Source organism: Carettochelys insculpta, chromosome 18, assembly GCF_033958435.1.
Source record: "Carettochelys insculpta isolate YL-2023 chromosome 18, ASM3395843v1, whole genome shotgun sequence".
Classification (NCBI taxonomy): Eukaryota; Metazoa; Chordata; order Testudines; family Carettochelyidae; genus Carettochelys; species Carettochelys insculpta.
In genome coordinates this window covers 29,435,645-29,558,930 of record NC_134154.1, presented here as the reverse complement: position 1 = coordinate 29,558,930, position 123,286 = coordinate 29,435,645, and the positions used below count along the sequence as shown (strand labels likewise).

Genomic DNA, 123,286 nt, shown 5'->3' with positions numbered 1-123,286 from the left:
GAAACGTCCCGGCACAGGGACGTTGAATACAAGGAGACTTTTGGTGGAGATAAGTCTGTGTAACGAAGGCAGCCCGTCCGCGCAGATAGCTCTGCCTTGGCACAGCGCTTGCTGCAGCGGCAGGGCTGTTTAGTTGGCTGGCGGCCGGCTCGGGAGGGTCTCACGTCGCTGTTCTGACCACGAGTCATTTTCAAATCGCTCCGTGCACATAGGTTATGAAGGGCGACAGCTGAAGCAGCAGCTCCGGCACTCTGCAACACGGGGAGCCAGTCGCTTCCACCGGGGACCTTACCCAGCCTGAGTCGGGGGGCCAAGCAGAATGCTTCCCTAGCACCGTTGTCACCAGCCCTTACCTCAGAGGCCAGGAAGTATAATTATCCCCATTCCGCAGATGGGAAAACTGAGGCACAGAGGCAGTAACCGACTTGTCCCAAGCCACAGAGCTAGCGAGGGGCAGAATCAGGCACAGAACCTAGACCAGCTGTTCGGCTGCAGTTAGCAAAAGGGGCAGAGAGAGCCCTGGGATGTGACCGCACCCTGCAGACTGCCCAAAGCCCCGCAGAACCCAGGTCCTGACCCACAGTCCCACACATGGGCCCCCACACTGGATGGACCCGCGGCAGCTGGCAGCGCGCCCTGTGGGGCTGGAGCCATGTTTCCAGCCTGTGCACATGGCACACAGTGTGTCATGGCCCCCTGCCCCCACTGCTACTTCAGCTGTGGGATGACTGGCCACAGGCGGAGAACAGCTGAGCCAGAGACTCAGAGCTCATTGAGATCTGCCTTCAGTCCTCAGCCCTGCGTGTGCGTGTGCGCGTGCGTGCACACACGCACACAGAGTTTAGCCTGGCTTGCTGGAAAACAAAGCAGGGCCCCCCATAACCACAGCTGAGGGTGGTGAGGTGCCGGAGCGGAGCCCTGTTTCTGATCAGCTTCCCCGCTGGGTTCTCAACGGGGGTAGCTTTCCTGCTCGCTCACAATTCGCCTCTTGCACGCTGGCTGGAAGACAAAGCTCGCCCAGCACCTCGCCTTAGGAACGCCAGGGGCACCCTGCTGCTGCTGGCACCGGCCCTGGGCGGCCTGGCCAGCAGGAAATCCCATGAGTGGTTTCAGCCCGTGTTCGAGGTGTCCCTGGAACGCGGCAGAGGAACCCAGCTCTTTCTTTCCATGCTGGGTCCCAGCCCCTTAGAGCTCTCTCCAAGCGCTCAACCTCCAAAAGGCCCACAGCTTGATCGCCTCTGTACTGCATGGACGTTCCCAGGGTGCCAGCAACTCACCAGTCCTGCTCCGATACACGGGGCTCTGTAAATCCTGGGCTGGATGTGCCGGGGCCTGGTCTCTTCCAAGTCCTGCTCAGGGCACTTCACAGTGCAATGGGTTTGGAACTACACAGCCAAATTCAGCCCAGGCAAAAGCAGATGCCGCTCCCAGGAGGTCCATCGGGACAGCACAGGCGTACGGGCAGGGCCAATCCAGGACAGACTCCGTCGCACAAACTGTGGATCGTTAATGCCACACGCACGTGCTCGTTCACACGCCAAAATGCCCTGACCTCCGCCTGATTGCGGTGGAGATCAAACAGAGGCTGGCGAGTACCTTCGCCTGTGATCCACGAGGGTCATTAATCAGACGGAGATACAGTCCGCGTACAGGCTGGTTATTAATTTACCATCTGATTCAAGTTTTGCACCAGACTCACAAAAGCCCTTCGGAAATACTGTGAAAACTTGCTGATCAAAAGCTGGCCTGATAATTAGCAAGTTCCCTTCAAATTACAGGCGCTTCTGTTTTTCTGTCACTGCTTGTCCTTCCCTCCCAGCTCTCTCTGGAGAAATGCCTGCGAGGCAGCGCTCAGCATTAAAAGCAACCCTGGAAATGCCACGGCTCTAGAAATTCCCCCCAGCACGTTCCTAGCTGGACCAGTCCCTGCCTCACAGATGCTGCAGTGACTTCTCAGGATGGGCAAGGAAAGCCAAGGTGGCCTCAGGCCCAGTTCGCAGGGACAGGGGATAGGACTGAGGCTGCCTGGCACTCAGAGCAGCTCTCCCCACACCGCAGCTGCCCTCTGCACTTGGGGCAGCCGGCGTCCAGCTCGGTGCATGGTGCCATGTTTCTGAGAGCAGCCACTGATCCCACCTCCTGTGGCTGAGACCCCTTGCGAGAAAGCGCACGGCCGGGAGAGACCAGCGGGGCAGCGTTTCCGCGCGCTGCAGAGCGGAGGAGGTGAAGAGAGCAGGGTGGGGTCTGCAGGGCTCTTCCCAGTCAAAGTGCGTTCCAGAGGAGTGACAAAGGGAGCCAGCGTTCGCTTCCCCCGGATCTGCTCCCGTGCAGGGCAGGAGCAGGCAGCGGAGAGGGTCTAGCAGCAGGCAGGATCCTCACCTGGTGGGGTGACTGGAGAGCTGACAGTCCTCTGGGGCTGCAGATTGCCTGGTGGGGGCAGGAAAAGGGAAGTGCCCCCTTGCATGGGCAGAGAGCAACTGCAGGGGCTGAGCTCACCCCTTCCCGGCCGGCAGCACCTCCTGTCTGACCTTCCCACTGCCCGCAGCAGGTCTTCAGAGGGTGCCTGCTGGTGCCCTGCCTGCAGCAGTGCTCTCCCCCCATCGCCAGCAGGGCAGCTCCAGCAGTGGGCGGGGGACAAGGGGCAAAGGCTGGGGGTGGACACCTCGGGATCAGCGGTCGGCAACCTCCTTCTGCTCTGCACTGGGCATGCTGCTGCCGCGGCGGGGCAGGGAAGGGAAGGCCCTGCTCAGTGTTAGAGCACAGGGCAAGGAGCCCCTGGGCTCTCCTCTAGGCTCGGACTCCTCGAGGCCCTTGGGGAAGTGGGGTTCAGTCTTCCCATCTGTGAAGGGGGGCTCAGTCCTCCCTGGGACGTGAGTGCGGCTCTGGGCCTCACACGCAGACAGCACGGAGGGGAGGGGGCTGCTTGCTCTTCTGTGGCCATGCAGCCCTGGAGAACGGGGACTGCCCTCCACAGCAGCCATGTGCAGAATGAGTTTTATGTGCCTGGAGCCTGTGCACCACTAGCAGACAAGCCTCACTGTGGGCGCGCTGCTGATCAGCTGGGCAGCGCCCAAGGCGCTCCTGGATGGCTGCACGAGCGCTCAGCTTACAGGGAACGCTGCCCAGCAGCCAGGCTGGGGGAGGCCTGATGCCAGCTCCCTGCCAGCTGAAAGCAAGCGTCTTGTGCACGTTTTCTCCTCAGTCCCCCTGGCTTGCAGCCTCGTGTTCTTCTCCAGCGCGCAAGCCTCCAACAGCGCAGCCCCTCGCCGCCGGCTTTGCAGCGGGGCAGATCGCAGAGGCTGGGACAGAAGGACGTGAGCAGCTCTCGGCTCCTGCCACGCAGGTATCTCAGCGCGAGACGCACGACAAACCCCCTCAGCGGCTTCCCGGAGGGGCTGGGTCGCGTGGGGCACGGAGCTGGCTGACAGCGCGCTGGTCCCGTCCCCTTCCTTCGCTCCCACGTACCCTCTGGCGTGCGTTTCCAGTGTGCTCACACTGCGGGCGCGATCCCACCCCATCACGAGGGAAGCCTTGGTCCCCTTCGCAGGCGCCGGGCAGGGCCCCTCCCTTTCCCTGGAGCGTCAGGGGGCCTGCCTGGCTCGGCCCGCGCACTGCCGGCAGCCCAGGAAGGATGGGGGCAGCAGACTGATCCATTTGGCTGGGCCGGCTGCTCCCCGTCAGCTTTGATCACCACCACTGCACTTTCCTATGGCTCATTAGCGGCCGGGGACGGGCGGAAGAGGAGCAGAACTCCAGGGAGGGAAAATCCAGCAAGCGTCAGGGGGTGCCCAGGCCACAGCCGTGCAGGCGACATTTCTCCTCATCTTGCGGGTGAAGAAGGGGCCAGCGGACTGGGGCCCAGGCCCGTGACCTGCAGCCAGCGCCCCACGCTGCGTGCCCAGCCTCCACGGCCCGCAGAGACCTGTGACCGCACCTGAAGCGCTCTCCTTCTGAGGGCACTTGGTGCTCTACAGCCCGGCCCTGCCCCAGAGCTGCTCAGCACAGAGCAGAAGGTAACGGCTTTCCTGCCCCAGCTGGAGCTCTTCAGCTGCCTGCAGTGCGGCCCTCTGGAGAGTTGGCGCCTGGGGGTCTGGGAGAGGAGGCCCCCACGGCACTGCAGCCCCTCGGAGGGAAAGGCGACGTGCTGGCTGAGGGGTCAGCCCAGGCAGGGCAGCAGGCAGCTAATCCCAGAATGGAGGGTGACATGAAGGAATGGGCCCGGCTGCTGATTTTCATCAGAGCAGCAGAGCCGGTGAGCTGAGTAACCCAGCCCTGCCCCCTGCTTGCCCCAGCACCACGCCGCCCTTCTGCAATCTGGAAGGGCTTGAGGGTCGCAAGGGGATCCAGGCTGGGCAGTGGTAGTTCCCGGTGGTGTCAGATGGCAGAACAAGGAGCAATGGGCTGAAGTTGAAGAGGGAGAGGTGTAGGTTAGGTATTAGGAAAAACTACTTCTCCAGGCGGGTGGTGAAGCATTGGAACGCGTTGCCTGGAGAGGTGGTGGATTCTCCGTCCCTTGAGGTTTTTAACTCCCGGCTGGACAAGGTCCTGGCTGGGATGACTTAGTGGGGGGTTGATCCTGCTTGAAGCAGGGGGCTGGGCTAGATCACATCCTGAGGTCCCTTTCAGCCCTGTGATTCTGGGCATCCCATAGCCTGCCTGGGGATCCCTTGCAGGCCTGTGTCTCCGAGGGGCTGGACATTCCACTCCGCTACAGTGTGATGCTGCTGCAAAACAAGCAGACGTGACCTGGGATGTGCTAACAGGAGCATGGTGAGCAAGGCACAAGACGCCGTCCTTCCACTCCACTCTGTGCCGACTAGGCCGCAACCGGAGCGCCGGGTCCGGCTCTGGCCCCACGTTCCAGGAAAGGGGGAGAAATTGGAGGGGCCCAGAGAAAAGCAACTGAAAAACGACTGAAGTTGTAGAACACGCGGCCTATGAGAGAAGATTAGGAGAGATCGAAGCTGGCGTCTTCAGCGGGGAAGAACTAGGAGAAGGACGTGGCGACCCACGGCTCATTTGGGGCTTCTCCTCAGGCCCCTTTTCTCTATGCTAAATGTGTGTAAATGCCCCTGGACGAGCATGCTGGGACCCGACTGTGCCAAGTATAACCTCTGCTAACAACCCCCCAGCGTTTTCCAATGCCTGGCGTGGTTTGAAACGGGTCCATGTTCGCAAACGCAACCCGCCCGCCGCGTGGGACAGGCTGCTGGCCCAGGAGAAGCCTGACTCTCTGACTGACGCACAGTGGCACTGTCCGTATAATGCAAAGCTCTGGAGTGCTGGGTTGATGTGAGACTCACTCTTTGGGAGGCCAAGGACACACGGTTGCACGACAGCCCACCTTATTTACCGAACAGGTAGGGACTCGGCCGGGAGGCCAAAAGAGGTGAGGAGACGTGCTCTGTGCTGGGTGAAAATCATCCTCTCTCTCACCTCCACCCCAGCACATCCCCAGGGAAACGAAGCCAAAACCTATCCACTCACACTTGTGTTCCTCAGCTCTCGGACTGGCCAGGCAGTCCCGTTAGCCTCGGAAAGGCGAGGCTCGCTCACGCTAGTGAGTGGTGAATCACGTCGTAGGTTATATCGTACAATCTGTCCACAGGCCAATTCCCATTCCACTCACCGCAGGAAGTGACAAACTCGTCAGCCTGAGCCATGTTCATTTCTGCATGGTTCTAGTGACGCAGCTCAGGCAGGAGGATAAAAGCAACACGCCCTGAACGGCGAATGATCACACCTCTGTGCTAACAGTAACCGGCAGGGCACACGAACAGCATCGCTGTGGAAACCCATGTAGCCAGGGTGTGACATGTTCAGCTCCAAGACAACAAGCTTATTCCAGCAGCCAGCTCCCCCCCACACACTCTCTCCTCTCTCTCACACACACACACACACTTCAACGGAACAGCCACAAGTTTGCCAGCTCCCCTTTTGAAGGCACAAATGTGCTGCATCGTCACATTTCTTTTAACGCAGCGTCTCTTTAATAACAAAGATCTAAGCAAAGATTTTCCACCAGACAATTTAATTTTAACATGCCAGGCAGGCAGTTTTGTTCCCTTTCCCCCTCCAAGTAGCATTAACCTCTGTGAAATTTTTCTTTTGTCCCAATTTCTCTTTGTTCCCTTGATTGGCTGTCATGCCAGTTACACTGCATATGACTGAGCGTTCCCCTCCTAGCATGCAATAAATATCAGGCAAAACATGTTGTTTGCCGGTACGGAAGGGAACAAATAAGACAAATGTCATTGTTTTGCCATTCCAGAAGGAACATTCTGCAATCACTGTCGGCAACGGGGCGCTAGCAGATTGCCTGTGAGGAGGCAGAGAAAGCTGCTCTTTTATCCTTTGCCCCTCTCAAACCTGGTTTTGGTGTCTAAGACCAGGAAACCGCTCTTGTGCCTAGCAAGCTGGGCCCCTGGGCCACAACTGGGGGAGGTAGCCACTATGACAATACAGGGTGAACCTCTCTAATCTGCAGTGCTCTCATCTGGCAGCATCCATAGTCCAGCATGATTTTAATTAGCCAGATAGCTGCTTATCATGGGGTTTGACCAAGCTTCCAGCGCTCCCATAACGGTTGTTTCCAGCCACCAGTCCTGGCTCTCGGTGTTCTGTGCTGTAATTTACCCCTAAATGCCTTCCAAGAACCCAGTCAGCAGCGGAAGTGTTGGTAACATGCTAGACAATAGCAGCCACCTGTGATCCAGCAAATTCTCTCGTTCGGCACTGGTCAGGTGCCGAGGGCGCTGCACTAGAGAGGTTCAACCTGTATAAAGCATGGAACTGACCAGTCTAAAGTGGAATGCAATGAAATAGTGCCCATCATGCAAAGGGATAACAAAATAGGCACAGGATTTCACTGGTTTTCCTGGGGGGCGTTTAACTGGAGACGGTGAGTTAAGCATCTAGCGATACTCCGCTGGAACGTTCGCCAGGAAGGCGGAGTGCCAAACGGATCCTGGTCTCAGTGACAGGCAAGAGACAATAGATGCGAAGGCAACTTGGGCCTTGTCTACATTAGTGCTTCTGGGCAGGGAGGACACAAATGCTCCAAAGCATGACAAAATACTCCGCCAAGCAACGTGAGTTTTGCTGGCACACGCGCTTGCGTGCAGGGCGCTGCGTTGCTGGGAGATGCAAGTCCATGGCTCATTGTTAGCAAGGAAACAGGAGGGCTCTGGCCCCTCAGTCTACTGTCTCCCCATGAGTGCTCTCATTGTGGCCCGGCTGTCGGTACAGAGAACCTGGCAGTCCATGTATTCATTTTATTTGTGCCAAGAGCTCCATGAAATTAAAAGGGGGCTGGCCTTGAGGCCTGACCCGCCACACACAAAGGTTTGCTCTGCTTCAGCCCCAGTTATAAACCACGGCAGAGACCCTCATTTCCCAGAGAAGCTAAGCGCAGTCCAGTGGGAAGGAGGACCTGTAGGGACGCCAGAGAAGGGTTCGTCCAAAAGCTGATCAGTTAAACAAAAAAATAACCAGGCTCTGGCGGTCTCGGAGCTGCCTTGAAAACAACCCAACCCCCACGGCAAAGCTTTGGCCAACAGGAAACAGACTTCAAAACTAATCGCGTGGTGGGAAATGAATGCAAATGGATTTTCACAGCACTGTGCTCCTCCCTGGAGCTTCGGTTACCAGTGCATTCGGCAGAACCTGGTCTAAGCTGGGGCCTTTTCCAGCTGTGGAGCTCCACCAGGACGAGCCGTGTCACGAGTCCCAGCAGAGGCAGGCTGCAGCCACGTCTTAAAGCACTGGATTGATTACACCTGCTCTAAGGAGGGGGTGAGGACACGTGAGCAGCCTGTTTATACCACAGCCCCCGGGGTCACCAGCACAGACGGCCTGGCGTTGGAAACAGCAGGAGCCTTCTTGCAAAATATCCCCAGCACAGAGAAGGCTGAATTGATTCACTGGGTCTCCTAGCAGCAGCATTTCTGCTAGGATCATTTCACACCTACCCTCACCAGCTCCTGTTAGCCTAATTAAATTACCTGGCCTGCTACTCAAAGAGCGAGTGAGCGCGTGACAGAGGCCTAGAGGGCTACTAACTTTTGACAATGCAGAAAGCCCCATCTTCTTTAAAGGCTCTTGCCCTTTTCTAACAGCCTTTGACTGGGCTGAAACTGATCAGCCTCTTTCCAACCTGATGCTCCTGCCGGCCCCCAGGAGCCGGCCAGCCCGGCTCTAACTCTGCCTGAGCGTTTCAGTAGAGAGGGGCCTTCGCTGGCTCCTGAGCATGTGAATTCCACTTCTTCAGCCCATGGAATCCATGCAGAGAGCTTTCCTTGAGACAGGTCAATGTTTCTCGCCTTGTGTTCTGAATGGCTCAGGACCAGACCGGACTGGACCGCGCACTCCTCACTTATAGCGGTTTCACGTTCCCGCCAGCTCCGACGGGCGCATTACAGACATGCATTTATCATCCATAGATCACATTGGCCATTGGTCACGTAGTGCTGAGAGGCAAAAGGCAGATCTACTCTCTCGAAGCACGATCCCTGTCGCTGCTGATGCACCTGCGTAACTTTATTCACGTGAACAGTCCCGCGGATGCCTCGGCTGGAGGCGTGGGTGGAGTGGCACATGCTTGGAGTGGGGCCAGGGAGAGGAGAGGAATCCAGGGGCTGAGAACCAGCGCGTGGCCGGTGCAGAGAAGCAGCTGTGTGGCACAGCGGGGCGGGAGGTGGTGGCGGCGGCATTCTGCCAACCAAACTCAGCTGGTGGAAATCAACAGGAAGAAGCTGATCTCACACCCCCCAGCAGTGAGCTGCTGCCTCCCCGCTCCAGCCACTCTTCAAGCAGACCTTGAAAGGCTGGCGTTAGGAATGGGCAGGCCTGGGGAGAAGCCGGCCAGTGCCGCAGAGAGGGACCCACAGGGGTCTGGGAGCCAGAGGCCACTTGAAGCAAGGGGCACCTCGGATGCCCTTCTAGGGGGCTTCCCAGTTGGACAGCAGCTTGCCCCCAGCCGCTGCGGGGAAGCTGGTGGCTAGGGGAGGCCAAGGCCTTATTTCCATTGACTGTCTCCAGGAGGCTGGGGCAGGTCTGTGGGTACCTGGTCACTGCTGGCTGGGACGGGACACAGCTGGAAGGATGAGCAGCAGCAAAATCTTCAAAGCACAGGGTGGGGCCTGCAACAGGCAGTGTGTCTGACAAGCAGGGGGTGTGCTGGGCCTGGCTCCGGTCGGCTAGGGTCCCCACGCCCTAGGAGAAAGACCACCATCCCCTTTGCTGCAAACAGCCAGGGATGTGGGGGCTGCTGCTCTGCTTCCAGGTTACATCCACTGCTTTCCGGGAATCTGCTCGGCCAGGGGGTTTATTCTTAGCTGCTTTTAGACACAGCTTGCCGCCAGCAGAGGGAATCAAAGCCTGCGTCCCACGGCTCCCTCCTCCCTGCCGCATGCACCAGGGAGAAGCAAATGGAGGCACTTTGGCAGAACGCAAACTAGGGCTGTGGCAAGAACCCTTTTCCCTGGACCCAGCAAAGGCATCAGTGGGGTCTGCATAGGAATCGTAAGGACTGAGCTTCCGGTGCTGGAAATTCTCTCACAGGCTGTGCTGAAAACACTGTTCTCCCACGGTCCCCACCCGAACCGAGGCCTCAAATGCACGGCGGCCCCGTTTGCTAAGCCCTGACCCCGCCAGGCCAAACCTCATTTGGTTAACAAAACAGCAGGAACAAGATGTGAAATATGGACCCGACCCGTGTTTTTTTTTTTCTCCAGGATTTCCTGTGTATATTGTGCAGACTCACAACCAAATCCTCCCTCGGCCGCCTTGCTGAATTTCTGTCCTTGAATGAGAGCCAGGCTCAATACATAAACCTCCAACCATTCGGCGCAATCAGCATTTTGATGAGGCTATTTCTTTCCCATTACTGGGTGCCGGGAAGAACAAAGCCGCCTCTTTCCGCGGGGCGAGCAAGTGAAAACAAAATTCCTTTCAGATTGTTGATCAGATGCTGTCCACAAATGGACACGCAGGCCGCCGCGTGTTTGTTTAAGCATTAAAGCCTTTCTGCCGGGCCGTGGGCTCAGATAATGGAGCACCATATGTCGCACTGTCTCAACAGCTGAGGGAGACAAGGGGCTGAGTGAGAGTAGCCCGGAGTTGAAATCTATTTGGAATTTAATTCTATTATGCTAATGCAGGCGGCTCATTGTTTGGGCCAGGAATCCGCTGAACTGCTCGGGCGGTGAGGGGTCACCGAGGGGGGTGGGGGGGTGGGTGGGCCGGTACTGGGAGATGGGGGCGGGGATCAGCAGAGACAGTGGATTCACAAATAGCGGGGCGCCTGCCTTCCCTCGGACACAACCAAAGCCCCCTCTGCTCCCCCCCAGCAGGCGATAACGTGGGAAACCCTGGGGCTTTGCAGGAAAAGGAGAGAAAGGCGTAGGGCTGGTTTCTCCGCAGGGGCAGTTTTAGGCAGGGCCCCTTGGGCGCCGGACTGCGGGGGTACTGAGAGGGGAGCACACAGCCTGCTCAGCAGGAGGGGCTCTAGCCTGCCAAGCCAAGTGCCTCCCCACAGCAGCTGAGACTTGCCCCAGCTCCCAGCGGTCCTAGGTGCCACGCCGAGGCTGTGAACAGAACCGCCCAGGGAGACTTCCACTTCCAGCCAGCCCAAGCAGCTGTCTCCCCATCAGCCATGCTCCCAGGAACCGGGCAGGGGCCTGCAAACCTCCCTGCTCAGGCGGGGTCCAACCAAACCCATCCCCGCCCCACCAGAAGATGGGGAACAACCCCAGCCTGCAAGGGGGGAAAGCCACTGCCAGCTCCAGCCTGAGGACCCGCACTGAAATCCCAGCCTCCGTGCGAGCCCAGGCCACGCTCACATCCTCCCACACCCCACGGAGAGGGCTGGGCAGCCCCGTGCTTCCTGCTGCATGGCCCCAGCCACTGCCACCTTCCAGCCTCTTGCTCGCTGCACGTGCTTCCCGACAGCCGGGTGTCTGGCCGCGAGCACTGGGAGAAGCGTTAGGCGCAGGGTACGTGCGTGCGACCTGCTCTGGGTAATGCGCCGGTTTCGGGGAGAGACAGAGGCGGGAGCCAGGGCTGGATTACCGGCTCATGCGCATTAGACATTTATTTACAGCCCTTTGCCCTGGCGCCCGAGCACCCTCCGAGTCTGAGCGGCTGCCAGGGCAAAGACCCCTGGGGGCACAACACAGTGCTCCTGGTGCTAAGACAGTCACAAGACAAGCAGCAGCCGGCTCTCTTCCACGGCAGTCAGGTCCTGTCCTGATGCCTGGGCAACGTGGCAGCCCCCAGGCCAAACTGGCTTAAGCCGGCCCCCAGCCCATTCAGCTGCTCCAGCTGCGCCTGTGGCCAATCAATGGAGGCACCAGCAGCTAACAGCAGGCTGGGGTGGCACTGCCTGTCCTGACACCTCCTTACCTGCACTGCCCTTCGCTGTTCCCGCCAAAAGCCGCACTCCCTCCCCACCCTACCCTGCCGGTTGCGATGGCTTTTGTGCCGCCTTCCAGGGGCGTTCCTCGGCAAGTCCAAATGCCTGATGAGCACCCAGGAGCACCACATCTACGCTGGAATCCGGCCGGGGGAGGGCGTCAGGAGCGAGACACGGCTCAGCCTGAAAATGCCAACAAAGCGAAGCAAGGGCACCCGCGTGCGCTGCTCACAGCTGCTAGCTGGGGTATTTCAGGGGCGCAGACATGCACAGAGGGAGGGACCGACTCTGCTGAGCCAGTGGGAGAACTGGCCCTACAGTATGCGCCCACTAATCTTTTCCCTCTGGGTGCGGAATAATTTTTATGAGCACAGAGGCACGCAAGACAACAAACCCAGCTGGGGGTGCTCAGCCGGGCAGCACTGGAATCTCTCCTTGGCTGCTGCATAAGCGCTCAGCTCACAGGAAACCCTGCCCAGGGGCCTCTGCAAACCCCAGCAGCCCTGCACGGGCAGCCATGCAGGAGAGGAGCCAAGGGCGTGCCCATTACGGGTATAGCCGTCTGAACACTGGCTGGTCCCGTGGCTCGCCGGCACTGGAAGGAGAAACAGGTCACTAGACAATGTACCGGGGCATGACACAAATGAGCCCAGGAGCCGAGATCCCTACGGTTCCTGCCACTTGTTCCAACTCTGCAGAGATCTGGGGTTAGCACGACTCCCTGAGGCCTGTAGGGCTCGTCAGAGAGTGTTATCAGCCAGTTAGGACGCAGCGGGGCAGTAACTGTACCCAGCGTAGCTGTGCAGCCAAGGCCGATGGGGCTGGGGATAGTCAAACTTGCCTTTTACATTGCCCATGACTTTTCCTTTCTGCTGGGAATTACCTGCTGTGCTACAGACGCCAGCACTCGAGCTGCAGGGCTGTATCACACGTCTCCCCAGCTCCCCGCATCAGGAAATCGCTTCTCCTACTGGCCAGGAGCACCAGAATCCTGAGTGCGCAGCCTTCAGGGCTCGGGAATCTTTGCCGACGCTCTTCATCAGTCCTGCCCCCCGGCCCCTGTGCGCAGGCTGAAATGATCCAGAAGCGGCCGCGGCCAGCAAACAAAATCCAGAGCACACAGCCGATGATAGCCTGGTTTTACTTTGGGAAAACAACATTCGGACACACAGCTTGTGGGTTTGGTTTGGTTTTTTTTTCCCGTTTTCTCTCATTTTTAAAACAATATAGTGCAGCCAGCACTTCTCACAGTAGAATATAATGGTCAATTTTAGTATAAAAAAAACATTCTCAGAGATTTGTAAATGCACTTAGTGCTTGAACAGGCCTTTAAGGATACAGTACCTCTTTTCTGAGCACAATCACGTGGGTTTCGTTGGGGTTTTTTCCTTTAAGCATCAAAAAACTTTGTATTTTCTGTAATGTAGAACTGGTTTAAATGAATAGCTCTATTAAACACATAATTACACATACTGAATAACAGACCATAATGAACATTTTTGAACTGTGTGAAAAAGAAAACCGAGTATGCAAATTACAACCTGGTACAATGGCTAGATGCATTAATGGGATTCTGCTTCTCATCACCTGCAAGTTGCCTCTACAACAGAAAAAAGGTATAACTGACAGAAAAAAAAAATACCTGGGAAATCTTAGAATTCAGAAGGTTCCTGTGACTGGACCTGAGGGTGGTGGAGATGGACCACTCCTCTGAGCAGGCTTCCCAGAGCCTGGAGACACCATACGGGCTCCCTGTTCATCTCATCTGCACGTAATAAACTGCTTGTTGGGTGCTCAGGGAGATTTTCATTTGTGCACGGCTCAATCAGCCGCTTGCGAGGGAAGAGGGGAGGGAGATGACAAGCTCTTTGATTTGGGATGGAGCGTGGGGTGGTCTGTTAAGCGGGTGCGGATTCTTTTACAAAATGAAACATGGGTCCTGCCTCAGATCTGTCAGAGGCCGAGTCCCATTTCGCCCCCGTCCTCTCACACTCTGTCATGGGGGGGAGGGGGGGGGCAAGGGAAACTCTTGCAAAACAATGAGGAGGGTAAAAGATCCTTAACCTTGTGCCCTTTTTGCTCACACAGGTCCCTGGCTCCTTAGGTTAACGTTGCTCTCCCCTCATCCCGGGGGGACAACTGGGCAAGGAAACCTTTTCAGTGAGAAAGCCCCCAAACCGTATGATTTCATGAAAGGAACAGACAAGGCCCTAGGAAAGGGCAGGGAGCGGAGGAGGGCAGACTATAGCAGCCAACACATCAATGTACAGTATAGGTAACTAAAAAAATCTGTTCAAGTTTTCAAGTGTTTTTCTTTTCCTTAAATAGCCTCCAGACTGTCCCCATTTATTAGCTTTACTCAAAGCAGTGCAAGTTATGGACTTCAACTAGGAATTAGGCATTAGCTCTTTCTGGTCATGGCCCAGCTGGAATGGCAGGGAGTTACTGGGGGTGGTTAGAGCTCTTCTTTTACTTACACCTCCAACGGGACTTGGCGCAGGCTAGAATTTGGGGTGCTCCCACATGCCACTCCGCCCAGCACACACGCGTGTACACGTGTTCACACACACGCACACGCACACACGCACACGCACACACAGAGCAAAACCTTCTCTCTCTGGATAGCAGCAATTTGTACCGACTCCCCGTTGGCGCTGGCGGAAAGGGAACGGCTGGGTCAGAGCTCCAGGAAGAAGCCTTCCCTCGGCAGTGGCTTCCAGCGGGTTTCAGGTGTATCCAGTCCAAGGACCCCAATTCATTCCAGAGTCTTTGGGGCCCCCCCCAGCCCCCTTCGTTAACCAACCCCCGCCTCCCAGCCCTGGCTTCGCGTGGCCGCGGCCCCTGGGGTACTGGAGAGGAGCGGTGCCTGTTGAGTCCCCGCCGGGGGCCGGTGTTCGCACAGCCGCCCCAGGCTCTTATCTGTAGACGGGCAGGCGGATGTGGGCGTGCTGATGGTCCAAGAGCCGCGGCACAGACACGGTCTCGTAACCCTTCCCCAGCATCTGCTCTTTGATGCAGGGCGGATGGATGTCGTTGATGAGATACTCCAGCGACTGGAGGCTGCTGCTGAGGATGGAGGTGTTGCAGAGCGTCTTGCTGGACAGTGCGTCAGAGGGGGGCAGGCCAAGCTCCCGGGCCCCGTTGGCGAGCTCCTGGGGGTTGTAACAGTCGCTGTTGGGGGTGACCAAGATGCTGTTCCACGGGGGGGCGAAGTACTGGCCCACTGCGAAGTTGCCGTGGGCGCCCATGCAGTTCAAAGGGGAGGAACTCACCTTCTCCACCGCCCCCGGCAGGGCATAGGGGCGCGAGACCCCAGCGCACGTCTCGGGGGACTTGCTGACGGCTCCCCCACCGCCGCTGCCCCCGCTGTACATTCGCAGCTGCTGCTGTTTCTGCTGCCAGAGGAGGTAATCCATGCCGTCCGGGTAGAGGCCCGCCTTGGGGCCCACGGCAACAGCTGGGTTGGCACCGACGGCGAGCTCGGCCCCTTTGCGGCAGTCGGGCAGGATGGCACCGGCATAAGCCACAGCTGCGCCTGCCGCCGCCATGCCAGCAAAGCCACCGGCCGCGCCGTGCTTGGCCGGGCTGGGGTGGGTCACCACCACCCCTTGGCAGGCCTGTTGGGAGCCCTGGGCCTGGCACTGCTGATTGAGCTGGTAAATGATGCTCTGGATAGAGGGCAAGTTGGACTGCTGCAGGGTCAGGCTGCGGCCAGCCAGCGGGAGCACCGAGGTCGCCACCGTCACGTTCGTGGGCACCGGGGCCTCCAGCTGCTTCTGAGAACCGTGATAATTCACCTGCCCGGCGCACGAGGGGCCAGGAGCTAAAGTGCTTGACACCGGGTAGGGGGCGGTGGCCACCTGCGCTGGGGACATCTTAGTCCGCTTACCCTCCGAGTTCTTCACGATGCTTTTGCTGGAGGCCTTCACGATGGCCAGGAGGCCCTGGTAGCCGGTGGAGTGCACAGGGTAGGGGCTGTAGCGCTGCCCGGTCGTGTCGTACCCATTGATCGTCCGGTTAAGGTGCTTGTGCTGGGGGACCCTGATGTTGGTGGGAAAGATCTTGACCGTTAGGGGGTTGTTGGCGACCTTCTGTGCATAGGCGTCCAGTTCGGCCGGGCTGGGGTAGCGTGGGGAATGCATGGAGGCCAGCGTTTCACCTGCGGAACACAAGCCAGGGCAGAGCGTTAGACTCGGGAAGGAACAGCGCTGAAGCGTACGCAACGAGGCGCGCTGGCGGGGAGCAGAGGTGGGAGCCAGGATGGGCAGCGAGAAGGCCTGGGCGGGGTTCCTGGCTGCAAGGGCAGGATGCAGACTAAGGGATGGAATTACAAAATAAAAAACAAGGAACCAGGACTCTTGGGTCCCGCTCCCAGCTCAGGGAGGGGGACGTGGCTGGAGTCAGGGACTGGAAGCTCAGACTCATCCGAAGCAATGTTATGTGCAACAAGGCGTGTGCGGGTGTGCACCCCAGTAGAAACACATGCTGCCGGCTGTGGGTGCCGTTATCAGTGGGCGGCACCCGAATCACCCCTGGGCGGCCACCCAGGTGCTCAGCTTACAGCAAACGCTGCTGCTGGCTCCCTGGCAGTTACCTCTCCTGGCAGTAACCCCCCCCACCCCGCGCCAGCCCCAGGAAATGAGGCCTGAACCGCCTGGTCTCCCAGGGGCTGCGAGGTGTCCCGCTACCTGTGGTTTAGTAAGGGGCTTGAAGCCAAGGGAACCGGCCTGTGCTCAGGGATCCCTTCATTTCTGCTGCACACCCTGACGCCCCGGGGCCCATTCCACCAGCAGCAGCCATGGGACAAGGCCCTTGGCAGTGCAGCCTTCCCCAGAGGCAAAGGAGCCTCCTCTCCTCATTGGCGAGTGCCCGCTGCTGGCACTGGGCCGGATCTCCCAGCCCCTGCAGGGACTCCCCATGCCAACCAGTGCAGCTGGAGAGCGGCTGCCCATCCCGTTTCCCACGCTCCCTGTACGCGGCCAGCTGGGCGTTATGGCTGGCCCAGTGCTGCCCTCCTCCCCCGCACACCCAGCCCAGGCTCACCCCCGCAGAGAGCCGCACCACGGCTGGCCACGGCGATAGCGCCCAGACCGGGTCCAGCCTCCCTGCACAGGGACAGGAGCCACAGCCTGCGCTCAGGGCACTGGGGATTCCCCAGGCTACGTAGTCAGGAACGGTGGGGCAGAGGCTGAATGATTTCTGGGGCACCCGCACTGTCCGGGCTGCTGGAGGGAGCCCTGGGCACAGATCTCTGCCCTCTTCCCAGCTGGGCACACGCCTGCCTGCCACCTGGGCACACAGCCCCTGTGCAATGCACGTCCACGCACAACCACTCTGCAATGTGCACACCCACCCCCGTCACACCATACACACCCCACCACAGAGGAGCACACGTACCCCCTCCCCCTGCCGCACGCGTGCTCACACTACTCTCCTCCCAGTGAGAGTTACACACCAGGTCATGTGCCCAACCTCCTGCAGTACACACACACGCACGTGCGCGCACGCCTTGCCACATTCACGCCAGCCGCCACGTGCGCTCCCAGCCTGGGTTGCTGCTCGCGCACGCAACTGCTCCACCACAAGCACGCACAGCCCTCATTTCACGCGTGCGCACACACCTCCTCTGCCGCACGCACCCAGCGAGCGCCAAGGCCACACCTCCCCACACTCTCCTGTTAAATCCTCCCATGCACGGGCGCAGACCCTTCTCTGCACGCGCACAGAGTGCAACAGCCCCGTACCTCCCCCATCAGGCCTGCACACTCTCTCTTGCTCCTCCCAGACGTCCCCTCACATCTCAGCCCCCTTCTCCCACCCCCCGGCCGCACCAGTCAGCAGCCCCAGGAGGGGAGGTGGGGAGACAGCAGGCGCTGCTGCCCAGGTCCCAGGCTGCCACACGAGACCACGCGCCCCCGGCCTGGTGCCACCCGAGCTGGGCTCGCATCCCAGCAGCCCCAAAACACAGGAGCTGCAGCAGTGCAGAGACCCTCACCCTGGCCAGGCAGCCCGCATCCTGGAGCCAGCAGCTCCTCCCTCCTCGCACAGAAGAGATGGGTCCACATGGGAGAACGGCCATGCTCCCAACAAGCTGCCATGGCAAAGCAGCCATTGCATGGGGGGGACCTGTGATGTGCCATCCCACGGCTGGGGCCGCAAAGCCGGGAGAAGACAAGGCTACAGCCAGGCCGCCAGGCACGCGCACAAGAGTGGCTCTAGGCGGACGCTGGGGCACCCCTGGCTCTGCTGCCGGGGCTGGCTTCCTGCAGGAGCGCGGAGAGGGAAAGTTACTCTGGAGAAGAAAACAAACATTCTCCCCCTCTGGAGCCAGCCGTGTGCCTGAGCAGCTCTGTGACCAGCCTTCCGCCCGCCTGGCCCAGGAGAACGTGCTGGGGGCATCTCCCTGTATGGCTCTCGGTTGAGCCGGTGTCCTGGGCGGGGAGGAGGCTGAGGGGAGGTGAAGTTGGCAGCTGCAGCTGTGGGCGACGAGGGAGCACTCCAGAGCAGCACAGCCCCAGCGCCCCAAGAGGGGAAGTAAAGGCAGGAGCCGCCCTGAGAAACCCTCTTCCCTCCAAAGCCCCAGACACCTCCCCTCCCCTAGTGCAAGCGGCTCAGGACTGGCCGCCCACAGCTCACTCAGGCCAGAAATGGAGCCTGCATGGGGCGCTGCATGTGGGGAGCAGTCATCCCTCTGGGCGGCAGGCTGGAGGGCTGTGGCCACGCTCCGCTCTCCGCCAGGAGCGCCTCTGTGGGCGTGAGCACCATGGAGACAAGGCCACAGCATGGGGTGGGCTGCCCGACGGGGAGCATGCCCCGGTACGCCACTCTGCCCCTGTGCCGGGGGCCACGCTGGACCCCGCTGGCAGGCAGGAACTGCCCAGAAAGGCCAACCCAGGGAGGCTGCCCAAGTCAGAGGCCTCAGATCTACAGGGTCCCCAACCCTTCTCCCACCCTCCAGGGCCGCGTTCTGACAGCCCTTGCCAAGAGCGACACCGCAGCAGCAAAGGCTCCGGGGAGAGAGACAGCCCCAGCCAGCCTGCACGTCCCTAGAGCCAGCTTCATGGCTCAGCCCTGGCGGCAGCAGAGCTGAACCCCCTGCCCCAGGGTGGCACATGGACTCCAGAGGAAAGACAAGCGACCCATGGGGATGTACGGGGTGGGCAAAGGGTGCACGGGGTGGGGTGGGGTGGAGGCCACGTGCCCCAGTTGCATCTCAGTGTGTTTGGTGTGGCAGAACTGCCTCCCGAGAGAACGAGCAATACGGTTCCACCGGACGGCGGCTGCAGCTGTTTGCATCCCGGCGTGTTAATTGCCCCTATTCGTGCTGGTGCCTGTTCCTCCTACCCTCTGGCAGCTCCGCATGGCGCCGGGCTACTTCGGTATTATTCAGTTATGCGGGAATGCACCGCCCGTCACCCACCGCTCTTCTCGCCTGCGTTCTCCCTACCGCCTGATCGTTTCAGTCAAGCGTCTCTTCTCCGGGGACGGGACGAGGCTGCCCACACGGAAGCTCCGCTGGGTCAGCTTGCTCAAGCCCTACCCACCCCAGCAGAAGGCTTCAGAGAGCTTCTTGAAAGCGACCCCCTCCCCCGCCCCCCCCGAGGGCGCCGTACCAGAGCCCGGCAGAAAGGAGGTCGCAGCACAGACCTGCCCCCTTTCGCTGATCAAGTCACTTCTAAGTGGCCGAAAATAAACTCGGTGTGGAGAATGGAAATGTCACTTTACCCACCGGGGGTATCTTTCTCCGAGATTGGATTTAAACTACATTATACAAGCAATTTCATGGGTGCTTTGCGCTGCTACGAGAACCTCACCAAAAATGGGAAGGCATTCCATTTACTAGCTATAAATCAGCCGTTCCCATAATGAGCACAAAAATGTCACTTTTATACAATTTTACAGATGAACAAAACTGGTGAAATTAACTGTGGTAACCTACTAGAGTCAGCAAAAGACACCGCCAGAAAAAAAAATTATCTCTGTATATATTTTTGTTCCTCTCAAACTCTTTCCCAAGCAAGTTTCTGCCATTCTGGTGTGAAAACTCATTTGTCGTACCCATTATACTTTCATTTGGAGTTTATCTTGAGTATCCAATGAGCCACCAACTGTGAAAATGATTAAATCTACAAAATCTATCTAATAGATGGAATAAATTAGGTGTTTAAAATCTCCGCAGACACAAGAAGGCAGAAAACGATGGTTGCTACTGAGTCATTCGTAACCGAAGCCCTTTCAGGCTTAGGTAGCTGCCAGGCTTTTCCCGTGAGACGGGGGTCAGCCAACAGCTCTGACCTCGGAGTCAGTTACACAAAGCCACAACCTCCAGGCGAGCTGGTTCGTCATCATATGCTGAAAGGAGAGTTCTGTCTAGGGCACGGGGCAGAGACAGGTGAGAAATACGTGGCCCTGAAGCCATTACCGACTCCTGAGGCATGCTGGGTCTCTTCTCCCTGTGGACAGTCGGACTCAGGGCCCTTGGCCATCCCCCGTCTGAAGCTGCCTCACCCCTGGTTGGTCACTCACCCCAAATCACCACCACACGATAGCCAGGTGGTGACTGGGAGAGGGTCCCAGACCCATCCCTAGAAGAACCGCTGCCACACACAGCTCAGCGTGGTATCTCAGAGGCTTTTGGTCTCTTTCAGCAGGACCAAAGGGACCCTAGAGACCAACCTCCCTTGTCACCCTCCTCCCGGCAGGGGCCATGCCGCAGAGCGTGCAAGGACCCGGCCCACAGATACGTTCAGCTGCTCCTCTTCACCATTCGCTCATCTCCACGAGGTCTTGCTGAGCCGCAGTGAGGCACGACCAAAGGCCATATACAGGCTCCAGAGGTGCTCGTTTGCATCAAGCCTGAATCTGACCCTCAGCCCCACTGCTGTTCCCACGAGATGCAAGCAGGAGCGGGACATGCTGCTGGGCAGGGCTGCACAATTCTCGCTGCGGGGCAAGTGCAGGAAAAGCCCGTGGGGCCCCCCTGCAGGACAGCGGCCATCTACCAGGTTCTGCCAAGCAAAGGCCTGCACAAGCCTCTCTGGGGGTGCTGGAAAACAGTCACTTAACTGTTGTGTTCAGCGGCTCAAGGTGGGGGTCTCTGACCGCGCCAGAGGAGTGCCAGGGCCGGGCGGGGCAGCAGGAGGAAGATACCAGAGCCAAATGCTGAGCTGCCAAGACCCCCCCGTGTCCCTTGCAAAAGGCAGAGCAAAGCTTCAGGAGTCCCAACTCCTAACACACATGGCTCAGCCCCTCAGCAGGGTGGAAGGCCCCACTACCCCTTCGCCCCAGGAATTAACCAGGAGGCGTCAGAGATGCGAAGCGCCTGCTGTTCGTTTGGGGTTTCCACATGGCTACAGGTGCTGGGGCAGGGTCTGATACCTCCCAGGAGCCCAGGGACTCGGTGCCAGCATCCTTCCTCTTGTACTGCTGGGTTGACAAGAGATGAGAGACGGAGGTCAAGCCCAGACTAAGGGACGCTGATGTCCCACCTACGGGTCCTGGTATTCCACCAGGGTCAGACAGTCTGGATTTATCTCCCATGGGAGCTAAGCTAGACACTGGGTTAATGGGGGTCACAGGAAACCTGGCGTCCTTTCTGAAAGCCTCATAACACAACCTACCCCCGACCCAATTCTGACAACTGGAAGTGCTGAAATAAAACGTCTCAGGAAACACGGCTCTGCTGAGATTTCCAACACATTTTTCCAGCGCCAAATGGTACGGAGATGAGGCCATGGCCAGAGCAGCCCTCATGCTCCTGCCACTGACACCATGGTCACCTCTAAGAACAAGCTCAGAAGTGCCAAGACAACACCTTGCTTTTCATTTACAACACTCACCTTGCCTGGGTTTCTTCCCAGCCTGGCGCTGGGCACGGGGCGGGGTCACAGGAACTCTCATTGCTACAGCCAAAGGACTGTTACAATATTCTTAAAACCCAAGGCGGAGCAGCCGCGTGCAAGCAGAAGAGCAACTCCACGAAACGGGGACATGAGCCAGGGGCCCTGGTTTTGCAAAAATCTCTTTTCCGAGCACGCTAAGCAATGTGGGGGTCTCAAAGTGTGGCGGGATGGCGGGGGTGTGTCTCTTCTGAATGAGCACACCAGCCGACTGCACAGCCGGTACAAAACCGCACCGGAATTTCTCCCCCAGACTACGTCGAGCACCAGGGTTCTGCCTCGGTGGGGCAGGTGGCGCGTGGGACGCATTGGGCTGGCAATGCGATCACATGAGCTCCATTCCGGTGGACATAATGGCATGGAAACGAGATGGCGGCATTGCACACACGTTGGGAAGATCATTTCGTGTGACCGGGAAGGGCAGCTCCAGCACTGGTGGGGCTCCGCCGGCAGGCGTGAGGAAAGCAAGCTGGCTAAGCAAGGAAAGGCCCCTTTCCCCCCAAACCCTTTGCAAGAAGGCAGGCTCAGCAATGCAGGAGAGGGGAGCCGAGCGGCTGGCAGTGTCGGGAGCGGAAGAAGAAGAGCTGTCTAAGCGCTCCACCTTTGCAGCGGCACAGCAATTAGACCCAGAGCGCTACTGCTGCAATATATAGATTGCTTCCTGGGGGAAGGGTCAATCACTGAGGTCAAAGGTCATGGCCTGGATAGCGCGATTCCCCCCGCTGGGACACATCAAGTCCGTTCCCAAAGGCTGCCTGAGACCCAGCCCCTTGCCATGACCACGCTGAAAACAGGCGATTTATCTCACTGGCCCCAGAGGAGGGCCCCACATCCCAGGCTGGCGGGCTGCTAAGCAGCGCGCGGAGGTCGGTCTCTGTGCGCCAGAGTCCCCGGGCAACGAGGGAGACTTTCCACCTGGAGCTGGAGAAGCAGAACCTCTGGAGGCAGCCTGTTCCTCTGGCCTGCAGTTCTCACCCTTCAGAAGCTGCCCTTCAGTTCAGCCTACACCTGCTCCGTTGGCCTGCGACGCCGCTGGGGCAACGCAGCAGCGCCACTGGTTGAATGATGCAGGGGAGTTCTCTGCCCGTTTTCCACTGCCTCCGCCCAGTCCCAGGCTCTCTGCCGGTTTGGATAAACATGAAAAGGGGGCTTTCTCCAGCCACCGGAGTCCTAATTATCTGCTGTTTCTGCCTCGCAAAGAGGGGCGGCTGACCACAGAGTTTCAGCGTGTCGAGATAGGCACCAATTAGCTAAAATTAAAGGTGACGGTGGTGAATTCTGAATGGTTTACAATTAACTTGGGTTTTGCACAATGGGTTGATTCAGTAATTACTGTGCTGGTGCACACAGGGAGCGAGCGGCTGGAGGGGTGGGTCGGATCCTGGGTTGCGTTTCTGTGGGGCGCTTAATTCATATTCATGCCCTGGAACTTGTTCAGCAGCAGGGTCCTTGGTCCGCGCACTCCCACTGTCAGGTTTCACTGGATAGCCACCTGTCTTGGCTGAGTTCAACCCAACAAGCCCTGCACCTCGGCTGGGGTACGCCTGGATGACCCTGGCGGTCCCCTCTCACCCTATGGCACTAGGAAGTGGGGAGCTCCCTGGCACCAGAGAGCAGGAGGAACGCTGGACTCCATGCACTGGCTCATCACTGCTTCCGTCTGCAGCCAGGTGAACCGTCCAAGTCAGCCAAAACTCTGCAACTGGCGCCTCGCTGCCAAGAAAGCAAAACTTTGGCCACAATCAGCATCTGGGTCCCGGCCAAAGACAGGGGGTTTCTGCTCTCGCTGCTGCTGTCAGAAATATTCCTATGCAAAGGACTGCTCTTACGGGTGGAGAGGGAGGTGATAGGTCTCGGCATAATGACACTGCTTGGATCCATACTGAAATTGCTTTGATGATTACTCATGATGTCCAGAGGGCCAGGCTCGGACCGGACGGCGACACTGGCAGGGCACACGGAGATCTTCTGTGAAATGCCCGTGTCCATAACGGGTAGGCTGCTGCCGCTGGCTCCATTTTGTTCACCCCGGGCCATGCTCTGCACCATCTCCCTTGCTGCACAACTGCACTAGCGCCCCTGTGACGGCAGGCACCAGTCAGCCAACAGCACGTGGTCCCGTCTGGGTTCCTCACGCTGCCTGCGGACGGGCTGCAGCGTGGTCCCCCTTGGCTTATTGTTCTCTTGCAAAACACACCGCCAGTCTGGAAGTCAATAATTGTGTCTAGGTCCAGTGTTCTCCGTACTGCCGGGAAGTTCCCTTGGCGCCTCCTCGGGGGAAACAAGTTCTGCATGCCAGCGGCTGGCAGCAGCAGGGTCTTAACCGCCCATAGGTGGAATGGAACCTGGGACCTCCGGAGCTCAGTGCAGGAGCTAGAAGCCAGCTGGCTCTCAGCGAAAGCCATAGAGGAGAGTAATTTTCTCTCTGTGAGCGGTCCACGTGTCCCTCCATGGCTCAGGCAACCATGCCCAGTAGGTGTGTGGGTTACACACGCACCTGGCTGCTGCTGAACCTGTGATATGCACTTTGCTGCCTCCCACAGCAGCAGAGAGCGTTGGGTGTCGGGTTTTATCTAAAGCTGCGCGAGTTTTTCCAAATAAGCCCATTTCAAGCGGCGACCGCAAAGAGCAGGAAAGGGGCTTCTTGGTTTAGCGTCAACTCCTCCAGCTCCTGCTGTGTACATGAGACACAATAAATAATGTGAGCTGGTGTTGAAGGTCAGTGCGTGGCATTCACACCCCTAAACCCTTAGTACAAAGCCAACGGTGGGCAGACCAGGATGGCCAAGTTCCTTGCCTGTTCTTTGTGTTCTCTATTAAACTGCAGTCTCAGTGATTCAAAAGGCAGAATGGAAGCCGTCACTGGCCTTTTCTCCCATTAAGTTAATGTTATGGGCTTTGTACAGGTGTCTTAAATAGACGCTGTTATTAATGAATCTGTGATGGCAATTAACATCAGGCCTTTTGGGCAAGATTAAATAGAGCTGCTGGGCAAATGAGAGAGAGACTTCGCTACGCCACGGAGTTCAAGGGATGGCTTCCAACAGCACGTACGCAGTCGCCCCGTCCCAAATCTAAAGCGGGGGAAGCCGAGAGAAAGTGGGATGGACCAAGGGAAGACAAGAGACTCTTCCCAGAGGACCTGCCTGTCACCTTTCCTAGTGCTCCTAGCTGGAATGACTATTAGGGAGCGTTTAACATCTCTCCCTTGGAGACTTAAGTTCCAAACACCCGTAGTTCTGATTCGGAGAGAAAGAGCCACATTCTGCCCCAAGCATATGAGATTTGATCTCACCCCTGCTGAGTACTCAAGGGAAAGGAGGAACTTAGCTTTCCTGCCGGCATCTTTGCCCAGGAAAATGACCAGGTGCACCCAGCCTTCCTCACGACACACTGGACAATGGAGCTGGATCAGCACAGACAGAAGGGTTAGAGAGAGAGGAATGGGTGGAAGTCACCCCTGTGCTGAGGCATCACTTACGTTCTATAGTGACAGAGAGAAGTGGGTCTGTCCCACGAAAGCTCACCTAGTAAGTTATTTTGCTAGTCTTTAAAGTGGTACTTGTGTGCTTTTTGTCCCAGAGGTCTTGTGATGGTCATTAGCCCAGGGGTGAAGTTCACTGGATGGGAATGGGAAAGTTTCACAAGACTGAGTAAGACTGCCGGTCGGAGCAAATGTCTTCCTTCATACGTAGGCATCTCTGCAGAGCTATAAACGCAACAGCCTGGCACAGGGGTGTGCGAAAGAGGCATGAGAAAGTGAAACTGACTAAATTGGGCTCTGTGGCTCAGGGCAAGGAACTGCATGGAAAACAATACATAGCAACAGGGAGGATTTTCTTACACGTCCAGAGCTTAGGTCTTCAATACTAGCACAGGAGAGAATGAGAGAATGTTAACACGCACACGGCAAGCCTGCGTACACGCGTGTGCACACGCGCACACACACACACACACACACACAGGGAACGAGGCAGCTCATGCAATTCCCACAATAAGAACAACGAGGAGAAAACAAAACAATGAATTAAGTGAGCAGTGTTCATCCCATGCACTAAATGAATCCAGGGCCATGTGGGATAATAGTTACGCAATCATATAATTAAAGATGGCGTCATAGTGCACATGCACAAGAGGGCCCAATTAAGGCAACCTTCGCGATGGCATTTCCTAGCTCCTTAGTGCTCAGGTTCACAACCTTCTTTTGTAAGCACACCTCTTTTCCCAGCATCGCCTCTCGGGTCCTCCAGCGGCAGTGGGTGTTTCACATGAAACCACCATGAAATGAAGCGGGCAGCTGAGCTGTGCCACTGCGTGAGCACGCTGAACGTGAGTGGGCCCGTCACCTGGCTCAGTCGCTCTCAGCGGTGGCTGGGAGAGTAGCTCTCTCTGCCCCCCAGAGCCCACAGGTTGGAGGCTTTGCAGCACAGGTTGGCTCACGGCTGGCGTGTGGCTCCGAGCATGTGTCGTGCAGAATTCCACGTCACATCGAGGGGTCCTTAGCTCAGTCTCGTGACAGGGTGGTTGGGCAGGGCTGAGCCCTCTTCTAAGCAAGCACTGAGCAACCAATGTCCAAGCTGGGCCAAGGGTGGGGGACTTTCCAAATGGCCAACTTGAATGTGGAGGTGTCTCAGGTGGCCCAACTCCGCAGCGCCACCACCATCGGAAACGTGCATGCAGCAGCCGCTGTAACTCCCAACAGACGGGAGCTGGGAGGGGAAAGACACACGCCGGCATTCCCCTTCATGCCAGCACCACTGTCCTTGGAGCGGCAGCACTGTGAATACTCAGTTAACATGCCACTAATTAGCCGGTGACACTTGCAGAATCCCTAACGAACCTGTTCTCTGTCGCGAGGGAGAACACTCCATTACACGGAAAAGCACCATCCTTCTCGCCGGAGGAAGGGTGGAGACGGGGCTTTTGGAAGATGCACCAGTGGAGGCTGGGCAGACACTGGGCTCACCACATACCCAGGCACTCCCTGCATGTTGTGACCCGGTGGCAAGGCTTCCTCGGGTGGGCTGCCAGGCAACAGACTGACTTGGTGTGGACAGATCCCTGGGGATCTCAGCCTAGAGAGATGGTGCTGGGGCAGCTCAAGTTTGCTGCTCTCCCTGCCTCATGCCAAGTCAAACCAGGCAAATTCACCAGCAAAGCTACACCACGTTCCTTACAACGGCCCAGCTCCTGCACGGCCCTCTGCATAACAGCGTCCACATGGGCATTCTGTCGGCAGAGCCCTGTGGTACGTTATGTGGCTGCATTTCCCCATGCAAGTCTCAGGAGCAAAGGATGATGGGGGAGCTGTCACGCATCACATGGGTACCACAGAGCTCCACTGCAGGCATCACTGCCTGGCTCCACATGTGTTCAGAGGACACAGGTACTGGCATGGCACTGGCTCCTCTCAGCAGCTGGGCATCTGGCCAGCTCCCCCAGGAGCACGTCCTACCAAAGGAAAAAGGATAAGGAGGACACAATGTACAGGAGCAAGGAAAGGCTTTCGAGGTACAGAAGGATGGTGCCCGGGAAGGCACGAAAAGGCAGCACACGCACCTTTCCAGAGAGAGGAAAGGGCCTCGCTTTGTCGTCTTCTCCACACCAGCTGGGCTGGCTATGACAAGTCACAAATTCGGTGTGTTGTCACATATCAGGGTGACGCACCAAAGCCCCACTGGGAAAATTACAGCGCTACCAATTTCCAAGAGGTTCCTGGCGTGCTCTTGCGCTCCACTGGTAAGCAGCTCCCCCTCTCCAGAATAATTACTGCTTTCTAACGGGCTATAATTACTGTGAGATGCAAACTCTCCCAAATCACCGCCATCACCCGTCACGTACAGACAGCTCGCCTGACACTCAGGCGGCCGCCAGCATTTCTTCCCTGGCTCTGGAACGTCAACTGTCAAACACATTACGGCAGGCCCCCTCTCAGCTCAAGGAATACGCCACAAACGAGGTTTCCTTCTGGGGCCAGGTCAGCGCGGATGGCAGGGAATCTGTTCTGTTTAAAAGTTAATCTGTCATGGAACAATGCACAGCAGGGCTGGAGACTTCATGAGCCACACTGCTGTCAAGCCAGAGTAACTCCACTGACTGCAGGGAGGGCATCCTGGAGCTACAGGGGTGTCGTGAAAGCACCGTTGCGGCCCCAGTCAGAGAGAAAGCTAGCACGTGAGAACTCAGGCAAACTTGGGTGCAAGCTTGGCCCAGTATCTAGCTGCGTCTCACGTCACATTCGGACGCTGGCACGCGTAGAGGGAAGAGAGGGTCCTGCAGATTGCCAGAACTACACAAAGAGCAGTATCTGTCTGAGATCACAACCAGCATGGAACAGGCCCCAGATCTGACCTACCCTGTTATATCTGTCTGCAGAATGCATGTAATTCCAGCTCAGTGCGTGCGCACACAAAGCCAGTCGTCTTTTCTCCCTAATAAGCCAATGGTTGTTGCCGGCCCAGAGAGGTTCATCCTATATACGGTGAACGCACAACTGGCTGAAAGACTGTATCCAAACAGTCATTATCAGTGGTTCAGTGTCAAATCATGAATAAGAAGTGTCCCTTTTCTCCCTGATACGCCAGCCAACCAAACTCCGAAGAGCCACCCTGTAACAGATCAGTCAGTGCCCTTCCCGTGCTGACGAATCATAGGAATGCAGGTGGACAGGCACCTTGAGAGGTCATCAAGCCCAGCCCCCTGCCCTGAGGCAGGACCAAGAAAAGCTAAAGCAACCCTGACAGGGGCTTGGCGGGCCTGTTTGTAAAGCCTCCAGTGACGGGGCTTCCACAGCCTGGATGCCTGGTCCAGAGCCTAACTACAGGTATCGGAAGACAGTTCTCGTCTACCTTCACTTGCCCCACCTGCAGGTTAAGCCCATTCTGTCTTGTCCTCCCTTCAGTGGACACACAGAACAATTGAGAACAACCCTCTTTGTAACAACCCTGAACGCATCTGAAGACCGTTCTAAGATACAAGCCCTCCACCCCACCCCCCCATCTCCTCTTTTCTCAGGACTGGACACTGCTCCAGCTGAGGCCTTCCCAGTGCTGAGCAGGGCAGGACCATCACCCCAAGGTCCTACATACGACACTCCTCTTAATACGCCCCAGAACACTAGCCTTTTTTGCAACTGCACCACATTAACTCATGCAACTGGTGATCCCCTAGAACTGCCACGTCTTTTTCAGCAGTACCCCGCCCCCTTAGCTGGTGAATCCACATTTTATATTTGTGCCTTTGATTTTTTTTCTTCCTACGTGAAGCACGTTGCACTTGTATGTACTGAATTTCATTGTGTTGAATTCAGACCAACATCAAGGTCACTTTGAAATCTAAGCTGGTCCTTCAAATTGCTTGCAACTCCCACGCCCAATCTGGGAGTCAGCTACAAATTTTATAAACACATTTTCCAGTCTACTATCCAAGTCATGAAAGAAAATATTAATTAACACAGGAACCACGACTGATCCCACCTCATGCACCGTCCCATTTTGGCACTGAACCACTGATAATTACTCTTTGGGTACAGTCTTTCAACCAGTTGTGCATTCACCATATATAAGTTGAACCTCCAATCCAGAACCCTCTGGTCCAGCAACATCCATAATCTGGCACGATTTTACTTAGCTGCACAGCCACTTATCATAGGTGTGGCCAAATCTTGCACGGTCCCATAAAGTTTGTTTCCAGCCACCAGTCCTGGTTCTCAGTGTTCTGGGCTGTTATTCAGGTGTAATTTACTGCTAAATGTCTTCTAAGAGCCCAGTAAGCAGCAAAAGTGTTCATAATGTGCTAGACAACAATAACCTCCCATGGGTCAGCAAAATCTCTTGCCTAGTACCAGTCAGGTCCCAAAGGTGCCGGATGAGAGAGGTTCAACTTGCAATAGTTTCACCCAGACCACATTTCCCTGTTTGCTTACAAGAATGTCTTTTGGCATGGTCAAAAGCCTTACTAAAAATCAAGATATTCTTGCTCACCGATTTCCTCCATCTGGTAGGCCAGCAACCCGGTCAAAGGAGGAAATTAGGTTGGTTTGGTGGGATTTGTTCTTGACAAATTCTTGGAGACAGTGCCTTACAACCCTATCATTCTCTAGGTGCTCACAGACTAATAAATAATTTGTTCCAATACCTTTGCAGGTAGACAAGTGAAGCTGGCCGGTTCTATCCTTTCCTGGGTCCTCTCTGTTCCCCTTCTTATGAACAAATCTGACCTTCACTAGTTCTCTGGGCACCCACCCAGTCTCCTGGAGTTCTCAATGATCATTGCTGAGAGTGCCCATAACACGCCAGTTAGTTCCTTAAACACTCTAGGATGAATTCCATCAGGCCCCACGGACGTGAATATTCCTAACTTGTCTAAATTTGCTGTAAGCTGTTCTTTCCCTGCTTTGGCTTGTGCGCCTTTCCCTTGGTTGTTAATATTAATTAGGTTGAGTATCTGGTCACCTTTTAACTTTTTAAATGAAGACTGAAGCCAAAGAGATGTTAAACACTCAGCTTTCTTGATGTCAGCTGTTATTAGTTCATCTTTCATAGGAAGCTGAGCTTTACATTTCCCTTGGTCTTTCTCTTGCATTTAAAGAGCATCTTATTGCTTTTCATGCTCCCTAGTGGGGCTGGAATGCTCATTGTGAACCCCCCCCCCCCGCCCATGGGCTGCACAACGTGGCCCATACACCTTTAACTGGCTGGTGGTAATCTGCTGCAGGGGGAGGGGCAGGTGAGGGGACTTGAACACTGATCTGCAACAAGGCCAAGATGATTTCCACATGGGCATTGAGTGCCGGTCAGCAGGAGCGGATCCACCTTCCCACATGTTTGTACAGCCCCCAGCACAGACCGGGCTGGAACCTCTGGGCAGCGTGGCAGCATCCATCCTAACCTACAACAATCCTGGCTGGGGGCGGGGTGGCGGTGGGAGGGATCTAGCTCTGAGCCACCCATTCACAACACCTCCTGGGTGGGCTCCTTGAGCACACCGCAACGATGGCTTTCCCCTTCCAACACTTGGGCTGTCTGTGGGACACGCTCCTCACCAGCTGCTTTTGGAGCGAACGCCAATGCCGAAGGACGAGCTTTGGCCTTCTCCCTGCCTCTGCTGACCTGTTTATTTCTCCAGGCCACACTCAATAGCAGCTAAATAATTGAATCTGCTCAGCAGCCAAAGATTTGTTTTGAATTTTATCGGAACTTTAAATTGTTGTGTTTCTTGAGTGTTTTATTACTGTAAATGGAAAATGCAATGCCCACAGTAATAATCCCGTGGCTTTGTATATTCCTGCAAGCTCCCGCTCAAAGCGTTATTGGAAAGCTAGGCAGAAGCGAGAAGCCTTTATAATGGGCAGCACAGACTTACAAGATTACGCCTCCAGATGAACAACTTTTTATGTTTAGCAAATTGGCCACCAAATTCAGTTCAAGAGACAGATTTAGCTGTAGCCCCAAGAATGTGGCGATAGAAAACAATCTAGTTTATGGACAGGGGACACTGCACCCCCTCTCCGTTCTGAGCTGTGCAGTCATTTCAAAATACAGGTTGACCCTCTCTAGTCTGGCACCCTCAGGAGGTGAGAGAATTTGCTGGCCAGGTTCAGTATCGTTCAGCAGCATCACCAACACTTCCACTGCTTATTGGGCTCTTAGAAGACATTTAGGGGTAAATTGGAGCTAAATAACATCACAGAATACTGAGAGCCAGGACTGGTGGGACCACAGGAAACTTGGCCACATCCTGATAAGTGGTCGTCTGGCTAACTAAAATCATGCTGGACTATGGATGCTGCTGGATGAGACAGCTTCAGCTGGTGGCCAGAGAAATGTGCATGCCTGATTCTGCCTTGCACATACCAAACCAAGAAAGGCAATGAGGGCTTCTCGGGCATCTCCCCTGGAGCGTAGAGCTCTCTCAGTCCTCTGCTAACGCTAGACCCCCACCAGAGAAAGGGCACCCATCTGAGAGGGTAAAAGGGCCCCAAACATTGAGTCTGAGCTGGAGGACAGAAGACTGTCAGGACTTTGATCACAGACTGAGCGGCAAAAGCTTTCCTGAAAAGCCCAGAGGGTTCAGAGGCAGTGAAAACCTCCCAAGATTATTAAACGATGTTTAAAGCTACCAGTAACCTGCCAATGTTCTCTGCTCTCCCCCAGCCCTGCCCTGGCCAGGTTCTCTTACCGGCAGAATTCTGGAAGTGCACTGAGCTGCTATCTGAGCAAACCTTTAAAGAGAATGATGAGTTAACACTGGGCAAGTTCTTTTAAGGCTGTGTGTCTCTGTTCCCAGTCTCAGACTGGGGCGCTCTGGTACTGCCAACCCTGAGCACTCAAAAAACACCCAAGTCAAGCTGATAAAAAGCCTGGCTTAAAACCAGGAAATTGTAAAATCAATTTGGAGATTTTTAGTTATGGATTTGAGCCTCAGGGGTCCCATTTTCAAACTTTTCTTCACAGCTGTGAGAACAAGAAAGGTAAGCAGCACCCTGGGAACTAGGGCTTTAAGGAAAGCGTCAGCTATAGCAAGAACTAGCAATACACAGCCTACTCCCTCCTCCTCCTCTTCTCTCTGCACCGTTTCTAGTTAAACTGTAAGCTCTTTGGGACAGAGACCGTTTCCGGCGGTGCACGCTTACAGCGGCTCTACCGCTGCAAAAATGAGCCATGGATAGCTGCACTGACATCCACAGATGCGGAAACCTGCCCATCTAAAGTGGATATCCGCACATTTTCATGGTTCTAGCTACGAACTTTGTATCCGCATCCATATCTACAAAGATGAGCGGCGGATACACATGAAGGTAGAGCAGTCTGCAGATTTGCAAGGCTCGAAATACAAACCTGAGGAGCAGTATCACCCTTCAGGGGAAGAGGCTGAGCGGGGAGGGCCTGTTAGTTGACTAAGCAACTACATAAAGCCGTGTTTCTTAAACTATCTTCCAAAGAACACTGCTGCGCCGTGAACAAGTCGCTGGTGTGTCAGGAGCTCCTGACACTTTGATACCACAAACTGACAGTCTATATCTTCTGTCATTAAAACCAGGCACCAGGTTATTTCTTCGTTGCTGGGACACCTGATTAAATTACTCCGTTTTGCTTTCGCTGAACGTGTTGCTGGGTTTTCATTTTTTGGGTGGGACCACAATTCTTTTTTGAAGAGCATTTTCATAGGTGTTCTGCATAAAAGAAACAGCATTGTTCGGTGTTCCGGGGTCTCAAAAAGTTTAAGAAACACAGATATAAAGAGCCGTGGGGCAACCTGCACCCCCCAAAAACACCCCACAGCTTCATCTTCGCCAAGAGCAAACCCTCTGAGCAGAGGGGTAACTAAATGACTAATTAAAACACACACACACACACACACACACACACACACAGAGCTACCAGATCTACCCAACTCTGGCTGCGAGACAAACCTCCACGAGACACACGGTGCTGCACGAGGCACCCTCCTGTTCCCAGCCCTAAGCAGAGAGGTTTGTAATAATCCACTGCACGGGGGGCAGGGGGAACACAACGTGCTCAATAAAAACACCCTCCCGAAGGAGGAGGAGGAGGAACCCAGCGCTAATTGGAAGGCTGACAATACCTGCGCCTGTATTCCACAGGAGCCAGCCAGCCCAAACTCACAACAGTTACCAATTAAACCCGGCAGCCCGGCGCACACAGTTCCGGTTATGCTCAGAGACACAATAGGCCCTGGAAGGGCCCAGCTGCCAGACCCCTAATTAACCCTGCTTTCCGCTGCACACTTTGAAATGTGGGAAGGCAGCTACAAAGTGGAGAACAAGGCAGGGTTAATAACAGAGACCTAAATTGCAGGCCCACAGGGCCTAGGCCTCCAATGAAATAACAGACCTGTCCAGGCTGCTCAGCTGTCAGTCAGTCAAACAATTCAGCACCCGAGGAGCTTAGTGACAGGAGAGGAACAGCAGCATCTGGGCTCTGACAGGCAGCCTCTGCTCCTTTCAAACAGCGTCCCATCAAGCTAGCATCTGTAATGAAGCGAGACGGTGGCAGGCTCCAGCCTCGCCAGCCCGGCCTGGGATCGGCCGCTGGCCTCCCTGAAACAGGGAGCGTGTCAAGAGGGCGCCTGCCCCCCAGCATCCAGGTGAGGGGCAGGGCGAGCCCGGAGCCTGGGTATGGCTTTAAAAAGTGGGCCACTGAGTCACAGGCGCCGTGCGCAGCGGGCGCTGGCACTGATGCGTAGAAAGGATACGACAAGCCACAAGCCTCCGTGAGCAGGTTCCCGTCCCTGGCTGAGCGAGATGGAAAAGATAACGCAGACGCGCTGGGGCCAGGCTGCTGGGGAGCTCAGGCAGGCATGCGGCGGCAGTGCTGCCCTGGTGAACCACTAACAGAGCCAAGGGAGGAAATCAAAACAGAAGGGTCCTGGCCGGCGTGCGCCAGCAATCGGGGGGCTGCTGCGTGCAGGGGAGGATGTCAGCACTGGAGCTGGAATTTTACAGGGGCAGGAGGGGCCGTAAATTTAAACGGCATCTGGCAAGAAGATGGTTGCAAGCCCTAGACACCGCTTTTGCCAGGTCAATGGGTCTGGTTGCTTCCCTTTGCAACCGTTTGGCTTGGCTGTCTGGGGACCGCACGGCCTTTGGGACCGGCTCCTGCTTCAGGAGGCGGCTGCGGAGTTGAAATCCAGTCAGGGACGGGCCAAGGCCTGGGAGAGAACCTGTGCAGAAGAGAGACCACTCAGCCTGATGTGCTGGCCGACTGGGCCGTAGCAGGCGGAGCTCCCCGCCGGGCACTAGGGCCCAGAGAATACACGCAACTGGCAGCACTGCCTGGCAGAACTCAATCTCAGGCCATGTGAGAAGCACGTGTGCGGGGGTGTGAATCATTCTCTCCGCACTCCACAGCCTGGAGCGAGGATACACCCAGGGGCTAACCCAGAAAACATCCTTCTCAGAGCCTCTGTCCCCCTCACCAGGGATGAGCAGGCCCGGATTTCAGGGGGACGTCAGAACACCCCTGAACGCTCCGGTGCACGGCGGGTACACCTTCCAGCACCAGTCCAGTGGGCTGCTGAATATTTGGGGCACACCCAACCTGTACTCTCCACCTGGGGGGACCTGAATTTCCAGCAGCACAGCAGATGCGTGCTACCGGGACGCACCTGACACAGGTGGCATTCAAGCAGTTAACGCCAGGTGAGCGGAACGTGCACTGCCAGCTACAAGTGGAGAGCCTGGCGCCCGGCCTTTGAAAGGACTCCCCCACCCCATTTGCTCCTCCGCTCCTCCGATGGGACAAATCTGACTCACACAGCTAAAGCGCCAACATATTTTGTGACAAGTGAGGCAGTGCTCGCCTGGGTAAATCGTTAGAATGCTAACGAAGCAAAGCTAGGGACAGCTGTAAGCTCCTTGCGCTCTGCACTGGTCCCAGTGTCCTGCCGCTAGAAGTGGGGCTTTTTTTTTTTTTTTTAAAGGAACAAATAACCAATGCCATCGGCAGAGCTAGTGCAGCTCACCAGGCCCACGATACAGCGCAAGGACTGAGGCCAAAGCGCTCTGTTGAAGGGATCTGGCTACACAACCCATGCCCAGAGGTGATCCGGAGGCCCAAGCCTGACGGTCTTCAGGAAAACCTACAAAAGCAGCATCTTTGGAGAGGCTTTGCCACCACTGTTCCCCTCTCTACCCCCCCACAAAGGGACAACTTCACCTGCCTAACACTTGCTTCGGTGAAACCCCCTTGTTTTCCCCGGCCCCTCCATGCACCATTCTTTCCATCCTACTAATAACTGAAGCCAGCCCACTAGGCAAAGCACAAAACCCGAGGTCTGACCCTGGAAACGGGAGGGCCATGTGTATTTTGCATCCCCCTGGCAGACGATGCTGAGCTGCATCTAACCCACCCGCTTTGCTTGGGCAGCAGGCAGGGATGGTTCATTTCCACTGAGCAGATCAGCCCTTCGTCTCCCTGCACAAGTTCAGGGGCAGCTGCTCAAAGCAAGGCGCCATAGTCAGGCTAGGAACCACCTCCCAGGGCATGAGCGAGTGCCCCCTCCCCCCCCGACCCTGAGACAACGGCTATAGAGTCAGGGGCACCAGCAGACCTGGGTTCCTGTCTTTTCTGGATCAGTACAGAATTACTTAAAAGCGGGATCGTCACTAGGCTTCAGAGTCAACAGGTCTACTCAAACGAGGCACAGCTTCGGGCCGCCTGCACCTGGCTGCAATTTGAAAGGTTTCCTTCGCAGCCCTGAGGGGCAGAGATGTTTTATTTGTACGTTTATTAACGAAAGCTCGGCCGGGACGGCGAGACAGCCGGCAATGGGACGGCACACCCCCTGCTGGTGCCAGGGGTCAGCGCACTCGAGCAAAACAAGGGCAAAAAATCATTTCCTTTTTAAAACTTCGAGGCAGTGCATGTTTGGGGAGGTGACCTGAGGTCTGAGGAGATCCCTTTTATGCATCCAGGCTGGCAGAAGCAGCCACCAGCGTCGACAAGCCCCATGCGTTGCCTGGGCCCTGGCTTTGTCGCTGTGACTGAGTGGGGGCATGAAGGCAGTGGCTGGGAATCACCATCCACAAACACTCCATTCAAGCCATGGCACTTCCTGTGCTGGGCTTGCGTTTCCCTCCGTACAGGAGGTGTCCAGCCTCCGTCAGATGCAGGGGCAAGCGGGCAGTAATTAAGGAGGATTTCAATTAGAGGAGGGAGGGGTTAATTAGAAGCCACAGCACAGAGGCAGATGCGAAAAGCAGCAGGAACTGAGAACCCGCCACTGACTGATACTGCAGTGATCAGTATATGCCGATGCTGGCTATGAAGGGACAATAGCAACCCAGCTGCCTCTCTCCTCTCCAGAGCAGCACTGGCGGCAGCAGTGATCTGCCAGAGCGAGCAGCAAACAGTGCCTGGCGACTGTCTCTCCGATCAGCAGCATAAACCAAAGTCATTGTGCCTGTCTCCAGGCACAGGGCTGTGTTGCTTAGGGCATCTCAGGCAGAGGAACACGGGACCAGCCCTGAGGTGCAGTGCCACACGCTGGCCTCTCCCCCCTCCAGAGCGCACATGAGCTGTGAAGCTTGGGACATGTGAATCAGATGCTTACCAGCCCGAGGCTGGGCAGCTGAGCAAGAGGAAGGGGAGACCCAAATGAGGGTCAGAGAGCAGAGCCTGGCCAGTCCCGCCCTGTCCCGCCCGGGAGACACAGAGTGCTGTTTTCTGCTGGGTCTTGTCCCTGCACCTTCCCTGGGGATCCTGTCTTCATCAGTGGCCTCTGTCTCACGGGGGCCTGATAAACGAGGTGCCCATGTGTTCAAAAGGAGAAGGCACTTTCTCCCCGACTCCCACGCCGTCACCCCGCGATACTCCAGCCCTCTTATTTCACTGCCTGCCTCTATTGCTAGCTACTTTCCAAGGAGCAGATGAGGAACGGACCCAATTTATCAATTTGATTGATGGCCAGAAGTTTTGAATAGCAGGGGCCAGAGAGACACCAGCAGGTTCCCAAGTGATGCCAGGGTCAGCTCATGAAATGGACAGTCCAGCTAACACTCTGGGAGCGCCCTGGCCCGCAGGGGAAGTGCCTGGGGTGTCTGAGCAGTCAGACAGCCCTGCACAAAGGGCTACCGGGAAGGTTTTCTTCCTAAACTATCACGATTAGAATTAGTGGATCAAGCCCCTTTCCTGCCAGAGAACCTTCGGTTGGCCAGATTTTCACGTCCAACTTATTAGCACAACCCAATCAACAATCCCCGGTTCTCTGCCCTGCACACAAGCAACAGATTTGGAATGCTTAGGCTGCAGAAACCTTTCCAAGCAAGGGGGCAACTTTCTCAAGGTAGATAAGCCCCTCAAGTTAGGCTCCTCTCTCTGGAATTTAGAGCCGATGGGCTTGTGCATATTAGAAAGTTTTGCCTCTCACTACAGTGGCCTGGGACCCGTGCCCCAAACAAAGCAAAACACCCGGCAAGCTAACCGACCACAAGAGACAATCAGACTGGGATAGAAGTACTTATGGTGGCAGAGCCTAATCTGGTTCAGGAAGCAAAAGGAGTTCTATCTGCACATCTAAGCCAACATTAAGGTTTAGACTGACTATTCCAGTTACAAAAAGTCACACCCCAACTGGCACAGTGCGGCTGCTGTAGCCTTTGTTGCATACACTAGTAAGCGACCTGTTTTTTGAAAAATGATGAGCTATCAGTGGCTTCTATCAAAGTAACAGCCAATTGTAACGGGCCCACAGAGGGAGGGGAAAAGGCGATTTGTGCCCTGCTCCTGTTTTCTCCCGCAGTGAGTGCTAGGAACTGCACAGCACGTACATGGGCGGAGCGTTCCCAAGGTGCCTCAGAGAGGAATATGCCCAATTCCCAGTGCCATTCATGGGAACTAGGTTCTCCATTGGTGCAGGAAGCTCTGACAACCTCAGTCCTGGTCCCCACTCAGGCAAATGCAGGAGGAGGAGGGGATTAGGCTGTACCTCACCCACCCACTGCTACGCGAGCATTTGCTGTCAGGTGCTTTGGATGGTCACAGTCAGCACATGGGAGCAATGCAGCATGCAAAGCCCCCTCCCCCTTGCCAAAAGGGACCCAGAGCAGTCAGCGAATACATTGTCCTCGTGCAGCTCTGTGCATGCAGTGGTGAGTAAATGCCATCAAGCCCATTTTACAGATGAAAAAGCAGGAAGTGACTAGCTCACTGTCATGGAGCAAGCCAGCAGAAGAGCCGGGAAGAGAAACCAGGAGTCCTGGCTACCTGCCATCGCGCGCACGTTACCCTGTCGCTTCCTGGCAGAGAGGGCGTCGTGTGCCAGGTAGGCTCATTTCCTGCCGGGTTCAACCCTCTTCTCAGCCCGCTGGAAGTACCTTGGTTCAATAGAAAGGTGTCCCGGGGACGGGGGAAGCACAGGACACATGCACTGTGAAAGCCACTTTGTAAAAGGGGTCACAAAGCCCCTCCGCTTTAATAGCCACAGCCGTTTATGCCGTGGGAATGATGCAGTATGCCTGTATGTGCCCACGTGAGAGCTGAGCCAGCAGGGACTGACTACAAGCATCAGCTACTGCAGCACCAGGTCAAAGTCGCCATAGCCGAGGGATAAAACTCACCTGTGGATTGGCGGGGGGGGGGGGGGGGGAAGGCGTAACACAGTCACCTGCACCCGTGGGCAGTGTTCCTTTTAATTTTTCCCATCCTCAGGAGGAACAGATTCTGTTGTGGCTGCGCACCCACAATAGAAAAACACGCTGCCCACCATGGGTGTTCCAGCCAGCAGGCACCTGAATCGCTTTTGGATGGACACCCAAGCATGCAGCTTCCTGGGAACACTGCCTGTGGGCTGCGACATGCATTAGAGATATGTATATGTATAACCTACTCAAGTTCATAACACTGCATATTAATTTTTCATCACGGATTGCTGGTATTTGTTAGACCTCAGGGCAGGGCAGGAGCCTACAGCCTATTTACAACAAAACAGCTGAGATCAAAAATATGACACTGAAAAGCTGTTTTTAAATTGATCCTGCTGTGGTCACAAAATCTAGCTGATATCCCATCATTTTGGGCCCTTTCCCAGACCCCTTTGTGGGGCAGCTTAGCAAAATGGGCTAGAAATAACAAACTCAACCTTGCCTGGCTTAGACTTCTTCAGACCTAGTTCCAAATGACCAGCTCTGAGACACGCCATGCCTGCTGCAAAGAGGAAAACTACTTTTCTAACTTACGACAAAGTACCACACTTTACTGGTCCCCAACTTTCCCATCAACAAGGAAATTAAGCACCCGCACCCACTCCACAAAAAAAAAAGGATGAAAACCAAACAAAAGCGTCTCTCAGTGTAGGTCAGCTCAGGGAGTCGGGAAAAAAAAATGCACATTCACTTCAAGGTCTTGAATTCAACCAACCACAAAACCAGCCGGAGAACTCCATCAGAACAAAGCCAGGAGGAAAGGCTTGGGCAGCAAAAACCCAGAATCCTTAATGTGCAAAGACAACAACATTCACGACAAAGCACAAAGGGAAGAGCAGACGCTTTACCATCCCAACACATTCGTCCATTAACACGTTCGCTTTTTCGGCTGACATGTCATTTCAAATCGAGCCTCCCTCTCTCTTTTATTCGCTGCCTTGAAGAAGCGAGAGGCTTTTTCTGAGGCTTCTGTTGCATTGGATCACCCCAGGGCGAGCACGTTATTATCTGCAGTCAAAGCGTCACCGCAAATACCATTCTACACACACGTGTCACTTTCTATTTGTCTCCTCTTGGAGGTAGGGGCATTGAGCAACGAGCACAGCGCCGCTTACAGAGTAAATGAAAAATAAACAGCACGATGGGGGTGAGTGGGAGGGAAGGGGGGGCACTTCCCCTTCACGGTGCTGTGAGCAAAGAAATACAGCTCAGGCATCTCCCCTGCTCGCCTCTCCTCCTGGGGCTGTGTTTGACTCCCGAACATCCATCATCCGCACTCTAGCACCCTGTGCAATTCTAGCCGGAGTCTATGTTCAGGGTACACAAACCTAAAATCCAGAGAGAGCCTCAGACCTTTCAAAGAATGCACCTGATTCTGGACAGCTGGGGTTTTCAGCCATGCCTTTGGGGAGCCGGTATTCAGCCGACTTCCCCATCCCCCACCCTCAGCCAATCCCATGGCTGGGGCTGCCGAGGTGCCAGGACTCAGTGCCGGCACAACAGAAGCACTGGTTTTAATCAATACAGTCAAAACAGCCCCAGGCAGTGACACTGATAGTCAAGGTTGCCCAACACGTCCCTCTAGAAAATGCTGTTTTTATAACTTCACCAAACTAACTGGGCCAAATGTTTCCATGCCTGATATCTGCTGCCTCCAGCTCAATCTTTCCGGAACACTTCAAGATGGAGATTAAGGAAACCTACATTGTTTTGCCCCACCAAAAATGCCTAGAACCGTTCCACAGAGCTGCTCTGTTCCCTCCATGTTTGTGGAACAGGGACTTGAAATTTCTCAGGGGAGCTGCCCTGGTGCCTGGAATGTGCCTTTTGAGTTCTCTGCAAAAAGCTACACAAATGTGGTTGAATTGGGCAGGTTTGTGAAAACCGCTCTATGTGCTGGCTCAGGAAAGGTCTGAGATGCTGCTAAACTTCCCCAAAGACCATCTGCACTGACCTGGGTCCACCTGCTCAGAGGACACACGACAGGCTTGCCCCTGAAATTGCTCCTGCCTGTTGCAGGAGAGGGGGACAGGCTGCTGCCAGCACCAGGCAGCAGAGCTGAGAACAGGGAGACCATCCCACGGACTCACCTCTGAAATGCAGGCAGGAAGGAGGAGAGAAAAGCTGTGTAGACAGGTGAAGGAGGAGCGATGGCACAGGGACCTGTAGCCCCTGGAAAAGCACTCCCCTTTAGAACCCAGCGTCCACATCTCATCCCCCTTTAACAGCCGGCTCGCTCAAGAGGATAACAGCCTACCTCGGCCACAGTTACTCCATTAGCTCCAGTAACACAGGGCGTGGGCTGTAGATCTAAAGGTCCCAACCTGCAGTCAATGAACAAGGGAGACGGTTCAGTTCAGTTAACACTCTAGCATAGGCCAGAGGCAGAAGGGGCTGAATTAAGGCAACACAGGGAAATTCTCAGCCTTTTCTGGTTGCAATGTGACTTTGTAACCAAAATAATAGTCACTGAATGCAGGGGGCTCAGCGAGAACAGAAAAGCACCTCCGAGGATGCTGAATTCGGCACCAGAGAGTGGGGGAAAGAAAGGGATGGGGTAGCTTCCTCAAGGCCTGGAATGTGTAACCAGGGTGGAGGTTTGGACAGAAGCCCAAGCAGATGCTCCTGAACTTGGAGAGAGGCATGCGAAAGAGGCCAACCCTTCTGCTAAAACATACAGGGCACGTGCTGCTGAATAGGGATGGCTGGCGTGGATGACGGAGCTTAGCAGTTGTAGGCTGAAATCCCGGCCCTGCCAAACTCACTGCCAAATCTCACATGGGATTTCCTGAGGGGTCAGGACTGTCCTGACTACGTGCATGCAGCAAATCAATGGCACAGCTGGGATTAGATCCCAGGATCTGGACTGACAATTTCCTGCTCTGCACAACACTAGACAATACTGTATCCATGAAAAGGGTCTGGGAACACAGCAGCCTGAACCCAATTACTCTTTGTTCTTGGTATTTTCTTTTTAGCTATTAGCTAAAGTAGCTATTGTGCATTGATGCTATTATTCCATGTAAGTACACTGGTGCTATTACTCCATTGTAAAGCCATCCAATGTTCTGGGGCCCAGCCTGTACTCATCTCGCCCAGGACATCCCTAGTCACACTGATAGGACTTGTTTTGTTTTGTATTTTAACCACTGCGCACATTCAGTATTGGCTGTTCACAATTCAAGCTGTCCTGGCTCCTTGCGATTGGTCACAATGGCTCCCGACCCCTGACTGCATGCGCAGAATTCATTCTGACTAGGAGCTTCTCCGTGTCTTTCTCCAAGAGAGGGAAGAGGAAAATGGGCTGAGTGAAGGATAGAAAACAGTTGAACCCCTTTCTTCTGCCACTGGAGAGGTGTTTTAAACTGGCATGAATACTTGTCCCAAGTTTTACGTGGCATTCACTCAGCTCCAATAGAAATTCGGGGCCAGATTCTCAGCTGGTGGAAAGTCAGCCCAGCACTGTTGACTTCACCTCTCAAGCTCTCAGCATGTCTACTGACTGGCAGTGACTGTTGCCAGTATGTCTGTGCAGCACAGGGCAAAGTGATTTGACTGGTGCTGTCAAGGTCTAAATAAGGATGAAGTCCTAGCACTTCCACAAGCTGTGACCAAATCCCAGGCTTACAATTACCACATGCACACACACACAGGGCACTGGACAACCATTCGAATGCCCATCACACCTGTCCATTTTATGACTTCAAGGGTATGGATTGCGTATTCTCTGCGCACAGAGATCCGTACGCACAATTTGACAATGCTGTCAGAGTAACCCTGTCCCGCCCGACGACACAGACGCAAAGAACACAAATGCACAGTCCAGCAGAGTGCAGCACGACGCCTGGAAACTCACAGCGTTAAAGATTCCCCATGGAGTTTTATAGCTACACACCGCAGAACTTCCGAGACTTGGCTCTGCCGTCCCTGGTGTGTGTGGGGTTGGACTGGGCGCCATCTCCTGCTCCTACGCTATCCTCCCGAGAGCCCATCAACTTCAACTCCAGTGCCAATGGCCTGGAGCGACAGAGTCATCTCCTTGGTTTCTTGAGGAGTCCCAGGAGAGGAACGAGGTGTGGTGAGCACCCCTGCTGTGCCGAGACCAGGGTGTCACCACAAGCACTGAGAGCATTCAGGCTTCAGCGCCACCCCCAGCTCTGCAATCTGCTCCTAATTTTCAACATGCAATCGGTGCTAAGAAACGCTCTGCAGGGCACCCTCTCCTCGCCTGCTCTGCCCCCTCTCCTCGGGGCTGGGGCACCTCCACAGTTAGTTCAAATTAAGAGGCGCAGAAAAGCAGCGGTGTGGGGATGGGGAGCAGCAGGGCATAAAATGGGCAGCGCTGGGGCCGGGAGAGACGTCCTGGTGCAGAGAGCAGCCGGTAAGCCAGCGATGGCAGAGCTGCTCTCCGTGCGTACCAGCAGGCAGGAGATACGGCGTGGGACAGGCCATGACTGGCACACCAGCAAACGTCAAGACTTGTTAGGCTGCCCGAGCGGAGTACAAAGTGCCCAGCACCAGGAGGGGGATTTCACTCGCTGGGAGATTTACACAAATTAACTTCACAGCGCGTCTGGAGTGTTAAGATCAACAAGAGCGAGGGGAGTTCCAGGCAGAGGAGCGGGCTGCCAGTTCCCCCAACCCGTGCAATCAGGGGAGGGGAGGGCTGGTGCCCAGGCTGCATGGAGTCCCAGGGCCCATCCCCTCAAAGAAAGAGGGGTCAAGCCAGACCAGGCCCCGCGTCGCACTCGCCCATCTCAGACCAGTGCAGCCCCAGTCCCAGCCCCAGCAGTCCTGCCTTCCAACTCCCACATGGCATTCAGGGTGGAGCTGTGGTGCACAGACAGGGAACTGCCTTTCCAGAAGTGGACAGCGGGGAGGGGGGGCACCTCGGTGCCATGGTTGTGGACTGTGGGATTTCACGATCATTTGTGCAGGTAGCTTTTCATGCCAGGCCCAGCACCACAGTTTCCAAGCAGGGACAGCTCTGGGGGTGGTGCAGGGCAGGCCCTGGCCCACGTCCACTCCACCCTTCTCCCACCCTCGCTCCACCACCGCTTTGCCCCCTCCTGGCCCCATTGTCCGAAGCCCCCTCCCCAAGCGACAGGAGCTGGAGGATTACTGGGGCCGAAGGGGTCGGGGGCTGCAGCACGGCTCCACAGGGTTGCCCCACGTCCAGGTGTCTATGTGGAAAGGACCAGCCCAGATCTGGTCATTCTCAGCCCAGGCCTAAGAGCCGGGGAGACCCCAGCTGCAGCGGGCTCAGCCCCCTGTGGAGAACTCCCCAAGGCCCTCATGGCACCGGGAGGGGCCTCTCATGTCACAGCCAGGGGTGCCACTGTCCCCCAGCACCGCACAGGGACAGGCCAGGCTCTCGCTCAGGGAGGCCGTCTGCTCAGGCTGCCAGGTCCCACCTTGTAGGGCATGGTTCCCCCCCCGACCCCGTGCAGCAGCCGGGCACTCCAGGGCACCAGACGACGCTGGAGCCTCTGAGAAGACATCTCCCTGGGGCAAAGACAAAAAACTACCCCCACAGGGAAGGGTGACGGGGCATCGCCTGTGGGGTAGGGCAGTGGAGACAAGCCTCCAGCTGGGCTAGGTGTTAAAAGCACAGGGTGAAATCCCGGCTCCCTGGGAGCTTTGCCACCGATGGCAACAGGGCTGCGTTTCCCCCAGATATCCCCCTCTCCGGCCTCAGCACCCCACCGCCCATCGAACAGCAGCTGACGGCAGCTACCCCCGCAGTCTGTGCAGCAAAGCACAGCAGAGCTGCATCCCTGTGACCGCTAGTTGCTGGCGCCCCCAGGCCACTGAAAGCAAGTGAGGGGCTGTTTTACAGGGAGCCAGCTGAGGTCAGGCACTTTAAGCAGCCACATAAGAGATGTTACAGGCCTGCTCCCCGGCCCCAGGGCTGCAGCCCTGGCTGGCAAGGGCCAGCTGCCCACTCCCTGCATGCTGTCCAGCCTGGCAGACCAGTGCCCAAAGGCACCCCAGGACCGTAAGCGCTCAGACAAGTCCCAGCAATGCAGCCGTGCTGGCCTTTAATTCCCAGCGCTCTGCTGGGGAAGGGACAGTGGCATCCCGCCTGCAGACATGCGCCGGCTCCAAAACCGCAAACGGATGCTCATGCGAAAGCAGGGCAGGCTGCCTGGGAGGGGTGCAAGGGCGTGGCAGAGCCCCCTCTCCTCAACCACCGGGCCTAGCGCGCCCCAGGACTCGAAAGCAGAAGCTGTGGTGTCCAGGCACCTGGCTGGTCCCATACCTGTGCTTCCCTCTGTGCGGGTCCCATGGCCTTACTCGAGGGACTCAAGCAATTGTCAGGGCCGTGGGATCTGTGGAGAGGGAAGCACGGGCTCTGGACATCCCCAGCCTTGTCCCTTTCTGCCTAATCTCCAGGGGCCGACATGACGGCATGAACGAGCCGCTGCCTTCGCTCAAGAGAACAGGGGAGCAGGCAAGGCCTGGAGGCGTCTCAAGCGCCACCTCGCACACAAAGCTGCACGGGGCCTGGGCTCAGATTTTACATCAGATATCCGTTTTAGGTGCCGAAACGCGGATTCGGGCTCCAAAGTCTGACGACGGGGCCCAGCATCAGGGACGTATCAAGCAGAGACCCTGAGCTACACAGTTTAGCTCCAGACCCAAACGTGCCCCAAGGGGGAGGGCTTGACCTCAGTGGACTCTGGGGGCCCGGCCCTGTGCCATCCTCCCCAGCTGAATGGGGCTCAGTCCCCGCAGGGCCCAGGCTTCAGGAGTTGTGACGGCATCCCTTATCCAGTCATCTGGCAGGCACAGGTGGCCAGTCATAAAGGGTTTCTGCAGCATTTCCTGGCAAAGAAAGTGCTCGTCAACAGCATGTTTTGGGCAAGGCAGTTAATTGACTCCTCTTTATGGCACGTACATCAATAGAAAGAGGTAGCATTAACTGATCCCTTGCAGAAGCTGAAAATGAAAGAATTAATCTTATTTCACTCTTGTGTAACCCTTCCTGAAATTAAAAAGATATTTTATGAGTGTGTACAAAAGCGGAGCTTTGCTACAGTTCCTTTAATGAAAATGCCCTTGGAAGAAGCAGACCTGTGTAATGACATGTCATTAAATGTGTTTTTATCCTATATGCAATTAAACAGTTTTATCACTCATAGGAGAGTCTCCGCTGGAGAGGATCAGAGCAAACACCGCAGCATCAGGGGGATGAGGAGACACCACAGTCTAAGTTTCTGGGTTCTACAGAATTTCAGGCTTTAATTACTTGTGTACAAACCCCTGGGCTACCCCCCACTGACCTGCAGGCTCTTTCTGTCCTGTCCTCAGAGAGCTCTCGGCTCTTACTAGCGTCATCACGCATGCTGAATTAGGAAACTGAAGCAAGAAGACAGGCAAAGTCAGGAGTGGCCAAGAAGTTAGGAACGAAGAGCCACATATTGCATATCTATTTTTATCTATCTATAGATGAATAGATAAAAATAAACACATAATAGGTGGCTCAATGCCCTCCCCAGAGTCAGGCACCCCCAGCCCCCGCCCCGACTATTACTTGATGCCGGCGACTCTGTGGTAAGCACTCCCAGGGCACGGCTCTGAGGCGGAGCTGCACTTCATGGCTCAAAGAGCTGCAAGAGGCTTGAGAGCTGCGGGTTGGCCGTCTCCGAGCTAAGCGGCGTTACAGGATACTGCCGGAGCAGCGAGGGTTCACCCTCTTTCTCTCGAGTGAGGATTGTAAAGTGGTTCCTGAACTAGAACTACCCCGACCGCCACCAGACAACTGCTTCCAGCTCCACACCCATGCTACGTAACGTCCCAGTTAATACAGCTCGTGCCTTTACTTGGTTTTTCCTCTTAAGGCAACACCTTGTGGGGTCCTGGGGTAATCTGAGCATTTAAGCTTTTTTTTTTTTTTTTTTTTTTTTAAAAAATCACTTTTTTAGTGCTCTAGCCATGGGGGCGGGGGGAAGGAGGAGGAAATCCCAGATCAGAAGGGACGTCTACCATTTGGTTTGCTTTCCTGCATAACACAGGCCGTGGGACTTCTCTAAATTAATTCCTGCTTCACATCCAACCACTGTGATTGAACGAGGGCAGATCTTTTGGAAAGAGCATTCACTAGGACTTTCAAATATTCAGGGATGGAAAATCCACCACAGCTCTGGGGTAAATTGTTCGAGCGGTGAAAAATTTGCACCATATGTGTAGTCTGTGACTGTCTAGCTTCAAAGTCTAACCATTGCGTCTTGTCCGAGAACTCCAGGAGCCCTGTCTGCTCCCCCTACAGGTAAAGACAGACTGGGGTCAAGACACCGCTGAGCACCCCTTTGTAAAGTTTAGTAAACAGATTTCCTTCCTTCATTCTGTTCCCTCTGGGAGGGAAAGGGAGGAACAGGTGAAAGCAGGACTCTGGTGCCCCAGCTGGGCTGTGCAGGCCTGCCTAAGGCCCACTGCGATGAAGGGCCATTCATGGGACCCACTTACTAACGGTGGCTGCTCATTGCTGGCCTACTGTCTTTGTTCCTAAACGTACATATTTACCTTGGGCTGTATTTTGTTTGCACCCAAGCTTAGCAAGTGACCCAAACTGCTCTCTGTGACCTGCCCTCCACCTTACTCACCACTGCCCCAACTTTCGGATCACCTGCAGACAGACATACATCAGCAGTGATGACTTAGTTTTCTTCCACAGCACTGACAAAAAAGTTAAATAGCACAGGGCCAAAAACCAATCCCTGCAAGATCCACTAGAAATGCAGCTACTTGACAACTTCCTGTTTACAGATAACTTTTGAGACTTTTCAGCCAGCCAGTTTTTAAATAATTTAACATGTGCCACGCTGACTTTGTGTTGCTCTTCTTTCTTAATCAAAATGTGCAATACCAAGATACATGCCTTACAGAAGTCTATTACATCAGTACTACTACCCTCATCAACCAGACTTCTAATTTAGTCAACAAATATTAAGTTAGACACCTAAACCCATGCTGATTGGCATTAACTTTTAATTCTTTCTTAATTAAGTCCCTTCTCATCCTTTCCATTACTTTGTCTGAGTTTGATGTCAAGCCGACAGGCCTATAATTAGCTGGGTCATTCCATTTATCTTAAAAACACACACACACACACACACACACACACACACACCTGGAACAATAGCTTTTTTCCATGCCTCTGGAACTTTTCCAGTGTTCCAACATCTGTTAAAAACCAGCATTAACTGTCAGACAGGTACTTGGTCAACTTTAAAACTCCTGGATACAAGTTACTGGGATCTGCTGCTTTGAAGCTGTCCAACTTTAGGAGCTGCTGTTTTATGCTGTCCTTAGTTATTTTGGGAATAGTTACTGCTACTTCATCATCATATGATTCTGCTTTTCTGCAAGTGCAGAACAGAAACACTTATTGAATCTCTACTGGATACTCCCTCTCTTTTGCATTATTGACAATTCTACTGTTTCTATCTAATCATGGGCGAGTATGATTGTTGGAGTTTAGATGCAAGGTTTAAGGCCAGAAGGGGTCATCCAAATCGTCTAGTTTGATGTCTTGCAGAATGCAGGCCACAGGACTTCCTCCATCCACTCCTGTCATGATTGAGTTACTGACGAAACCCCTTCTTACAGCCCTTAACTCTGCGGCAATTCTCCTTCTGCTCTTTTGCTTCCCTTAGCAATCTTCTACAATATCTAGCTTATCATTTCATATTCATCATTACTATCAAGTTCCTTTCTTCCATCTCATTTATGTATTTTTTTTAAAAAAAATATTACAGCTGTTTTCAAGTCCTCTCTAACTCAGGCTATTTTTTGATCATTTGTTTGCTTTTTAAACACCAGCGCAGCCTTTTCTCTCACTTGTGGCTTTGTGGGCATCCACCAAAATGCTCCTAATTACCATTCACATTTTCTTGTTTCAATTTTTGTCCCAGCTGATTTGGCTCCTAACTGTGTCCCGCTTTGCAAAACTAACTCTGAGCACTGGGAACGTGACCCCAAAGGCTTAAAATGCAAACATGAAAAAAGTGGGTTCATATTAAGTCTCATGGTTTTGGGGCTCTGAATGAGGGTGTTTGACTGCTTGGTGAGGCCTGTATCTTCCAAGGTTTGATCAGTCCCTCCCTCAATCTCCCCTGACCTGAAACACCCTTTCAAGGTCTTTAGCTTGCACTACATTTGGTGGAAAGTTGGACAGAGAAGCTGTCCAGTCTGATCCAACATCTCACTTTGTTTCCGTTTCAGAGGCTTTGCACATAGCTCCCTCCCACCTGCAAAATGTTATTTCCTGGACATTAAAATAGGTCTAAACTGCCACAATCCTCCAACAGAGCCCAAGATGACGGCTCCCATCAGCAACACTCAGAGCTGTGTCCAGAGCCCTGTTCGGGCTGAGGTTAGCTTTTCAAAGTCAGCTCATATGCCCTACCCAGGAAACTAGCACACAGACTCCGTCGCAAGGCAAAGCTCCCCGGGATTAATGATGCACAGGCCTCTAGCCTGTGCAAGAAAGCGAGCAGACTCCAGTGGGCCAGGCGTGAAATCCAATCATGCTACAACAGTGTTTACTGTAAAAGGTGCTGTCTGATGTTAGCACGTCAAGCCCCTTTGTTCCCTGGCAGGCTTTGGTAAACAAACCGCACTGGTTATCTCATCTTTCTAAAAAGCACCTGTGAAAAAAATAACACATAGCTCAGCAAAGCACTTGATGTGCTGGGAACAGGTGGGTTTATTCCACAACCCCTTGATGCAGTTTGTTCAAAGCCAGGGCACTGAGCATCACACTCAGCAGACTTCAACGCTTCCAGCTACTTCCTGACTTCAGGTTTTTGCTGAGCTTACCCTTTCTCTGCCTCTTCCAGCTAGCAGAACCTGCTAGCCAGGAACCTGACAAGACTTAGCACTTATCTAGTGCTGTCTTATGTCTTCAAAGCACTTTGCGCACCCTTAACTAATGAACCCATGCAGCATCTCTGGGAGGTGAGCACTTTACAGCCTCCTTTTACAGACTTGATTACAACATCAATAAAACAAAAACAATGGTATTTGGAGCTAAGGAAACGGGAAGGAAGATCAGCATGGAACTAGAGAAGCTCACGTATCTGGGGAGCAACATAGTGTATGATCTAGAGAGTAACAAAGAAAGAGAGACTAGAGCAGCAAAAGCAAGAGCAAGTTTGAAGGCGATAGATAAGATCTGGTAAAGCAAAGCCACTAGCTTAGAAAGGAAGCTGAGCGTCTTGAAAATGTGTATTCAGCAGCACGTTGCATGGATGAGAGACGTGGCTCATAACGAAAGGTTCGACGAGAAGGATATTGGCATTCGAAAGGAGTTGTTATAGAAAGATCCTCGGAAGAGGACGGATGCAGAAGGTCACCAATGAGGAATTATGTAGGAAGATACAGATGAACGAGAACCTACTGCAGAAGAAAACAGCAGTCATGTAGCACTTTAAAGACTAACAAAATGATTTATTGGGTGATGAGCTTTTGTGGGACTGGGAATGCTATAGATCCGATGAAGTGGGTCCGTCCCGTGAAACTGCAGAAGGTTATACAACACTTTACAGCTATTCTGGCCTATCTGCAGAATGAACGACGGACAAAAAAAATCAAGACCCTGATATTTGGCGTAACGGATGGTTCGAACAGGAGAGGCAGACCCCACACAGAACGGCTAGATGACATAGTAGATTGGCACGGAGCTAGTCTACAGAAACTAATCCTCTCCCCACTGGACAAGGAAAGAGAGAAGGAAATAGTGAGGAAGGCATCGGACACCAATGGGCGCTGAGGCCATGGTTGTTGATGACGACGATTTTACTGACTGGGAAGAAATTGAGGCATGTGTTTCAATGAGTTGCCCAAAGGGTCTTCCCCTTCCAGATCTCCTGACTCCCAGATCAGTGGTCAGACCAGCCTGAATGTCCCCCTAGGTGATGGAGCTGAGAGTCCACAAAGAGCCTTTCAAATGAGGCCTGGCCCAAGATGCCGCTGCAGTTCAATCTCTGCTGAGAGCAGCGGGGCTGCGTGATTAAAAACCTGACACGATCAGAGGTTCTGCTAGGCTGGCAAGGAAGAATGTGTGTTTTCATTTCATTTGGGGTGGGGGAAAAAAAAAAATCAAAGCTGTGCAGCACTAACTGCTGAAATAAACAAGACCGTTTAATAATCTCAGTGTCAGGGGTGCCATGGAACCAACAGGTGAGCGAGGGGCCCCTTGTTACCTGTGGGTAACTACACAGAAGCTGCACCAAGTTTTCCCCTTGTCCTCAAATTAACAGCCTGGGCTGCTTCTCTGTGGTTGGCATCTTACCAAACTGGAAGCCCCTGGGGGCTTGAATTCAGAGGGTTTGCTCCACAGCAAAAAAGTGACCTGGCAAAGGGTTAATCCCTCATCAATATTTTCCATGATGCAGCTTTATTTTTAGACACTACTGTATAAATTAAAATGATTTTCTCAGCCAATAAAAGGGGCAATTCGAATAGGCCCCCAGAGTGGCCAATCCAGCAAGTCTTTGGCCACTTCTCCCCGCGGGGCTGGGCAAGGCTGTGTTTTACACTGGGAAAGGGCAGAAGGGAACCCCTAACAGAACGGGCGCACCTCCCTTCCCCCAGTCACCGTCTCTGCTGCCTCTTTTCTGACCAAAGTCACCCAGACCTTCACCTCTCCTGCGGTCAGAGCGCACGTGGGAATTACTCGGCGAGCTGTCACAGCCCCCACCAATGAGCTGACAGAGAAAAGCGCTAGTGGAACAAATCCTCGCAGAAACAGGCTGGTTAATTCCCTCACTGGACTCCTCTTTCAAGCCAGCCTTCCCTAAAACACCCCCTCCCCGATCCTCACGTCCGCTCGGAGCACACCTCCTCCTCTGCCCTTCCTTCAGGGCTGGAGGTTCTGCTCTCTGGGCTGATGCCAGGACAAGCACTCCAAACCCTGGGGGGCTCTTGGCTTCGTACCATGGGCAGTCATTACAAACACTGCAGAAGCAGCATCAGCAGCAGAGCTAAGGACTTCAGAAGGCAGACTGAAAACCTGGGCCTGATAAGCAACCGAAATCCCTTCGCAGCAACACAGAGGAAGTTGTGTCAAAACCAGGCGTACGACGAAAGATCTGAAGTTTTATTATCAGCACAGGCCCCGTCTCTCTGAGCACCGCTGCCCTGTTTCCTGTCCCCAGCCTGCACCCGGCCCTGGCACTAAGCAGCCGCCAAAAGACAAAGGAGACTGCAAACGAGACGCAAATGAAACTTGCTTGGTTGAGGAAACATGGGCTGTGAAAGACGTGGCTGCATGGGCTGGCCAAACGTTGCTCCAAGCCAAACGCCCCACTGCAGCTCCACCGACTCCTGCTGCCCAGACACCTGCGCGGCGGGTAACCCTGGGGCTGCTGCCCCATTGGAGACAAACGGAAACCTCGGGGAGGCTCCAGAGAGAAGCGCTTACACCTCGCAAACCGAGAGGGCAGCTCTGGGGCTGGCAGCTGGGACCTCCTCTTTGCTCTTCCCAGCTGGAACCTCTGAGCAAAGGTGAGCCTGTACCCTGCCGCTCCCCGCACAACTACACACCCCGCGGCTTCGCAAGTGGCCTCTGTAGCTCCAGATGGTCTCCAGGGCCAGGTCTGCAAAGACCTTCCAATGCCAAAAGACACAGGTAGATAACAGAAGTGCCAGAGGACCTGAATGCCACTCCGCAACATCAGGAACCTAAGACACTTGAAAACCTGACCATTCAGCCACCGCAGCATGCAGTCCTGGGTTCTCCGCCTCAGGCTGGCTGCTCTCCTCTGCCGGCCCAAAGGACACAGCATTGAGAGCGACAACCAGGGCGCCCTCTAGTTTCTTCCCATCTGTGGGCAGAATAAGTTCTGTTACATGCACCGTGGCATGTGCAGATGGGCACCACCACCAAACAGATGTTGCCGGCTGTGGGCGCTCTGCTTTTTGACTTGGCAACACCTGAAGCTCTGCTGGGCAGCTGCCCAAGGGCTCAGCTTACAGGGAACGCTGGCAACAACAGTAAATTCCCTTTGTTAAACCTGTTGCCTGTCTAACGACCTTCGCTGTCACCCACTCCCCGGTGCAATCCAGTGCTGGGGTGATTGTCATGCCTACGGATCCTAGGAAGCCATACCAATGCAAGAGGCAATCACAGCACAAACCAAGCATCCTCCCCACAGGGGCAGGTGGCGGGGCAGGCACCCCTCCTCTGAGCCGCCTTCTGCAGAAAGCTGCCTTGAGGGTTAGCAGAAGTTGCTCTGTTCTCTGCCGCAGTGCTGAGCAGGGGGCACGCCCGGACGGCACTACCATCTCTTGGACAACCCGGCTCGCGGCCTGACATGCCGCACAAGTGCAGAACCGTGGGCCCCAACGTCCAGTTCGGATGTTGCACCTGACCGGTTCCGATGTCACCCAGACAGCCTCAGGGGGCTGCGAGAGGCTCTCGCGAGGTTTGCGACTGGTTTACTAAGTAACGGCTCATTTCACACAGTGCAGACGACACGACCAACCCACAGCCCTTATCGACCTGGGCAGGACTTGAACCGGCAGCCTAGAAATTGCAGGTCCCAGCACCATTTCCCAGCTTCCTGAGCTGTCCAGCCCCGCCACTCGCCAGCATTCAGGCGGCCCCGAGAATCTATCTTTAATTATTTTCTTTTTAACTAGCGAGCAAACGACCTGCTCAGGCAGCGCTCTATAACTCTGAGCTAAATATCGATCCCAGCCCATTACAGATGTGCCCTTCCTCCCCACGCTGCTGCGGATGCACTAACCACCCCGGCCTCGCAGCAGATGCCGCGGCGTCTAAAAGCAGGCGCGTATCAAGTGACATTTAATTAAATATAAGCCATTGCTGTGTCTCTGCCGAGAGCCGGAGAAGGCGAACACGAGCCGGCCGAGCTGAGGAGGGTACGATTTGATTTATAATTTAAATAAAGCTCAGAGTTCCTGCAACACACGGAGAGTAAAATCAAAGGGGCTGAAGTTAATTGGGTGTGATATTTTCTGAGGATGCCTCCTCTAGCAGTGCACGCCGGCTCCTCTGCAAGCAGGCCGGGAAGGGGAGTGAGGGGCTGCAGGGAGGACACAGGGTAGGCCAGGGCATTGGCTCATGGTCCTGGACTCCTTCCTTCCCTCCACGTGTCCCGTAGCTGGGTGTCCATGCGGAAAGCTTCTTCCGCTGAAAGCAAACAGCCCCCTCCTCCTCGCTCAGCCAGGGAGCTCAGCTGGTAGCCACAACGCCAAAGGCCCCGGCCGAGCGGCTGGATGACTCTGACAGGAAACACGCTTGGAGATGGCACTGAGCGGGCCCGTGGGCAGGGAGGGAGGCAGCCTAACGCACTGGCTTTAAGAGCTAGGACCGGTTTAAAGTCTAGCTGGAGGCCGACGCCTGCAGCATCTGCCTCGCCGGCAGTAATCCCCCAAGGGCCACAGAGCGGAGCCCCAGCCGTGGAGAAGCTGGAATGAAGAGTCTGCTCACACAGCAGAGCCAGGCTGTGCTGCCCCCACAAGGCACCTTGCCTTCCCCTCTGCGCGCCAAGGGCCCATTCACAGGACATCACACTGGACAGGAGCAGAGGCCGGAGCTGCTGTTGCAGACTACACCCCAGGCTCTCCTTACAAGAGAGGCGGCCGTAGAGAAGCTCCATCCAGATTCTCCAAGCCAGGCCGGGGCAGCACATGGTGGCAGGGGGTATTTGTCAGAGTTCAACACACTGCAAAGTGTTTGCCTGGGAACACAGACGCAGGTGATCGACGCTAGCCTAGCTCGACCCGCTGGGCAGGGGGCTCTGTGCGGGGAGGCACTGGAGCTACCGGCACGTCCAGGGTGGGGACGAGGGGAGAACAGGGAGAACCAAAGGAACCCGGGCGAGTGGAATGCTCCTTCCTCTTCCGAAAGGGAGACGCTCCAGGCAGACGAGACCCTTACTTACAGCTCAGGGATGTCTGTCACTCCCGGGGGCACAAAGACTTCTGGGATCCCAAGGAGCAGGAGGAGGATGTAACGCGAGGTCGGTCAGGGCCCGTAGTCGCTATTGTAACACAGACAGAGAAGATGGGTGTTGTACATGTGCCCCTGAACCAGATTCACCAGTAACTCGAGTGCCTTCCAGTGGCCCTGGCTCTTGTGGGAACAGAGGGGTGTCGAGGCACGTGGGGCTCAGCAGCCCTGGTAACCTCCAGTGCATCCGGACAGCAGTCAGGCCCGTGGTCTCCCAAGGGAGCAGCCAGCGGTTCCAGGGCTTTTGGTCAGTTCGTTTTTCCAGACGGACGGCCAGATGGACAGACAGGCCTCCTGGTAGCAGCCTCGGTGCAGCAGGGAGCCTGAAATGGCCCAGTCAGGACAGGGGACAGCAAAACCGAGCCCAGGTGCCTTCAACAAGCCAGCAGTGGGCCTGGCTTCAGGCCCGGCTCTGCTCCTGGCACACGCTGGGGCCCCTCCTCCAGCTCTGGTGTTGTGGCTCCTCCTTCGCACCTAAATCCCGCTCCTCGGCCACAGCAGCTGGCAGCGCTGGCTCAGGGAGAAGGCACCCACCAGATGGAAAGCCCCAAGGCGGCTCTGCCAGCGGACGCGACCTGGGTCTGGAGAAGAAACTTCTCTGCAGGAAAGGGCGCTTCTGGCTGGAGATGCCTCGCACTGTTCCCCAGCCCCGGTTTCTCCCGCTTCCCCTCAGCCCAAACCTTAGGTCAACACTCGACTGGTGTAAGACCCTGCACGAGATCGGGGCAGCTACCAGCAGCAGGCTGGCTTAGCCGAGCTGCACAGCACCCTGCCACCGGGCCCCGCGGTGCCACCTCACCGGAGGCACCCATGCAGGCCACCTCACCGGAGATGCTCCTGTCTAGCTCCAGGCCGCCCTGCCAGGCCCCCATGAGCCCCTTGCCCTACAGAAGCTCAGCCCTTCCAAGCAACCACTTCCAGCCTGTTCTCCTCCTGGAGGAACCAGAAGGTCCCCCCCTTCCCCCACAATCCTCTTTCTCCATTCACGAGATTCCCACCAGGCTCCAGCTTCCCACACCGCCACCCCGACCCGAAGCAGGCCGCAGCTCGCCTCCCGCTTCAACGGCCCCAGCAGCCGCTGCCCGGCTGCGGCTCCGCAGGGACAAACCCCCGTCCGGGCCGGCAAAGAACCGCCCTGCCAGTGCTCCCGGTCAGCCGCTCTGGTGCTGCCCAGCTGGTTAGCGGGGTGCCCACAGCCGGCAGCCTGCGTTCCTACTGGCGGTGCACACAGCAGAGCCACCACTCCAGACAGGCCAGATACCCGCGGGCTCAGAGCAGGCTGCCCTGCTGCCTGAGGGAGCCCAGGGCCGCCCTGGACATGGGGAAGTCAGAGGATGTGATATACCTTGACTCCAGCAAGGCTTCTGATACGGTCTCCCACAGCATTCTTGTCCATAAGTTAAGGAAATATGGATTGGATCCTTGGACTATAAGATGGATAGAAAGCTGGCTTGATGGTCGGGCCCAACGGGTAGTGGCCAATGGCTCAATATCTGGATGGCGGTCGGTTTCAAGCAGAGTGCCGCAAGGCTTGGTTCTGGGGCTGCTGTTACTCAACATCTTTATTAATGAGCTGGATGAGGGACTGGGTTGCACCCTCAGCAAGTTTGCAGATGACACAAAACTAGGGGGAGAGGTAGATTTGTTGGAGGGGAGAGAGAGAATCCAGAGGGACCTGGATAAATTGGAGGACTGGGCCAAAAGAAATCTGATGCGGCTCAATAAGGAAAAGTGCAGAATCCTGCACCTGGGGCGGAAGAATCCCAAGCATTGTTACAGGCTGGGGACCGACTGGCTCAGCAGCAGTACGATGGAAAGGGACCTAGCGGTTATGGTGGATGAAAGGCTGGATATGAGTAAACAGTGGGCCCTTGTAGCCAAGGTGGCTAACGGCATACTGGGGTGCATTAGGAGGAGCATTTTGAGCAGATCTTGAGTACTTATTCCTCTTTATTCGGCACTGGTGAGGCCACATCTGGAATATTGTGTCCAGTTTTGGGCCCCCCAGTATAAAAAGGATGTGGATTTGCTGGAACAGGTTCAGCGAAGGGCAACAAAAATGATTAAGGGTCTGGAGCACAAGACCTATGAGGACAGGCTGAGGGATTTGGGCTTGTTCAGTTTACAGAAGAGAAGACTTAGAGGTGATTTAATAGCAGCCTTCAACTTCCCGAAGGGGAGCTCTAAAAAGGAGGGTGAGAAACTGTTCTCAGTGGTGTCAGATGGCAGAACAAGGAGTAATGGTCGGAAGTTGAAGAGGGAGAGGTGTAGGTTAGATATTAGGAAAAACTACTTCACTAGGCGGGTGGTGAAGCACTGGAATGCGTTACCTAGAGAGTTGGTGGATTCTCCATCCCCTGAGGTTTTTAAGTCCCGGCTGGACAAGGTCCTGGCTGGGATGACTTAGTGGGGATTGATCCTGCTTGAAGCAGGGCCTGGACTAGATGACCTCCTGAGGTCCCTTCCAGCCCTGTGATTCTGTCCTGCCATCCCCACCAGAGGGGAAGAGGCAGAGAGGCCATGAAAGCTGCAGAGGCAGGGAAATGTGATTCTCTCCCTTCCAACCCCATCCTACCCTGCAAACCAGGCGCGGACAACCAGACCCCACACCTCAGCCTCTTGCTTCATCTCCTTTCCCTGGAGCAGGGCTGCCTGCTGGTAGACAGCCCCCAGAGTCAGCCCCACAAGCTGTCAGAAGAAGAAAATACATATCCCGCATGAGCAAAAGCAGCCAGTGAAGAGCAGAGCTCCCAGGGCTCCCATTCCTCCTGTGTGCACACAGCTCGGAGCTCTCTGCCGCCCCATGCTCAGCAGCAGCTGAGCCGTTCGCTGGGTCGGACCCAACCCCGCACACAGCCCAGCCCTGCTCCTGCACCAGCCAAGCAACTCCCAGAACATGCGTCACTTTCCAGCGGCTGCAGGGAGAAGGCCGAGAGAGAAGGCAATTAACTAGTCAGAGAAGGGAAGGAAAATGCCCCATGGTGGGCAGACCCGGGCACCGGATCCAGAAATGCCAGTGACACAGGCAGCTCCCAGGGTGGGCAGGGAAATCAGTCAGCTCACCGCTTACGTGAAATTAATACAAAAATTAATCAGATGCTCAGGCAGAATAATGGGATTTCACAGTGGTGCTGGGTGAGGTGGCCACCGAGCCAAGAGCCAGACTCATTTACTATCGACAGAAACAGTGCCAGAGGACAGAAAGAAGACCCATACAGATAATTACTGAGATACTCAGGAGAAAATTAAGCAATCAGAGGCCCTCCTACACGGCGGCTAGCCGGAAGAGAACGCGATCGTTTTCCATTACCTAGGCAGGTGCTCAGCAGCTGGAAGCAGAGCCCCACACTGCACTGGGCCGGGGCTCACCTTCCATTCCGCTGCGCCGGACTCGGCGTCGCTTCCCCTCTTCGCCTGCCACAGACGACAAATGAGGGAAAAGTTCTACCCAAACCAGCTGCCTGGCCCTGGCGTCACCTGCTGCTGGAACTGAACTCGCCGGAGCGGTGTGCTGCATTTCCCAGAACGGGCGGACGCGTACGGGCAGCTAACCTTTGATTAAGGTGGCCCGAGAGAGCCTGGCAGCAGGTCACCCACCAGCTGTGCCTGGCAGGGCTGGGTGCAAAGACTCTCTCTCCTGCCTTGACTGCTCCTGCCTAGCACCTCTGGGCACCAGCCACTGCAGGGCTCTTGCTCCGCAGCACCGGCCCCCTGTCTGGGGCAACACAGGCAGCATTCAACGCCTCCCAGATTCGCCCCGGGGCAGACAGAGCTGCACCCGCGCACAGCCCCAAGACCAAGCCACACAGGGTGTCACAGCCATGCCGGAGCGTGCTGGGATACCGCGGGCTATCCCCAGGCGAGCAAGCGGCTGCTGTTCCTCCGCGCACCTCCTCTGACCTGCCAGCAAACGCCCAGGCTGAACCCAGGGCTCCTTTCCAGCAGCCCCGTGACCTTGGCCGTGCCTCCTCTGGCCGGTTACCAGGCTGGCAGGACGCACCATCGGTTACAACCCAACAACGGTCGTCAACACGCGCACACATACGGTCCCTCTTCGAGTGTGCAAACCAGCCGGGATCAGCCACTTGGCAACTGGCTGCTGTGGAGACCCAGCCGGCACCAGAGCCCCTGGGCCGGGCTGTGCGTGGGGGTCGGTGAGGGACGCCGCGCCTGTGCCAGGCTGTTCCACGGAGCGAGGGCAGGACCCCGGGGAGCTGTCGCACCACGCTGCTCGCAGAAGGGACTGCTAAGGTGGGAACAGGCCGAGCCCCCACGGCGCGTACCTTGCACAGCCAGGCGCCCCAGGGACTTAGCACTGCTCACACAGCTCTCTCTGCTCCTACCCCAGCTACACGGAAAGCCTTAGCAGCTCAGCACCCCACCAGCAAGGCAGCGAGGCTTCAGACACTGGGCCTCCCACCACAGGACTTGGCTCGTACTTCGACTCTCTGATAGGCCTGGATGCACACAGGCCTGTTAACTCCCCCACTGCCAAAGCTCCTTGGTGGGCACCTTTCCGAGCGGGCTGGGAGATGAGCCCAGAGCACCCACGGGGCAGAACCTAGCAAGAACCCAGCCCTGGCTTGAGAAGCTGCCAGCACGCAAATCAGAGTCTGCACTGACTGAACCGTTTAAGGGGCTCATGCTTCCTTGGAACCCTCTGTCTTTGAGGGCCTTCCCAAACCTTCTTCCTTCTGCAGATTGCAGCACCAGACAGAGCTGCTGGTGTTTCCCCAGATCAGCCTCTGTGGCGCAGAGTCCCTGGCACACAAGCCTGCTTGCAGACACGCCTACTGCCAATCAACATTAGCAAACAACAAGCGAGCCTCTGCTCGCCGGGCCTGCCCCCAGCACCGATTCTCATGGCAGTCAGGGGAGGGAAGTTCCCATGCCCTGTGCCCGCATTTCCCCGAGCCTGGCTCCGGACTCTTGACCGGCCTGGCAGAAGTGCAGCTCGTTATTCAGGCACGACCAAATCAGCATACATTTTACAAGCGCAACGCTCCATGTCTTTCTGGCTACTAATATGAAAAAGACTTGAGCCCTGCTGCAAGCTGCAGACACGCATTAACACACACAAACACGTACTCAGCTCACAGCACACTGACCAGCACGGACTGCAAGGCGGAGCCCTTTGAGAGAGAGGAGAGGCTGCCAGGCTTCAGGGGTGGCACCCTCAGGAGCAGCTGAACGCTCAGCGGGGAGAGCACCTGGCACCCATCTCCCCTGGCTACTTCCCCTGGTGCCCAAGAGGAACTCAGAGACCAATGTGAACTAAAAAGCAAGGGTGCCCTCAGACATACAAACGAGTCTGTAGCTTTTAAAGGCCCCATGGGATCATCGTGTCATCCCATGGGCATTTCCCTGAACCAATTCCTGCTTCAAGGCCGAGGGCAGTGATTGAACCTGACCACCTCATTTAGAAAGACCAGTGGAGCAGTTCCGATGCTAATCCCCTCCGCGTAAAGAGGCCAGCCCAGCAGAGAGCGAGCACGGTCCAGAATCCATTCCGCAGAGGCAGACTGGTTTGACCACGCTGGGGTGCACGGGCTGGGGGGACACAGACCATTAGCCAAATACCTCGAGGCTGTCACATGCTAAAAAGCAGAGCACTAGCCGCCAATCTGTCTTTGGCCCAAGCAGTTGAAAAAAATCCACCCGAGACCAGCAGGAAAAATATCCCCTCCCTGCTTTAACACACACATTCATCACCAAGACTCTTAATGTGTCTTTCCCAGCCGGCGAGGTCGAACCTGCCTGCCGAAAGCAGGCTCATTAAATATACATTTAATCATGACTCGGATTGAGAGACAAAGGCTGCTGGAGACAGGTGCTTTGCTGGAGTGACCTTTTGGAACCCTTTTTAATGTAACTAGTTTGCAGCTTATCTGAAAGGCCAGCTCATCAGAAACGGTGCAGCTCCTGCCAAAGGGGGGCAGTGAGAAGGCGCCCACAAAGCGCCACAGCAAACGCTGCAGCAAAATCTCCTGAAGTTCAACTCATCCACCAAAGAGGCCCAATGTCATTTGCTTACCACATCTCCTTCCCGTTTACCCATCCTCACTCCTGCCTTCCCGGCTCTTTTTAATTAACCCTCAAATAAATGTCTTTTTCCATGAGACAAGACACACCAAAGCAGCAAGCTGGCAAACGTTTGCTATCAGGGAGGGAGGGGAGCTGGAGATGCCTGGGGCCTCCGGGCTAACCTCCTTCAGGACACGTGACACTGCACTTGGAAAAGACAGCTCAAGGACTACTGGTTCCTGCCGTCCGAGTCCTGATGGAGCTCTGACATCCTGCCCAGGGAAGGTTGACGGCCAAAGGAGGAACAGGGGAGGTCAGTCAGGGCAGGAAGCCCCACCCTCGGTGCACAGCATACCCCGTCTCCCTGGCAAAGTGGCACTTACACTTCCGCGGCTCCAGGGTCTTGCTGGGACATGCGAGGTGCTGGGCTGGTGGGTTCTGGGTTCTCTGGAGACAGGCCAACATGGTCCAAGCGTTGGAGAGCGTTGTGGGAGTCACCACTGCAGAGCCTCACGCTGCAGACAGAGACAGAGAAGGCGTCAGTAAGCAAACGTCTGGCCGGGGCAGGGGAACCTCACCCGAGCTCCGCGTGGGCTGGGAGACATGGCCTGCAAGTTAGAAAGGTGGGCAACGCTAGGCCTGCGTACACTCAGGGCAACATTCACTGGCAGCCCCAGAACGACAGCTGGTTCAAATGCTCCCTGTTACAGTCATCCTGCTACATTAAACCTTCTCCACCAGGAAATCAAACCCCCACCAAGCTGTGGATTTCAAGCCTGAACGAAAGATCCCTCCCCGCCCCAGAAATGTTTGCTGTTTTCCAGCTGTTTCCACACCCACTTTGCAGGGACGCATGCAGCAGGGCAGCTCAAAACCCAGCCATGTTACTTCTACACTGAGAGTTTAAGAGCAGCCCTGACCCCTGGTTTCAGTGTACGGTGTCTGCAATGGTGGCTCCAGAAGAGTCTGCTGCATACAGCAGCTGCCTGCCAGCAAAACGGGTGCGACGGTATCTGGAGATACCTGGCTATATGCAAAGCCCTAGTGGAGACAAAGCTCTGCAACTTTTTAACTGGATCTCGCTGGATGGGGCAGTGTTGACCTTGGAGACAAAAGCTACCTGTGCCTTGTCTGCACTCGGCTTGCCAGCTCGGCAGCCATTCTGAGAGTACCACCTTGATATTCGCATGCACCTCCCTCGCGGGGACGCCCGAGGACAGGCTGCGCGTTCGTAACTCCTTTGACAGCTGCTGCCTTAGGACAGGCTCCAAGCTCAAGGGAGCAGACCAAACCCAGCCACCGAGGGACGCCCCCAGTCTGCTGTGAGGGGCAAAGGGTCGCCGCTGCCTAACACCCCTAACCTGTCCTGCCCATGAATCATCCGGCCTCCTGAACTGGTCCCACACAGCTCTGTCCTGGAGGCAGGACCCCATGTGGCAGTGAGGTTAATCAGTACTGGGACTGCACTGTCCACCAGGGCTCCCTCTAATTTCTTCCATCCACAGGTGGAATAAATTTTGTTACCTGCCCCAAGGCATGACCAGACATGCACCACCACAGAAACACACCCTGCCGGCTGTGGGCCCTCTGCTAACCAGCTGGGCTGCCCCAGCGCTCAGCTCCCAGGGAACACCACTGCATGCCCAGAAAGGTGGAACGTGCTCTGCTCCGAAGAGCCGGCAATCGTAGGTAACTAAGGGTGAAAGGAGCAGAGCGATGCAAATATATGCCAGCGAGCCACTCCCGTCTGCCCTGCAAGCGAAGCGTTAGGACAGAGCCAGCCCCGCCAAGGCTACAGGCAGGCCGGCCTTGAGGAGGGATCCCCAAGAGAAGAGGGTTTCGATTTTATTCCGCACCTGAGCATGCAGCCTGCGCACCCAGGACGGCTGCTCCCCCGACAGCACCAGGCGGTGGGAGAGCGACCGGCTGCTTCACTGCTTGCTGGGACGAGGACACCCTCCCCTCGCAGTGTGGCGGGAAGCAAGAGATCACTCCCCCGCCTGCCGGCCATTAAGCCCCCAGCACAGATCGAACCCTCCCGCCCAGCTTAAAACCCCTCCAGTCCCGGCGTCTGCCACCAGAGCGCGGGCGGGGCTCGAGTCTCGCTGGTTAGAGTCAGGTGGGCCAAAGGCCTCCCCACCAGTCTGGCGCATCCGGAGCCAACGGCGGATCCCTCAGGAGCCAGGACAGAGGAGGGCGCAAATGGTAAGTAAATCCCTCCGGGTGCCAGTGGGGTCTACCGCCGCCTTGGGACGAGGTGGGAGGGGCCCGCTCTGAGCAACAGAAGGGGCGTGGCCAAGGCCGAAGGGGCGGGGCCAGTGCCCGTCAGCCCTCAGCACCAGCTCGCGGAGCTGTCCCCTCTCCGGGGCCTTGGAGCGCTGCAGAACAGTGCTGCGGTGGCACGTCAAAGGGGCCCGGAGCACCCGCCTCCTTGGCCCCTGCCCCCGTCGGCGGGCCTGCCCGGTGCCCTCCAGCTGACCGGCCCTCACAGACAGGGTAAGCTGAGGCTGACTCCAGGGGAAGACAAGCAGGCGCCAGTCTGTCCCTCCGAGCCCACCGCGTGACAGCAGGAGGTCACAGCCGATACCTCCCGCAGCCCCATTCTGTGTCAGCTCTCCTGCCGCTGGGCCAGCTCTGAGCCGAGCGGCAGCCCCGTTCCACCTCGGGAGCGGCGGGCGCTGCCCAGGGCTCTGGGGAAGAGGACTCAACCCGCCCTACCTGCTGCGGGTTGTTCTGTATGTTACACGCTTACAGACAGCCCCAAGGCAGATCTCCGCTTCCTCTGCCACGGGGGCAGCGGTGCGCGTCCAAGTCCCCTCCCACTCTGGCACACGCATTATCTTCCTCCGGACGGAGCCCCAGAGCCCATCATGCTGCCGTTTCCCCTGCGCCCTCTCCCCCTTCCGAGCGCGGATCCCACGCAGGGCGGTTCGCTCCCTGTTCACACAGGGCAAAGCATCCAGAACCAGGGCCCAACGGGCTCTCCGCTGGCGGGCCAGCACGAGCTAGTACCACTGCTCCAGTGCCTGATTCATACAGCACCCAAAGCGCAGGCTGCGGCGCTGACAAAGGCGAGCTACACCCTGATATGCCTAAGGAGGTGATGTGTAATAACCGCCCCCCCCCAACGCACACGCCACCACACAAACGCAGAGGCACGTCCCGCCAGTCTCGGGTGCGTTCACTCATGCAAGTCACAGGGCCCTGCGAGCAGAAGCAGAGCCTCCTGCCTGCGCCCCCCCGCCGCGTGGGAAGGCGGGTGCCGTGGAGTGCAATAGGGTGCAATGGACAGAGGGGGGCGTGTGATACGGACACCGAGCGTGCAGGGACCATGCACTAGGGAGCCCCCCACTGGTCCCAGTTTGCTCTTGAGGCTGCTGGAGAATTCTCACCCCTTGCTCCCAGGGGTCTTTGGGGCGCGCACGCAAGGGGAAGCCTCTCGCAGGCCAGTCTGCGGTGGGTTCTGCAGTCCAGGCCCCACGTCACCCAAGAAATGGCGTTTGATGCCGGGGCTGCGGCCAGTGACCGTTCCTGCAGGCAAAGGATGAAGGTGCCCACAGGGATCCCCTGCGGTTGTTGAGTGGGAAGATGCTCCATCTCCCCAGCTTAGGCTGGGGGGGGGTGGCATGAAAACACCCCCAGAGCAGAGCCTTTTGCCTACTGCCCCTCTTCCCCACCTCAGAGGGGCTCCCAACTCCGCACCCTGGGGTGGGGGTGGCCAACAGGCACCCAGAATGGCCTGTAACTCGCTCTGGCTACATCTCACGCTGGGGGAACCCCAGACTTGGAGCCAGGAGAATAAGTCCTGCAGTTATTTCCAAAGCAGATGAATAATCACACAGGGAGGGGAAGAACCTGCAGACCTTGGCCAGTTCTCCATCGCTCAACCAGGGTGCGCGAGCAGAGCCGGAGACCGACACTCCATTAGCTACACCAGAACAAGTAAGAACACCCCGACCGCTGTCAGCGACCTCCAGCTACTCCCAGGCCCCCAAAGGAACAGAGGGCCGCCAAGGAGGACGGGGGTGCTGGAGACAAGACAAGAGGCCTCCATGAATCCTAGGCAGGGCCTCCGGTGACACACACTTAGCCGTACCGCAGCCCTCAGCCACTCTTAGCCAAATGCAGCGCCCTAGGAAGATCTAGAACAGACTCCCACATAATCCACAGCCCCACATGCTCTGCACCGGGGCCAGCCCTTGCCTACACCACTTCTGAAACCCATGGCTGTCTGGCCAGTGGAGTCCTTTGTCCTAGGGACGGTGCATTGCGAATGTAATGACCAAACACTGGAGCAGAAACTACCACCTTGACCCTCCACTTTCCCCACCCTGGCCAGTACAAACTTTTCTCCTTTGTGCTCTCAGCACTTTGCCCAGAGCAGTTTCATGACCAGTTCCTCCCCTCTCCTCCCGGTGTTCCGCTCAGAGCACACAAGGACTCCAGGCACACGGCCTGTGCAGAACTTTCTACCTATCCAGGCCTGAGCACCACTCTGGGAGACCTACCAGCTGAACAAGCACAGAGCACAAACCCACTCTGGCCCCAGGCACAGCACGTATATGGGACCCACAGAAGGAAGGCTCCCTGGGTGCCTGCCACCAGGGCAAACCTGCGCCATGGGCCAGCTCCTACCTGGCTGACAGGATTCGCCCTTCCTGACCAGCTGGGGTGCTGGAGCCCTGCAATGCGAGCCACAGAGAACGGGCCAGGTTCCGAACCCCAGGTCTTCTCAGCGCCCGTGGTAAGTCCCAGCCCACGTTTCTGAAGCCAGCCAGCCAGCCATGGAGACACCCCCATTAAAAGGGCAGTCTAAGAAGTTAAGGTAGAGCAGTGTTTCCCCAGTGGTGTTCCATGGAGCCCCGGGTTCTGCAAAGTGCAAACGGGGGTCTGCGAGAAAACTCCTCTGCGGGTCCCTGCCCTGCCCTGCCCTGCCCTGCCGCTGCTGGAACAGGAGAGCTCAACCTAACTGGTTCAACAGGCAGCGGGAGGGATCTGGCTGTTAACCCAACTGCATTTAGTTCCATTATTTCAGCAGCGGCCGGGCAAGGAGCCCCTCACTCGCCCCCTACCTCGGCAACCACACACCCGCCAGCAGAACACCTCCACATCCGCCTTCCTTCCACTGGGTGCATGTGGCTGCCTGGCGTAGGCGCCGCAGCCAGCAACACGCACTCGTTAGTCCTGGGGGCCAGCCTGAAGCTGGGGCAGGTGAATCCTGGGGAGGCAGGGGCAGGTTAGGGGCTGAGAGGGGTTAAGCCTGGGGATGCGGGTGGGGGGCAAGTTTCCAGGATGGGGTAAAGCTTGGGGGGGAGTGAAGGATTTTGGGGGCCAAGGGAAGTTAGAGCCTGGGAATGGGGGAGGAGGTTGCAGGATGGGGTAAAGCTGGAGGATGGGGGGGTGAGGGATTTTTGGGGACTAAGGGGGGGGTTAGAGACTGGGAATGGGGTTCCACAAAATTCTTTCAAGTTTAAAAGGGTTCCATGGGGGAACCCGGGCACAGACACGCACCAATGCACGTGGATGGGTGTGCACCAGAGCTGGGCATGAGAGCTGCATGAGGGCGGGTGTGAGAGAAGTAGTGCAGTGAAGTCACATTAAAATTTCTCTGCTGCAAAACTGACGTGTGAGAAGAGAGAGACTGGCCTGGCCTGGCCTGGCCTGGCCCCAACCCGACAGGAGGCCACTGCTCGTACGGACGCAATGACATCCAGTTTCCCAGCTGTCCCCACAGCTCAGGATGTAGCATCCGAAGAGCCAACTCCTCTTTGCAGCCTGGAGTCGTCATCACGCTGAGCAGCCGGGAGCGAAGCAGCAACAGCCAGAGCCCTGCTCAGAGGAGCGTTCTAGGCACAATTCGACCACGAGTGGCCGGGGGAGCCCAGGGAAAGACGTGCCTGACAGACCTGCCATCTCCGCTACCTGAGAGCACACGCAGCAGCAAAGGAGGGCAGACTGACAGGGTGCTCTTGTTTCCAGTGCATTTGTTCCCATTAGATTCTGCTATGTGAGGAACAAACAGACTGAACATACATGCTCTTCGTACCGCACGCGCCCTGCTCCACGCTTGCCCATACACACGGTTTGCACAATTACACGGTGGCCTGATTGCACAGGCAAGGCCTTATGTCCTGCCAGTGCAGCGAATTCACCAAGCCAGCAAGTCAGTCTTGTTGTGACATGCCCCCACCCCCTTCAGGCCACGATCCTGAGACTGACAGGCTGGACACACAACACACCAGACATGAGAGGCTGGCAGGTCAGATGTGCTAACAGTGGGGCCCCTGGTTGCGAGAGATCACGAGCCCGGTTGCTAGGGGAGAAGTGGTAGATGTGGTGTGACTTTAGTAAGGCTTTGGATGCAGTCCTGCACGACCATCACATTAACAAACTAGGGAAATGCAACCGAGGCAGGGCTACTGTAAGGCGGGTGCATAACAAGTTGGGTAACCATTCCCTGAGCATAGTTATCAAAGGTTCATAATCATGCTGGAAGTGGGGCTCTTCAGAGATCAGTCTTGGGACCAATTCTGTTTCATATTTTCATTAACACTTTCACCAATGATTTCGATAAAGGTAGAGAGCACGCCGGCAAATGCTGCAGGTACTGTGGAGGATGGGACAATTTAACTTGGGACAAACTGGAGAAACGGTTTGAAGTAAATAAGATGAAATTCAACAAGCACAAATGCAAACACCCCTCCTAGGAAGGAACAATCAGCAGCACACATACAAAGTGGGAAGTGGCTGTCCAGGAAGGAGTGCTGGGGAAAGTGATCGAGGGGTCATAGTGGACCACAAACTAAATGTGACACTTGAAGAAAAAGAAAAAAGCCGATATTAGCAGCAGTATCATAAGCAAAACATGAGACATCGCTCTTCCAACTCTACTTTGTGCTGCTTCGGGCTCAGGTGGAGCCCTGGGCCCAGTCCTGGGCACTGCCTTACGGGAGGCATGTGGAAAAATCAGAAAAAGCCCAGAGAAGAGCAGCAAAGATGAGTAAAGGTTTTGAAAACATGACCTACGAGGGAAGATTGAAAGAACTGGGTTGGTTTAGTCTGGGAAAGAGAAGACAGAAGGGACGTGGTAACAGCTCTCCAGTAACTGAAAAGGTTGTTACAAGGAAGAGGACAAGACAGGACAAGCAGCAAGGGCTTTAAACTGCAGCCAGGGAGGTTTAGGCTGGGCGTTAGGAAAAACGTCATGTCAGGGGGGTTAAATGCTGGAATAAATTGCCACGGGAGTAGGGATGTCTAAAGCCATTTCATTGGTTAACTGGTTAAATGCTAGGTTCAGTCAGTTAACCCATTAAACAGGTGAGAGTGGGGAAGGGTCGCTGGGGGCGTGGACAGCTGTGCTGGGCTGCAGCAGTCGCAGTCCGTGGAAGCCCTGAGCAATAACATACACCACCTGCAAGCTGCCACCGGGGACCTTTCCAACCTGCCCATTTTATTCCTGGGGCGTCTGCTCACAAGGATGTTCTCGGGCTGAATATAGACTCGGCATGGAGCACACCCAGGCTGAGCGGGGAGCCTGCTGACCCAGGAAACGGCGTCTACACCCCTGCTACTGGCCGACAACGTCTCCCAGGACGGGGCTGGAGCCGTGTTGTCTGAGGCGGCTCCCAGGCCGCTGCTGAGCAAAGCCCAGTCATTCTGTCAAGGGCAGCACCTGTCCAGCTGGGATCCCAAGGAAGGTCCTTCTGCTGGGACCAGACCTGCCGACCCCAGCTGTCCCTTCCAGCGCCAGCGGCCACCAGAGGGAAAGCGTCAGCGGGATAAGAGAAGCCCCGCTGGTGCAGCACGAAGAGCCATAATCTGCAGTGCGTTGGCTGATGGCTGGGTCGGAGCAGATCTAAGAGCCCCTTTTTCCTGAGCACAGTGAGAGATGTTCGCGGAAGCTGCCAGCTTTCATCTCTGAACTGACAAAGGGTCTAGGGTGCAGGTGGATGGCTCCTCCCTGCCTCTGCCTCTACACTGAGAGCACAGGCTGCAGCGTGAACTCAGTGAGGCTCCCTGTCGCCCCAGTAGAGGGGCAGACGCAGTCGTAGCTGCTGCTCAAGTGGGAACTGGTCCCCGCCAACACGCACCTGCGGATTCGTCCTCTGGAACGGGCCCAGCCTCCAGAGCCGGGCAGGGACACGGAGAAGGGAAACCACCACCTGTTACCTGTCGTGTGACTGAGGCACAACCTTCGTGTGCTGCCCTGCCCTCGGCTAGCCAAGGCAGGCAGGGAAGGAGTCACCCACTGCCGGTCGCACGGGCTGGGCTGGGCCGGGCCGCTCAGCACGTCTGCCCAGGGTGCCCAGCCGTAGTAAGCCTGTACAGCACCTCACAACCAAGCTTGGAGCCCCGTGGAAGTGCCAGAGATGAGCTGGAGCTAAGCACACAAAGCAGTGGGGCCAGAAAACTAGCTGCCAACATCCCACGGCCCCAGGCTGCTCGCTGCCTCCCCAGGTGGGCGCACACAGCTCTCTCTGCAGAGCCAGCAGCATGGAGGCAGAAGCAGAAGGGAGACTGCGACCTCTGGAAACCAGGCTCAAGCCCTCACTGCAGCTAGTCCCAGTGCAGCTCCTGGGACGGGCCCCTGTCCTTGCTCTGTGCACAGCACTGACCGGTTACTGGAGCCGGGATTAGAACCGGAGGGTGCTTCCGTTTACTGCGGGACCCCACAAAGTGCTGCAGACCTCCCCAGGCTGGCTGCATACAGCAGCCTCCCATGGGCTCCCTCCCAGCACGGCACCTGAACCCGCTGCAGGACAATCTGATCAGCACTGCGTAACGCTGCCTTGGGGATGCCCCATCACACTGGCTGGGACACAGAAGCTCCCCCAGGTGTCCCTTTTGGAGGGGGGTGTGTGAGAGCCTCTGGCCCACCCGGCACTAGCCGCTCTCTAAGCCGACGGTCCCAAAAGCAGCGACAGGAGGGGGTGATACATGAGATCTCGCCCTCCAGTAAAAGGCAACCCACAGGGACGGACCTTCCAGCAGTGATGGATGGCGAGTTCACCAGCAGCAATGGCCTTCGGGGGCTCTTTATGTGTAATCTGGCACTCAGCACTACGTAAGGGACCAGCAGGACCTCAGCACTCACCCCTGGTCCTGGCACAGTGCCTGGAGGGAAAGCCAACCCCATGGGTGCTGCAGAAAGCCCAGCCCAATGGTTAGAGACAGCCAGCACTTCAGAAACGACACAGCTGGGCCTACGAGAACAGTCCTCCGAGACCCTAGAGGCAATTTCAACTGGAGCCTTCCCCCGAAACCATTTGGGCTGAAAAGTTCAGTCCACGCCATACTGCCTACAGAGACAGGTTGTGGGGAGGGGGCAGGAAAGAAGTTATTTCCTGCTGAACAGGTGTCTGGAGAACCCAAATTGGGCTGTTTTCTCCTAATAATGAAGTATTCATGAGTAAAAGCCTTTTCACGACTTTCTTAAGATACTAATTTCACAACAAGCGCCTTGTTACCACGCAATTATTCCAATCTTGTATTTTGCTGAGATTCCATCTGTCCTAGCCTCTCTCTAAATGAAAGACAATCATGTAACCACCTTTCATTATTCACTATTTTCCTTTCAGCAAAGGTACCCTGAAAGAAATGATTTCCTCTGAAAGGGACTTTTATTCAGTTTCAAAACCAATTTTCTCCTATTACTGTCTTTAAAAAAAAGTGTTTTTATTTCATACATTACGTATCCCTTGTTAATGCAGCTCACAGTAAAAGCGGCAGTATCCATTTTCTGGCTTTGATTTCTGGTAATTTTAAAATATGCCATTACAATCAGGCAGAAATTATACAGTTTGAAAAGAGAATGAAGTGCTTCTTATTCAGAGACTGAATGCACTTGACTGCTCACTAGCTTGCGTATCTCCGCCGGGACTGGAGGTTCATTACGCAGCCCTTCTAGGAACGAGGTTTCAGATCACTTCAGTGCGCGGACACACACACGCGCACACACACGCACATCCCCTCTCAAGTTTAGAAAAAGCTGGGGAGACACTTGATCAAGCCAATCCAGCTCAGAAGCAATAGCTCCCTGCTAACTGCTGGGAGTGTCTCATGCAAGGTGCCTTGCAGCACCAGGGAGTTATCCCAGGAAGGATCTTGCTTTGTGGGTGAAGAAAAGTGTCTGACGATTGTACAAGGCAGCAGAAACGAGGACACATGATAACCACCCAGCACTAAGTGTTGTCTAGACAAAACTACTTCACTCACTGGACTGAGAGCTGGATGGGCTATGCTGGATGGTTACCCACAAGACAGACCTCAGACATGGAGAAGATCTGCTGAGACTGAAGGACAGTCACCGGGGTACTCCCGGAGCCAGCTAGACGTTTGTCCCCAGACAGCGTGAAGTGGTGGGGACTTGAAGATGATCTATGCTCCACTCGGAGCACCAGAGGTCTTTTTTAAAAAGAATCCAAACACGTGCGTGGGTGCATGCAGGTGAGCAGAGGACCCCGAGCTCAGGGAAGGGAGAGCAGAGGTAACCCCAGAGAGAGCATTAACAGGATAACAGCTCTGCCATCTGGCACGGCAAGTCTACACAGGCAGAGGAGTCTGCGTTGCAATGGCCGCTGTGTGAGGATGGAAGCCCGCGAGAAGGATCCCCTTCCCCAACATCCCAGCAGGCCACACACAGTGCCCTCCTGGAGGCCACCCCCCTGCTTTAGACGTTCCCAGCACCTCCAGCACGAGCACAGGTGCATCGCCGCTGCCCAGGGCGATCCCAGCCCACAGCTGCCCACCGATGCAGGCCTCTGCAGCAGGTGCCCCTAAGGCTGAGGGCCGTGCAATTCAGAGGAGGCGTGTGGGGCAGGCGGCAGAGGCGACAGCGGTGCTGGAGCCTCTGCAGGAAGGACAGGTGTGCAACTGACTAAGGCAGTGCCTGTGGGGCGCAGGCAGGAAACGGCTCTGCCTGATTTACCTGGGTGTGAGCCACTTGCTCACCCTCCCCTGCCCACGCTGGCTGACAGCTCAATCTCACCGTGACTCTCAACCCCGCTGTGTCTCCCCTGAGCTGCAAGGGCTGCTGCCCAGGTAGCCGCCCTCTGGCTGGTTAGCAAAAGCATACCGCCTCCCGCCCCGCAGAACGGGCTGTGCTAATTCCCGCACTGCTGCTGGCCTGGCATCACCTCCCCGCAGCGGACTGCAATTCTCTCCTGAGCCCTTCCTCACCGTTCACCCGAAGGAGCTGGTGGGGTGTGGGGCTGGCTGCCTTCCTCCCCACCACCCAGCATGTGTGCCTTTCCAAAGGCTGCCCGAGCACAGCTGTCCGGGGAGACTCTTTGCTGACGAGGGGCCAGGGCTCTGCAGCAGGCTTTTGATGCTCCAGGGTTCAGAGCAGGGGCCCCCTAATTTTTTTTCTGTCCAGGGGCATAATAAAACACAGGCTGCTGGCTGCGGTTGCTCTGCTAATCAGCTGGTCGGCACCCGAATCTCTCCTGGGCGGCCACCCGAGTGCTCGGCTTACAGGGAACACTGGTTGGAGGTACAGTCAGCAGAGAGGTGCCAGCCTGCCCTGGGGACAGACCAGGCTGAACACAGCACAGGAGAAACAGCACGAAGGGCTGCCAGAGGCACAAAGGACGAAAAGAAAAGAAATCAAGGAAAAAGCCGTCTCCCCATTCTAGCCATCTCTGCTGGCCCCGGTAAGTAGCAAAGTGGGGCCCTGCCGAATACAGCGACAGGCTCTAGGTGCCCACTCAGATCTCCAAGGCACTCAATGGCTTGGGCCCCGGAGACCTGCACAGTGCCCAAAGCTTCTGGAAACTCTGCTCCCCCGGCTGAATGCAGCCGCTCATCGCAAGCACACAGCACGTGCACAGGAGCCAGAGCTCTCTCAGGAGCTGGCCCGAGACTGTGGGCCAAACACCGCCGGATCTTAGCTTCAGCATCGTCCCACATGCCCACATCTCCACTCCAAGGGCAGGGGTCTGTCCTCCCCAGGCTTGGCTCATGTGGGTACTGAGCCCAACCCACAGACCGCAGAACCACACAGCAAGTGGCACCCAGGAGCGCAAAGGGGAAGAAAAACGAACAGCGCGGCAGGGGCTGGTCGCATCGCTTCACGCGCAGCTCGACGGCGCTGGGATCCGCGGTGTGGACGGGGAGAAGAGAGTTTTGTAGCTGGACGCTGTCCTGTCAGGGGGTCGCGTGAAGGGGACGGGCACGTCTCCGGAGGCATCCGCCTGGAAAGTCACAGCCACGTCCCATTCCCACGACCAGAAGCCACTGGGGTTTAAGAGACAGGTGCAGCAGGCCCAAAGCTTTTCAGTCCTGACGGTGCTTTACATGTATGCTGGCCCTTGCAGCCCTAAGCGTAGAAGTGATTCCACCCATCAGCAGCATGCGGCCACCTCGGAGGTGCAACACGGTGGCAGTTTCACAGCAGCATTGCACACAGCTGACACCGGGAAGGGAAGAAGAATCCCGTCTCCCAGCGAAACGGCCAGGTGGGGTACAGACAGCCGAAAATGTAACCATGGCGATTTGGGCAGGACCCCAGGACTGGTACCGGCAGAGCAGGCGCCTGATTGGGTCACAGCCTGAGTCCTGTTGAGGGGCAGCACAGTCCTTGCTAGGCTACCCCGGCCAGGGGCACCACCACAGCATAGCTGGGGCAGCAGCCAGGGAATCCCTGGGAAGGCTGCTGAGAAAGCCGGCACACCTGAACTGCACCCCTTCTCTCCAGCAGGCCCTGGCCCCCGTGCACCCCTTCTCTCCACAGCCCCTGGGGATGAGCGCAGACACTCGCTGTCCTTCCCCGGGCCCTGCTGCAAGCAGCTAATTGTAACTTCTGCAATTAGCCCCAAGGGAGCAGCATTCTCCGTTTCCAGGCCAAGTGACCTACCAGTGCCTGATGGGGGCTGCTGCTCACACAACTGCTTGTAATAAACAAGGAGTCCTGGGGTGCCACAGAGAGAACAGATTTCTTTGGGCAAAAGCTGTTGTGGGTAAAACCACTTCACCAGACGCAACAGCTGAGTACAGCCCTGTGCAGGGGCAGCTCATGGTCTGCTCGACGGTGTTTCCAAGCCAGGATACAGCAGCTGTCTCCCCCCAGGAAACATGCAAGGTTTCCCCGTAAATCCCTCCAGCCTGGGACAGCACCCAGCATGCCTGAGGCCAGCCCAGCTCTCCCGCTGCCCTGGGATGCAAGGCCATACCCCTGCGGTGAGGGGACGTGGCAGGACTTGGCGGAAGCCAGGGGTGGGGACACTCCTGACATGATGAAAACGGACAGCCACCCCCAAGGCCGTGATGGTGCCTGACGGCAGGATGAGCCATCGTGGGCCCATGTCGCAGCTCCTCACCCCAGACAGAGGGGCTGCACCTGGTCCCTTCCCCCACTACGTGTGCTCTGTGGGCAGCACAGCTGTGGTGTCCTCATCCCCCAGCACGCTGACCCCGCAGATTGGCAGAGCCCTGGATAATGCTGCTGCTGGCCCACATAATGCACCCTGTGTGCAAGAGGGCAGAGAAGGCCCTGCTGCACAATCAGCATCTGTCCATTCGCGGTGTTTCATTAATGCTCTTCAGCAAAGCCCTTCAATCAGCTGACGGGAATCGGCCGCTGGGGGGTTCAAACGCTTACCCCCGGCTTAGTTAGCGCCATCTGCCCTTCAACTAATTCCAGTCAGCAGGAGCCGATTTAGCGCAAGCTGCTCTGGCTCCTGCCCCAAATGGAAGAGGGCACTCAGCACTTCTGCCAGCCTGCCCCGAGTTCGCAAGGCCTCTGCCGAGCAGGCCAGGGCAGGGGGTGGGAGAGCTGCAGGCTGACCCCTTCCTCAGCCTGCCCCCAGGGCAGGGGTTTCATGCGTGTTGTGAACGGAGAGACATGGGGGGTACAGAAACGTGTCCCCAGGCTATAGGCACCGGAGAGAGCGTGGGTGGAGGGAAGGTCCCCTCCCTTTCCCTTCAGCATTCACAAAATGTTCTGGTCCTTACCACTGGCCCAGGGACACCTTTCCCCATCAGGCCCCGGCCTGCATGTGGCCTGCTCCAGAAATGCTCAGGTGCTGCCAGCAGCAGGGTGAAACTGCTTGCACCCAGGTCAGTTCCACCCCAAATTTGCACGAGGCAGCAGGAAAGCTGGGGTCCCCCTGCTGCTGCTTGGGAAAGCTCTAAGCAGCTGTTCCCAGGCCTCCCCGAGGGAGCTTGCACGGTCTTTTGTACCAGCCTTGCACCAGGAGAGGCAGGCGTGGCCCTCCCACTGGCAGGCATCTGCACTGGCCCAGAGGTTCTGCATTTGGTGCACAAGGCGAGAATTTAAGCCCCTATGCTGGGATGGGACGGCCATTCTCAGGGAGAGGCAGCAGCTCCTTCCCATGATAGGGCCCACGCAGCTGCTCTTCTCGTGCTGCTCGGGGCGCCGAGCCCCACGCTGCCCAGCCTGAAGAGGGATAGGCTTTGCCCCAGCCCGAGGGGGCAGGCGGCACAGAGGCTGCAGCAGCAGGTGCTGACAGGGCTGATCCCCAGCCCTGCAGCAGGAATCGTTCCAACAAGTTGCATTAGGAAAGGTCACATCCCTCTTCGTTACCGACACGTCCGAGCTGCTCCTTTCCGAAGCACACCTGGGAGGGGCAGGGGTCCCGGCTGCCTCTGGAGCTTCTAGTCCTCATTCCGACTCATCTGCAACCCCCTTTGCACGAGCGGCCAAGCCCTCGCCCACCCGAGGGCGCAGCTCCTGCCAGCTGGGATTTGCGTGGGGGCTGCTTCCAAGCACGTGCAAAGAGCCCCGTGCATGCAAGAGGTTCGCAGGGAGGGAGCCGCAGCAGCGGAACGCCCAGCTGGGGGTCGTGGGCAAATGCCCAGCAGAGCCAGGGCCCAAGGGGCCCCGTGGCAGCAGCTAAGCCGGGAAGAAGCGGCTTGCCACGCTGCCTGTTGGGCCGCTGAGCTGGGCGCTGCAGTGGTGGAGGAAGCAGCGGCTGGTCTGGGCTAACCAGAAGTGGCCCCTTCCCCTGGGACTCAAACCACTCCCACTGAGCTGTATTTAGGCCAGCGTCCCACATCACCCTCACACACCACGGAGCCGCTGCTGCAACTCTCCTTGCCTCTGATGGAGGCCAACAGCTGGGGGTCAGCAGAAAGCAGAGAACCTCTGCCCCCCTCTGCCTGGCCACTTGTGCAGCGCTGTGCCTGATCGCCCCTGCCCTCATCACAGCGCAGCACCAGCCTGTCCCAGAGGGAGGAAGAGACAGATGAGAAAAGGAGCGGGGACTAGAGCTGGGCACAGCACAGGTCAGCCTCGAGTCCCCTGCCAGCCGCCTGGTTCTTCCAGCTGCAAGACCCCGGCGACTGAGCCCCCGCGGCCAGGCAGAGGGCTGCAGCACCCTCCTCCCCGGGGCATTCCACCACCAGGCTGCTCGGGAGCCAGCACCGGCCCAGGCACAAAAGACTCCCTCTCCCGGAGTCGCTCCATGGCAGTAGCAGAGCAGAGCTGGCACCGGGCTCCGTTCACGCGGGCGTACTAGAAAGCAAATGGGGCTGGGGCTTCACATGTCCTCCTGCTCCCTCGATGGCCTGGAGCTGCCTCCCAGACCCAGGCGGCTGCCAGAGCCAAACCCAGGGTCTCCGTTCTCTATGGACAGCTCAGGAAAGCTGCTCTGGCTGTTTGGCTGGAGCCCTCCCTCCTGTATGAGCTCCATTCCCCAGACTTTTCCTAGAGCCTGCTAATTTTGAAGCCCTATCTCTAAATCAGACTATTTATATGCCCAAGGTCTTTGGGACTTTAATAAAAAATACCGTCTGTCTGAAGCGCCAATGACAGAACGCTTTGGCACCTTCTCTGACATCAGCCGCCGATAAGACCGTCTTATCTCCTCCAAGAGCCTCGGCGAAGGTCCCTTCTGCGAGATAAGGCCGGTGCAGCTGTCGATAGAGGCTTTCACAGGCAAGGATTTAGATAAAAGAAAATGTGACGGGGTGGGGGGGTTGGGGGGGGGCAGGAACTTTCTGCGTCTGAGGCTGAATTGAGTTTGTGCCGCTCGCCTGGAGAGAACAATGAGGAACAGGGATTTCAGAAGCAGGCCTCTTGTTCCGGAGATAATGGGGGATCTCTCCAGCTCTGCTTTGTCATTTGAGCCAGCCTTGCTGAGACACTTAGAGCTGGGAGTAAGCACAGACTGGTGCAGGGTGGCCTGGTGCACAGACTGGTGCAGGGGAGAACAGGCAGGATTCCCCAGCCACACCGATTACAGCCGAAACTCCAGCTGCTGCCCAGCACAGAGGCGGGGGAGGGCGGGGGGAACAGCGTGCAGACGGACCAAGCTCTGGCAGGGCCTCCTCCTGCAAGAGGGCAGATGGAGCTTCAGCCACATGAGCAGCCTTCTCCCAAGGCCACGCGTGCCCTGCAGGATGCGGGGGGCCCTCACCTGGCTTGTGCAAGCCCAGCAGGGGCAGACCCATGCAGCGGTCAGTGTCCTACAGGGCCTGGGGCTGGCAGGCGAGTGAGTAGCTTCCGGGACTGGCGGGTCTAAGGCAGGTTTGGCTGCGAGCCGGGTGGGGCGCTGGTAACACAGGGATGGGGTGAGAGAGGGGAGGGGAAAAGGAGCAGTTACAAAACCGAGAGGAAGAAAATATGTTATAGTAACTCCCAAGCTCGGCCCTGCGTGACCACAAACCCACAAACACAATGGCATCAGCTCCCCGGCAAACACACCCGAGCGACAGGCAGGCAGGCCGGCTGCCCTGCCTGGGCCAGCAAAGGAGCCCCCACGCTCGAGGCAGGCCCAGTCCGGGGGCCGGGTTTTAACCAAGCCCACCCCCACACCGAGGACAGCAGCCATCGCTGCTGCGCGCAGGGCGGCCAGAGCACAGGTTACCTCTCGCTCCTCGGGCTGTTTTAGGAGGTTCTTTCCTGCCTTCTTCCCAGGTGGGATAAGGAAATCCGAGCCCGCGTGACTCCTCCTTACTGTCAGGTCCCCCACGAGCTCTGGAGATACCTGTGGGGCAGCAGGTCGTGCGCCACAGCTCTCCTGGCCCACTGCCGCCTGGGCGGTTGGACTGTCGGCTCTTCCAGGCGGGGTGAGGGCCGGGGGCCATTGGATGCTACGGCTCACAACCGCTCCCCAGCGTCAGGGTTTCACACACGGCTGAGATATCTGCGTGTTTGACAGCGGCTGTTTGGATGGGACCCAAAGATGCCATTTCGGCCGGCCTGTGGTCCCCCTCGGCCCTCGCCAGCAGTCACAGCCCACCAGTCCCAGCGCTCGCCTGGGTCCGGCGCTGATGGCTGCTTGGAAAGGCCCAGCACGCCCTCCTGGGGCAACGGCACAGAAGGAGACCAGTGGCACCGGGCGAGCAGGAAGAGAAACTTGGCACAGCCTCAAGGCCCAGCCCCGTTTGGGGCCGTCCCTTTGATGGGAATCAGGAAAGAGCCACACGCAGCTCCCATCCCGTCAAAGCCACTCCTGGGGTTTCAGTGCTCTTCAAGTGCTCAGCTGGCCAGGAGCTGCAAGGGCTGCAGAAGCCAGGGGATGTTCCAGCCAGCAGGTCTCGCCGCAGCCTGTCTTGCGGACATCGCACCGCTGTCCAGCGGATGGCAGGGAGCCCACCAGGACGCCAGTGCCAAGCCGCTGGCTGGATCCAGGGCGGAGCCTGCCTGGCATCGGACAGCACCAACCCCAGTGCCAGGAGGACCTGTTTTCCAACCAGCCACAGCCAGCGCAGGCCAGGCCTGTGGTCGGGGGAGGAGGCTGCCGGGCCAAGCCCCACTGAGCAGGGCCAGCAGGGCCCTTACTGCGCTGCTACAGTGATCCGAGGAGGCGGGGGAGACACCCACAGGTTGTCTCCAGCCGCCACCTCCAAGCAGCGCGTGGGGTGCCCCGCAGGCTAGACGCGGCAGGTGAGAGCCCAGGGTGCAGGCATCACTGGTGCCTTGCAGAGGCTCCTCACCCGGCATGGTGCGGCAGGGCCTCACGCTGCCACAGAATGCCAGGAACAGCTCTCGTGACCCCGGCGCTGAAGCCAGCGGGAGAGCGCGGCTCCCCGCACTGGAGCCTCAACCCCTGCCGTCTGCACCTGCCCTGTGGCCAGGACAACGGGCCCCTGAGCAAGGCTTCGCCTGGCCCCAAGCTGCCCCTGCGCAATGAAAGGCACCGCTAAAGCGCTGGGCTGTTAGAGGCCACGCTCCGGACGACAGCTCGGAGGAGGGGAAGCCGGGGCTGGGTCCAAGCCCGGCGAGCTTAGTGCTATCAGCCAGAATAGCTGTTCTGAGGGAAGTGAAAGGTGGCGCTTGCCCGACGTTCCCCTGGCACGTGGTGCTCCTTCCACCTCCCCCTGCCAAGCAGCTCCACATCCCCTTCCCTCGGCAGCACCAGGGAGCGGCGTGCGCATGCACCGGGGTCTCTAATACAAGGTAACGCTTTACCGTCATCGTACAGAAGGGGAAACTGAGTCACAGAGCCTCTCGGAGGCCCAGCTCCCAGGCCTGCACTCCACCTGCTCCCTTGCATCTGCTCAGACGGCCCCGCTCTATGGCCCGACACATGGGCCGTGCTGGGGATGTGGCAGAGCACACCCGCCACCCTGAGCAGCCACTCGGCGTTCCGAGCTGGAAGCCGCCAGGTAATTTATGCTCAGCCTTGGCAGGGAAGGGGAGGGAGGGGGGCGAATGGAGGGCAGGCTAGTCAATTAGCAAAGCTGACAGTTTGGTCCTGGACCGAGTTAACACAGGAAAGGTCACCCCACGGTAAATTATGGGAAATCGGAGATAAAAAATCAAAAGAAAGTTTGACGACACCTTGCCGAGGGCTGCAATAAAACACGGCGTGTTCCCATCGGCCACGCAGCAACCTTCCCCTCTCCGCTTGCAAATGTCTCCATCAGGCCGCTCTGGCACAGCCAGAGCCGCCAGCCCCATCTCCCCCTGCTCCCCCCCACGCACGCACAAGCCCCGGGCCTTTCACAGAGCCCTGTTAATAATTAAATGTTAATCTAAAAAGCAATTTTAGCTGCAGTACTGAAGATCTGGTTAGAGATTACATTAGCATGTAAGAGTCAAGGGTAATTTTCTCTAACCCCCTCTTGTGATCTTTAAAGCCCATAGCTCTTAAAGCAACACAGGCGCTGCTGATTAAAATGGGGGGCGGGGGGACGGAACGGAGCAGGATGCTAAAAGTGATTATTCTCCTGCTTATTATTTAGCTGGGTTCTTTAAGTTTTGGGGCCAGCTGGCGAGGCGTTCCCCCACCCTCGAGCCAGCTCTCCCAGCCCGTCCCACAGGCGCGGGCATTGCTGATCACAGAGCTAGATGGATGTGAGTACTGGCTCTTTAAAGGTCCATCCTGATGCATAACAGGCAGGCTCAGCTCGGCCCTCAGCTGATGGCTGGTGCAGGGTGCCCAGCAAAAAGCAGAGAGCGCTGCGCGAGGACAATCAACTTTCCCGGGTTCATGCCGGCTATAAATAAGACCGACTTGGGCTGTTTCTCAAGAGGGAGCCCTGGCCCATACAGCTGCTCCTTTTATTAGGGCTGGGAGGTCTGGATGGAAAACCGAGCCCTTACCTCGAAGGGAGGCAGCGGATCGCGCCGGCTGTTCCACCCACTGCGCAAAGGGTCACCCACCTGCCCCATGTGCTACTGGAGAGCGAACGGGGAGCAGCTCGGCAGGCACATCCTGTTCCATCCCGAACACCCGGTGGAAGATGGGGGAGGGGAGGCCAAACGAGTCGGTTAGGAGACGAGCAGCCCCAGGCTGCCGTAGGATCCAGGAGTCTGACAGCTATCAAACCCCGGGAGTTCGGGGACGTTATTTTATGCAAAACACCCATCTGCAGAAACCTGACAAAACCCCAGAGCAGGTCTCTGCTGGAACGACTCTCCAATTGAACGAGCACGGCTTGGCTGGTGGCTTATCCTGTGTCCTTCTGGAGCAGTTCTGTTAATTAAGGCAGCAATAAAGCGCAAGTTCAGCTCCGCCATGACCTCCTTCATGCGGCCTTAGGCTGACTTTGAGAACTTCCTGAGTCACCCCAACTTCAAAGGCAGAAGAGACCAGGGCAATGGCAAAAGTGACACTCTGCTCCCTGGCAGACAGGGAATGCCCCCGGAGATGCCAGCACTTCCAAGTTACCTGCCTTGGGCATGAGGACGGGTACGCAAGGAGAATTCAGCCTAGGCAGGCAGCTCGCCAGGATGGGCAGCTACGTCGCACCTGGAGGGCCTTCTAGGGGCATGGGACAGGCTCCTGAAAAACAACAGGCCAGGAGACCCGCTCGGAAGCAAGGCCGGTGCATATGCTCCCCCCTCCCTCCCTTCCCCGGCCAGTCTTGCCAATTGCCTGCTGCCCTGGGCCAGCCGTCTGGACCTTGGCTCCCCACAAAGCTCTTGGGAGACCTCAGGCTTGTCCCGTGTGCCTGCCAATAACCCCCCTCCACAAGCCCCCGTTGTGCCTCCAGCGCAGCCAAGCCCGCTCCGCTGAACAGTGCCAGGTCGGGCAGGGTCGCAGCAAGGAGCACTCTGCCTCCACACGGCCACGTGCTGGAGAACGCAGGCAACCCGACAGGAACACCCAGAGCCGGAACTTGCCCCCAGCAGCATGGGAAACTGCAGCTGGGACTACCTGCCCCATGGCAGACCCTCTCCCTCGCGCCAGCCAGCACTGCCCCCCCCCCGGAGCCCCGCCGCCTGCCTGGCAGGGAACGGCCAGACGCGTTAACACCACGACGTGACAGCGATCGGTAAGGCCTGGCTGCTCCTGACTTCCTGCCTCTGGGGGACTTGCGCTCAACGACCACTCAGCACAACCTTGTTCTGAGTCACACGGCGCTGGCACCTGGCTTGGGCAGACACCAGAGATGCCCCAGCCCCAGCCCACAGCTCCCCGAAGCGCTGAACCGCTGCTCAGCCCAGCTGGCTCCACTGACGCGCCTCACTGGCTGACACTGGTCTGACTGAGAGCAGACGCGTGTTCAAAGAGGCTGCGGAAATCTACACAACCCCAGCAGAGCCAAGCCACCCGGGGGGGGGGGGGGTTACGGGGGGAAGCCAGCAAAGCCCAGGTTTGCCGTTTCTCCTCCAGACCCAGTTCAGAAGCTACAGGTTGGACCTTCCTGGTCCAGCACTCTCGGGACCTCTGTGGTTGCCGACCAGCAGAAGTCGATGCTCCCCCGTTGGCTGCCTGCTCTCACTCCTGGGCTCCCCTCTGGGCCATTGGCCTGTTCCCAGCTGCCATCCCCGAGCACTGGTCTCCGGGTCCAGCAGGGCTCCCAGCCGCCGGCCCCTCTGCTGCCGGCTCCCCACCCCCAGCTGCTGCCTGGCCCTGGCCGGAGCTCCCAGGAGCCGGACTCTCAGCTGGTCCCTACTCCCAGCTGCAGAGGGACTCTGGTCCAGCAGGACCACAGATGTTGCAGGACCAGAGCGCCCCAGATTTCAGAGGTTCAAGCCATACAACAAAAGGGACCAGGATCAGGAGAAGCGACCGCTAGGACGTGAAACTGACCATTCCAGCCAGAGAAGGACAATGGAAGTAAAACAACCGCGTTGGCGACACAGAATGGATGGATGCAACGTTAGCTATTCCTCTGATTCCAAGAAAGCCGCAGGGTTAGCAACACCAGGCTAGGGTTTCACATGCACTCCCAACTGGCAAAGTCATTGCTAAAACCCACGGGAATTTGCAAAGAAAAATCTTTCAGGGTTTGAGCCTTTCCTTTTTTAAGCCTCCCAAGGGCACGTCTCTAGAACGCTACTCAGCAATCACCACAGCACTGATTCAGTCCTGGGTTGGAAGCCAAGGCCCAATGTTCTCCTTTCTAACCCTGCTTTGAGAAGGGCCTGTTTCCAAATCAAACCCAGGCTCTCCCACTTCTCAGCGAGGTTACAAGAGACGGGACGAGGCCTTTAAAAAAAAAAACAAACAGCCCCGCGCAGAAAAATGGCTGTGACAGCACAAAGAGTAAATCGAATCAGAGAATGGGAGTAAATTGCCTCGTGACGGTTACAAATGATCTGACGGAAGAAATAAGGTACCCGACGCGTACACAACAGAATTAAAAACAAGCCAAAAGAAAACACAACCCAGGCACTACTGAGCAGTTGCAGGCACAGAAGATGGGGGCTGGGGCATGCTGGTGAAATTTGTGTGTCAGCTTTAAGGAGGCTGCCCATCAAATGAGCTATTTAGGGCACAGATTAAAGATCTATTTTAGCCGTGAGCAGGAAGAGCTCTCTAGCAGGTTAATAGCCATCCTTGAAACCAACATGTTGCAGATGCCTCTGTAATGGCTGCAGACTTGAATGGCAGAAGCCCCAGAACTGCACAACCAGCTGAATGACTGTTCAAATATCACAGAACATCCCTTTGCTCAGTTACTAGTGACACTGCTACTGACAAGTGGCTCAGCTCGCCCAGGCCCCCGTTCGGCACCCTGCGGCGATGCAGGGGAGTACAGCACCTAGGATGGGGCACCACAAAAGACAGGCTGTTGAGTCCCAGGCAAGTCAAATAAACGGCGGGGAGCTGCAAGAACCTTTCATCCCTGAAGCGCTGGTTTTGGTTCTCCCCTCAAGGGCACATTGTGGGTGGCGTAAGCCAAGGTGAGTTTCATCCCGATCGTCAGGTTAGCACCTAACTGCCTGGGTTGGCTTTTCTCCTGAAAGAAGAGTGGCCTGTGGATTTAGCCTACGTTGCTCTGGAAAGGGGTTTGTGCTGAAGTGAAAGCAGCCAGGTGCTCACATAGGTCGCGTTCGCATTCCCCAGGCTGCCGTGGACTCTTTAAAGCCAAGTTTGGGTTCCTTTTTATTAAAAAATGCTCCAGGCAGAGACTAAGACCCCATGCACACTTTGTTTTAAAGCCACTCCAAGAACACAGAGGTAGCAATTCAGAGGTCCCCTTTTTAAAGAGGGACTTCATGTTGTCCTTCACTTCAGAGCCACTGCCCAGGGCCACTTCCATTTTTTCGGCAGGGTCACAGCCTTCACCTGGGCACAAGGAGTCGCTCTGGATGGAGCTGGGCAGAGTCTGCAGACAGCCCCTGCGTTTATCAGAGACATGCCGTGGGAAAAACAGAGGTGACGTGACTTTGGAGACCAGAGAAGCCAGAATGCTGCGCTGACTCCAACAACGCCTCCAGGCTTCGCAATACCGATGAGCTACAGTTATTACTTCATTACAGGCAAAAAGCACCACCAACATCCAGGAGAAGGGCTAAGCAATAGCATGCCCATAGTTCTCTACTTCACGTCACTTGTGGAGGGGGAAGGGCACAGCTGTACTCCCATGGCAGCCCCGCCCCGCCCCCCAGCAACTCCCCCACACTTGCAGCCCGGGAAGTGTGCTGCTGACGCACTGCACACATGGAGATGGCGGATTTCAGGTAGCCAGGTCAAAGAGGAGGTTATTGGAGGAGCAAAAGATTCCTGGGATGACCCCACAACCCCCAGCCACTTCCCAGCCTCAAACATCCAAACAGACTAAGCAAGGTCACCAGTAACGCAAGCAAGGAAGATGGGAATATGCTCCATTGAGTGGCCCTCTACGAGTACCTAGCTGAGAGAAATGCCAATGGAGCCAGCTGATAAAACTGCGCCGTGACACAGTGACTTCTCATGCGAGAGACAGACTGTGGATGGAATAAGTTACAACCAGAGTTACAAATTAAGCCCCTCAGCAGCCGACTGCTCAGGGAATCGTTTGTGGAGAGAGGCGTCTTGTTCAACAAGAGCTGACTAGATCCACCACCACCTTCACTGGGGCGGGACAATCCATGCCGAAGCCCAGGATGAACACCGCCCGCGAAATGCAGCCACCTCTGGCGAAAAGGGAACAGCCAATCCGCACTCGGGGGACACGAGAGAGAACACCGCGACCAACCCTCACTCACCAAACAGGGACACGGGCTCTCTCCAAGGCATGCGGCATGGACGGGATTTTTTGTCACTGCCAGGGTGGAGCAAAGCTGAGTCCGATGAACCCCTCCCCCCATGCAACAAGCCAGCACTGCCCCACTGCACACCCACGGCACTGCAGTATGTACCCCCCCATGCAACAAGCCAGCACTGCCCCGCACCGCTGCATGCCCAGCACCGTGCAGTATGTGCTCCCTTTCCACGCAACAAGCAAGCACCGTCTGCTACATGCCCATGGCACTGCACTCCCCTTGCTGCAGCACAGGAGAGCTTGCTGTGAGTACTACAGGCACCAGCACTGCTGGGTTAGCTCACGGAACAGAACGGACCACAGAACCGGGCCAGGCCCAGAGTGGCACCTGGGCAGCACGCTGCCACTAGCATACATCCCGCCCCATGTGCCGCCGGCCCCGGCGCTCAGCCACAGGTCTCCTTGGCCAGCTGTCACCCGGAAGGCTCCATCCGCCCCTCCTGCCAGACAAGTCACTGCAGCACCACCTCCTGGCAGTGCCCCAGTCAGAAGCCGCTGCCTGGCGTGGACAGGCCTGGGGGCAGCTCGTCAGTGGCTACCCACTTACAGGCCTGCGGAGGGGGATCAGCCCCGGGTCCAAGGTGACACCACGAGCAGCTGTGTGCTGCTGGGGGCTCCATCAGGAGGAGGGCTTCTCTCCTGGCAGCTCAGAGAGACCAAATCTGCTGGCTCGCTGCCTGTGTCGATTTCCAAAGCCCACCCGGGGCTGAGGGGGAGCCCCCGCTCGGAGACAGGTGAAAAGCAGCTGAAAGAGGCTGGCGGGGGCGGCAGTAATTGGAAGTGGCGCTTGCATGCACATCTCCAAGGAGAAGGTCATTCGGCGGGGCTGGGAAGGAAATGTCAGACCCAGCCCAGAGAGCAGACCGGCTGGTCTCATCACAGAGCAGGAAGAGAAAGGAGCGGTTGGAGGGCAGCACAGGTTCATCAGTAATGGAGGATCCTGGCAGCTCAGCCACTGATGGCGCAGGGCAGGCAGCGGTTAAGACGTACATATTTTTACGCTGCCTGAGCTACGTAGGATCAGGGCGGGCGGGCAGAACGCCACCTCCAGGGCGGCCTTTCAAAAAGGCACACCGCCGTCACTTTGAAAAGCAATCACGCTTGTCTGAGACAATTACGCAGCACTTCCATCCCGCGCCGCTCGGGCTCCACCAGCCGCACGCTCGCAGCAGATCAATGGGAAGAGTTTTCAAGGTGGCACTGTGTCCCGGGGGGGGGGGGAGGGGGAGGCGGGGGCTTCGCTTCAAGGGCCAGCCAGGCTGGCTGCAATCTCAACCGGCTCCCCGGGACCTGCCTGCCTGCCCGCCCCTGCACTACTGCTCCTCCTCCTCCCCACAGGCCGTGGGTTTGCCACGGCATTGTAACCCCAACACTGCCACAGCCACAAGGCAATGAACACTCACAGGTAACGGGCATCCTGCCGAGAAGGGTCTGAGCACTGGGGGGCTCCCAATTGCCAACCTGCCTGGGCTGCTCAGGTTCTAGCGCACACAGCATCAGACAGCGCGAGCTGCTCTCATCAGGCTTCCAGGCCTGAATGCCCTGACCTAGAGGGAGAGGCTAACCCAAATACACGCCCCCCCCGCCCCCCATGCTGCAATTCCCATTCCTTGCTCCTCTGCATGCATTTCTGCCTAACTGCAAAGCTCTTCTGCACGCCTGCCTCCGCCAGCAGGACACGCAGGACTTGGCACTGGGCTGCCTTTCAGCAGCAGAAACCCCCTTGGCTGGTCCGCTCCTGTCTTCGCAGCAAAAGCCCATCAAACGTGGCTCCAGCAGAGGCAGCACATGCTGCCCTGCAAGCAGAATGGCCCAAGCGCCCTGCCACGCTGAGCCATTTGGGTCTCTGCAGAAAGGCCTAGAAGGGCCTGGCTTTGCTAAGTCAATACCCCCTGCACCTGGCCCACTGCGAGTTCAAGAGCCCCTCCTTCCACACACCCCATCAACTCCTGCTCACCGGCCCAGGCCAAGGGACTGCCAGCCCAACGCTTCCCCCGCTCGGCTGCAACGCATGGCAGAGCTGCACTGGCTCTTGTAATTACAGGCCCCAAGTGCCTGAACTGTGAAAGAATCTAAGGAAGGAATCCAGGGTAGATCACACTGCTGAAATTACTATAATCAAAGGCTTTCACAAAGACTTCAAAGGCAACCAATTATCCTGAAAGGCAAGGGAAGAAAGAAAACAAATTAACATGTTTGCATAGAGCCTGTGTGGCAACACACACACACACACACACACACTGCACAACCTACACACATCCTAGCCTATTAACACGGACCACAGACTCACCCCTGCACGCCAGGCCGCCCGCCCCCCCGCAGCCGGCGAGCACGCCTGCACAGAACCGCGGCCCAGCAGAAGTCATCCGTAGGTTACTCTTCCTGGTGGATCACTTGCTTTTACCCCACACGCTTCCATCTGCAAGCGAACGGCGCCGTCGGCACCCTCCTGCGCTGGGGCAGCTCCCTGCTCCAGCCTAGGCAGATCCGGTTGTGGACATCAGACCTTTGCCTCCACGATGCCCCTTCGCTCTCGACTTTTTAGCTGTTGCCGTTCTGTGGGTGAGTTCGTCCCAGCACTGCCCTGGTCCCACCCGTTCCCTGCTTCTTACCGCGCAGCTAGGCACAATAGCAAGCTCGGTGAATGGAAAGCCCATTTTTCACCCCGCTCCATCCGCTGTGGGCCAGCACGACTCCCCCACGCCCCTTTTCCCACCCCACCTCCCCTGCTCCCCCCTTTGCCCTGGGAGCCATGAGCAAACACAAAAGGCCTATCTCACGTCAGTGCCCTCCTCTCGAGCTTGCCAGGATGGCCCGAGGAGACCTCATTCTCTCTGGGAGATGGCTCTTTTCACAGCACGAGGGGAGGCGGCAAGGCCCCGGCGTGTAATCAAAGCCGTGCATTGAGGAAAGCGATACATTTACCAGTCGACAGATGGGGAAGCTATTCAAGGTGGTGATCTCCTAAAGCTGCAGCCGCTCCCGGCCCCACCACCCTCGCCTAATTAGGTTACGCTTCGTCTGTGTTGCAAGTCTACAAAAAAAAACCAACTCTTTCTTTTAATATTTAAAGAGAGTCCGTCACCCTAAGTCTATTTTGTAACACAAAGCTCAGGAGATTTAAACCCTTTGCACCCGGGGAGATGGAAATGAATGGTATTCTTTAATGAGCTAGTTCAGCAGAAAAGATAGATTTCCAAGATTACAGTAGGAATTCTTATAATTGATGTGTACTTTTGTACCAGGGATTATACCACCATCCGGTCAAATTCCAGCTTTCCTCACTCTGTGCTCTCCCCCTCCCCGCAACCCCCCGAGAGGAAATGCACATGCACAAAACAGACCAAGTTCTGAGCAAAGAGACAAAAAGCTCCCTGCAAAAGGAAAGCGAACGAGCTTTTCTTATTGAGCTGTAGATAATCCAACATAACTGCTGAATAGGAAAATAAGGGATCTCTCAAGATTTATATATTTGTTTTACAAAGACCTACTTTCTCTCGCTCTTGGTGAGGCCAGATGAGCCTCTGAATGCAAAGTAATTAAAACGAACATGGAACAATACACGAGCCCTCTAAAGAATGCGGAGTTTCCCTTTTATGTTTATAGCAATTGTATGAAAATGTACAACACAGAATAGCAACAGCTGACAAATGAGATGAAACAGACATGATTTCAAGTTGGCTTATTCCTGAATCTGATTGGCATTAATTGCGTGCGTTTGCAAAGCAGAACACAAAGTCTGACATTAGCTTCAAGCGAGCATTTCCTTCTAATAGTCTTAATGATCACAATGCGAGCTGATGATTATTGTGGTGCGTTAATAGCGCGGCTGTGCTTCTTCCGGCGCTCGCGAGGCAGCTCAGCTCCCCCATGGCCCCACCCACCGGCCTCTTTTCCAGCCCCTTGTGACCCTCCTCCCGGCAGAGCGCCAAGGATGGGGACAGCACTCTGCAGGAGGAGCCGGCTGAAGGCCTTAGCAGCCAGAGGGGACCACAGAAGGTTTGCTCCTTGCAGTGGTGGAAGTACAGCAATGGGAAGGGAAGACGGAGCCGGCGTCGGATTCAGGCCAGCATCTCTGGCTCCAAGAACAGGCGCTCTCCCTGACTTCCAGGTGACTGGGCGCCTTGGCCTCAGGAGAGCAGCAACTAAGGGCACGTGCATCACCCCAAATGCCTGGCCCCCCCGGTGCCTAGCACAGGCAAGGGAAGAGCTTGAGAGCCTGCCCTGGCTGACTCCACATGAGCAAATGGGATGTTGGCATCAGCCCAGATGCCACAGAGAGGGGCACAGCGCAAGACGCAGACGGGGAGGTCAAGGAGCGAGGAGACCCCGCTCAGGGCTCTGATCCTGCTGTGGGGCTCTCCTGCGGAAGGGATGCCCACTGCAGGCAGCGCAGCGGGTGCTCTAAGTGGAGCCAGGCACTGGGAGCTCTGGGCGCAGCGACTGGCCTGGCGGTGGTGGACCGATGCCAGCACGCCCGCAGGGGGAGCAGCCGTTCGACAAGAGAGCACGGCTCAGGACACCCCCGGGCGCACGCACTCCTCCTGACCACGACAGATGTGTAACGTCCCACCCAGCGTGTAGGGAGCCTGGCCAGAGCTCCGTGGGACGGGGCGTGGATGAGCCCCTGCCCTCCCGAGGGCACCATGCTCTGCGGTGACCAGCTGGATGGGCATGGTGGTCATCCCCCTTCCTACAGACACGAGCCCCTGCCCAGCTCCTACAGCCCAACCTCTGCGCAGGTGGCTTTCGAGCTACGGTAGCTGTGCGGGGGGCCGGGCAGAGCAGCGCCGCGCCACCAGCCGGCATGTGCTAGGAGCGTGTGACACAAATGGGGCTCACACCGCTCACATAGGAGAGGGACTGGCCAGCATTTCGGTCAGCGGCGTCCTTCTCTCCCGGGACCGAGGGAGCTGCTCTGCGCTGGCCGAGGGGAACAGACTGCACCATTCGTCACGCCCGGGGCAGCAGCGACCCTGGGGGGCAGGAGGGGACTGGCCCCATGGCTCAGTCGCTGCTGGCTCTGCCAAGGGGGTGACAATTAGTGCTGCTTGTTGGGGGGGGGGGTGAACAGCTCCCTTCTTGGGCCACCTTCCAAGGGATCAGACCCCCTCCGCTCCCCACCTCACACTGCTTCAGGGCTCCCAGCATCTCCACCTGGCCCAGCCCCTTCCTCTGCACTGGGAAGGCCTGACAGGAACGGAAACGGGCCACTCCGGATTTCAATGGGAGCAGAGCCTGCGTAGAGCTGGACACCCACATCCCGGTGCCACACCTGGGGGGGCCAACCAGATGCCTTCCTCAGACTTCGTTAAGCAAGAGCAAGAAAACACCCCATGTGGACACAGACTTGCCGGCTTTAAGGGACTGCCAGGATCATCTAAATCTGACCTCCTGCAGACTGCAGGCCACAGAACCTCACCCCCCGCAGCTGCATTCGGGGGCAAAGACCCCAACACAGGGGGCTCAGGACTAAGAATCTCTTACTCCATCTGTTACTAAAAGGAGCAGCGTTTGAGCTCGGTCTGTGCTAGAGACACCCCTCAGCAGTCCCGCCCACGCCAGGTTTACACAGGAGGAAAATCAATTGTCATCAGGCAGCAATATAAAGCGGGGAACACAGCGCTGTCGGCTGGCAGACATCTGGTTATCTAGCCGATACCATGCAAGGGACAAGACTGGAGGTCACAGAGTAGCAGCATCTCTCAGAAAACCGTAGGCCTTGCCCTTAAAAGGAAAAAGCCACTTAGATTAATGACAGCTGCATGCCACCAACCAAAACAAGCAGCTGGTGCTGGTTCGAATGACCCCAGGCTTATGATCTCCCAGGACGGACCCTGAGCCTGCAACAGCCCAGGATGCAAGTGAACAGCCCTGGAAATCAGCCACCCATTCAACTGGCACACACTGGTATCGAGCACGGCACTGCTGAATGGGACGCCTCAGTTTCCCCACACGCACAGCAACCCGCCACTCTGCAGGCTGCCTGTGCACTGCCGGAGGGCCAGCTCCTCACAAGGCCTCGAGTGCTGCCCTTTCTGCCCCCCAGCACCAATGGGTTTCACAGCCCCCTCGGTCAGCCCAAAGGGAAGTTTCCCGGGGCGAGGAACGCCAGCTCAGGCGGGAAGGGCCTGACTGCAGCAGGCTTGGAAGCGGTCACAGCGGACGGGAGGTTCTATGCCGCACAGGCCAACCAACGCTCAGCCGTGGCAGGCAGGAAGCGTGGGCCCCTTTGTACCACAGCCGGGCCGCCCCAGACGTGCTCCTCAAGGAAGGTGAGTTGGGCGCTCTGTGCTCCTGTGCAGCTGGCCCACGCCAGGTAGCAAGAGTCTGGGAGGTAAGTGAACCATCACGGAAAAGTATACCACTGAGGGAGGCAGCGTTTCAGCGGGTTAAGCACCGCGTGTCATGTCGGAGAACCAGGTTCTATTCCCAGCTTGGCCACTGGACTTGTGCAAAGCCCCTCCCCTGCTCTGTGCCTCAGTTTCCCCATCCTGTCTTCATTTAGTACATGACTCGGTAGTTACCAAGAGACATTTGTTCCTGCGAGCAGTTGTAGGTAATTCCCTGGCGTCCTTCACCCGTATTCTTTCCCGAAGGCCTATCACAGTGTGCGGCCCCAACACCAAGCAGTGGGACGTCCAACACGTTCAGCAGCAGCCAAGACTCAAGATCAAAGGAGAGAGTAACAACAATACCCCAGTTAGCGCCTAGCGCTGCGCTGTCTGAGGTGAAGAGTTATTCCCCGCAGGCGTTTAGCCGACATCCCAGTGCAAAGGGCCTTTGAAGAACTACCCTTGAGCGCACAGTTCTACCAGAAAACAAAGGCTTTCCCCACGGCCAAGCGCCTACATTTGCAGCCAGCCAACAACAGGTCAGAGTCACCGCTGACAGCTCACGTGTCCTGCGGGAGAAAGCCAGCGTGGAGAACAGCCCCGAGCGAGTGACACTTCTTACAGGAACGGGAAGGTCTGCCTTCACAGGAGTCTCCTGCCACGCCATCCCCAGGCTGCCAGCGGCTATATTTTAACCGCTGGGCTTTTTATTGTTTTTGTTAACAAATGTATCATTTGGCTTTGGAAATTCCTGGATCGCTAATAATTGTTCCCCGGGGGAAAGAAATAAAGACTCGATACCCCCTTGTTTTGTAAAGTCCGTAAAGAAAAGTCGTAAAAATAGCTTGTTATCTCACCTATTCAAGCGCCGACTGTATGTTATTGCTAATTGGGTATAACATCCTTGTCTTGTTCTGCTCTCTGAAGCTAAATCAAGAAAGCGCCACTGCTGCGAACTAATTATATCTCCGGACTGCAGACTCCAGCTTGTCTCTCTCCTTATTGAGTTAAAAAATGGTCACCAACCTTAATCTTTCATATCCCCAAGCATTAGGGCTGTCTCGAAACTACTGCTTCCCATCTGTGTTCCTGGCAGAGGCCGAGAAAGACTGAGCTTGAGGCGGGGGTGGGCTCAGGCCTTGGCCCTAGCTTCGCCTCGGGAAGAAACGGCCAGACCGGCTCAGGTGACCAGCAATGGGAGCAGGAGCTTTTGACCCATTTGCAGGCCCACTGACATGGGGGTGGTGGGGAAGGGGGCAGGTGCCCTTGGTCCCGGAGCGCTGTGCCACTACTTTGCACATGGTGGGGGGGCGAGCTGACTACCCCAAGCCCCACCTCTTCCGCACTTAGCCCCACCCCTTCTAGGGGGAGGGAGCCGGGCCCCCAGCTGTCTGTCAGCACCGCTTCCCATTTGCATTTAGCCAGTAACATCCTTCATTGGCACGTGGAGCTGCGGAGGAGGGGCCAACCAGCTTAGCAGACAAAGCCTGCCCACTGGGAGCTGCCACAGCAATGCCCAGAGCGAGTAGCGAGCCCTGACACAGACTTCCCCGCAGGGGCATCTCCAGCTCAGGGCTCAGACACCCTGCATCAAACTCCCCTGGCCATGGAGCTGTTTGCTTCGACAGGGGCTGCAACCACGCAGCTGCCGCCGCCACAGAGCACATCTCGCTAACACGAAACCCACGAGAACTCTCTCTCTCCAGGGCGCCCTGGGACACGGCCGTGCAGGAGCCTTGTTGAGCTCCTTAAGGACGGGGCAGCTAGGTCAGTAAGTATCAGCCAGTGCAGTAGCCCTGCACCTCTGGCTTTATCAAGAACAGCAAAGGCACACGCATGGACCAGTCTGCATCACACTAACAGCCTTCTAATTCTGTAGCTGCACCTGTCCTTTAGGCACCCACGCCGCTCCAGCCTCCACGCCTCCCACCAAGGCGCAGGCCGGGAGCGTGGAATTGCAGCTGCAGGGCCGGACGCAGCTGGGGCGACAGATGCTCCCATGGCCCAATGGCTGGGAGTCCAGACTGAAGCAGGTCGAGCACGCGCTGTCCCAGCCACGCTGCCAGAGCGCCCAGCCCTGCCTGGCCTAGCATTCAGTCCGTTCCTGGCACCCTCGTCTTCCCAGCCCAGAGCAGGGCCCCTTCGTCGTAGGGCACCCGAGTGGGAGAGGGTGCACATTGCTCCTGCTCTCTGAAAGCCACAAAAGACCAGAGACAACAGGAGGTCTGGCTTCGGGGAGCCATCTCTGCTGGGAGTACCAGGGCACGGGGGTCAAAGGCAACAGCCCTTTGCTGTGCTGTTAGCTGGAAGAACCTGACTGAACCCATGATGCTTTTCTGGAGCCCCTAGGAAACTTGGAGGCCTTCCCGCAGCCATGGAGCTGTTTGCTTTGACAGGGCCGCAACCACACAGCTGCTGCCACAGGGCACTTCTTGCTAACACAAAACCCATGAGAACGCTTTCTCTGCAGGGTGCCCTGGGACACAGCCGCCCAGGAGCCTTGTTGAGCTCCTTAAGGACGGCATCATACCAGTCTTAACCTTTGTCACATGTACGATGAAGAGCAGCCCCTCAAAAGGGCAGACAGAGAAGAGGCCTGGCCACAGAGCAGAGTTCTGCAGGGCAACCATTACTTTTTCCAAACATTTTCCTGTATTAACTTCTTTCCAGCAAGGGCTCCTGTGGCACCGTATAGACTAACAGATAGTTTGGAGCATAAGCTTTCATGGGCAAAAACCCGCTCCACGCTCCAAAATATCCGTTAGTCTATAAGATGCCACAGGACTTCTTGTAGTTTTTGAAGCTACAGACTAACTCGGCTGCCCCTCTGATAGTTCTTTCCAGCAGTTCCTTTCATATCCAACTCAGTGGACTGCATTAGCATACAGCCCTGTCTTTCTGTGGTGGGGACCAGAAACTATTTCAGGATTGCTGCAGTCACACACAGTGAGGAGGTTAGAGTGTTTTTCTGGTATACGTTATTCATTTTATTCTCTGTGATTTATTCATGTAGAAACTCACTGCTGACTGTCTAGATATTATGCATCTATTCTGGTCTGTTTAATTCCCATTGACATTAATGGGAATTACACAAGAAAAGATAAGCCCTCCAAGATCATAAAGCTACAACACCGATATTAATGGACTATTTCTATTACACGCACACTCGATTTCCGTACAAGTTACATTCAACTTCGGAAGCCAGAATGGGGCTGCAGAACCCTGGAGGCAGTGAATCATCGAGAACAAAAGATAGAAAAGGAAGCCAGAGACAAATACACACAGGCAGACTCAAAAGCCATATCAAATGGGTCCATAAATGACTCCTTGACATGATCTTAATTTGGGGCAGACAGAAAATTCACTTCTCTAATTCTGCACCTCTCCCCATTCTTATGGCTACAGGTTATCCCAAGATCACAGAGAATGCAGAAAATAAAGCCCTGACATGGGACTCTATTTTGGGCACCTGACGGCACCTTGCGTCAAGTCAAATCTGCTGCTGCCCCTGTGTGATCAGTTTCCCTTTCCTGTGGGTTTCTAAGAGAAACCTATTTAAAAAGCTAGGAAAATACAATGGTGAAAAACACGAATGTTCTCAAGGCAACTCCCAGGAAGGTCCTGGACCGCAGCTTGTCAGCAACTCATTTTTGGAACCGACTCCGCAGTACACTAAGGGTGGCCCTACAACCCAGGACTTCTACTGTGTCACCACTTTATTTCACTCACCTGGGACAGAGGAAAGGCAACCCTCCTTCTTGGTTTAAATCTCCTTTTTGATTCTCATGCCCCAATAAGAGGCTGCACTTCTGAACTGCAGAGAAATGCACTGGATGTAAAACTCAGCCAGTATTTCCTTAAAAGGGAAAACTCTTATTCTACGCTGAGTCTCTGCAAACCTCTTGAGAATAAAAAGCCTAAACTGATGCTCCAAACTAGCCAAGGGCATCCCTTTAAAAACGGATATTCCCCTGACTACTAATAATTAACCCGAATCACTTAAAGCCTCTTTCAATCTGTCAGCTGTAACTGCCAGCTCTATGCAGTAAATCAAACCAAGCATGTATATACAGGCTGTGTGTACAGGGGTGGGGAAGAAAAAAAAAAAAAAAAAAATCAGAGCAACTAGGTCAGTAAATATCAGCCAGTGCGGTAGCCCTGCTTCTGGCTTTATCAAGAACAGCAAAGGCACATGCATGGACCAGTCTGCATCAGACTAAGAGCCTCCTAATTCAGTAGCTTGAGTGGGAATATTCACACCATGCAATCAGCAACAGCGCTGGAGTCTAAAAATGATACCCTAAACTCCGAGGGGGAGCTGGCCCTATAGAAACAGTGACCGACCACAGGCTGGCAGCATTACCAGTAAAAGCCACCTGGCAGTATTTCCTTCTTTCCTCCCCACCGCTCCCTTGTCGAGGAGCTGATGCTGAATTAGAAAGCAATATGAATATTTATCTCTGACAGCTAAATCTCTTCACTGCAGAGTACTAAGGCTTTATTAGTGTTTAGTTACCACTGATGGTAAGCCAGCTTTAGTGCCAGCCTGAAGCATGACAAAAATGACCTACAACAGACAGATGGCAAAAGCCTCCAAGATTCCTTGATTCCAGAAAGGGGCGCGGTGGGGGAGGGCAGGGGAGAGGGACCCACAGAAAGACACGCACGCGCCATCCACCTGTGAGCCAAGAGCTCAGTTCAGACCCATCCATAATCAGCTGAACCCCCCCTCTTTGTTGTGTAGCTTCTGCTAAGCCCTTGTGCCTTTGCAGCTTCCAGCTGAATTCACCCACAAATCACTGCTTGGGAGCTGCGGTTCGGGGGCGGGGGGTGTGGCTTACCATTTTGGGTCACAAATGCTGATCTGATCTTCTCTTTAGCAAAAGGAATCCCAGGAGCTATAAAAATTCCCAGCAGGCTCTTGTCAGTTTCAGGTCATTAACTTTCTTTCATTGGGAGTTTGTTTACAGTGAGCCATAAATAGATGTGTCTGCGCTGCTCACTAACAAAAAAAACCCCAAAACAAAAGACCAAAAACCCACCAAAACCAAACCAAAACAACCCTGCATCACCCAGATGCTGAACAGGCTTTCGAGATGCCACGTGGAAAGGGGGTGGGAAGGCAAGACGCACATTAATAATTTCTTGCTCGTCTTGCACAGCAATTTAGAACAATCTGAGGAGCATGCCGGGGAGATAAACAGCTGCAGGGTGGTTCACGCTCCCCTGGCTTGTTCTACAGGGACACTGCTAGCTTCCCACCCGCCTGGGCTTCACGGATGTCTACCATGTTCCAGCAGTAAGACACCATCAGAGAGACATGATCTCATAGGCAGCTTCCAGGCGTTTTTGAGCTTTCCAACTGAATGCCAGCACTGCCAGCTCTACCTGGAAACCCACATCAACCTTTGCTTAGCTCCAGAGGACCCATATTAAATGAACGCATCACATTTTCCAATGACCTGTTTTCACCTCCCTACATGTTAAGAATCAGAGGGGTAGCCCTGTTAGTCTGGATCTGCAAAAGCAATGAGGGGTCCTGTGGCACCTTATAGACTAACCGAAAGGGATGAGCATAAGCTTTCGTGGGCAAAGACCCACTTTGTCAGACGCAGCACGTCCTGCATCTGACGAAGCGGGTCTTTGCCCATGAAAGCTTATGCTCATTCACTTCTGTTAGTCCATAAGGTGCCACAGGACCCCTCGTTGCTTTTACATGTTAAGAGTTGGCAGAAACAAGGCAGTCACTGGGTGACAGGTCTCTGTGCCAGTCACATTCCTCAAAGGCCAACTTACCCTCAGGAAAGTTCACCATCCCTCCTCCCGCAGCCCGCTGGCAAAGCTGGTGGTATTACAGCAGTCTTCGTGTGCTAGCATTCATGAACCCACACCAGCCCTGCAGGGCAACAGGGTCAGCTCGTAAATTACATGGACAGCGGGGGAATTGTTCTCAGAAACATGGTCAAGTCAGGGCTAACGCTCCCACGTTTGAGAGGTGGGCGGGCATGGCTGATGCACTCCATGGAACTGTGGCCTCAACCCCACACACATGCACAGTCCAAAGGGCACCAGACATGTGATGACGGTAGGGAATGCATGTCGCTTCTCAGAACGCGACAAGGGCCTTCCTGCAAACAGCATCGGCAGAAAGAGTCTTTGCCAAGGGGAGCGCACAGCTCCTTCCCCCGCTTCTCTGGGTCTCTACCGACCAGCTCAGTATGAAAGCTTGGCCAGGCAGACAGACAGACTCTCCACCCATGGGGAGGTTTCACTGCCCTGGCCAGCCTTTCCCCAAATTAAGACTCCATTAGCAACTGGCACAGATTCTGGGAGGGTGGCCCCAAGGTTCTGGAAAATGAAGGACCAGAGTTCAGTGCCAAGTGACCAGTTCCAGGTGCATGCTGGGAACCGAGCATCCCTATAGGCCGGGGACCACATTAATGGAGAAGGTGGCCACAGGCTGCATTGCTGAACAGTGACGCGCACGTGGCTAGCCAGGCCCCATGTGGTCTGCAGCAATGGCAGCAGGTGCAGAGTTGTGCTCTAGCATTTCTCTTTGCTCTTATACTACTCCCTCCTCCCTCAGCCAAGCTTTGGTTCCTAGCCTTTAAGGTTGGAAAAAAAAAAAAAAGCCCGATAAACATAGCCCAATTGTAAACAGATCCATTCTCTCTGCCCCAAGGCACAGCCAGACCGTGACAGTACTGAGAGCCACAAACAGCCCATCCATCTCAACGCATGTGGGCTCTGAAACCTAAGAATGAAAAAGTAAATGTCAACTTCCGTACGGTCTCTCAGCCGGCTTGTTGTGGGACACACAGTATTTCATCCCCCAGTCATGAGAACGGCCACGCCGGATCAGATCAAAGGTCCATCCAGCCCAGTATCCTGTCTGCCGACAGTGGCCAACGCCAGGTGCCCTGGAGGGAAGGGACCGAACAGGTAACGATCAAGCAACCTCTCTCCTGCCATCCATCTGCAGCTTCCGACAGAGGCTAGGGACGCCATTCCTTACCCATCCTGGCTAGTAGACGTTAATGGACCTGACCTCCAGGAATTTATCTTGTTCTTTTTAAAACCCTGTTATAGTCCTGGCCTTCACAGCCTCGTCTGGCAAGGAGTTCCACAGGCTGTGCACTGTGTGAAGAATTTCCTTTTATTTGTTTTCAGCCTGCTGCCCATTAATTTCATTTGGTGTCCCCTAGTTCTGATACGATGGGAACGAGTGAATAATTTTTCCTTGCTCACTTTCTCCACACCACTCATGATTTTATACACCTCTACCACATCCCCCCTCAGCCTCCTCTTCTCTAAAATGAAAAGTCCCAGTCCCTAATCTTTCTTCACAGGGGACCTGTTCCAAATTCCTAAACACTTTAGTTGCCCTTTTCTGAACCTTTTCTAACGCCAATATTTCTTTTGTGAGATGAGAAGACCAATTCTGTGCACAGTATTCGAGATGCGGGTGCACCAGGGTTTTATATAAGGGCAATAAGATGCTCTCCATCGTATTCTCTATCCCTTTTTAAATGATTCCTAACACACTGTTTGGTTTTTTGACTGCCGCTGCAGGGACGTTTTCAGAGAACTATCCACCACGACTCCAAGATCTCTTTCCTGATTAGTTGCAGCTAAATTAGCCCCCATCACATTGTATTCAAAATAGGTTGTTTTTCCCAATGTGCATTACCTTACATTTATCCACATTAAGTTTCATTTGCCATTTTATTGCCCAGCCTCTCAGTTTTGTGAGATCCTTTTGAAGTTCTTCAGTCTGCTTTGGTCTTAACTACCTTGAGCAGTTCAGTATCATCTGCAAACTTTGCCACCTCACAGTTTACCCCTTTCTCCAGATCATCTATGAATAAGTTGAATAGGACCCATCCTAGGGCTGACCCTTGGGAAACACCACTAGCTACCCCTCTCCTTTCTGAGGATTTACCATTTATTCCTACCCGCCCCCGCCCGCCACCTTTTTATTTTCTGTTCTTCTAACTAGTTCTCAGTCCAGGAAAGGATTTTCCCTCTTATCCCATGACAACTTAATTTACGTAAGAGTCTTTGGCGAGGGACCTTGTCAAAGGCTTTCTGGAAATCCAAGTACACAATATCTACTGGTTCCCCTTATCCACACTTGCTGACCCCTTCAAAGAACTCTATCAGATTAGTAAGACATGATGTCCCCAGCTACCTCCCTGCTATCGAAAGCCCCAGATGTCCCCAGCTCCGCTTCTAAAGTTTCCAGCTTCCCTCTGGGACCCCTGAAAGCAGATCACCGCCAGCACCACCGGCAGCCCTGGGACAGCGAGAGACACTGAACGTCGCCTAATCTGACCCCCGGCAGCCAGCACGAGGGGCAGCGGCTAATCCCCTCGTCCGAGCTCCAAGAATTTTCTGGCGAACCCAGCGGCGGCAGGAGCCAGGCTGTACGTGCGACTAATCAGTCACGCGAGTTTGCCTCACGTCGAGACGTTCGCTGCGGCCCAGGTCTTAGTCCTAGCTAGACAACCCCCAGTTCTAAACTCACACAGCAGATCTGCCCTGGGTTCTCTCAGCAGGCTGGCACTTTGCACTCCCTCTCCCGGCAGGGCAGCAAGGGGGCAAGGGTGGAGCTTCAAAAAAGGGATGTAGCATCCACGCTGTTCAGGACCCGTGGCCTTGCCTCAGAGTGGCGCAGTCACAGGCCTGCTGCCTCGGTCTATCGCTTAAGAAGCTCCTGACAGAGTGGGCCTAACACAGAGCTTCAATCTGTGAACACGGCCTGAAAGGAGAAGCCCTCCCCTGCTCCCAGGGGGAAAAAGAGACCATGGAAAGTCAGTAACATAGAAAGAACAATGCTTAGAGCATGCCACAGAACTGCTTTTTGTTTACAGGCTAACAGGGCTACCGCTCAAACACCAGGAAGGGGATTCAAGGCCAAGCCTGGGACACACAATCAGCTGTGGTTTTGCTACAGGCAGAGGTTCCCGACAAATAAAGCCACAACGTGGCTTTGGAGCTCCAATAGCTTTGGAGCTCGGTTAGTTTCACTGGAGGATGGGAGCTTGGCCATCCTAAACTCATAGGGAGCCATTTCCGCTGTGCACGGAAAATCATTTTAAAACTATATACCCCCACACCCTGTAGTCAGAGCAACGCAAACAGCCCCTTTTCCCCATGTAAATTAAAACACCCATTAGGCAGATTTCAAAAGATGTCAGTAGGCTTATAATTATCCACGACATCCTTCGGAGATAAAAGCGATTACCGGGGATGCAAATCACTTAGCAACCAATCAGTGCCCCCAGAGTGCAAAGCACTGACCAGCCATCCATTTTCCCCTCGTCCCTTTCTTCCCTGCACCGAGCAAATACAAACACAGATAAAAAGAGGCACAATAGCTCTTGACACGCAAATAGGTTAACATAATAAAGCCAGCTTTAGCCGGCTCACTCGAGGGAGAAAAGCAATTCTGAGGCAAGCAGGAGGTAATAAAACAGGGCTTGTGTGTGCCTGGCTCACAGGCTCACCCTGTGCCAGCTTTGCCGCATTAGCCGATAAGAATCACTCTTTGATTGAATTACCTTCCGTGAATATTAGGTTTTTGAGGAATGTGCAGGCAGAGGAGAAAAGAGAAATGTCTTATTTTCGCATGCGTGCGGGCTGCAGGGGCACATGTCATTTCCACTGTGGCTTGCAGTAGGAGCGGCTGTCTCCACGGCAGCCCGGGCTCCTCTCAGAAGGGCTTGTTTCTGTGGCAGTCAGGGAGGCACAGGCGAAGAGCCCAACTCGAATCTGCGCCCAGCTGCACACCCACAGCTGTAGACGCACCGCACCGCACGCAGGGGAGATGCACATTTTACTAGCATGCACGCATTCTACACAGGGCAACGCTCCAACCAGAGTGGTACTCAGCAGGCAACTCTGGCCCTCTTGGCGAGGCTTTAGAAACCCAATTCTAACTAAGATCAGGGAGGGGACAACCCTCACAGGGGCTTTAGCTGAAGTGACCACCCAACAAACCCCAACATCTGGCCCCAAACGGGGGAAAGGAGGAAATGGAACATGCAGGGACTTGCATTTTCCCACAGATCTTCCCCCGGCCCTCCCAGCCTAGAACGACACCTCTCTCGGGCACCACGGAGTGCGGTGCAGGGGCACGGCGTGATTCTTAATTAAATGAGAGATTCAGTCACTAAGTTTAGAGACTGGAGTTCAGAAGACGCCCATGTTTTCCTTTCGGATGGGTGAGACGTAGCTGCCTGCGTCCCAGGCTCGCCAGCAGTGTTCCCCCTGCTGGTTTCCATCCCTGGGTGGAATAAATTTGTTATGTGCACCACTCACACAAACACCTGCTGCTAGCTGTGGGTACTCTGCTAATCAGCTGGGCAGCACCTGAATCTCTCCTGGACAGCTGCCCAGGTGCTCAGCTTACAGGAAGTGCGACTGGACAGTTACCCCAAGTTTGCCACGCCGCTGGCTGGGACTCACAAGGCTGAGGCAGACTGGCTCAGCACCCACCACCAGCAAAGCCGCTCAAGGCCACAGCTAGCTGCCGGAGAACAAGCTGCCTGTAAAAGTCAGACCATGACTGCACCAGAAAGCCCAGCACATCGGGCCTGCAAAGGCACCACCGTACCTGGATCCTGCTTGAAACGGAGGAGCTCAAGGTAATTGCAGAGACCGTCCCTGCATGCCCACTGCCCACAGATCCAGGCGATCTCAGCACAGGCCCCTTGGTGCCTTGAGAAAGAAGTGTCTGTGGTCTTGCTCAGAAGCACCAGGGGACAGCAGAGGAGGCCAGGGATGTGGCAGGGGCAGGGAGAGTAAAGGCTGCTCATGCCAGCCTTAGAGGACACCCCCTCCCAGGCAGGGAGAAGCTGGCAGTGCCGCACCTGCGCTGTGGCTGGCTGGGAACTGCAGACGCCAGCACCTTTCCCAAGGGCTGTGTTTACTCAGTGAGACTCCTGACTCTAATTACCCAAAAAGAAGTTCTTCATTCGCACTCGACAGAGGGGCTGGAACAAGGTTCCTGGGGGTGGGTCCTGCCATAGCTCCAGCTCAAAGTGGTTTCCACCAGGTTTATAGTTTAGCTCAGTGGCTCTCAGCACTCCTGGGCACAGGACTGTGTGATGCAGAGACCGCTGGTCAGGATCTCCCTCAAGCAGCGGGGATCTCTCACTTCAACCCCCAGGCAGAGCAGTTGGCAAATTGAGGAATGCTGCCCACTCACAGAAAGCCCCGGAGAGCATGCCCCCAACTGAGAGAGTCATGTGGAAGGCTCTGAAGAATCCCAGCACCCCCGAAAACCATCGTCACAGGGAAGCAGAGCACAGAAGGCAGCTACCAGTTGGGTCCCATGGCTTCCTAATAGGGATCTTTTGTTCCCAGCAGGTAGAGCAGCGAGAAAGAGGTCAGCGCCTCGCTAAGAAAGCGAGCCATTAAAAACACGCACTGCTCCAGTTCAGCCATTAGGTTCTACTCAGAACAGCCGACCAATCACATCCTCCCACGGCGCTCTTTCCTCTGGCCTTGGGATAAATATTCAGAGCCTGAGAGGTCTAAATTTTTAATAACCAGTCTTATTTCAACTCACCACACCTTGCAGCTTGAACAGAAAAAGGCCATGCCCGGCTATGTACAGAGCTGCTGAACTGGCAAGGATGGGAAGGAATGCCACCGACCTAAAGATCCACATCAGCGGCCTCCCCCTCTAAGCAATAAGGGCTCAGAGACAAGAGAGAGGATTTAATGGGTTTTCTAATCTTTTCCCTCACCTAATTCAGCCACCCCTCTGCCCAGGCATGCTGGAATCTTCCCAAAAGTCAGCAAACCACTTCCTCGCCTTGATCCGAATGCTCCCCACGCGCATGGATGGGTCAGCTCTCTTGCACACATTTGCATCTTCTTACATCGAGGAGCCAAGTGAGAGACCCCACATGCTCAGAAAGCTGCAATGCCCCAGCCAGTCCTTCCCCCTCCCTGCCAAGTACATCTGGGGATGAACGGGTTACGCTTTCCTTGCATTTCCTGTTTTTTCCCTGATGATCCCTGGCCACGTATGTTAGGAACACGACAAGTTGCTCTTCTCTCCCTCGCTGTCACACCTGTCAGGTGAAAGCTATTGGCAGCTTGCGGCTTCCTCTAGTGAGCAATGTACTTTGAATGAGTTCACTTAAAAGTGTCACGTGTATTGCGACTTGACACCGAGTGCACAGAAACACACACCCCTCTATTAAACCGGTCACTTGCAATTGTGCTGTGTGTTTATCATTTACACGCGCCGTTTAGTCTCAGAGGTAGCCGTGACCAGGGTTCTCCAGATCTGGAGAAGTGGGTCTGTCCCACAAAAGCTCATCACCTATTAAATTATTCTGCATGTAATTTACACACACAGGGCTGCCTGAAGCTGGGGAACTGGGGAAGCACCTAAGACATGTAATACACACATTTCACAGGTTTCATTCAGAACAGAGCAAGAGCCATTTGGTCAGAATCAGAGCACGCACGCACGCACCTTCATTTTACTAAAAAAACCGAACACACAAGCCGTGTGTCAGGAGCCGTGCTAGAGAGGAGGAAAGCCATAAACAGTAGATGGTCCCTCTGAGTTCAAACCTTAGCTCAGCTGCAGCAACCCGAGACGCTTGCTAAGGAGTTCAAAAAGAAAAGAACCGAACCTTCAAACCCTAAGCATTTACTGCTACCTCCTTGAGCTACCGGGCGCTACGGCGACAAGCACTCTGCTCTCAGGAACATGCCATTGTGACAACCAAGCAACAAGATGAGACTTGCACGCAGGCTACGTGTCCAGAGAAGCCACACAAAAGGGAACGAGGCACACACAGTTCTGTGGGAAGCCAATGCTGTCAGGCATCTCGAAGCCTCAAGAGCTAGTAAAGACTTGGTTATTTGATCTAGTCAGGTCACCTCCCCCATAACAAGCAAGCATTTGAAAATTACCCTCCCTCTTCTTCCTGGGAACTGAGCTTGCAGCGCGCTGAAGCTAACTTGGGGTATTTTGCTCTGGACATCCTAAACGTCCCCCCAAACGGAAGTGCCTTTGCACACTGGCCCTTTGACTTGGGCTGCGCAACATTAAAACTTCCCATATTTAGCATTTAAATTGCCTTTATCTGGCATCTCTCCTCAAAGCTGGATTTAGTGCTCTGGCAGGTTCTTTGTACCTGGCGGGCGGTGGGAACCCCTTGAAGTTGCTGTTCTCTGCCCCGCCAGACTGGAAAGGTATTTTTGATCATCCTTGGGGCATGTGAAAGGAACCGCCCCCAGCTCAAACAGCGGGAGGCTACCTACTGCCCAGCAAGATTAGCTATTTAACTCTTGCTGACCATTCTGCTTTGCTTCTGGCAGTTTGGGTTGCACTGAAGGTACAGGAGATACGACTGGGGATTCTCTCTCGCGCCACACAAGCGCTTGCTGGAAGGCATTTCAGGCCATTCCTTATATTTGGAGACAAATCCGTAGAGGCCCACTGTGAAAAAGACTAACAGTGAGCGAGAACGACTCCTAAAGAAGACAAGTGTCGGAGGGGGAGCTGAGTTAGCCTGTGTCTTCAAAGACAACCAGAAGTCCTGTGGCACCTTTACAGACTAATGTATTTTGGAGCATAAGCTTTCCTGGGCAGAGACCTGCTTATGCTCCAAAACACCAGTTCTTCTCTAAGGTGCCACAGGACTTCTTCTAAAGCAGATGATCTAGCAGGTGCTCAGCCGCCTCCTTTGTGACCGGGCTATTCACACAAACCCAGGGGCTGGCGATCAGCATTTCCTCCCTGCCTGCCCTTCAGGGGACTTCTCCCTGCAGCAGCCCCAGCACTGCCAGCTACCGAGGGATCAGGCTAGCAGGCAGAACAGCAGCAGCACCAAACAGCGGCAAGTCCTGTGGCCCCGTACAGGCGAACAGCTATTCTGGAGCATGGGCCTGGGCCAAGACCCGCTTGCAGGGTTTGCTCCCAGCAGTTCAGGCAGCCACCCGGCCCCTACACCCCGGTTCGAGTCCCATCCAGGACGCGGCAGATGACCGGAGAGCCCTCTCCAGCCAAGCAGCCCGCAGCCGGGCCCCGGGGGATCGGCGCGGCGGCTCCCGGGGAAGCCGAGAAGCCGCCGGCCGAGCTGAGCGCCCCAGCGCCGGGCTCCCCGGCTCCCGCGCAGGCGGCTGGTTCTCCCGTGCCCGGGGCTGGAGGCCTGGCAGCAGGGGGGGGCGCCCCGAGTCAGGTCTCGGGCGGGACCCGCTGCTCTCCCGCCGCGCCGCCGGGGAGGCCGGGGCCAGCCCCGAGAACCGCCCCGCCCGGCCCCCCGCTACTCACCCTCGGCGCTGCGCCGGGCGGCCGCCTCTCCGGGACGCTGCAGGCCATGAACCGGGCCGGGGGTCCCCGCCGAGCGCCGCCAATCCGGTCCGGGCGCCCGCCGGCTACGAGGGGCCCATGCGGGGCTGGGGCGCCGGAGCCGGCCGGAGCCGGGCCCCGCACGGGGAGTCGCCGCGGCGCCGGCTGCTCGCTGGGGGCTGCACAGCTCGGCCGGCGCCGTCACATGCCGGGGCCCGGGCGGGTGCGAGGCGCCTGGCGCGGCCGGGTCCCCGCGCTCCGGAGGCCGCGGACTGCGGCGCGGGCCCCGCTAGGCGCCTCCAGCTCCCGGCGCAGACAGGCGGGGCCGCTGCAGCGCCGCTCCCCGCTCGCCCTCCGTCGCCCCGGCCGCCCCGGGGAAGCGGCTCCGGCCCCCTCGGCCCTTCCCGGGCCGCGGCCCCTCCCGCCCGCGCGGCTCCGGCGGCTCCTTCCTGCCCCGGGGCGGCTCCGGGCCCGCTCGCCCGCCCGCCTCCTGCCCGGCGCGCGGCTCCGGCGACACTGAGCGACCGAGCCCGAGCCCGAGCCCGGCGCCCGCACGGGGCTCGGCCACGCCCCCTCCCCGGCCCGTTACCAGGGTGACGCCCCGTAGCGTCCTGCGGGGGCGGGGCCGCCGCCACGCGTTCTTTTCGCGGCAAAATTCAAAGGCAGCCGAGCCGCGGCCGCCGGCCCCGGGACTACAGGCCCCGGCATGCACCGCGCCATTCGCTCCCTCCAGGGCTCTGCCTGGGGGCCGCGGGGCAATCTGGGACTCGTAGTCCGCGAGCGGGGTGACCCCCCCCCCCTCCACGCCTTGGAGCCCACAGCGGGGCTGCTGGGCTGGGCATCCCCTGTCACTGCTCCCTGCTTGGTGCGCCCCTGAGGGACGTGGTCTCTCGAGGGGACCCCCGCTACGGGTATCCCAATAGCATTCACCTGCCCCGGTCTGCCGCTGACCTACTCTCTCCTTCTGTGGTTTGGCCAGGTTCTAAACCAGGGCGATGCATAGTCGTGAGGGAAGCGTGGTGTCCTCAGCAGGCTCTTGCGAGGGACTTCTTCCCAGGCTGAATAAATCCTGCCCACCGCCTGTCCATAGGATCGCGCGTAACACAGCTGAAAGAATTTCAGCCATTAATTCCTGCATCCAGCCCAAATGAGAATAGGTCATTTGGAAAAACAACCACTCCTGATAGGGCCTGGTCCTAAAGCTCATGGAAGTCAATGGATAAGTTGCCATTGATTTCAGTTGGACCTGAATCATGCTGTTAAAGGCGGCTCCAAGAGATGGTGGCTTTAGCACAGCTCTTATAATTTTAAGGCACTCCAAGCGGGTGTAGGCGTAGACCCAGTAAGGTATTCCCACCCCAGACGGTCACCCACGGTTTTGCTGCACCTTGACAGAGATGCTAAACAATTCAGTTTTTCTCAGTTTTTGACGTATTTTTTGTTTTCACTGGAAGTCGGAATTTTTTGTCATAGGTCAGAACAGGAAGCAGAAGTTTCATAACACCTCGGCTTGTCCTCTTGCCTTTTTAGCTCCTTTTTTTGTGTGAAACCCGTTCGTCTTCGCAGACCTCAGGGAGATAGGGCAGTGTGAGTACTGAAATTTGGAGAATATTTTGATAAGGAACCACATCTCCAAACCTCTGGAGATTTCCTTTTACTAGTTCCCATCCAGGGAACATTAAGGTTGAGGAATTATAATAAAATAATAGCTAGATATGCTTTCAGGAGAGTGATTCCTCTGTGTAATTATAACACATATTATCCTCCCTATGAAAATACATTATACTGAATAAATTATCTCTTTGAGCAGGGCTATTCATACTATTCATTTGTTTCATTTCTTTCTTTTTCTTTTTGCTAGCATATTCTCTAGATTCTTGTGCAACTTTATAAATCTGCTGTTGCTTATTTATCTCCTTTCTCTGTTGTAGTCTAGGCTACCGATTAGAATAAAACTATTATACGTTTGTGAATAGCAAATAGATTGTTCAAAGATAATTTAATCAGGCTATTAATAAGTCAAATAGAAAGAGCTTTTTATATTCAGGACTAAAAAAGAAACCTCATTTTTCCACATAAAACGTCTTAACTACCTGGAGTCACTCACTGGGGCTTGGCAGTGCTACAGTGTGTTTGCTGGAGAAGAAATCTCTTTTGATTCAAGTGAACATTTTAACTTTGTATTAGTCTTGGACAAGATACTGTTAAGCAGCTTCAGCCTACAATTTAGATGGACCACATAAATGATTTTACAGGACAAATAATTCCATGATTAAAAAAGAAAAATGGGTAATATTTAGTGCATGGATATTTCCCAACAATGTTGGGAACCAGCACACAACATTATTTTGCTAATGAATGAGATTCACAAAGTGAAACTGACCGTAAATGTTAAATGACATTGACCAGTTTAAATGTCAAAGTTTAAGCTGAGTAAATTGCAAAAAAAAAGCAAGCAGCTTCCATCAACGGTGAAAAACAAAGATTTTTAAAAGTCCTTCTGCTTTAGTGTAAATCACACAGGAGCTACATCTGCTGGCATAAACCTCATTGCACCAGGTGGGAATCTACCCCAAAGGCTTTAAACACAGGGTCAGATTCTGATCGTGATTACACTGGGGAAATGGAGTTACTCTGGATTTAACTCAGAGCAAAATCTGATCAGTGATCTGTAAAATGACAGCATCCCTTTAATTTAATATAATTATTTTTGACTGGCACAGGGAACCCAAACTGCTGAGCATTTTCATCACTGGTTGTGACAAATGTGTGCTGTAATTCTTTGACCAAAATGTCAGTCGGCTCTGAAAATGACTGGCCCTGGAATGAGGGAGATTTCCCAGGGATTAAAACCAGGCCATTACTCTCCAGTTTAAATGCATTCAAGCCCCTGAAAGCCTATCTGCTTTGGCTCCTTTTGTACGAAAAGTTATTGACTTATCAAGGTTAAAATACATTCAGCATGGTCCAATAGAACAGGGATATCTCAGCATTCATGCTGTCATTTGGAGGTCTGTTTTCATGGCAACAGGGCTCTTTTCTGCACATTAAACGGTTCAGTTGTGCAAAGTTCAGACGTTACATAAACAGAGAGGTAACAACAACAAAAAGAAAAATCAATGAGCGCATGGGCATGGAAAAAGGAGATAGCATTGATTTGTCCCACCGTCAATATTTGGGATCACTGCTTCTTGCCCTGTACAAAATCCTCAGATACTGGCAATATAGGCACAAAAGAAAGGCTGAAGGACACCCAGGGAGAATGGGCCTTCACTTCACAGTCCACCATCTCCTTCGCTTTAATTAATATTGTCTTTGAAGTCCCCTACAAGGAGCTACTGGCCAGGCTGCTGATTCCTGCCTGTGCCAGGCACAGTGAGAAATGGACCCTTTCAGAAAAGAAACGGGGAGAGACACTCTGCTCTAATGGTGTGTTATGAATAATCCCTTGTGGCGCTACAACTTGGTGCCAGAGGGCCCCTGTGTGTCTCTGGCAATACGACGCCAGCAGGAAGACAGCCCCCTCTCCCCTCCGGCAGTTCTCCACTAGTGGGAATGGGCAGGGAGCATGGGTCATCCCAGACCAGGTGAGCTCCAGGCATTCCCGGGTGTGTTCCCAGAGGTGCCTGAGAACGGCTCCCCGCTGGGGGATTTCAATAACCCTGTTCTTAGGCCTGGCAAGGGCCCAGGGCCTTGGAAAGTAGAGCCTCACACAGGACCTGGGGGCTCTGATAGATGGATGTAGGCATAAGCCTTTGCCAGAGGCAAAGGGCTTCTTCAGCCTTGCTGGTTCCCAGCTGGTGGCAGTGGGGGCAGGAGTTCAAATCCAGCATGGCCGTGCATGATGTGTCTTATGCACAGTGGCTTTCCCATGCCAGCCGCTGACCGTCAGTGTCCCTTAATGTCTTATTGTCAGCCACGTGAGGCTGCCGATGTGGCAGAGGACGACTTTGGAGACTATTGAGACCAATGGGCAGGAGAAGGACAGAATTTGGGGTCACTTCCCTTCCATAATCCAAATGCCAAGAAGACAGATGAACGACGAAGACCCTGGTATTCGGCATAATGGACGGTTCGAACAGGAGAGGCCGACCCCACAGAGAATGGGCTGATGACATAATAGATTGGTGTGGAGCTCGTCTACAGAAACGAAGCCTCTCCTCACCGGACAAGGAAAGATGGGAGGAAATAGTAAGAGAGGCATCGGACACCAATGGGCGCTGCGCCCATGGTTGATGATGACGAAGAGGACAGATGCTCATGTGCTCTGTGCATGTGCCCCCTCATCTTTTATAGATTCGGAAGAGTTATTTGGTTGAAACAAATCTCTGTCCCAGTCAAGTCCCGGGGCAAAGGCAGCTGCATCAGAGACATACACTAGAAATGCGTAGGGTCTCTGGGTGCTTTTGAAACCCAGCAGAAATACTGCGAGTTCTCCCTTTGCAGCCGTACAGACCTTTACAAGGAGGGCCTTTGTCTGCCACAAGGGGACCCAGTCCGGCCTGACTTCATTGACGTCAGTGATAATGGAAGTCACACGCTGAGAAGGAGCACGCCAGGAAGTGGTCGTTAGCCGTGAAGGAGTGTAACTGGGCATTCAGCAGGGGGTGCGCAGTGAGCATGAGGGAGCAGGGAAAACCACCGCTGGGAGGGCATGAGATACAGCGGAGGCAGACCAGCAGGACAGAGAGGTTTAGTGACTTGTCCATAGTCAGTGGCTGAGGCCAGGAAACAAAAGTCCACGTCTCCCGTTCTGTGTTCAGAGCTGCCAGCCCACACTTCCTCCCCTTGCAAATTTCGTGCCATTCAAGATGTGCCAAAAATTGGAGTCCATGTTTGTTCAATAGCCCAGATGGGGTCTCCAGCACTTGTTGGAACAAGGAGCCTCCAAGCTACACAGTTTGCCTCTTCTCTTCTCTCCTTCCAAGAAGCCACTCGTTTCAAAGCTACAGCCGGAGACAGGGCAAAATACTGTGTGGTCCCTCGGCCTCTTGGCATCTTTCTGACCCCTGCATGCCTCCTCTGCCCATTTGGATGGTGCTATCCAGACAGCTGAAGAGCCCAGATCTCACCCATTTCCTCAGTCGTGAGCCAGTCCTACGCGGTTATGTTTTCTAGTAAATATTATGCCAGCCAACTGAGATGCATGAGTCAGGCTTTTCACACAAGTCTGTGGCATAGCATAGTAGCTCACATATGGCGCGTGTGTGAGCACGCGCAGGGAAATGAGAGGAAGTCAGCGAGGTGTGTGTTTGTGTGATCAAGCACATGTGTGCATGAGAGATAGCGATCAAGTGTGTGCGGGTCATGTCCATCTTAAAAGGGGGTGAACCTGTCTGGATGAAGTGAGAACTGACCTGAATTTTTATAGACTCAAGTATCAGAGGGGTCTCTGTGTTAGTCTGTATGCACAAAAACAACAAGAAGTCCTGTGGCACCTTATAGACTAACAGATTTTTTTGGAGCATGAGCTTTTGTGGGCAAAGATGCATCTGACGAAGCAGGTCTTTGCCCAAGAAAGCTTGTTCTCCAAAAATCTGTTAGTCTATAAGGCGCCACAGGACTTCTAGCTGTCTTTATAGACTCAGAGAGTTTAATGTCAGAAGGGACCATCACAACCATCTAGGCTAGCCCCCTGCAGCAGAACCTCTCCCATCCACTACGTCACAGACCCCTGAGATTCACACTGAATCATTGTAGGCATATGCAAAAAGGTGTTGAGATGTTTCATTTATCACTGACTTTCGAGCCCTTGGAATTTCCTGCTTCTGTCTTTGATTGAAGCCATCTAGGAATGATGGGAGCTCTCCCAGAGATAATCTCTTCAGGCCGTCTCTAGCCATGCTAAGTCCAAACAGGACTGGGAAGTTCACCTCCTGGCTGCGTCCAAGAGATCGGAGGAGAAGCTGGATCTCTGGCTGCTTGTCCAAGCCTGCAGCAGCTCCTCCATCAGGGCTAGGGGTATGTGTGTGTAGATGACAGCAATGCAAACACCACCCCCTACCTCGACGCATCCAGCCTGCTGAGTTTAGCCACTGCTACAGCGCAGGGGAGGCGGCCGCTGAGCATCAGTTCTGCCCTTTTCCCTCTGAGAGCCACAGACGCTGAAGACAGAGCCCACTTCTTGGGCCCCTGGTTCCTTGCACTACCGCTCTCGGCTGCTTCCTGTAGAACACACGACTACGTGTTGTCTGCTCAGGCTGTCAGCCTCTCTGGGCACTGCCGGCACTCATCCTCTCCTCTCTCTGTGCTCAGTCGGGCCGGCGCTTTGCTCCGGAGCAGCTGGTGTGGACGCTGGTGCACACAATGCAAGCTTGCCTTTCGCGGGCAGCCTGCCATGCTCTGTGCATGGGAAGAGGTACTAGGCCTGCCAAGAGGGGGTGACAAAGGCCAAAAGCCCCAGAGACCAGCACTTCTGAAGGGCCCAGGCTCCTGCCTACTCCACTGCTACTGCAGCAGTGACGACTGGAGCCCTAGCCCTTGAAATTGCTGCTGGAGCCCTCTGCGGCACGGTCCAGGCAGCTTGAAGGGCTGGCTGGGGAGGCAATTGGGCGCGGTGCAATGTGCTTGGAGTGGCATTGATGGCTTGCTGCCTCAGCCCTGCCCACTTCTGCGGAGGCCCCGCCCCTTCCCCCGAGGCCCTGCCCCTTCTAGGAAAACAGCCACACCCCCAGCCTTGCCCAGGGACCCCGGGAAATCCTCCCCCTGGTGCATGTCAGACCCTTGTTGTGCATCCATAAGGGCAGATTTGGGCCCTTACTTCTATTATGACAAATTCCCATCGGCTCCAGAGGCACTACACCAGGGGTGGGCCTGTCTGGCCCTATGCAGCAGGCTGGGGCAGTGTTCTAGGCACCCTTCCTCCAGGCTGGAGGCCCATTCTCAGCCTGTGCACAAGCAAAATTCATCCCTTTCTGGTTCATCTTCTTTTAATTTGTAAACACTGTGGCTCAGAGTCCTGGTGTGAGGAGGAAGCGGGGAGAGGCTGGCGGGAAAAGTACAACCCTGCAGTACATTTGCTCTGCCTGTTTGCTGGGAGCCTCTGATGGCACTGAAGATAGGAAGATGAATGACAGGTGATTTGGTCTTATCTCACTTGGCAACATTTCATATCCTGTACAGGCCCATTATATGGTCGCTGTACCAGGAGTGCACAGAGCCGGAAGGAAACACAATGGGCGTCAGAATCTGCGGGTGCAAAGCCTGGGTTCGCAGCTGCCCAGGCTGCCATTGGTAGCCACAGAGAGGCAAATTATGCACACAACTCTCCAAAGGGATTGAGGGATGCAGGTGGCCTTTATTCGGCACTGCTGAGGCCACATCTGGAGCACTGCGTCCAGTTCTGGGCCCGCCAGTGCAGAAAGGAGAGGGTCCAGGGGAGGCAACCAAAATGATTAAGGGGCTGGAGCACATGACCTATGAGGAGAAGCTGAGGGATTTGGGATTATTTAGTTTGCAGAAGAGAAGAGTGAGGGGCGATTTGATAGCGGCCTTCAGCTTCCTGAAGGGGGCTCTACAGAGGCTGGAGAGAGGCTGTTCTCAGCAGTGAGGGATGGCAGAACAAGGAGCGATGGTCTCAGGTTACAGTGGGGTAGGTCTAGATTGAATATTAGGAAACATGATTTCACGAGGAGGGTGGTGAATGCGTTTCGTTACTGAGAGAGGTGGTGGAATCTCCATCCCGAGAGGTTTTTTAAGTGCTGGTTTGACCAAGTCCTGGCTGGGGTGATTTAGTCGGGGTTGATCCTGCTGTGGGCAGGGGGCTGGATTAGATGACCTCCTGAAGTCCCTTCCAGCCCTAGGATTCTATGATGAAGGGCAGTCTTAGGCTGGCAGCTAGAAGAGTTTAGTCCCTGGGCGAGGCAGACACGGATGGCAGCATTTCCTCCGTTCTTCTTGCAGACCACAGGGCAATTCCTGGGGACGTGGCCAGTGGACTGGAGTTCTCTGTTTCACAGGCATGACATGGGCAGTAGCAGCCACCCTATCCTCTCTAGCCCATCCCAGAAATACTCCAGCCCACGCGAGTCTAGAGAGAGGGAGCCAGTCTGCAAGGCCCAGTCTGGTTCTGCCTCTCTGCTCAGACTGAGAACAAGCTCAGAGGAAAGCTGTGGCAGCTGGTTCATGCAGGCGCTTTCTGAGGTGGCAAATGCACTGAGCCCCACCAAACCCATTCGGCGTTGGTCCCCCACCAGCAGTCAGGGTGGGGGCACGGTGAGCTGGAAATGGGGGTCTTCCCTCTTGTTCCAGGGAGAAAATCATCCAGAACAGGCTGGTGAAGAGTCAGAGCTGGCTTCATTCTCCCTTGGCGATTACATAGGTAAACACCTCCGTTGCCTTTCTCTCAGACTTGCTAACCGTAAGAACTGCTTATTCACTATTATTGTTCTGGTTTCACTAGGGTGCTCTTTGGGCACAGGTGTGAGTACCCTTTAAGAGTGGAGCATGATGGGAAGCTCAGCTTTTCTGGAGGTGTTCACTCTATAGGAAGTGAAAGGTCCTAGGGTCTGGCTAGGAAACGAAATATGCTGCCAGTGGTTTGTCATCAGTGGTCCCTGTAAGCTGGGTGCTTGTGCAGACACGCCAGAGAGATTTAAATGCTGGCCAGCTGATTAGCAGAGCACCCACAGCTGGGGTGTTTGTTTCCCTTGGTGGTTCACATTTGCACATGCCTCAGTGCCCATAAAATTATTCCGCACCTGGGTGGAAAAAAATCAGCACTTGCGTGGAAAAGAGGAAAGGGAACCCTGGTCGTCATTTGATTTTTGTTGGGGTTTTCTTCCCTTGTGATTCTTTTGATCGCTGATAACTCAGAGCTGATTTTAACCCCCAGGGCCCAGCGTCTCATGCCAACGAGAGGGCAACAGCTTGGGTCATTCCCAGTTGTACCTAGAGCTTTGAGCCGACCACACCCACTAAGCAAAGGCCTCTAAAATGAAGCCAAGTGTGTCCCTTCTCTAGGGAATTTCCCCGCAGGGTGTGGGGTGCAACGCACATGCCGACAGGTCTCAGGTTCACCATTCCAAATCCATCGGCGACACATTTCTTGACTTTCCCTTGCTCAGGGGCTTGTTTTGTCATTGTGACTGGGCATGTGCCTGCTAACACAGGTTGGGCCTCCTGCTCCGGCACCCTTGGGACCCAAATGGTCTCAAACGAGGGAGTTTGCCACAGCAGGGGAGGTCAGTTCAAGCCCCTTGGCCCAGCTCTGCTCCAAGCTTGACTCCTGGCCCCAGATGCTGCCCCCACCCCAGCCGCAGGCCTCTCTGGCTCACTCTGCTTCTGGCCCCAGCTGCCGGCACCCTGGCTGGCCTCCCCAGCCCTGGCTGCCAGCTCTCAAGATCAATCCTGGGTCTAGCCCCGGCCAGGCTCTTGGCTGCCAGCTCTGCTTGGACTGCACAACCCAGGCACCAGCCCTGTTGCCACTTGTCTGGGCTGAGCTATTAGCCCCTCCTGGAGTCCTGGAAGGGCTCTGGGCTGCAGGCCTTCCTGCCACCCGACTCCTGGCTGCCAGGCCTTCCTAGCACAGGAACATCCACGGCCCTGCCAGTGCTGAGTGCCAGTTTGCAGAGGTTCAGCCTGTAGTAGAATTTCCCCGGCAGTAACCAGGGCACTGGTAAAAATGCTCACGTGATGCCAATTTAAAATTCCCCTGTTGCAAATATCGGGGCAAGCAAGCTGCAAATCCCTTTTCGAAGGGCTAACCAACACGGCCAACACAAGTGCATCTGGAAAACAACCCGGAAAGGCCTGCAAACAAAGGGGTTTGGGTGAAGGGCAGAAAATACGTTGTGACACTCCCCTGCTCCACCCCGTGGGTCGTCAGTTCACTGCGCTGCCACCTGGGGTAGGGCTAGAGCGAGGCTTGGGTTTGGTTCTGGCAGGACGTGAGCAACTCCCACCACACTAACGGCCACCTCCAGCTCTGGGCACAGAACTGAGGGATCACTCACCCTTGCGCTGCATTTGAAATGGGTGTGAATGTTGCCTGATGTCCATTGCACGGCGTGTTTTTTAATTTTCCCTCTGGGTGATATGACATTAATTTCTTTCTCCCCAGAAGGAGTTGGTGACACTGATAACTGTCTGCCTAGCACGGGGCTAGACCATGCTGGCCTTGCAGCTTAGCGGGTGGCCTCTCTGCCTACAAAGTAACCTGCCCAGCGAGCGCTCAGGTATGAGAAGTTGCTCTGGGACCCAGAAGTGAATGAGTCAGAGAGTCCCAGGGGATTTTCACCTTTAACTTATTTGCTTTTTTCCCCTCCAAACCTGCTGACACTTGGAAAAGGGAAATAGTTGTAATTTGCTTGTTTCAGCAAGTTTCAGGCCCACTTTTTCTGCATGTGCTGCCTCTTTAAAGGCTGTGCCTGGCCCCAAGCATTAATTGCAAGCTCCCAGGAGGTGTGTATCCTTTGAGGTGGCATTAGAGAGCTGCAAACGAGAGAGCTGTGTAGCACACACTCCCCAGACCCTGAGGATGGGACAGGACGGATCCTGCAATCACCTCAGTGTTGGACTTTGGGCGGCTTTTGAACAGGGGGTAAAACTCGGCAATACTCAGCCTGCAAAAACTCAATGGATGGTAGCTGGGGAAACCCCCAGAAATCAGAACGTTTCAGAGCATTGATTCTCGTTGCCTCCTGTGCAGACTTCTGCATGGCCAGGTGTCACGACACACTTCCTGGGGCTGTAGGATGCTAAAGGATAGAGCTCTCGTGAGGGCCTTTTGAGACCCACAGTCAGTTCTCTGCTCTGCCACGGACGTTCTGAGTGACTTTGGGCAAGTCACCTCATTTCTCTGGCCCAGATCCTGACAGGGATTTAGTTTTTTAGCTTCCCCTGGAGTTCGATGGATTAACATGGCAACGGGAATGGTTGGGGGCTGTTAAAACTGCACTGGCCACAGCAGGGGAGCACTCTCACATGCATCCCAGGAGCGGAGAATGGTTGAAAGAGGGAGGACGGAGAAGGCTCTTTGCGTGTGCTGGGCGGGCGGTGTCTCATCTCCCTGGACCCATTACTGTCCTCAGAGTTTCAGCCCTACCTCTGAAATGACCAACTGCACCCTGAGCGGAGAGTAGCCGCACCAAATCACTGCGATCTATTTCCTGAGTCAACAGGTCCTTACAGATCCTAACAGCTGTGAAGTCTCCTCTGGACAATAAACGTAGGACTTACGACTTCTAGTTAGACAATGACACTTTCGGCGCAAGAGTATCACTAATTCCTAACATAGGAAGAGCTTTTCTTTTCCTGCTTTCTTAATCTTCCAAGGCCAACCCAGTCCCAGGTGCTGAGCTGCTCAGCCCTGGCAGGCCAGGCACAGGGGGATGGTCAGACAGAAGGCCACCTTTTAAAGGTCCTTGTGAATAAAGGTCTTTGTGAATAACCCCAACAGCTTCACCTAGCCTGACTCAGCCACTCCTCCTATTCGCCAGAAGCTTTACCCGATGGGAATTTCCCCACTGAATTAAGGGGGCTTTGGTCCACCCTAATTCAGCAAAACCACGAAGCACCTGAGTAAGCCTGCTTGAGCAGCTCAGTCTATTCCAGGCACATGTAACATCCTCATCCTCATGCAAGGGGAGCACCTCCCAATTTTTACTGTACTTCACCACGCCCCAGCCTTGGCAGGAACAGCCAGGTTACTACCTGGCTTGGACAGCTGGGGACCTGAGGCACAGAGAGCATTAGTGGCATGCCTGAGCTCATATGAGCTACGTCTACACGGGGATGCTACATCGAAGTAGCTTATTTCGAGGTAGCGACATTGAAATATGCTATTTCGATGAATAGCGTCTACACGTCCTCCAGGGCTGGTGCCGTCGACGTTCAATGTCGACGTTGGGCAGCACCACATCGAAGTAGGTGCTGCAGGGGAGCGTCTACACACCAAAGCGGCCCACATCGAAATAAGGGTGCCAGGAACAGCTGCAGACAGGGTCACAGGGCGGACTCAACAGCAAGCCGCTCCCTTAAAGGGCCCCTCCCAGACACACTTGCACTAAACAGCACAAGATCCACAGAGCCGACAACTGGTTGCAGACCCTGTGCATGCAGCATGGATCCCCAGCTGCAGCAGCAGCAGCCAGAAGCCCTGGGCTAAGGGCTGCTGCACACGGTGACCATAGAGCCCCGCAGGAGCTGGAGAGAGAGCATCTCTCAACCCCTCAGCTGATGGCCGCCATGGCGGACCCCGCTATTTCAACGTTGCGGGACGCGGATCGGCTACACGTGCCCTACTTCGACGTTCAACGTCGAAGTAGGGCGCTATTCCCATCTCCTGTTGGGGATAGCGACTTTGACATCTCGCTGCCTTACGTCGATTTCAACTTCGAAATAGCACTCGTAGACGTGGCGGGCGCTATTTCGAAGTTCGCGCGGCTACTTCGAAGTAGCCGGCTCATGTAGATGCGGCTATGGGATGTTTGCAACAGATCAGGGAACCAGATGCAGATCTCCCAGGTGCCAGGCTGGCACCCAAACCCCGGGACATCTTTCCTCTCTGTTCTGCGGGTGCTTTGCTGAATCAGAGGCACACGGGAAAATATCAGAGCCATGGGGTTTTGGCTGCAGGGGTTGCAAGCCACCAAGGCCTGGTGGATAGTGCTAGGAAAGGTCAGCACTGCTCTCTTGTTTACGCTGACGTAAATACACACTAAAAGGCAACGTAGCAACCAAACCTCCAACCCCACCCGCCTCCAGAACAGGCCTCGGCTTTTGTCCCTACCCCTCCCAGGCAGGCCTGATGTCCTGAGCCAGCTCAGAATCCCTGGCCAGCCCATTCTAACGCTCGCTGCGAGTCCCGCTATGACCGCCGGGCGTGGGAGGTGGTGTTCCCGTGGGAATGGTGGGGCGCAGCGGGCACATGCGCGAACTCGCCTGTCTTCCCGCAGGGAGGCACCAGATTTCATTCTCCTGACAGTAAAGGATTTAATATGATTTATTAAAAATGTATAAAGCCCGGTTGTTGGTGTCGCTTCTCTGATAAGAGCATTGTCTCCCGCGCCGCTTCCATGTCAGATATGTTCAGCTCTGGTTCACGTACCCCTCACTCAAACGGCTCCTGAAATGACATCCTCCTTGCACAAGACGGTCTCGCCAGTGCGCATATTAATTGTCGGCAGAATGCCTGAGGCAAACAAATTCAGACTTCAAGAGTCATTACAGCTGATCCGCGACCTCTGGGAAGGTGGCGTGCGAATTCTGCCTCACACGGCTGCTGACAAAAGCGCACATTTAAAAATAAACAAACCAACCTGAACCCAGTACCCTTTGGAGGGGTCTTTTCAGCAGCCCCTCCTGGGACAGGTGACGCGGCCCTTCTCGCCTCTGAAGCGCCTTCTCCTTGCCTGTGACGCAGCTCCAGACCTGAGAGCGCCTGAGGGAGCCGATCAGAGGGCACGATGAAGATGTCATCGGGGCCTTACTGGGGTGCTAGGCCGAGGGCTGCGGAGGCTGCCCGTCGTGATGCCCTCACCGTGACTGGGACGCCCAGCCTGTCAGTGCAAGGGACGACAACTCGTGTGACTGCAATTTGCCAGGGCAGCGCTCGGCCGAGCCGTGGCGATTCCCTCTGAGGCCAGCCCCTTCCTTCCCAACAGGGGCTCTGCCACGGTAAATTTGCCTTGCCTCTGCGCTAGCCTCTCTCCGTTCCCCTTCCCTGAACCCACGCCATAGCCGCTGCTTCCAGCTAAACTGCAGTATCAGCTAATGGAGCGTTGGACTACCTGGCCGGGAGACACCTGTGCTGGGGGTGCGGCACCCATTACACGGGGCAGTGGGCTGGGAGCCCTGGTTTAGACCTTGCATGGCACCCAGACAAGTGCACTGCCCCTTGGGGGAAGCTGCGCTGAGGACTCCTGCCCTCCGCCTGTCCCCGTCCGGGAGTGGGCAGGTCCGGACACTGCAGGGGCACCGCAATGTATTTTGCCCCAAGCCACCCTCTTCTGTCCCAGCTTGGCGGCTAACGGAAATTCGTACACTGCAGCTACCGTGCAGCCTCCCCGTGACGAGTTTCCTGGCGGTCCTCACATGCCAAATCAATCTGACGGGTCTCAGTCCACAGGCCACAGCCCCGAAGTATCACCTCAGTACCTCCCCTGGCAGCTCGCCAGAGGGGCTGAAGATTTCACCGGGCAGGGAGACGTGACTCTCCGTGGGAGACGGGAGCCTGCAAAGGGGTGCGGCTCAGGCCCAACGGTGGGACAGTGTGGAGGGCTGGCATTGGCCCTGTCTGTGCTGTGCCCGGATGACTCCCTCTGCAGAGCCGTCCGCCCCGGGCTCCAGGCTGCGGCTTCACTCACCCGCTCTCCTCCCTCCAGGTGTCATGGCGACACCTGCCGCTCTCAGGGAAGCCCCCAGGTCAGGCTGCTCAGAGTTCCTCAGGCAGGTGACGCAGCTCCTGGCAGGGAGATTGGACCAGCCGAACCTTTAAAATATATCAGCCTCCAGGTCAAAGCGAAGCCCCAGGTGCCTGGGGTTTTTCAGGACTGTCAGTCCCCAGATTACTGGAGCGGGGAGTCACAGGGCAGGGACACCCCCCGCCTGGCAGCCCTGTGGCCAAGACCAAATAGCTGCTCTTCTCGGCAGGGCAGTATGACCTAATGGTCAGAGGGGCCGTCTTTAGATGGAGTGCAGTGAGACCTCGTGTCTGCTACTGGGCTACTTCCTGCCCTGTCTTCCCGCTCCGTAGCCTGCAGGCCACCTGGAGTAGCCAGCAGCTGAAATTCCTGATGACTCCTTCTGCTTGTGGGCTTCCCCAGCCAGCGAAGCATTCACCTGGGTCTTGACACGCCTGGTCTCCAACAGCTCCCAGGTGGGAGCCTGCAAAGCATGTCTTCGCTCCTCCCTGCTCAGGGCAGACAGAGCTGAGCTGCTCCCTTTTATACCATGGTTCCGGTTGGAGCCTGCCCAGCCGGAGAGAGGGGGTGTGGCCGTCTCTGCCCACAGTGTGGGGTTACCCCTTCCAGCCAGGGTGGGCAGATATGTCCCACGGGGGCTGGGGAGTTACTGGAGCGTTTCCTCTTTCAGGTAGGATTCCTCTCCCAAGCACATGCCCCAAGATAGCAGTGGGTATATTGACGTGCCTGATACCAGGCGCTGGGTGGGAGAAGGGACCCACATGTCTCAGTATATATCGTTGTTAGACTGAGGACCCAATTCTCCCCCAGGTGCATTTCCCTGGCTGGGAATTTGCCGTTTTCCCCATGACAGCAGCACAAACCTGGGTATGTCTGCCCAGGGGGAAGGGGCTGGTTGGTGGAAGCTGCACCCCTGGGCGGAAAAGGGCAGACTTTCTCCCCAGAGGGAAAGTGCAAATGGTTAGGAAAACATCCACCTTTGTCCAGGAAGGACCTCACGGCTCAAGACATTGGCCTCTCACCAATCCTTAGACCAACATGGCGAGTGTTTGTTTCAGAATGCAACCCATGCGTCCAGCTTCCTCTCCTGTCACGAGAGCGTGGGGTCCCTTTCCGAGGAATTGTTCCTGCTGACCCGGAACCTCCCAGGAAGATTAATGAAGATGCGTACAGTATATGAATGCCTGTCTCCCAGCATGATGTATTCCAGCCTTCAGCCGTAAATCCAGTTATGGACGTTCAGCGGGATAGTGGAGTACGGAGAGAAGCAGGGATGCTTCTTTCCCTAATGCAGGAAAGGTCATCAGGGTACACAGGCTGCAGGAGGACTGAAGATGGATTTGATTTGATTCATGGCCAGCCGGGCTCGATGAACGGTTTGAATAATGTTTATTATGGGCTTCGGGCCTGAGGAGAATTTATTACAGAAAATTGGGAAACAAAGTGAAAGGAGTGAAAAACCTCTTCAGTTCGCATTAGGTGAGACAGAGGCTTCGATGGCTGCGGCGCTGGAGGGAATTTGTTATGGTTTTCGGGTGACCCAGAGCAGCAGAGTCTGGTGCCATCGCAGGGCACTGGCAGGCTGCCCTGTGGGCAGACCACAGAGCTTAATCCACAGCACGAATGCGTATCAAGGGGATTTGGTGCCTGGCCCTGCCCAGGCTGCACAGAACCAGGTGCCGTGCTGCAAGGAGTGGCCTGCGAGGGACACGGGCCCCCTGAGACGTTGGCTTCTCCCTCAGAGGAGAGAAGGTTGCGCCCGGCAAACTCGGGAGCGGCCCCAAGGAGCAGCTGAGGCGGGAGCCGCCAGAGGCCTTGGGAGAGAGGCTCCTGGCCCCTGTCCAGCACAGTGCCCGGTTCAGGCTGAATGGCTGCCCTTCTGAGCAGGCTTTTGCCTGCCCCACCTTCCCTCTGCTTTGCCTCCCAAGAGAGCCACCTGGCAAACCCAGCCAGGCCTGGCCTGAGGGAGAATGGTGTTGCTGCCTGCACTCCATGGGGTCAAGCAGCTGGCCCCTGCAGGCCATCCAGGACAGGTAGGTCACACCTGTGGGAGGGCCCAGAGCAGACACGACTCAGCACCCTCTCAAGGCGGGGAGAGCTGGGCCCTGCCCCGAGAGAGCCGGCGAGCGGAGGGCTACTGCCCGATGCCGGAACTCCAGCCCCACGCCGCATGGGACCCCTGCCCTGCCGGCTGGTGAGCGCTGCTGACGTTTCCAGGGCTGAGGCGTGCGGTGCGCCCAGGCCCCTGCATCGGACAGCGCGACGAGGCCTCAGCCCGTGTTTGACAGCTTTAAGTACGCGCTGCCGCAGTTTGGTCATTAACAGTGCCGTGGAGATGAAAGGCTGCAATTACAGTCGGCTGCCCACCCCCGGCCCTGGGAAAGGCGTTTGAAGTTATAAATACCTGGGGACAGAATAATAACCATGCCGTAAGGCAGCCTTGGAAAGCCTTGCGGCTGCTGGGCCCAGCAACGCTCATCAGGCCGGGGCTGAGAGACGCAGGCCGGGGGAGTCAAGGGGCAAGCGGGCGCCTGAGGGGGTCCTAGGACTGTGCAGGACAGGACAAAAGCAGGAAGCAGAGTGGTGCTGGGGTAGTAGCTGGGGACGCGTAGACACCCCCAGCTCTGCTGATCTAACACAGCCTGTCAGAGGAGGGGAGAGAACCCTGGGACTCTCCTTTCTGTCCTCTCCCTGGCCCGTGCTCTCCTCCCCGCTGGAGCTCTCTCCTGGGAGGCACAGGCTTGTGCTTCCGAATCCCCCATTGCAGGCTCCTTCGGGATACGGGGTGAGCCAGGCGCCTTCCTGCAATTTCCCTGCCCCTTCCTGCCATGCTGGTGCTGTCCTGGAAGCCCTGGGTGGCTCGTTCAGAAAACACCCAGACGCCACTGTGTGTTCTGTCAGCGTTCCCTCCAGAGAAACCCCAGCGGCGTCCGTGACAAAGTACCTGGACCTGACACTCCAGCGCACTAGGACCAGCCAGCTCTTTGCCCGATTTGAAACCCCATTGTTCCCTTGTGTCATGTCGGCTCCTATCCTAGGTGCCTCTAGTTCCCTGTGCTGAACCCTTCTGTTCCGCATGCACTGTCACACTGGGTGTGGGAGATAGGCCACGCTCAAAAGCCAGTAACATGGCCTGGTCCTTTAGCTAAATGTTGAGTTAAAAGACTGGGATGGAGCAAGAGTACAGCAGAAGGACGCCCATCAGTACCTAACCCCGAGTGAGTGTCTCTCATCCATGGGGCCATGCCCCCAGCAGCATGTTGGGGCCAGCAGTGATCCAGCTGCAAAACGGATTAGCAGCCTTGGGGACAGGGAGTGAGGAAGATACAGAAAGTCCTCAGCCTTCAGCAACTCTGCCTTCATTTCGACCATATTATTTTGTTCTGTTTGGAGTTCCTGCTTGGAGAAATGCTTGTTGTTAGTTGTGGTGCAGTTCTTTTTAGACACCATCCACAGAGCATATTGCCAGGAAAGTAGGAGTCTCTGATAGGAAACGTTCCGTGGTTCTGCTCCCCCACCAGCATCCCAGCACAGGCCCTGGGGTAACAGAAATCTCACCATGCCTCAGTGTCCTTTGAAAAGTGTCAGGAGAGATGGATTCATTCCAGCCTGAGGCAGCTTCTTGCTCTGCCCATACCAGGAATCTGATTAACTTTACCAGGCCCGTAGCTAATTGAAGCACATCACCCACATGTGAATTCTCGGCGTCACTTGGGTCCTTTGTGCAGTCCCACTGCTCTCTGCAGATGAGGAGGAGAGGCAAGGACTCAGCCGCAATGTACCAAATGGGCCTGGGATAATTTGCAGTGTTGGCCATCAGGGAGGCGCCTTCTCTTTGTTATGCCTGGTGTGATGTGCTCTCCTGGGGGGATCAGAGAGCAGGTGGCCCTTTGT

General features: G+C 55.8%; 1 protein-coding gene and 1 long non-coding RNA gene across 3 annotated transcripts; both read right to left on the bottom strand.

The window, feature by feature from the left end:
* Positions 1–12,541: 12,541 nt before the first annotated feature.
* On the bottom strand, positions 12,542–105,505 carry FAM222A (family with sequence similarity 222 member A). 2 transcript variants are annotated; one of them, XM_075012569.1, is made up of 3 exons: positions 105,012–105,505; positions 60,869–61,000; positions 12,542–15,572 (listed from the first exon to the last, which is right to left on the bottom strand). In XM_075012569.1, the coding sequence occupies exons 2-3, from the start codon at positions 60,948–60,950 to the stop codon at positions 14,329–14,331; spliced, it is 1,326 nt and encodes a 441-aa protein (XP_074868670.1). In that variant the 5' UTR covers positions 60,951–61,000; positions 105,012–105,505; the 3' UTR covers positions 12,542–14,328. The 2 variants fall into 2 exon arrangements, with proteins under 2 accessions (XP_074868670.1, XP_074868671.1); XM_075012570.1 differs by lacking the exon at positions 105,012–105,505 and adding an exon at positions 94,436–94,462.
* LOC142022607 (uncharacterized) lies at positions 76,734–77,357 on the bottom strand. Its single transcript, XR_012647996.1, has 3 exons — positions 77,312–77,357; positions 76,862–76,996; positions 76,734–76,775 (listed from the first exon to the last, which is right to left on the bottom strand). It is a non-coding gene; the product is annotated as an uncharacterized LOC142022607 (long non-coding RNA).
* Positions 105,506–123,286: the final 17,781 nt, after the last annotated feature.

Bases quoted from the DNA above. Each gene is read 5' to 3' on its own strand.
- FAM222A (XM_075012569.1), bottom strand. From the start codon at position 60,950: ATGTTGGCCTGTCTCCAGAGAACCCAGAACCCACCAGCCCAGCACCTC. The intron at 15,573-60,868 runs GTAAGTGCCACT...TGTGTTCCGCAG, and splicing joins GACCCTGGAGCCGCGGAAGT to GTGAAACGCTGGCCTCCATG.